This window comes from Mauremys reevesii, linkage group 12 (genome assembly GCF_016161935.1).
Source record: "Mauremys reevesii isolate NIE-2019 linkage group 12, ASM1616193v1, whole genome shotgun sequence".
NCBI lineage: Eukaryota > Metazoa > Chordata > Testudines > Geoemydidae > Mauremys > Mauremys reevesii.
In genome coordinates this window covers 45,468,150-45,592,233 of record NC_052634.1, presented here as the reverse complement: position 1 = coordinate 45,592,233, position 124,084 = coordinate 45,468,150, and the positions used below count along the sequence as shown (strand labels likewise).

The 124,084-nt window shown below is 52.6% G+C and overlaps 29 non-coding genes across 29 annotated transcripts; 17 read left to right on the top strand and 12 right to left on the bottom strand.

Annotated features, from left to right (window-relative positions):
• The first annotated feature begins 3,997 nt into the window (after positions 1-3,997).
• Positions 3,998-4,214, top strand: LOC120376541. Its single transcript, XR_005587399.1, has one exon. It is a non-coding gene; the product is annotated as a small nucleolar RNA U3 (small nucleolar RNA).
• A 4,594-nt stretch (positions 4,215-8,808) lies between these two features.
• On the top strand, positions 8,809-8,881 carry TRNAK-UUU. Its single transcript has one exon. It is a non-coding gene; the product is annotated as a tRNA-Lys (tRNA).
• An 8,609-nt stretch (positions 8,882-17,490) lies between these two features.
• On the bottom strand, positions 17,491-17,562 carry TRNAC-GCA. Its single transcript has one exon. It is a non-coding gene; the product is annotated as a tRNA-Cys (tRNA).
• A 2,791-nt stretch (positions 17,563-20,353) lies between these two features.
• Positions 20,354-20,517, top strand: LOC120376263. Its single transcript, XR_005587164.1, has one exon. It is a non-coding gene; the product is annotated as a U1 spliceosomal RNA (small nuclear RNA).
• Positions 20,518-24,824: 4,307 nt separating this feature from the next.
• Positions 24,825-25,013, bottom strand: LOC120376473. The gene has a single exon (XR_005587347.1). It is a non-coding gene; the product is annotated as a U2 spliceosomal RNA (small nuclear RNA).
• A 5,123-nt stretch (positions 25,014-30,136) lies between these two features.
• On the bottom strand, positions 30,137-30,209 carry TRNAN-AUU. The gene has a single exon. It is a non-coding gene; the product is annotated as a tRNA-Asn (tRNA).
• Positions 30,210-46,302: 16,093 nt separating this feature from the next.
• Positions 46,303-46,466, bottom strand: LOC120376289. The gene has a single exon (XR_005587188.1). It is a non-coding gene; the product is annotated as a U1 spliceosomal RNA (small nuclear RNA).
• Positions 46,467-50,143: 3,677 nt separating this feature from the next.
• LOC120375993 lies at positions 50,144-50,259 on the top strand. The gene has a single exon (XR_005586920.1). It is a non-coding gene; the product is annotated as a U5 spliceosomal RNA (small nuclear RNA).
• Positions 50,260-52,191: 1,932 nt separating this feature from the next.
• On the bottom strand, positions 52,192-52,355 carry LOC120376129. The gene has a single exon (XR_005587038.1). It is a non-coding gene; the product is annotated as a U1 spliceosomal RNA (small nuclear RNA).
• Positions 52,356-56,066: 3,711 nt separating this feature from the next.
• On the top strand, positions 56,067-56,182 carry LOC120375992. Its single transcript, XR_005586919.1, has one exon. It is a non-coding gene; the product is annotated as a U5 spliceosomal RNA (small nuclear RNA).
• A 1,921-nt stretch (positions 56,183-58,103) lies between these two features.
• Positions 58,104-58,263, bottom strand: LOC120376202. The gene has a single exon (XR_005587108.1). It is a non-coding gene; the product is annotated as a U1 spliceosomal RNA (small nuclear RNA).
• Positions 58,264-61,973: 3,710 nt separating this feature from the next.
• Positions 61,974-62,088, top strand: LOC120376061. The gene has a single exon (XR_005586984.1). It is a non-coding gene; the product is annotated as a U5 spliceosomal RNA (small nuclear RNA).
• Positions 62,089-64,013: 1,925 nt separating this feature from the next.
• LOC120376135 lies at positions 64,014-64,177 on the bottom strand. Its single transcript, XR_005587044.1, has one exon. It is a non-coding gene; the product is annotated as a U1 spliceosomal RNA (small nuclear RNA).
• Positions 64,178-67,872: 3,695 nt separating this feature from the next.
• Positions 67,873-67,985, top strand: LOC120376076. Its single transcript, XR_005586998.1, has one exon. It is a non-coding gene; the product is annotated as a U5 spliceosomal RNA (small nuclear RNA).
• A 1,922-nt stretch (positions 67,986-69,907) lies between these two features.
• Positions 69,908-70,069, bottom strand: LOC120376178. The gene has a single exon (XR_005587085.1). It is a non-coding gene; the product is annotated as a U1 spliceosomal RNA (small nuclear RNA).
• A 3,697-nt stretch (positions 70,070-73,766) lies between these two features.
• Positions 73,767-73,878, top strand: LOC120376079. The gene has a single exon (XR_005587001.1). It is a non-coding gene; the product is annotated as a U5 spliceosomal RNA (small nuclear RNA).
• A 1,939-nt stretch (positions 73,879-75,817) lies between these two features.
• On the bottom strand, positions 75,818-75,981 carry LOC120376157. Its single transcript, XR_005587065.1, has one exon. It is a non-coding gene; the product is annotated as a U1 spliceosomal RNA (small nuclear RNA).
• A 3,684-nt stretch (positions 75,982-79,665) lies between these two features.
• Positions 79,666-79,781, top strand: LOC120375998. The gene has a single exon (XR_005586925.1). It is a non-coding gene; the product is annotated as a U5 spliceosomal RNA (small nuclear RNA).
• A 1,928-nt stretch (positions 79,782-81,709) lies between these two features.
• On the bottom strand, positions 81,710-81,873 carry LOC120376224. Its single transcript, XR_005587129.1, has one exon. It is a non-coding gene; the product is annotated as a U1 spliceosomal RNA (small nuclear RNA).
• Positions 81,874-82,636: 763 nt separating this feature from the next.
• LOC120376444 lies at positions 82,637-82,822 on the top strand. Its single transcript, XR_005587321.1, has one exon. It is a non-coding gene; the product is annotated as a U2 spliceosomal RNA (small nuclear RNA).
• A 2,287-nt stretch (positions 82,823-85,109) lies between these two features.
• LOC120376527 lies at positions 85,110-85,302 on the top strand. The gene has a single exon (XR_005587388.1). It is a non-coding gene; the product is annotated as a U2 spliceosomal RNA (small nuclear RNA).
• Positions 85,303-86,771: 1,469 nt separating this feature from the next.
• LOC120376423 lies at positions 86,772-86,957 on the top strand. The gene has a single exon (XR_005587302.1). It is a non-coding gene; the product is annotated as a U2 spliceosomal RNA (small nuclear RNA).
• A 15,084-nt stretch (positions 86,958-102,041) lies between these two features.
• Positions 102,042-102,112, bottom strand: TRNAR-CCU. The gene has a single exon. It is a non-coding gene; the product is annotated as a tRNA-Arg (tRNA).
• Positions 102,113-103,001: 889 nt separating this feature from the next.
• TRNAF-GAA lies at positions 103,002-103,074 on the top strand. The gene has a single exon. It is a non-coding gene; the product is annotated as a tRNA-Phe (tRNA).
• Positions 103,075-105,584: 2,510 nt separating this feature from the next.
• On the top strand, positions 105,585-105,678 carry TRNAI-UAU. Its single transcript has 2 exons — positions 105,585-105,622; positions 105,643-105,678. It is a non-coding gene; the product is annotated as a tRNA-Ile (tRNA).
• Positions 105,679-109,754: 4,076 nt separating this feature from the next.
• Positions 109,755-109,919, top strand: LOC120376285. The gene has a single exon (XR_005587183.1). It is a non-coding gene; the product is annotated as a U1 spliceosomal RNA (small nuclear RNA).
• A 9,274-nt stretch (positions 109,920-119,193) lies between these two features.
• Positions 119,194-119,267, top strand: TRNAN-GUU. Its single transcript has one exon. It is a non-coding gene; the product is annotated as a tRNA-Asn (tRNA).
• Positions 119,268-120,035: 768 nt separating this feature from the next.
• On the bottom strand, positions 120,036-120,107 carry TRNAM-CAU. Its single transcript has one exon. It is a non-coding gene; the product is annotated as a tRNA-Met (tRNA).
• Positions 120,108-121,667: 1,560 nt separating this feature from the next.
• TRNAN-GUU lies at positions 121,668-121,741 on the top strand. Its single transcript has one exon. It is a non-coding gene; the product is annotated as a tRNA-Asn (tRNA).
• Positions 121,742-124,084: the final 2,343 nt, after the last annotated feature.

The window sequence follows — 124,084 nt, the reverse complement described above, 5'->3', positions numbered from 1 at the left end:
AGGGGCGGGGCAGGGCGCTAGTCTCCCCCAGCTGGCGGTTCACGCCCTGCCCATGGTGTTGCAATGACAGAGGCTGCCCAGGCTGCACTTGTAGTGAGGTTCCCCCACTAGGTGGCGGCACAGAGGCTGCAGGAGACAGGCAGGTGACAGCAGGGGAAGTGGCGACCAGGGGCGGCTCTAGTAATCCGGCCGCCCCAAGCAGGGCGGCATGCCGCAGGGGGTGCGCTGCCGGGTGCCGGTCCCGCGGCTCCGGGGGGACGTGCCTGCACAGGGTGCGCTGGTCCCGCGGCTCCAGTGGAGCTTCCACAGGCATGCCTGCCGGAGGTCCGCCGGACCCTCCTGCCACCGTCCTCGGAAAATGCCGCCCCACGCACGCGCTTGGCACGCTGGGGTCTAGAGCCGGCCCTGGTGGCGACACAGGAGCTCTCAGCAGCAGGGTGAAGGACAATGCCGTGGAGCGGCAGCGACGCAGAGTGAACAGGGGAAACCGAGAGCCACTTGAAGGAGTGGCAGCAGCAGAAGCTGAGGTTTTGCTTGATGCCTTCGCCCGCTGCTGTTTTCTGCCGGTCGCTGGGTGACGGTTCCTGCCTGTGGCAGCCGGGGGCTGTGGGGTCCCCTTGCTGCCCGTGGCAGCCGGGAGCCGGGGGGTCCCCTCGGTGCCTGTGGCACCCAGGGTCCATGGGATCCCCTCACTGCCCGTGGCAGCTGGGGGCCATGGGGTCCCCTCACTGCCTGTGGCGGCTGGGAGCCGTGGGGTCCCCTCGCTGCCCGTGGCGGCTGGGAGCCGTGGGGTCCCCTCGCTGCCCATTGCGGCCAGGGGTCGTGGGGTCCCGATGGCAGCTGGAGGCTCTAGCATCCACCTGCAGTGGCTGGGAGCTACGGCGCCACCTGCAATGGCATTTGGCTGCTGCTTCTCCTCACCCCCCATGGTGACTGGGAACGCCAGGCTCTGCCTGCGGTGTCTGAGCGCTGGGGGCTCCCTCTCCTGCCTGTGGCAGCTGGGAGCTCCAGAGTCTTCGGAGCTGCAGGGTCTATTAGCAATGACGTGGGGCTGCAAGTTCCTCACGCCATCAATGCCTGTTGGGAAATCCTGGGTCCATCCGCAGCACCTGGGAGCTCTGGGGTCCACTCGTAGGAGCTGGGAGCTGCAGGGTCCATACGCAGTGGGGTGGGGCTGTGGGGCTCCCCCGCCACCCATGGCTGCTGGCAGGGCCGGCTTTAGGAAGTGCGGGGCCCAATTCAAACATTTTCGGCGGGGCCCCGGCAGGGATGACTTAAAAATAAAAGTAAAAAAAAAGCCTTTCATTTCTTAGCAACCGGTTCCCTATAAAAAGTTCTGATTTAAGGGATGTGCCACAGTATGTATTTTTTGTACCAATAGGGTTACCATACATCCAGATGGCAATTTAAGAACCAAAAAGCCTGACATGTCAGGGAAAATACGGCTGTATGTTAACCCTACCTACAGTTCTTTTTTAAAAAGATGGGCCTGAACTAGAAACGAGCTCCGTTTTACATGTGTGGGTCCCCGCCACTCCCTGGGGGTGTGCTAGAGTGACCAGATGTCCTGATTTTATAGGGACAGTCTCAATGTTTGGGTCTTTTTCTTATATAGGATCCTAATAACCCCCACCCTGTCCCAATTTGTCACACTCACTGTCTGGTCACACTAGGGTGTGCACATGTGTGGGTCACCGCCAATCCCTGGGGGTGTGCACATGTGTGGGTCCCAGCTGCTCCCTGCCCGCCTCATTGAAACAGGTGTGCAGGGTTACTGCCCTGGGAACTGCAGGCACCAGTGGACATGGGGCTGGCTGGAGGCAGGGCAGGGCTGACTGGAGGTAGGGTCTGGCTGCAAGCAGGGCAAGGGGTGCAGGGCTGGCTGGAGACAGGGGTGTGTGGGGTGGGCTGGCTGGCTTCAGGCAGGGTCGCAGGGCGTGCGGCAGGGGTTGGCAGGGCTGGAGACAGAGGAGTGCAGGACTGGCTGGCTTCAGGCAGGGGGGTGCGGCAGGGGCTGGCTGGAGACAGGGTAAGGGGTGCAGGGCTGGTGCGGGCAGGGCAGGGGTGCAGGGCTGCCTGGAGGCAGGGGCTGGTGCGGGCAGGGCAGGGGTGCAGGGCTGGCTGGAGGCAGGGGCTGGTGCGGGCGGGGCCGGGGGTGCGGGGCTGGTGTGGGCAGGGCAGGGGGTGCAGGGCTGGAGGCAGGGCAGGGGGTGCAGGGCTGGCTGGAGACGGGCTGGCTGGAGACAGGGTAGGGGGTGCGGGGCTGGAGGAAGGGCAGGGGGTGCAGGGCTGGTTGGAGACGGGCTGGCTGGAGACAGGGCAGGGGGTGCAGGGCTGGTGCGGGCAGGGCAAGGGGTGCAGGGCTGGCTGGAGACAGGGCAGTGGGTGCGGGGCTGGAGGCAGGGCAAGGGGTGCAGGGCTGGTGCGGGCAGGGCAGGAGGCAGGGCAGGGGGTGCAGGACTGGCTGGAGATGGGCTGGCTGGAGGCGGGACAGGGGGAGCAGGGCTGGTGTGGGCAGGGGGTGTGGGTACAGCCCACCCTGTACAGTGAGTGCCCCCTCTTTCTTCCTCCCCCACCGGGGTAGCAGCATCAGCCCAGGGCTCAGGGGCTATTGACAGGGCCCGGGGCTCCCCTGCGTCCCCTGCCCAGGCTCTGTAAATAGCCGAGGGAGCCCTGGGGAAGTGGTGGGGCTCCGGGAGTTATTTAAAGGGCCGGGGCGGTAGAAGCAATGCAAGCCCTGGACTTTTTAAATAGCCCCCAGAGCCCTGCAGCCCTACCCAGGGCTCCAGCAGTGGGGCTCTGGTAGCAAGTTAAAAGACCTGGGGCTCCAACCCCTTCTGGGAGCCCCAGGCCCTTTAAATTGCCCTTGGAGAAGCCGGGCCACCCAGGGACAGCGCACCAGCTCTTGCCAGTACGCAGTACCAGGGCTTAGGCACGGGGCCCTCTTAGGGGTGGGACCGATTCAGGGGAATTGGTTGAATTGGCCTAAAGCCGGCCCTGCATGCAGGTAGTATATATTGTGTGGATTCTGCTCATATAACAGAGAAAGTTGCCTATGCAGCTCACAATAGTAAATAGGGTCAGAGCAGAAGATCTCTTCTTTCCAAGTGGGAATTGTGCAGGGAGGAACAACAGACCTAGTGCAGCTGTGTTGCCACTGTCTACTAGCACTGAAATGGTTCAGAATGCCTTGGTTCAAGTGGCACCGGTTCTAAAAGCAAGGGTGATTTAGTGCTGTGGTTCTCAAACAGGTGTATCCAATGGTCTTCCAGGGGGTACATCAACTCATCTAAATACTTGCCTAGTTTTACAACAAGCTACATAGAAAGCACTAGCAAATTTGTAACAAATTAAAATTCATACATTGATTTGTTTATACTGTTCTCTATACTATACACTGAAATGTAAGTACAATACTTATATTCAAGGGATTTATTTTTTTATAAATATTGCATCTGATTTTGTAAGCAAGTAGTTTTTATGTGAGGTTAAACTTGGGGGTATGCAAGAGAAATCAGACTCCTGAAAGGGGTACAGGTGTCTCTAAAGGTTGAGAGCCACTGATTTGGTGCAGGTACCACCGGTAACATAGATCCCTGCAAAAACTTCTAGTGCAGATGAATTTGAAAGCAAGCCAGAGAGAAACAGCTGCGGAGCATGCTAGAAAGGGCTGACCTGTCCGCATTGTCTGTGCCTGACAAGCTGTCATGTGGCACAGAGGAGCCTGTGAGAGGTATGGCACAGCAAGAGGGTTTGATTGGTCGGTAGGAGCTCCACATGCTAATCAGGAGGTGTGTGTCTGTAAATAGCGACATAAACATCTTCTAATGGCCAGTGTGCTAAAGCTGCCTCGATTGTGCTTTAATGAAATGGGAACTTGGTTTTAGATTTTTGTTCTTTAATTCGCTGGGGGTGAAACCCGTTGTATGAAAACATTCACCATGGGAATAAAGCTTGCGCACATTAGCCTGGGTGTGTAGCCGAGAACAGCTTTGTTAAGACTATACTTTCAGGGATCATTTCTATAGTTTGTAACTAGAGAAGTGTGGTTGAAAGTGTCTGACCTTGCTAACCACGATGAGGAGTTAAACTGTTCTCTTCTGAGCATGAAGCGAGTGGACAGTGGTGCTTTAATGCATCTGCTGTCTGCTATTGATGAGTGTTCTTGCTTTCCTTTTGGGAAGCTGAGAGGAAGAGAACACAGACTGAGTGGTTAGTTCTTATAAAACAAGTTTAAAAATAAATGTTTTGGTTTTCTTTTCTGTTATCTGAGTTTGTTTAAAGCTTTTGTTCAGTTCTGTAGTCTTAATTTCTTTTGGTAGAATTTGGAAGGAAAGTAAAGGTAGTGTGAAAACTGGTGTTTTAAAGGTTTCTAATTCAGTTCTTACTGAAAGTTTTTTTTAAATTTCTTTATACTGCTCTCTCTCTCTTTTTCTTGTAATCTATTTAAGAATTTAGGTAGGATCCTGTGTCTGCACGTTCTCTTCCTTTTCCACTTGCCTCTCCGCTTCTCTCTTTTTCCCTTCCCATTTTTCAGGAAGCCCCTATTTTTACTTCTCCTGCTCTGGCAGCGGGTACGCAGTTTGCTCTTGGCCCCAAGCCCATCAGACAATCCACACAGGCTCTGAGAGTTGCTGTCTCTTGGCCATATATTGGGTAGAGGGTTCTAAAGCTGTGTCAGGGTATGTCTACACTATGGGTTTATTCCAATTTTGCAGAAACTGGTTTTTGGAAACAGATTATATAAAGTCAAGTGAACGCGGCCACACTAAGCACATTAATTTGGCGGTGTGCATCCATGTACTGAGGCTAGTATCGATTTCTGGAGCATTGCACTGTGGGTAGCTATCCCATAATTCCTGCAGTCTCCCCTGCCCATTGGAATTCTGGGTTGAGATATCAGTGCATGATGGGGCAAAAACAGTGTCGTGGGTGATTCTGGGGAAATGTCGTCACTCACTCCTCCCTCCGTGAAAGCAATGGCAGACAATCATTTCGCGCCCTTTTCCCTGGATTGCCCGGGCAGACGCCATAGCACGGCAATCATGGAGCCCGTTCAGCCTTTTTTCCCCATCACTGTATGTCTACTGGATGGTGCTGACAGACACGGTACTGCAGTGCTACACAACAGCATCCCCTTGTCTTTTGCAAGTTAGTAAAGATAGTTGTTAGCTATACTGTATTACCCAGTCCGCTCATTTATTCATGCCCATGACTATCCTGTTTGTATGAGTGATGTGCTCTCACTGCTTGCTGGCTGTACCTTGAACTCACCCACCGTATACCCCGCTTTGGGGACATGACAGACTGTGTATATGTATATGCAGTCCAATACCAAAACACTAACATCTCCCTACAACCTGTATGTTACCCCCAATGACACAATAACTGATGCTTCAAACACTTTGTATAATCTATTTTCAAATATTCTCTAATAAACTTTAAATCTGCTGCTTTGCAAGGTGATAATGACAGTGACAAGTTATACTGTATTACAACTGTGAGCTCTCTGCAGAGACTGTTTCCAAGCGAATGCCTAATCAGGAAACCACCCAGCCTGCCTTCAGACGGCCCACCCCGAATTGTGGCACTACTGGAGAAAGTGGAAGAAGAAATGCCAGCTGCTGCTTCAACCTGGCAGCAGCTTCAAAGATCCAGAAGCTGTATAAAACAAACCCTCTCAAGGCTGTAAGAAAGGTCCTGTATGGTCCCTCGTCCTACTGCATGATCCCACCCGAGCGTCTCTACCACTACTTCCTCGAAGTATTCAGCGGCAAGCCCAGGAATGGCACGCAGTGCCTGGAGTGCTTCCGCCCACTGCCCTGCATCGCCAATGCAGACGGTCTAGAGGCCGACTTCACACCCAAAGAGGTGATGGCCAGGCTCTCCAGAACCAAAAACACCGCGCCCGGAAAAGATGGCATCCCCTACAGCCTTCTCAAGAAGCGGGAACCCGGCTGCCTCGTCCTCTCCAGCATCTTTAACTTGTGCTGGCGCTTTGGCCGGTCTCCCACCTCCTGGAAGAAGGCCATGACAGTCCTGATCCACAAGAAGGGCAAGCGAGATGACCCCAGCAACTGGAGACCCATCTCTCTGTGTTCTACAATGTACAAGCTGTACGCCAGCTGCCTGGCAGCCAGAATCACGGAGTGGGCAATGACCGGGGGAGCCATCAGCCTGGCCTAGAAGGGCTTCATGCCATTGGAGGGGTGCTACGAGCACAACTTCCTGCTCCAGACTGTCCTCCAGACGACCGCGCCCAACTAAACTGCGTGCCATCCGCCACGGGAACCGAGACAAGCACTGCAGGAAGTGCGGGTACGCCTTGGAGACCCTGCCCCACGTCCTGTGCAGCTGCAAGCCCCACGCCAGAGCCTGGCAGCTGCGCCACAACCAGGGCCAGCTCCAGAGCCCAGCGGGGCAAGCACCCGCCTGGGGAAGCCATTTCCCAGGGGGAGGCAGTCATGCTCTACAAAACGCTCGGCCGGCGGCTCCAGTCTACCTCCCACAGGCGTAACTGCGGACGGTTCGCTGGTCCGGCGGCTCGGCTGGACCTCCCGCAGGCATGACTGCGGCAGCTCAAGCGGAGCTGCCGAACCAGCGAACAGCCCGCAGCTGCGGGAGGTCCAGCCGAGCCGCGCGACCAGCGGACCCTCCACAGTCATGCCCGCGGGAGGTCCGCTGCTCCCGCGGCTCGGGGGCGCCTCCGGGGCATGACTGCTTGGGGCGGCCAAATTTGTAGAGCCACCCCTGGCCACAACGCCGTCCAGGACCGTCTAGTAAAGGCCATCGCTCCGCACCTGGGAGAAATCACCATCAACCGCACCATCCCCGACACCGACAGCCTGCTGCGCCCGGACATCGTCGTCACAGACGAGGATCAGAAAAAGATCATCCTCGTCGACGTGACGATTCCATTTGAAAACAGGACCCTGGCCTTCCACGAGGCCCGAGCCCACAAGCTCGAAAAATACGCCCCCTTGGCGGACACCCTGCGGTCAAACGGCTATGACGTCTGCACCGACGCCCTGATTGTTGGGGCCCTGGGTGCCTGGGACCCTTGCAATGAATGCGTGCTTTGGACCTGTGGGGTGGGTGGTCGCTACGCGCGGCTCATGAGATGCCTAATGGTCCCGGACACTATTCGCTGGTCTAGAGACATCTACACGGAGCACATCACCGGCCACCGCCAATACCAGGAGTGAGCGGGCGTGGCTTTGTGCACCCGCAGGGGTGAGGAGACGTGTAAACCCCCCCTGCTGGACTCTATTCCCTGAGCCCTAAACCCACCGAACCGAACTCCACCATGTGAGGGTCGTCTCATCCCCATTATCTAGCCTGCTTATTCATGCCCATGACTGTCCATGTCATTCCCTTCTTTAAGTTTTGTCTAATGGAGTGTTAGTTCTGTCTAGACTATCAGGCAAGCCTACTAAAGACCCAGAGAGGCAACTGGCAGCTCCTGGTCAGAGCCCCAGACATCCAGCAGAAATGATGAGCTGCATGCCATTCTAGGGGGTGCCCCTGCAACAACCCCACCCATTGCTTCCCTTCTCTCCCAGGCTACTGTTATCCCCCATTTGTGTGATGAAGTAATAAAGAATGCACGAATTTGAAACAACACAGACTTTCTTGCCTCTGCAAGTAGAGGTCAAATGGGGGAAGGGAGGGCAGTCTCCAGCTACTATGATATTCCAAGCAAGACTGAGTCTCCAGGAGACAAAGCTTAAAGAAGAGAATGACCTGGGAGTCATTCCCATTTTTGCCCAGGAGCCCTCGGGCAACCTCACCAAGGCCAACCAGGAGCACTCACGGGATGACAATGACAGATACCAATCCTACTGTACTATCTGCCATCCGGAAGGGAAGGGGATGCTGCTCTGTAGTGCTGCAGCACCACGTCTGCCAGCAGCATCTAGTAGACATACGGTGACATTGAAAAAAGGCGAGAAACAATTTTTTTCCATTTGCTTTCGGGGGAGGGGGACATATACCCTGAACCACCTGCGACGATATTTTTGACCCTTCAGGCTTTGGGAACTCAGCCAAGAATTCAAATGGTTTTCAGAGAGTACGGGAACTGTGGGATAGCTACAGATGTCAGTCACCCCTCCCTCCGTGAGCATCCATTTCATTCTTTGGCTTTCTAGTACGCTTGTCTCAGCTCCTTAAGTTTCAGCACTGTGTTGAGTCCCTGTTGTGGCCTCTTTCTATTATGGCCTTGGAGATTTTTTCAAATGTTTTGGCATTTTGTCTTTTGGAACGGAGTTCTGATAGAACAGATTCATCTCCCCATACAGAGATCAGCTTCAGTATCTCCCGTACGGTCCATGCTGGAGCTCTTTTTTGATTCTGGGACTGCATGGTCACCTGTGCTGATGAGCTCTCCATGCTGGGCAAACAGGAAATGAAATTCAAAAGTTCGTGGGGCTTTTCCTGTCTACCTGGCCAGTGCATCTGAGTTCAGATTGCTGTCCAGAGCGGTCACAATGGTGGATAGCGCCCGGCGGCCAATACCATCAAATTGCAGCCACACTAACCCTAATCCGAAATAGCAATACTGATTTCAGAGCTACTCCCCTCGTCGGGGAGTAGTACAGATACCTGTATTAAGAGCCCTTTATAGCGATATAAAGGGCTTCGTTGTGTGGACGGGTGCAGGGTTAATGCGATTTAACGCTGCTAAATTGGATATAAACTCATAGTGTTGACCAGGCCAGAGAGAGCAGCAAGTTTCCCCTATTGTTTCCCGCTCTTGTTTTCTTGACTAGTTTCTCCTCTGCACCAACTTGCTATTTTGCTTTGTGAGCCTGGCTAGCTCAGTTGGCAGAGCATCAGACTTTTAATCTGAGGGCCCAGGGTTCAAGTCCCTGGTCAGGTGATAAACAACTCACCAAGATCTTCAGCTGTCTTGCTGGAATCCTCTTTGATGTTGTTTTCTCTCTGCAGGATTTTCCCTTTCCTCAGAAGGGCCTTTTTGTGTGTGGGTTTGAAGGGGCAACTTCATGACAGCCCCTCTGTCCTTGCATCCTGGAGGAATAAAGGCCTCTGGGCATAGAGCATGTTCCTTCCCTGCACACACACACACGTACAAACACACAGAATATCCCTAAGGAATTAGAATCACCTGCTGCCTTCCCCTGTCCTGCTGGATCCCCAAATGAAGATGCTCTTCAGCCTAAACCCATGTCCCCTCTTTTCCCAGTGCCCCTCAATCCCAGCCCTCAGTCCCTCCTATGCTCACTGCTCCTCACTCCCAACCAGAGCCTGCTCCTCTTCACCCTTCTCCTCTGTCCCAACCCACAGCCCCCTCCTATTCCCAGTGCCCCTCAATCCCAACCCACAGCCCCCTCCTATTCCCAGTGCCCCTCAATCCCTACCCACAGCCCCCTCCTATTCCCAGTGCCCCTCAATCCCAACCCACAGGCCCCTGCTCCTCACGCTGCTCCTCAATCCCAACCCACAGCTCCCTCCTTCCCTCCAGCAGCAGGTGCTTCACACCCCCTCAGGGAGATTTTCTTGCAAGGTTTCGTGTATGAGTCTGCATGTGGATTTTACAGTATGTTAGAAATAGGTTGGGTTGCTTGCCGAAATGATCACTTGTGGCTGGTGTTGGATTCCCAGTCTCCATGTTATAGGGGCAGGAGAAATAAAGGGTTGTTATCCTTGTGTGAATCGAGGGCAGCACAACTGTGCTTGGCAGACCCCGATTGAGGGACTCACCCTCAATTCAAGAGCACTTGCTAGGCAAGGGACAGGGGTTCCAAAGCCAAGTGGGCCGGGGTCTGGGTCCCAATACTAAAATGTAGGTGTTAGACCAACTTTAGGACAGGGTGGCTGTGGAGGGATGAGTGAGTCCCTAGACAACATAGTGAGTACGGGGCCTTCTTAGTTTCCCCCTTTTCCACCCAGGATGGCAGGTGAACTGTACAGAGGCACCTCTGGGCTTGCTCTGACTAAGGACAACAGCTGTTAGTGGGGTGCAGGGTAGGGGATGGCTCATGTTAAAGGAGGTTTGGTTGCTGGACTTACGAACCGTAGGGAGAAGGACACTGCCCAGCTTATTTGGGGGGTGGGTCTTTCCCTCGTTGTTTATGTTTATGTGTTGGGGCTGCTGACATGACTTCTGCTAACCCTGGGCTTACATTGCAGTGTAGACATACCCTGAGAGGACTGGAGTCCAGTCTGAGCCCCAGGACCCCAAATCAGATCATCCAGGCCAGCCGGGCCACAGGGATTTTGCTCTTTCCTGACTGCTCCCCGGGACCCTTGCCCCCATTCAATCCCCCTGTTCCCTGCCCTCTGACTGCCCTGACCCCTATCCACCCCCCCACAACCCACCCCCTCCCTGCCCCCTTACCACACTGCCTGGGGACCGGGTCCACTCTGCCAGGACCACGACCGGCGCCCCGGGGCCCAACTCCCCGAGCCCGGCCGGACCAGAGCAGGCACCGCTCGGCGGCAGCCGCTCGGCCCGACTCCCCAGGCCGGCACCGGGGCCCAGCCGCCCCCCCCAGGGACCCCTGCCCCATCCACCCCCCTTCCCTGTACCCTGAGTACCCTCCGCCGCCCCATCCAACCCCTCCTCTCATTCCTGATGGACCCCCAGGACCCCTGCCCCATCCAACCACCCCTTCTCTCTGTCCCCTGACTGCCCCTGGAACCCTTGCCCCTGACTGCCTCCCACTGCCCCATCCAACCCCTGATCCTTTCTGACTGCCCCCCCAGGACCCTGGCCCCCGTTCAATCCCCCTGTTCCCTGCCCTCTGACCCCCCCACCCCCAAACTCCCCTACCCTCTCTCCAACACCCCCTCCCTGCCCCCTTACTGCGCTGCCTGGACGTGGCTGGGCCGGGACAGGAGTCACGCGGCCAGAGCCGGAGGATGCGGCGGGAGCCCAGCGGCCGGAGCCAGGCGTCTGGCCGGGTGGAGCCAGGGAGGGCTGCGGCCAGAGCTGGAGCCGGGCAGCCGGGGCCGCCACCACGCCCAGACCCGCGCTGCCGGAGCCCGGCCCCCTGGCAAAACAGCAGGGGCGGCTGGAGCCACGGGGCCAGGCTGGGCTGGAGGTGGGGGGCCGTGTCCAGAGCCGAGCATCCCCGTAGGTGGGGGCATGGCAGGGCCGGGGGGGGTGCGGCCGGAGCCGGGCGGCCGGGGAGGGGTTCGGGCGGGGGGTCGGGGACGCGGGGCCGTGCCGCAGCCGGTGAGGGTCGGGCGGGGACCCGGGATGGAGGGGCAGGGCAGGGTCGCGGCCGGGAGCACAGGGGACGTGGCCAGGAGGGTCGGGCGGGCCGGGTGGCTGGGCAGGGTCGCAGCCGGGAACGCGGGCCGGGCGCGGCCGGGAAGGGTTCGGGGTCGGGGAGTGTCACGTCCGGGGACGGGGGGTGACGCGGGGCCGTGAAGCAGCCGGTGAGGGTCGGCCGGGGACCCGGGGACGGGGGGGGCCGGGCAGGGTCGCGGCCGGGAACGCGGGGCCGGGAACGCTGGGGGGGGGGAACGCGGCCAGGGAAGGTTGGGTGGGGACCCGGGGCCGGAGGGGGCCGGGCAGGGTCGCGGCCGGGGAGGCGGGGACAGGCCGCGGCCAGGGACCGGCCGGGGGACACGCTCCCCCCCCTAGTTTCCTACCTCAGCGTCGTCTTCCTCGGCCGGGGAAGCCTGCTTGCTTCTCAGCCCTCCCAGGCTTCCCGCGCGAACAGCTGATTCGCAGGAAGCCATGGGGGAGGAGAAGCAAGGAGGAGCTTCATGGCAGGAGGTGGAGGCAGAATTCGCAACGGTTCACGCAAACCGTTTGCTAAAATTAGATGCCGGACGGAGAACTTTAGCATCCGGTTCTCTGTCCGGCGTCTAATTTTAGCAAATGGTTCGCGCGAACCGTTGCGAACCGTCTGCAGCTCACCCCTGACCTCGACGAGAGGCCTAGTGCTTTTTGCAGCAAACTTAAAGTGACAAATGTCAGTGTAAATGCTGCTGGTCATTATATCAACATAACTGGCCTCCACCAGTATCCCACCATGCCTGCCGTGAACTCACCTGCCCTGCATTCCTGCTACAGAGGCTGGGCCCCTCCCCTTTCATAGCTCCAGAAAGTTCTGACAGCTGAGCCACTATCTATACCGGGATTAGCTTGATAGAACTCCATTGCCAGCCTAAGTAATGTAATTACACCAACCTAATTTTGTAGTGTAGACATGTCCAAAGAATCACACACACACCTTGGGAGCAAAACTTCATCTGCTCCTCTGCTTTACAGAATCCAAACACGAGCAACACTTGTCAGGGCCCAGTGGGGATTGGCAGAGAGTCAGGTATGGGCAAACACAGCATTTTAAGTCACAGTAGGTATCCTGGGTTAGCTGGTTAAAGCCCCTGTTTTGTAAACAGGAGATCCTGGGTTCAACTCCTTGTAGTCCCTTGAGAATGGCTTTTGGGGCACCTGGTATTGGCTACTGTCAGAAGACAAGATTCAGAGCTAGATGGACCTATGGTTTAAATTACACTCACAGGCACTGATAGTAGAATTACTGAAAGTTTGGGTGTTAAGAGCTGACAGGTCAGTGGTCCACTCCCCTCAATGCGGTTTTACCATTTCCACTTGCTAAACTCCCTCCCAACCTCTATAAAAGTACAGTGCAGACATATGGGCTTGAGCCCAACCTCTGAGGCACGAGAGTTTCTGAACCCAGGCTTCAGCGTGAACACAAATATCTGCACCACAGTTTTTAGCCCCTCAGCTTTACGTCTAGGAGCCCAAGTCAGATGACCCAGGCCAGCCCTGCTGCCATCTTTATCCCAGGAGAAATGGATTCTAAGGGTACGTCTCCATTGCAATGTAAGCCCAGGTGTGGCACGCTGTGCTTAAAGCAGCACCTGGAAGCCCCATATTCACCACTCTCATATAATGATGACATGATTTGTACAAAGTCTGCCTGGTGAGGTGTCATTTCAAAAGTCTTGATCTGTTGAACATTAATATCGTGTTGGATTGTGTGTGCTACCATTGGTTGGGAAGTTATGAAGTTTTGCTCTGAGTGTGTTACTGAAATATGTTATGAGGTTGGGAAATGCCCCCCACCAGCCTTTAAGGTGTGACAGTGGAGGAGCCAGACTCGCTGCTGGCCCATTGAAGGTATCCACACTCCCAAGGACTAGCCCAGGAACCGTGTACAATGCAGACTTCTCAGAGATAGCACGGAGACAATGGACACTGCTTGAGTCACATGGTAACAAAGGAGCTTCCTAGCAAGTTGGAAGAAACTATGAAAGACGGGAAGAGACATCATGACTTGGCCTCTCTCCCCCACAACTCAGCAGCTGGAAACACACCTGGAGGACAAAGACTGAACTGAACTGATTCAGAAATCAGAAGAGAATAATAACAATAATACTTGCAAACCAAAGTCCCCAAACAGACTAATATTGGTTTTTCAGCAGAAAATTTTCAGTTTGGGGAATTTTGTTTTCTCAGTCAGACCTTGCCAAGGGAAGCAGGGAGAAAATGTTTGAGTTGCCTCCTTCAGAGCAGCTTGGCCTAGACACTAGCTCTGGTTCACTGCTCTGGCCTTGCTCGGGTTGAGGGTATTTTAATAATTTGGGCAGGTCCCAGGGTGTTTGGGGGAGATGATGAGGATGTTCCCTTTTGAGATAAAAACTAAGAAATACAGCACTAGAGAATTTCTTTTTTTAAGAAATCTGGGATTTAGACATTTTATTTAAAGCAAGGGAGTTCTGAGTTGCTGAGAAGGTTTTTCTTTGCAAGAAGCAACATTGTTTGATCTGTCATTGTACCAAAGAGGGAGATGGTTGTCTACAAAGGAGGGGTGAAAACTAAACACTTGTGATGAGAATGGGATTTGAACCCATGCATGCAGAGCACAATGGAGTAGCAGTCCATCACCTTAACCACTCAGCCACTTCAGCTGAGCTGTCAAAAAAGTGACAGGAGGTGAAATCTAAGGCCAGAAGAGATAGGGACAATAAGGAGTTTTTAAATACTATGCGGAAGCAGGGGCTGAATGAGCTCCCCCCTCACATCTAGTGAGGAGCTGGGGGAAAGACTTCAGGAACAGACCGTGTTTGCATAGACACCTACTCTGCCTAGGTATGCAGCATGATGGGGCTGCTTTCCCAAAATGACCAGTTTTGGCTGATGGTGGGTTACAAATCACTTTAGGAGTGAATAGAATGAAATGTTATTATCCTTCATCCATGAGTGAAGGGCAGCAGAACATACCTAGACTGTCCTGATGGAGGGGTGGGGGGGTGAGGAATAGCTTTTATTGGACTGCATAGAAGTGATTGAGAACATCACCCTAAACCAGTGGCAGTGACATCAAAAAGGCTTTTGCAGGACCTAAGACTATTGGTCAAAGGTGGTGGGGAGATGGTGACCTCACAGAGAGATGCTGACATCAGCCAGGCAGGACAGGGGCGAGGGGCCAGGGAAACCTCAGAGACCCCTGTGGCTTTGCTTCAGCAAGTCTCCATCTCGAGGTCTCTCTTTGAGGACTGAGAGAGTATTCGGGTTCACAGATGTGAGCACCAGGAGGAACCTCTTTCGAGTTTTCTCCTTCCCTTTTAGTGATTTTACTAGAAAACAGAGGTCCCTGTTTAGAAGGTAAGAGCCTCCTCGAGGTTTGAAACCTGTTCGGTCTGATCCATCAGGTGACAGTTGAATTCTAGGCATGGAAAACACGAGCTTAAGGAGGCAGAATTTTATTTCACACTTGGGATTTTGTCCCATAGAATCAGTGGGGACATTAGGGTTTGTCCTTTTTGTTTCACCTTTTCCTCCATCCATCCCTCCCTCCTTTCATAGAATCATAGAATCATAGAATCTCAGGGTTGGAAGGGACCTCAGGAGGTCATCTAGTCCAACCCCCTGCTCAAAGCCGGACCAAACCCAACTAAATCATCCCAGCCAGGGCTTTGACAAGCCTGACCTTAAAAACCTCTAAGGAAGGAGATTCCACCACCTCCCTAGGTAACCCATTCCAGTTCTTCACCACCCTACTAGTGAAAAAGTTTTTCCTAATGTCCAGGCTAAACCTCCCCCTCTGCAACTTGAGACCATTACTCCTTGTTCTGTCATCTTCTACCACTGAGAACAGTCTAGATCCGTCCTCTTTGGAACCCCCTTTCAGGTAGTTGAAAGCAGCTATCAAATCCCCCCTCATTCTTCTCTTCTGCAGACTAAACAATCCCAGTTCCCTCAGCTTCTCCTCGTAAGTCATGTGCTCCAGCCCCCTAATCATTTTTGTTGCCCTCCGCTGGACTCTCTCCAATTTCTCCACATCCTTCTTGTAGTGTGGGGCCCAAAATTGGACACAGTACTCCAAATGAGGCCTCACCAGTGCTGAGTAGAGGGGAATGATCACATCCCTCGATCCCCTGGCAATGCCCCTACTTATACAACCCAAAATGCCATTAGCCTTCTTGGCAACAAGGGCACACTGTTGACTCATATTCAGCTTTTCGTCCACCGTAACCCCTAGGTCCTTTTCTGCAGAACTGCTGCCCAGCCATTCGGTCCCTTTCTCTTCATCTCTTGCTTCTTTTGTCCTTTCTCCTGTTCCCCTCCCAACACTAGGAGTGGGGTGTGTGTGTGTGTGTGTGTGTTGTGGGGGAGTGCTCTGCAGCTCCCACTCTGGGAGGTCCACCCAAAAATGTGGGGCTGAAATAGTGCTCGGGCAGTGATCCCCACCGATGAACTGGGCCATCCTTTGGGCTCTCTGGTGAGAACCCTCAGCCTCCCGTCCTCAGTCTCTACCCTGATTGGCTGAGCAGGGGGTTATTGACAGGGAGGAGACTCAGGTCCTTGTTGTTCTCTTTTAAGACCAAGGAAATAAGTCATAACCAGTTCTATGTTTGATGAATTTTGCTGCTTCGCTGCATTAATGGTCTCTGAGCAGTTCATGATTCTCTCTAACATTGCAGTTCTCCTCAAACACTTGCTGAATAATTACTGTGCACTGTTTTTGGTGTGGAGCTCATCTGAGAGCACTTTATTCAGGTCATTCAATGTCTGAAATTCAAGATCTGATGGTTAGTTTGAAAATCAGGGCTCTTGTGTCCTACTCCCAACTCTTCCACTGACTGGCTGTGTGACCTAAGACAAGTCAATTCTCCTTTCTCAGCCTTAGCGTCTCCCTATTTCAAGTAGGGATACTAATTGTTGTGTATTTGGTTGTCATGGTTTTTGTTGCTATGGCAACTGAGTTAGATTATTATGGGTTAGCTCAACCAGATTCAACCAGCTGAGTGAGCTCTCTGTATATCTGTAAATAAAATGGAGGTTTTGGTTAGCTGCCTGCTCTCTGGCCTCAAGTGATTGCTTCCTACACCGGCTGCCCCAAGGACTTAACACTAATGATCCGCTCCTACCAGGGCTGGCTCCAGGCCCCAACATGCCAAGAACATGCTTGGGGCGGCATGCCGCAGGGGGCGCTCCACTGGTTGGTGGGAGGGCGGCAGGCGGCTCCAGTGGATCTCCCGCAGGCGTGCCTGCGGATGCTCCACCGGAGCCGCGGGACCAGCGGACCCTCCGCAGGCACGTCTGCAGGAGGTCCACCAGAGCCTTGGGACCGGCGATCGCCAGAGCGCCCCCCGCGGTGTGCTGCCATGCTTGGGGCGGCAAAATTCCTATAGCCACCCCTGGCTCCTACCTACCTCATGGTAGGTGGAGGCAGCGCCGGCTCTAGGTTTTTTGCCTCCCCAAGCAAAAAAAATGTTGTTTGCCTCCCACATCCCCTTGCTGCCTGAGCCCTGGGCTCTCCCCTCCCCACACCTGCACCCCCTGCTTCCCCAGCTCTGGGTCTCCCACCACTCACACCCCCCTGCTGCCCCAGCCCTGGGCTCTACCCCCTGACCCTCACCTCCCTGCCAAGCCAGCCCTGGGCTCTCCCCCCCCCACACCCTGTGCTGCCCCCGCTCTTGACTCTCCCCTTCCCCCCTACCAGTGCTCCCCCACCCACACCCGCCTTGCTGCCCCAGCCCTGGGCTCCTCCCCCCACTTGCACCCTCCTTCCGCCCCAGCCCTGGGTCACTGGTAACTTGCTCCCAGTTTAATAGAATAGAAAAAAGAGAAGATTCAATGTGTAACAGGGAGTTTGGTAAATCTTGGTTATGTTATTTTTGCAACAGGCTCCTGTCCACCTCCAGTAGAGTTTTCAGTCCCAATGGCAACTTACTTATCAAATGTAATACAGACTAGTCCATGCCTCCCAGGTGGATGTGGTTCTTGTTCTTCTGCACATTGTAGCCCATGGAGGCCAAGGACCTGCAAATGTCTCTTCATGGGCCTTTGTTTAATTGATGAAAACATAAACTAGACACTTAGAGGATTGGAACTGATTTCATTGGAGGGACATGTTTGCTAGGTTTTTATGCATTTGCACAGGAAGATGTTGAGTGTTTCCATTCATTTCAGGCATCCCTAGTCAGTGGAGCTCCTGAAAATGGATATGCAGTTATTTTTGTTCAAGAAGCAGGCTTTTAAGGGGGCACTTGGATTTGAACCAAGGACCACTTGATCTGCAGTCAAACACTCTACCACTGAGCTATACCCCCTGACAAGTACATTGCAAGTCAGTGATCTTAAGGATCTTGAAACCTGAGAGTGGTGTTTGTTTCTTCCACACCAGTATTGCTGTCTGTGCATCCCGGAGCTATGGGGTGAGTGGGAAAGGCCCATAACTAGCTTGTCAGTATCAACAAAGGAGCAGCCGACATCAGGACCAACGAGACGTGCTGGTGGCCCATCAGGAAGAATCCACTCTCCCAGAGACTTCTCGGCGAGGGCACGGTACACAATGGGGGCTACCTACCTGCCACGTCCCAGCAAGGGTCTTTCTAGTCCCACTTTAGTGTTACCCAATTTCTAATCAGTCTTTGGCCCAGATTCCCTCCCTGAGCGGCACCAGCACATACCTGGGCCCCCTGCTAGTGTTAAATCTGCATTGAGCTAGGACCCAGCTTGGCAAAGAGCCTGCAGCCCCCTCTGTGCTGGAGGAGTGAGAGCAGCCCTGGCACTGGGCAGGGCAGCCCTGAGGGAATGAACCCTATGTGCCCGTGAGGCCCTGATCCAGAACCTCTGCCAGGCAGCTTGTGCTGCTCGGGCGTCTCTAGTCTCCAGCGAGGATTCAAAGCTTCTCTGCTCCAGGGGAACCCCTGGGGAAGGGAGGCAGGGCTCCTGCAGGATAAATCTTCCTGCCGGCAGAGCTCCGGTCCCCTCCTCATGGGCACAGGGCGTTGCACACGGCACCCACCACATGCACACACCCCTTTGTGAGGAGAATCAGCTCTGGGATATTGGGGTCAAACCCTTCCCACCTCGTCCCTGCAAACCTTCTCCTGGCTTCAGTGAGGGAATGGGGGCGTGAGGGGCTAGTGCGGTAACAGCAGCAGCGTGGCCGTGGGGCTCGGCCGGTGGCTGGGGCCAGTCGCCTGAGCATGAACCCAGCCGACCCCAGGGGATGGGCCCGGGTCACCAGCCCAACCCACCACGCGGCTGCTGCCGCTGCCCCGTTAGTGAGCGAGCTCCCACAGACCACGCCAGGGAGAGCCCCCAGCTGCAGGGGAGATGCCCCTGAGTGCCTGGCAGGGCCCAGCTCCTGGCTCACCTGCACTGCTGGGGGTCAGGGGGCTGGGTGACAGGGGGGCGTTGGCTCTGGGGTGGGACTGTCACTTCCCCCCCTGCCAAGCCAACAGGATCACAGCAAACAAAATCAGCTCGGCCGGCAGGGGAAGAGTTCAGTCCAGGGCCTGGTGCATTCTGGGAGCAGGGGCGGTGCAGAGAAAGGGCAGATATGGGGCAGCTCTGAACACTCCGCGCAGAACTGCCTGTCCTGTCCCGCAGCCCCTGGTACAGGGGGCTTTTAGCCATAGTTTTAATCAGGCCAATAAATTGATGCAAACCCCTGTTAAATCATTGCTCAGCCTGAGTCCTTCACCCACATTCCTTAGGGTATTGGGTGTTTCATTTCCTGCCTCAATTTCCCACAGAGACACAATTTCCTTTGCACAGATCCGTGAACAGCAAAACCTCCCTGTGTCTCTGGTCTGAGCCAGGGCATTCGATTCCAGTGAGCCCTTCTCTCCTGCAATGCGATGGTCAGACAGAGGGGACGTGGCACCTGCATCCCTGCCAGGGAGATATTGGCTCGGCTCTTTCTTTCTGCTGCTGCTCTTAGTCCATGAAACATCAAGGGTGGAATGCAAGACTGAGTTCGTGCACCAGCCCCCTGAAAAAATTTCAGTGCCCCAGAGAAATCCTGCCCCCTGCTATTGGAACGATGTGCTGGAGATTTGAATGGGAAAGTGACTGTCTGAATTGTCAGAGTAGGGAATGAACAACAATCTACAGCAATGTCATTAACACAAACATAGTCTCATCCTGCTCCAGCTGAAAGGGAAATGGGCAGGAATTCTCGCTGTTCAGCCGTGGACACACTTACACTGATGTGTAGTCATGAGTGTGCTGGGGAAGCTGGTCTGGGCAAAGTTTGAAGTGACAATTCAGTGAGAACAGAATCATCATGTAATAATACAGAGGTCCTTCCGCTCCGGGGTGGAAGGACCCCAGCCACCAGCGAAGACCGGGAGCGGAAGAAGCTCCTGCGCCCAGCCCCGCAAGAGTTTTCCAGGCCCCCCAGAGCGAGTGAAGGACCCTGCTCCAAGGGCCCTGAAAAACTCTGGTGGGGGCCCCTATGGGGCTCGGGGCCTGGGGCAAATTGCCCCTCTTGCCCCCCGCTCTGGGCAGCGCTGCCTGCCAGTGCACTCAGCCTCACTTGGCAGGTAACAAAAGGGATCGAGTGGCCGTCCAGTTTCTGGAGAGTGCCTGACAACGCCCGACCTTCTGCCCTGAGGAGAAACTGACGTGAGACAAGGCAGGGGAGGTCATTCTTGTATGGGACCAACTTCCGGTGGGGGGAGAGAGAGGGAAAGAGCGAGAGAGAGAGAAGCGACACGCAAGCTGCGTTCTTTCCCCAGCAGCAGGTGGGCCACGTCGTCTCTCTGATGGCCTGGCTTCCCGGGACGGGACCCGGCTACCACTAGAGGGCAGGCAAGAGCGGCGGCCCGGGCGGGCAGGGGGCGGGGCCCGAGCGGAGGGGCGGAGCCGCATGAGCAGGTATGCAGATCTGTGTGCGAGCAGAGCATTGTGGGAGCGGACGCAGGCTGCCAGGCAGGGCCCGACTTTGGCACCGGGAGCTCGGCGTGGAGAAGGGAGGGGCTCCGGGGGATGCGTCGGGGCGGCTGTCGGCAGTGGGGGCCGGTGTGGGCGAGGCCGGCGGTCGGTCCGCCCCGTGTGTTATAAGTGAGGGGCGAGCGAGGGCGGGCTGCGGCTGGGCGGAAAGAATTCATACTTACTTGGCAGGGGAGATACCATGATCATGAAGGTGGTTTTCCCAGGATGAGGCTCATCTATTGTACTGTGGGTGTGCTGATCCCTGCGATTTCCCCAAATGCGGGAAACTCAACTGCATAATTTGTGGTAGTGGGGGACTGTGTTCATGCTCTCCCCTGGTAATTGGTTGGAACAACAGAAAACCACAAGTGGGCTGCTTAGGCTTAGTGCACTGCAAAGCAGACTCTAAGGAAAACAGGTTTTTCTTCTGTGTTTTTGGGAGTGCTCTTTTCCACAGGCCCTGTGCTTCTGGGCACCTTTGTTGTTCCTCCTTGTAAGCAAAGCTCAGCTCTTAAACTTTACTTGGGTCTCTCTGTGTTCTTGGCTTTCCCTAGTCTTTTGCAGCTGGTCTGCTCTCCAGTCTGCTTTTGGGGGGGCTTGGACCGGTGTCTTCTTTGGCTGCTTGTAGCTTCTTGCCCGGCCCTCCTTCTCAGGCTCTTCCTCCTTTGACGGGAGGACGGCCTGTCCAAAACGTCTGTCCCACCTGGTCCCCTCGTCCAACAGGCAGCCTCGCCCCCTGCCCTGGGGCCGCTTTGGCTTTCGCTGTCTGTTCCTGTCTCTTGGTGGCCACCCTGTCTGTGCTACGGAGACTAGGCTGTCACAACCCCATGCTGGAGGAGGGCTTTCCATTGCTTTAGGCCCACCCACCGCCTTCACGAATGCCCTTAGCTACGCTGGGGGTTAGGGCGGCGTGGCCGCGTCGCCCAGGAGCGGGTTTTCCCTTTTGCACACCTCTGACGGACGGAGCTGTTTTGACTTAACTGTTCAGCACGCACTGACCCTCGGGCCTGGTCTGCACGGGGAACGTAAATCGGCACGGCTACATCAGTCCGCGCTTTGGTCGGAAGAATTCTTCCGTCGACCTAGCTCCCGCCTTTCGGGGAGGTGGATGGCCGGCACCAACGAGGAAAACCCTCTCCAGGACCCTTCTCCGGGAACAGTGCCCTTCCGTTTGGGGAGATTATGCTGCTCTAAAAAAGAGAAATTGTTTAACTGCCTTTCTCTGAGACAAGGTTGACTTTGTATTGCTTCCGTCGTGGCTCCTTGTAGCAGTTGTGTTCTGAAATCTTTAGGGTTTGACTTCATTTATGATGAAATCTTGCTGTAACTTTATTCTAATTTTCAATGAGTAACTAGACCTGAGCTGTTTGGTGTGTTAGTGGAGGATTGTTTAAAAACCTGGGATTCCACTTTCTGCTGCCTTTCCATTACATTTCCTCTGAAAGCCCACCGAAAGCCTCCACTTCCCACATAACTCTCTCAAACCTGCAGTCATCAGGCATACAGAAGATGCTGACAGTTTCACTCCATACGAGTCCAGTTCCTCGCTGTTTCCTGTCTAACCACTGCACACATATGGTATCCCCTCCCTACCCGGAGCTGCTTCCTGGCTTTTGCGCTCAGGACAGGAAAACGAGAATGGAGAGGTAAGCTGTGCAGGGAACTGTTCCTCAGCTCGCACTCCAGCCCCCAAGGGCCTTTCGAGGTCTTCTATGGACTTCAGGTTTCATTTGATTTCCAAGGTTTATGGGCTCATTAATTAGCCATCTCTCCTAATGCAGGGATCCTACGGGTCAGACCAAAGATCGATGGCCCAAAAGAGCTAAGAAACAGAATAAAGGTGAGCGCTAGGCGTTACATTCAGATGAGCATCCAGAATCTGACTGTGCCCTGGCAAGTGCAACGCTGCCGAAAAGAAGGAGCTCGTCAGGTCCCTCTTCTAGCACCCAAATCTGGTGGCTAGTCGGTCTGCTGGGAAATAAGGAAAAGGAAATGAATTAAAGGAGTCAGGCAATAACAAGGAAATGAAGAGGTTTGTCGAACGGGTTCTGTCTGATTTACCAATACCTAGCCCAGTATCCTGTCTGCTGACAGCGGCCAATGCCAGGGAATGAACAGAACAGGGAATCATCAAGTGCTCCATCCCCTGTCGCCCATGCCCCGCTTCTGGCAAACAGGGATACCTAGCTAGGGATACCGCTGGCAAAGCGCCATAGATGGACCTATCCTCCATGAATTTATCTAGTGCTTTTTTGAACCCTGTTATAGTCTTGGCCTTCACGACATCCTCTGGCAAAGAGTTCCACAGGTTGACTGTGTGGTGCGTGAAGAAAGACTTCCTTTTGTTTGTTTTAAAGCTGCTGCCTATTAATTTGATTTGGTGACCCCTAGTTCATGTGTTATGAGAAGGAGTAAATAACTCTTCCTTATTTACTTGCTCCACGCCGGTCATAGTTTTATAGACCTCCCTCGTATCCCCCTTTAGATTCATAAGATTCAAACAAATCTTATGAATCTCTTCTTAGATGGAAGCTGGTCCATATCCCCTCATCATCTTTGTTGTCCGTTTCTGAATCTTTCCCATTCCCATATATCTTTTTTGAGATTGGGGCGACCACATCAGCATGCAGTATTCAAGATGTGGGCGTACCATGGATTGATATTGAGGCGATATGATAGTTTCTGTCTTATTACCTGTCCCTTTCTTAACGATTCCCAATGCTCCGCTGCACATTGAGTGGATGTTTTCAGAGAACTATCTACAATGACTTCCAGATCTCTTTCTCGCGTGGTAACAGCTAATTTAGACCCCATCGTTTTATAGGGATAGTTGGGATTATGTTTGCCAATGTGCATTACTTTGCACTTATGAGCACCGATGTTCATCTGCCATTCGGTTGTCCCGTCACCCAGTTTTGTGAGATCTCTTTGTGGCTCTTGGCAGTCTGCCTGGGACTTAACTCTCTTGAGCAATTTTGTATCATCTGCAAATTTTGCCACCTCACTGTTTAGCCCTTTCCCCAGATCATTTATGAATAAGTTGATCAGTACTGCTCCCAGTACAGACACCTGGGGATAAGAGAGGGAAGATCCTCTTCTGACACTGGCAGACCAGGTGCCAGCTCATGCCAAGGCCCCTAGGCCTTACTGAAAAGTGACAAACGCATGGCTGGAAACTAGTCTTGCTCACCTGTTTGTTAGTGTTGTTAAAACAGGCATTAGCTTTATAAAAACGTGTTTAGAGTTTATGACAAGCTCGTGAGTTGCTGCATGCATTATTCTCACCTATAATAGCCGTAGCCCATGTTGTAAGGTGATATATACGTGTTGGCACTAAAGCTGTAAGCCCCCTTGCCGCCGCCTCGCCACCAGTCAGGAGAGAAGTATTACCAAGTGTGAAATGCTAGTTTACCAGAAGAGGCGTCATCTCCTTTCCAACAAGAGAAGGCCCTGACTGAGACATCAGACAAGCCACTGTGGATCATCCATGGACAAAAGACTTGGTTGATTGCTCCGCCTCACACACCTCCGAAGAGGCAGAGCCCTGCACAAACACTTGCCCCCATCAGCTTGAGCTCTGGGGGAATGGAATAAAAATCCCTGTCAGGAAGAAACTGTTGTTCCTCCCGCCCCGATGCTGCTTGGACTTAAGGGAGACGGCACACCTTCTAAGCATCAGCAAGGGATCCCGGCTGTTTGGCTAGGGTTAGCCCTAAAGGACATACAGAGCTTGCGTGTTACAGCAGCTTCTACTACACCTGGGTGGCAAGATAGAGTCAGGGTGCCCAAGGGGTCTGTCTGTGACTCCATGTTAAGGCTGTTCTAGTGTCTGAGGAGTTCACACTTGATACTTGGTGGGTGAAATCAAAGTGTGGAACACACAACCGTGAGGAGCCCCGCTGCCTGCCAGCCCCAGGCGCCGGGGGCTCCTGTTCTCTGGGGCTCTGGCCATACTAGAAAGGTAAGTTTATAGCTTGCCTGGTTCAGAAAACCAGAAGGGAAAGAAAGAGAACCCACATTACATTTTTTTAAAAAAGAATCCTCCTGATTTGTAAGCCACTGTCGTGATTTTGGGGATTTTCCAATAGTGAGGGTGGCAACAATGAGAAGCTAAGGGTTATTATTGAGCATTTAGATTACAGTAGGCTTGGGGGAAAAAAAATCAGGATTGGGGCCCCTGTGTGCCGGGCGCAGCACAACACCTAGTGCCTTGTCTTGATCTTACGAACCAAGATACATAGAACGTAGGCCAGGTGGGGAGAAGTCTATGTAACTCATGCAGTTGTGGATATACACGTGACCTCAAATATTTCCAACCGCCCCACCCCAAACCACCCCCCAAAAAACAAACAAAAACAAACCAAAAAACCCCATCTCCCCAACAGACCCAGAATCTGGAAAGCATTTGTCCCTCATACTGTTGAAAAGACTCACAGCAGAAAGAAGGAGTCCAGCTTCTTAAATAATTCTCTAGCAAGACAAAGAAGAACCTCTTACATCTATAGTCTCACAAAACACTTCCAAGAAACTGTAAAGAAAGAAAAACACCCAGATTTTTCTGCTACTTCAAAAAAACATCTGCTTTAAAGAAAGTGTCACAGTTCAACTTTTTTTCTTCTTTTCTAACCAGAAGGTTCTCCCCTAAAGGAGATACACCGTTCCTGGAAGCACTGCAATACTAGGTCGATGCATGGGGCAGACAAAGCAAGCTTCTGTTCTAACCCCCCCTGCTTCAAAAATTAAGCTAATATACAGCCCTCACATCAAGGACATAACAGAGATTAAACTGATAAGAACAGATTTAAAGTTTATTAGAGAATATTTGAAAATGTATTAGAGAATATTTAAAAATAAACAATACATAGTGTTTGAAGCATCAGTTATTGTGTCATTGGGGGTAACATACAGGTTGTAGGGGGATATTAGCATTTGGGTATTGGACAGCATATACATATACACAGTCTGTCATGTCCCCAATGCGGGCTATACCATGGATGAGTTCAAGGTACAGGCAGCAAACAGTGAGGGTACATCATTCATACAAACAGCTTATAGGTAATCGTGGGCACGAATAAATGAGCAGACTGGGTAATGGCAATAAAGTGACCCTCCACTACACTTTGATCTGGGAGCCAAGGAGCCAAGAAACAATGCTCACACTCTGCCACGCATGCACACCCCTGCGCCCACCCATTTCGACCTCACCAGGACGAGCTCCCAGACACGCAACAAACACCACAACTCGGGAACTCTACCTGAGAATCACTTCCCCAAAATGACTCCAGTGGAAGACTTCGAAGCAAGAACCCTTAACACACAATTCTGTTCAAAGACAGACAAGTCTTGCAGATGCCTTCCTCTCCCTAGTTTCCCCTCTATACTCCTAATTTCCATAAACCCACCCACTGACCTTGACTACCAATCTCTCACGGTTAACTCTTACAGCAAAACAGGGCAAAGAAAGCCTATGCTGGTGCTATTCCGCAGCCCTGAGGCTCTTTTTTGCTCCTTCCCACAGAACTAGCTCAAACAGACAGTCAATTGCATCAAAGCAATTCCTTGCCATTTGAGGCATTGGTGCCCCTTAGTCCCTCTGAGGTGATCGGCTGGTTCCTTCTGGCCTGAAACGCTAGGAATCTGACTCAAAGGGCCACAACCTTCCTCTTCTTCTGCTCCTATGAACCAGCCCTCATCTGGGCAAAACGTTGACCGTTTCCTAAGTTAAAACACTGGTGTTTTCCCAACAGGAAAGGGATGGACAATTTCTCTTCTGTGGGAAGACGAGGGAAACCATGCAATCACCTTCTGGAAGGTATATTAAGGAGGGCGGCGGAAGAGCCCTCACGGACTAGACTAAGAAAGCAGCTCTTGAACTGACCTTCCAACAATGACAAACTAAAATCTGCTAGAGCAGCCTTTCAACTCAGGGGCCCAATAAGAAGCCGTTACCAATAACTAACCGAAGAGTTACAAATGACTCCAAACCAGACACTCTTAGGACAAACCAAATGTTAACACAAACAACAACACATTTCTTTGCTGGTCTTCCACCATGATACTCTCCTCCACCGTTCCTGCTAAAAACATACAAAACTAAAGAGCCAGCGGAATACATATCACAAAACGGTCCCCTGCTAGCTAAAAAACCATCTCACTAACACAAGAAGCTTAAAGAAAAAAAAACCCCAACAATCATTTTCAGAGCTCTGAGCTTTTTTCATACAACAGAAAAGCTTTAGCCAGTAACACCAGCTCAGGTAGCCCCCTTCTGTTTTTCTCACAGCAGGCAACAGCCTTGCCAAAGGAAAGCCTTAAAAAATTGGGTACAAACTCATAAACATTCCTCTCCACGGAAAAATGCAAAGGGAAATAGGCTGGCCAGGGGCATGAGGACAATGGCCCAGACAAACGGGGAGGGACTTGGTCCAGGGGTGGAGGAAGATGGAAAAAGGGACAGGCATGGGATTGGCTTCCTGTCTTTTTTCCTTTGCTCAGCATTTTACCTGTGACTGTAATGGGGAGACTTGAGAAATACCTGTGATGCTGGCGAGGTAGGTGGCTGCCCTGAGAGCACAGAGCTGAGCATTTTCTACTGGGTTGCTGCCTACACCCCCAGCGCCTGGCCATGATCGTATAGTGGTTAGTACTCTGCGCTCTGGCCACAGCAGCCTCGGTTCGAATCCAGATCACGGCATTGCTTTTCGGTGGGGAGGGGCTATCCTGCAGCACGCCTCGTGGCTCAGTCTGATGGCGTCCGTTTGCAAAGAGAGACATCAGCCGGTCCTTAGTTTCTGCTTGGTAAAGGCAAGTCAGTGGGGTCCATCGGTCAGAAAAAGAGTACCAGGACTTCTTCCTGGGCGCCAGGGTCCAAAAGCAGCGCATTCCCTCCTGGAAAGGGCTGTGTTTCGAATGTCTGTCCAGTGAGCGTTGAAGGGAAGGATCTGCGTGCCTGGGAAGCTGCGTCCCTCCAGAGGCGCTTGAGAAGCCAAAGGGGCCGTGGGTGAGTTTGTGATGAGGTGAGTGTGAAGTGTGGAAGGGGGAGGGTGGCAAGAGGAGGTTTTGAGAGGAAAAAAGGTGCTGCTGAGCTGGTAGGTGAGGGCAAGGTCCCAGGCGGGTGTTGTGTGAGGAGCTGTGTAGGCCCAAAAAGGCGTCCTGCTGGGCAAGGGCAGGTGAGGAGGGCCAGGGCTTTTCCCAGGGCTGTTACTGCAGCCAAAGCCTTTGGGAAGCAGAAGAGGGCCATCTCGCTTTCAACACCTACATCACATCTGGTTTTTAGACACCATCACCCTCATCTAAAGTTTCAGGTTTCCTACAACCCTGTGCCTTCTGAGGTGTTCTAATCTCCCCCCTCACTTATTAGATGGACACTAGGACAGAGGCAGAATAGAGACACTTAGCTTAATGAGAACCTCAAACTCCCGCACGGTGGGCCACAGAGTCAAGCAGCCAGCACTCACAATCGGTACCGGCCTTGTTTGGGTTTTTTCCCAAACTAGCTCAGCACTCAGGGTGTTGAGCCCTTCTGGAAATCTTGCAAAAGAGTTTGGAGCCTGAATGGGTGTTGAGTTCTTAAGAAAACCATGTTTTTGTTTTGTTTCCCCAAGAAAATTGGGGACAAAAGATTAATCTAGGGTGAACCTGGATGTTTATTGCTGTTTTCGTTCAGCTCCACTAGGCTCTTTCGAAAGCTGGTCCGTTCCCCATTACAGAGGGTCCAAGCAGAGAGAGTGAAGGAACCCCTGTGCTCAGCATCACAACCTGAGCCCGAGGAAAAGCACTGAAACACGCTCAAATGTCGCTTTAGGTTCATCCATCAGAATCACAAGAGCAAGACAAAGAGGTGAAAGGCCCATAGCCCATGCTCAGAAGCCTTCAGCAGCTAGATCTTAGGAATGGAAAAGCTTAATGATCTTTCTCCGGGGTGTTACTTCCAAAGACTTGTATATAGCGCTGGGTGAAAGGTTTTTGGATGAATATTATATTTAGTGAAATATTTTGGTGGACTATGGTCTATTTAAGGAATTGGTTTTGAAACAGTTTCAGATTAGGCCCGAAACCTAGAGGGTTAAATTCACAACTCTTTCAACTCCCAGAGCCCTTCTACAGCACAGATGATTTGTATACACCTTCAGCGTGAGCCAAATTGGCAGGTTTCCGGGAGCCCTGTGAGTCCGATGTTGTTTTAGTCTCCCTGCTGATTTATTAGGAGAATAAAAGATGGACACCAGAACTGAGGCAGACTACGGACACCGCATTCTGAGAAAACACTGGTGAACCTCCAACTCCAGCAGTGTGGGCCACATAGACAAGTAACCAGCACCCACAATCTTTACAAGCCTTTTTTCCAAAATAACTCATCTTTTGGAAAAATAGGTTGAGCCTTTTTGACAATCTGGCTAAAGATTTTAGTGCCTAACTGGGAGCCTAGTTCTTCTGCAAATCTGGCCCTAGCGGTGGGTGTGAGACCTTCTGAAAATTCTGGCCAATGTGTCTGGAAGCTCCAAGAAGCATCGCAACTTTGAGCATTTACTAGAACAGGATGAATAAAACCTTCCTTCCTTGACCTACAATCACCTTGATTCCAGGTTGAGGTTTCAAGAGAATTGATTTGATTCTTAGATGCAATGCGAAACAAACACCCTCCTGTAGACATTGGAAGAGGGAGGCTGAAATGGATCTGCCACTAAACCACGTTGCCTTTCATCAGTAGCCACCTGAGCAAGAGGGTAACCACTGGCCTAGAGGTGAAAGGCCCATAGCCCATGCTCAGAAGCCTTCAGCGGCTAGATCTTAGGAATGGAAAAGCTTAATGATCTTTCTCCGGGGTGTTACTTCCAAAGACTTGTATATAGCGCTGGGTGAAAGGTTTTTGGATGAATATTATATTTAGTGAAATATTTTGGTGGACCCAAAATGATTGTTTGGTTTGGTTTGGTTTCACCAAGAAAAATGAAAAGAAAAGAAAAAGATCTTGGGTCAAAGTGCAATGTTGTTCTAATTTAGGTTAGGCTCGGTAAGAAGGAAAAACTAAATTGTTTGCACAAGTAAGTGTATTTGTGTAAAAGGGTGCAGAGGCTGGGCTTTAAGGTGCAGATAGCCATATTGTAGTAGTTGGAAGCTTTGCTTTCCCCATGGCCTCCAAAGAGTTTCCAAGCATTCTGAAGGAGGCCAGGAAGTTGCATTCTTCCGCTTGAACTCCAAGCGAGGAAGGCAAGGTAGACTTTTGTTGAAGAGGGTAACTCCCTGACCGGGAATTGATCCCGGGCCATGAAAGCGCCAAATCCTAACCACTAGACCACCAGGGAGATGACATTTGGGGGGCTGGGCATAACTTTCTAGGCCTACTTTCTGTCCAACTGAGGCCATTCGTTCGTCTTCAAAGGAGGTTAACACAAGCTCTGAGCTCTTCGTTTCCTTACGGTTCCCTTCCTATTTTTAGCACTGATATGAAAAAGAAACAGAAAACATATTAAAACAATTTCCAGTATTGTTATACATTGAGGCCACGTCTTTTTTTAAAAAAAAAAACAGTTTTGTTGCTATCTTGTTTTACTCTCCATGGGCTTACAGAAATGTACGAGGGATGAATAAGATGTGGTGGAATCGTCAGCCTTAAGCAATCTCCATCCCAATGAAGAGGGCTGGTGGAGGATTTGAGAAAGAAGCAGTTATCTCAACTACTGAGCGCTGGCGAAGATATAGAAATAAGTAGAGAAGCTCTAGATGGCTGCTCAGGGGGTGGGGGGCAATCAGCTTCTGAAAGGTTATTTTTTCCCTCTCTTGCCTGGGCTAGAAGAGACTCAACTCTCTTAGGACCATGGAATTGTCAATGTGTCTTGTCTTCATGATGTACTAAAGGTCTGAGACCGCCTCAGCTGGTTGAGAGAACAAAGAGTGGATTCTGTTATGCTCTGAGACTTTAAGGGAGAGAGTGATGTCGAAGAGTGCAAGATCAAACGCCCAATGTGGGGCTCGAACCCATGACCCTGAGAGTAATAGTCTCATGCTCTACCAACTGAGCTAGTCGGGCTAGGCATCAAGGACTCGCAAAGGCACAGACAGTGCAAAAGAAGAGCGAAGGAAGTTTCTTTGCATGCTGAGATTCGTTTCCTGACATTTGCCTTCTTTCCTGGTTCCTTCGCTCTCCAGCTAGCAAACAGGGCCCGTTCCAAGGCTAGTTAGATGCTGGTGTCTAGACCAGAGAAGTGGGGTTCATCTAGCAGCTGCTCAGAGAAACCTGGGTAGGAGGGTGGAATTTAGGATTCTCCCACCAGGAGGAGGTGCTGTTTCTCAGAAAAAGCTTCTCAGCGCCCAAAGAGGGGGCAGAGAAGACAGTTTCCCGCCGGCCACCAGACACATCTTTTCGCAGGGAATCAGAACCCCCTGGGGTAAAACTCCTCCAAGGATGTGCGGCTCCAGGAATGTCAGAGAAGGGAAGGACTGTTTGTTTTAGGAGGTGGGTGCGGGAACCTGCAGGTCCTTAGGTCCCTCCAGCGTCCGATGAAAGCATTTGGGGGGAAGGGGCCGGGATAGACAAAGACAGGAAAGACGGGCTTGCGGCTCCTGTGCAAACACCATGTTGCCAGCGGTCCAAGAGAAGCGGGTGGGGGTTCGAGCATTTTGGCTGCTTCCTGAGGGCACGGAACTCACAACCTGGCAATGCTCAGAGCCCCGTTCCTCGGGAGTTTTCTTTGTGTTGGTCTTGTGATGCTGAGGGAGGAAGCTGAAGCATCATTTGAGTTTGTTTCAATGCCTTCGGTTGGGCTAAGGTTGTGACCCATTCATATATATAGTATGAACTATATACACTAACTATACTACAAACGAATAAAGTTAACTACAACTATATAAATCTGAACTATATATACAAGAATTAATGAGAGAAACTACGAGTAGCTAGGGAAGTGGAGGTCAGCTAAGCCGCGCTCCACTGTTCCAATGACCGACACGGGCAGTAAGAAGGAACTGAGGGGCGGGTGGGTCAGCAGGGGTATATATCTGGCGCTATAGCGGCGCCACTCCAGGGAGCGCCCAGCTGACGCACCGAGTGTTGCTAGGGTAAAAATCTTCCGACGAACGTGCACACAGCGTGCGCACACCTAACTGGAATGCATATGAGCAATCACTCAAAGAAGAACTCCTTCTTTCTTGTATATTGCAAAGAAACCTGGTGTTATTTTTCACCAAGGAAGCTGGGAGATGTTTGAACACAAAGTATTGCAGCTTGGGAACAATCCCCCAGAAATGGCATCTTCCACTCCACAGATCAGTAGCAAACAGTTAATATTAGTGTTTGTCTGAGAATAGAGTGAAGGTGAGTGTTTACTCCGACACCTCAGTGAGTGAAACAGACAGAAAGAGCAAGGTTGTTCTGAAAGACAACGGATCTGTCTGGAGGCAAACAGACCTTGAGAATGAGCAAGAGTGTGAAAAGAGGTTCAAATGTGGGTTAGGTGTTAGTTAGGTTGGTCTGACAAATTTCAAGAAAATACCAATGCTCATAGACTGATGCAGACACGGCCTTACAACTCCCCCACTGCCAGCTCCCGATCGGTGTCAGAAGCTCTCCCTTTCCTGCTCCCCAGCCCTCAGCCCCAGGAACCACTGTCCTCTGCTTCCCCCTCTGGCCCCACCAACTTTTCCTCCCATTTCTGGGTTCCTCGACCCAGGGGCCAGACACGGGGTCCTACTCACCGCAATGCTCTCCACGAGGGCTGCTTTGGAGACCTGGGGCTCCAGAGTGTCCAGCCCCTGCTGCTGTGCCAAGAAGCACAGACGTGGGACAGCATGGAGGAAGCTGAGCTGTTGGGCCCTGTCCTCCACCAACTAGGAGTGGGGGAGAGAGAGAGAGAGAGATGGTTAGGTGAGGACCTCCACATGGGCGCCAACTTATGGGCTCCTGGGGCTTTAGCCCCAGGAATATTCACAGTCAGGGCTCTGCTCCACTAATATTTGGAGCTAGGTTTCTCCTGCTTGGAGCGCCCGCCCCGCATCTCACCACCCCCGCCGCCGCCAGGGCTGCAGCTTCCCTCCACCCCGGAGCTTCCCTGCCTGAACGTAAAGAGTGTGCAGCGCGCGTCTCTCTCCCTTGCTGCTGCTGCTGCCGCCGCCTAAGGGCTACAGCATAAGAGCAGTGCTAGCTGCTGTAGCACCTCAGGAGGGGAGGGGACCCTGCTGTTTTTGGCAGCCCTCCCCTCCCGCTACCTGGAGGAGACACGAAGGGGACTTCCGGCCAGGAGATGGACATCACTCACCTTAGCAGCTGCTGGGGCTTCTGTGAGTGTTTGCCCTGCAGACAGTCTGCTCCGAGGGAGAGGAGGCTCCCCAAAGTCGTGCCTGGCTTGGTGGGGAGCAGTTCCAGAGCAACACCCAGGGACTCCATGACACCCGGTACCCACCACAGGGGAGGCGAGTGGGCTTTCTGGACCTGAGAGAGTCCCTAGGAGCATGTGCAGTGACTGTGGTGCAGAGTGAGTGTGCTGCCGGGGAGCGGGGCGAGGAGGGGTCCCTCCCCTGGAGCTTGTGGCTGCCGGTAATGGGGGCGGGGCGGGAGTCCTCTCTGGCCATAGCCCTGGGGCAGCCTGTCTGCATCCGAAGTTCCTTATCCCCAGCCCTGCCCCACCCCAGTCCCTGCACCCCCAGCACCCCAGCCCTGAGCACCCTCCTGCACTGTGAACCCCTCATCCACAGCCCAACCCCAGAGCCCTCACCTGAGGGGAAAAACGTGCAACTTAAATTTGGTGGTCAGTTTGGAGTATCATTTTGTTTAGCATGATACTTGACTATTTTACACCCCTTTAAAGTATATAACTAGTTGTATACAGGTGTTACAAAGTGGGAATGTTCTTCTCTGAATACTGTGTGGGTGCCTCAGTTTCCCCTGTGCATTTCTCAAGGATCTAGATGGTGGGATAAGGGGGTGTGATTGTTGCAGAGCCCTAGAGGGACAGTGTGAGCTGTCTGCACAGAGAATGGCTGCAACCCTGACTCCTGGTAACTGATGGCCTGGACCACTCTCCTGCAAGGTGCCAACTGAAGGTGTTGGAGAACAAAGAGATCAGGTGGCCTCCTAATGCCTGGAAAAGAGACAAAGGCCAGAGGAGGGAGTGTCAGTGCCTGTGCAGACTTCTGGGAAGTGCACGGTGTGGAAGGGGATGCTGGGATGCTTTGGAACAACTCCATACAAAGCCAGTCAGGACTCTGGGGGAGCCTCCTCTCTCGGAGCAGACTGTCTCCAGGGCAAGAAGCTTACACCTTCCTGGGTCTGACCTCGGAGCATTCAGCATGCCCTTCCACATCATGCACTTTTCACAGCGAGTCTGCCCAGGCAGGTCCTGGGGCAGCCAGAGGTCCCTGCACCCCAACTCTGCAGTCAGATGTGACTCTCAGCCAGATAGTAAAACAGAAGGTTTATTAGATGACGGGAACACAGTTTAAACAGAGCTTGTTGGTACAGAAAACAGAACCCCTCTGTCAGGTCCATCTTGGGGGGTGGGGAGCCCAGATCCAAGTTTTGGGTCTCTCCCCATTTCCCCAGCCAGCTCCAAAATGACACTCCCTCCTCTGGCCTCTGTGTCTCTTCCGGACAAGGAGGCCACCTGATCTCTTTGTCCCCAACACCTTCAGTTGGCATCTTGCAGGGGAAACTGAGGCACCCACACAGTATTCAGAGAAAATATTAAGAACATTCCCACTTCATCACAACAGGTGCAACAAAATATAATACTGTATATTGAAGTAGGCAAGTGCTGCTTCTGACTTTCCACTTTTAATTGACCCTTGTAATCTTGTGGTGCTGACGCGTTGTAGCTTCATTTTATATCAGCTTACAGGGCGGGAGCGGGGGGCACCACCATTTTGGGCCCCACCAAAAATTATACAAACCTGCCGCCTATGGCAGGGATGGTGCCTGTAGCCTCTGTTTGCCAGAAGCTGGGAATGGGCGGCAGGGGATCGATCACTTGATGATTCCCTGTTTTGTTCATTCCCTCTGGGGCACCTGGCACTGGCCGCTGTCAGAAGACAGGAGGATACTGGGCTAGATGGACTTTGCGTCTGAGCCAGTCTGGCCGTTCTTATGTCTCCCTTGGCGCAGCAGTGACACCCAGTGGGCAGTCAGAGTAATGCACAGAAGGTATTTTCCTTGGCGCAGCAGTGACACCCAGTGGCCAATCAGGGTAACACACAGAGCATGTTTCCCTTGGAGCAGCAGTGACACCTCGTGGTCATTCAGGGTAATGCACAGAAGGTGTTTCCCTTGGTACAGCAGTGACACCCAGTGGCCAGGTGGCGTAATGCACAGCGTGTGTCTGCCTTCTAGGAGCAGTGACTCCCAGGGACCAGTCACGGTAAGGCACAGAGTGTGTTTCCCACCAATCTGGGTAATGCAAAGAGCATATTTCCCATGGAGCACCAGTGACACCCGGTGACCACCAGGGGTGGCATCAGACTCTTCTCGTTTGGTGGGGGACTGAGGTGGGCTAGACAAAAAAAATTGGAGGGGCTGTGCCCCCCATCACCTGGCCCCACCCTTCATGGGGGCCATGCCTCCCATGCCTCTGCTCCTTCTCGCTTAAAGGCCAGGCTCATCTCCTCTCCACCCGGCCAGGGGTTAGAGCAATACAACCTTTATTAAAATAAAATAGTAAATAGGGTTTGCTGTCCAAATTTTAGTATTAAATCCAAAGTTCTTAAAGATCCCATCAATAACCAAAGCCAAAATAAAAAATTGAAACCAAAAACAATGTTTAATTTAAAACCCAAACACTAACAAAAACTTTGTTTTTAAAAATAAAAAATAACAAATACCATAAATTAATAATTTCAACATTTTATCAAAAAGGTGTGCTACAGCAGGATGATAAAATAACATAAAATAAATAAGCCTGAGCACTAAAACCTCCTATAAAGGAATCGAATCCTTGAATACTGGCCAAATCTGTATAAAATATGCAGAACAATGTCAAAACTGGTGTTGTAGGTCAGCCATTTGAATCCAGCAAATGTCAATTAAATCTCCATTCCAACTTAAAAAAACAAAACAACCCAATAAACCAAAACAGTCACAGCCTGAAACAAACCTACACAGAAGCAAAATTAAACCTGTGCCAACATTGGAACAAATGATGTAAATTTCGAATTCTAACTTCTTGTTTCTCCCAGGAGGAAAGTGTTTTGCACCGCAGTAACCAGGCTGTCACTGCAGCTTTCCTTTCACTAAATAAGATTTTTAACCAAATATAAATTGCCCTCAGATTTCTCTATGAGAAACTGAAATTGTATCTTTGTACTAATATCCCAAGTGTGCAAGTCCATCCCCTCAGAGCAGCCCCACACCCTGAGCCCAGGGGAGACTCCCAACTGGTTTGTGCATTTGTAACCCTGGGGCCTGAAGCTGATGAAAGAAAGGGAAGTGAGCCATCTTGGAGCTTTCCGAAACCACCTGCTGGGAGCAGAGGGAATTGTCTGAGCGACGTCCTGGCTAATTTTCACCTTGTTCTCTGCCAGCAGGCTCAAGAGTGACTTGACCATGGCAGCACCCTATGTACATTTTGGAGCCATTGGGGTGAAATGTGAGTACTTTTGGGGTTGGGACCCACATGAGAAGGGATGTGGACAAACTGGAGAGAGTCCAGCAGAGGGCAATAAAAATGATTAGGGGGCTGGGGCACATAATTTACGAGGACCTACAGGCCATATCCTGTATGTTAAGCTAAGGCAAAGTGAGCATACCTATATTGTGACCTTTTACTCAGAAAGGAAACTTGACCTTTATCTTGTTACTTAAATAGAGAAGTATCCATGCCTGTCTAAGACCTTTACCTAGACCAATCGACAATGGAGAATGGCATAAGGGGGTTTTCAGTGTTGTACCCACAGAATTAACAGGTACACCACAAGGGAACTTAGGTACATGTCATCAACAGGCACAAACATACTAAACTATGAAGTAAGCGTCCCCTAATGTTTTGTGGGTAAGGAATGAAATTTGGGCATAGGAGGAAGGATTTCTGGCTCTTGTGCCCTATAAAAGAGGTAACCCACCTCGCTAGAGCACGTCGCTCTATCATTCTGACTTACTTCCTCCACTCTCTCTCTATCTACTATCAGTAGGCTGTACTTGTTCTTAAACTTTAAGTTTCACAGTAACTCGGCTAAGCTCGGTTTCCCTACGTTTTAATTCTTTGTTTATTAGGTTTTGATTTTAAGTTTAATTTATTCAAGTAAACCCAAAGTAACATTAACTTTTTCTAAGCACTGCATCTTTCACTCAAGAACTGAGAAACCTGAACTGCAAGGTTGGTCCTGTGTCTCTTACCACCAGGTTATCAAGGAAGGGTGTGAGTATATTAACCAAAACTTTGTTGCATATAATGCCATATGTATCTTTTGAATAGCAGTAATGCAACTGTAACTTTATAACTCAATTAAATTAAATAAAATGTAAGCTAATAAATTAAATTTTCATCATATTTGCCAAATTAATATTATTAGTACACCCTAAATCAGGCTGCATGGGACAGAGAGTTGGAGTGCAGGGGGGTGAGAACACTGGCTAGGGGGTGCAGGCTTTGAGGTGGGGTTGGAATGAGAGGTTCAGGGTGCAGTAGAGGGCTCAACGTTAGGGCAGAGAATTGGGCTGTGAGAGCTCTGGAACAAGGCCAGGAAAAAGAGAATTGAGGCATGCAGGGCCGTCCTTAGGATTTATGGTGCCCTAGTCGAGATTATTAAACTGGTGCCCCGTGCCTGATCTGCTCTTAGCAACACAAATATAAGCATACAGTATTGGAAAACTTAACACATTCACGTTATTAAAACCAGTTTAACTTAATGAAGCAAACTGTAATGCTGATGCACTAGCACTAAAGAAGTAGCACTATAGAAAAAATTCTGATTTGACAGAATGATGCAAATAATATAATGTTTTTAATTTGTCAAAATTTTATTGGAAATTTATATGAAGAGGTATTGAAACAAAGATTTGTTTTTAATTAAAAGCAATCTTTCTGGCTTTTTTGGCTGCAAAATCAGTTTAATAAGCTGGGTTTCCAAACAGTGGGAAAATATAACCCTAGTTTTACTGCTAGGTAAAGCACAAAGTGACCAAAATGAAGTCAGCACAGAATCATCTCATCTAGATTAAGGTAGTACAGAAATGTTACAGAAGTCCTATTGTGCCTTATTTTGTTTGGAAAACATTAGCAATAGCAGCACATTCACATGATAAAATACATGATAAATCACTGCCTCTAAAGTTCCATCAAAAACTGACATTTTCACAGCTCTAGCATGATCTGCTGTACAGATTCTTCACAAGGAAGTGTCCCTGGCCTTTTTAACTCATATTAACTATGAATTTACTTTATGACAGTTCGAGAAAACATTGTGAAAATGTAAAACATTGGCTGCCCAACTTCTGGGCTGGCAAAAGCTATACTGACTCACAGGAAAAAAAAAGCAGGAGAATCTTAGTACAACATATGGTCAGTCTATACCAGGGGTTGGCAACCTTTCAGAAGTGGTGTGCCAAGTTCACTGTAATTTAAGGTTTCTCGTGCCAGTAATACATTTTAACGTTTGTAGAAGGTCTCTCTCTGTCTCTATATTATATAAATAAACTATTGTTATTATCTGAGGTCCTGCTCAGGCCACTGCCAGCTGAGTAAATGAAACCCCAGACCCGCTCAGCCCGCTGCTGGTCTGGGGTTCTGACCACCAACTCCTGCCAGCCAGGATCCCGGCCGCCAACCCCCCTCAGCCCGCTACCAGCCTGGGATTCTGCTCACTCAGGCTGGCAGGAGGCAGAGTGGGGCCGGCGGCTGGGCTCCTGACTGGCAAGGGGCCGGCAGCCGGAACCCAGGAGTAGCAGTAGGCTGAGTGCTGCCGGCACCCCAGACTGGCAGCAGACTGAGCCACTCAACCCCTCACCGGCCCTGCTCAGCCCGCCACCAGCCCACTCAGCCCGCTGCCGGCTGAGTGAATGGAACCCCAGGCTGACAGCAGGTTGAGTGGTTCAGCCGGCCTGCTCAGCCCGCTGCCAGCCTGGGGTTCCCTGGGGGTCCCCAGGCCAGCAGCAGGTGCTGAGTGGGGCCGATGGCCGGTATCCCAGCTGGCAATAGGGCAGCAGCCGGAACCCCAGAGCAGTGATGGGCTGAGCCACTCAGCCTGCCGCTGCGTACCATCAAAAATCAGCTCACCTGCACCTTTGGCACGTGTGCCGTAGGTTGCCGACCCCTGCTTTATACTCTAGTAAGGAGATGAGCATATTACAGCTGCTGGAGGGCTCTTATCAGGAGTAACAGGCTATGGGAAAGTCAGTCGACATTTTTTGTTTCTCTGATGAAAACTGGCCCACTCCCTGCCTCAACCAAACCTGTCACTAATAATTGTCAACAACTTAATTTTCTGTTTTTGGCTAAGATATTGATTTTTTAAAAAAAAATATTGAAATTGGATTCAGGATTGTTAGCAAGAATTTTTGGCAAACTAAGTTGTTAAATGACAATCTAAATGGCAACACAGCACTGCTTTCATGCTTGGCTCACCCCCCAGCCTGCTGGTCCAACAGCTGCAGTAGACCCCAAAATCCACCTCTTGGGGTGCAAAGTGGCAACCAAAGTGGCAGCAGCAAACCCTCAGGTCCAATCACATGCCAATGGGCACCACCACCAGCCTTACGGACCATGGTGAAGTTAGCACAACATCTGATCTCAGGGACAGGTCACCCATGGAGCCACAGCAGCTCATCCTGCCCTGTGCAGCTCCCCCCGGATGAGATGGATCGCTGGCAGCTGCCAGCCCGGGGGAGAGGCGCTCCCCAGCTAGGGTGACCAACTCCAGATGTCCTGATTTTATAGGGCCAGTCCCAATATTTGGGGCTTTGCCTTATATAGGCACCAATTACCCCCACCTAGAGTGACCAGACAGCAAGTGTGAAAAATCAGGACAGGGGGTGGGGGTGGGGGGTAAAAGGAGCCTATATAAGAAAAAGACCCCAAAATTGGGACTGGCCCTATAAAATAGGGATATCTGCTCACCCTACCCCAACCCCCTGTCCTGATTTTTCACACATCTGGCTAACCCCAGCCCAGCCCTGTGTGACATTCCAATCCTGGCGGAGGAAGTGAGTTACTTTCACTTTCATTCCTCAGCAGGTAGCCAGCCTCCCCCCACCTACCCCCCAGCACCTCACCCAACCCAGCCCTGACGGAGGGGAGGGAGGAGAGAGAGAGGGATGCTCCTGGGGATGGAGGGAAAAGGAGGGGGTGCTCCATGGGGCAGGGCGGGAGAAGAATGGATGTTATAGGGGACAAGGATACTGGTTCCAGAGCCGCAGAGCCTGCCTCACCTCACCTCAGCCAGGGGGGAAAGAGTCACACTCACAGGTGAGCTCCTTCCTCAACCCCTCCCCCCCTTCCCTTCCCAGAGACCCCAGCAGCCAATCCCCTCCCTCAGACTGTGCTGCATTCAGCTCTCTCTAGGATCCAGCAGCCTGCTCTTACATGCTCCACTGCTTCCCATCTGTCCAGGCTCCCAGCAGAGCCGTGCCCCCAGACCTAGCGGTGCCCTACATGGCTGCCTATGGCTAAGGACAGCCCGGGAGACGTGAAAGAGAGATCAGGCTAGAGCAGAAAATGGTTGGGGGCGGGGTGAAGGGTTTGAAATGCAAGGAGAAGAAAAATCTTCCTCCTGCTCCCTCTCATCAGAGCATCTAAAAACCAGGTGAGAGATACCTCTCCCCCACTGAAACATCAACTCTGGTGGGCTCGGGCTGAGGAAGGAACTTCTCTCTCCAGCAGCTCCAGCACACCTAGGCTGGGACATGGACACCTCCCCCCAAAGATCTGGTGTGCCTGGCCTGGGACAGGGGAGGGGCTCCTCTCCTCTCCATTGGGGACATGGCGGGATGAGAGATGTGACAGGGCTTTACGGGAAATCATTATTTGCCTGATTCATGTGCCAGTCTTAGTCCTTTCTGACCCAACAGACTGTTTATCCTGCATGCTGATGCCAGTTTGGAGGGTCTGGGAGCAGTCTCCTACCAGGAAGTGGAAGGTAAATGTAAATCTGTAGCCTTTGCCAGCTGAGGACTGCCTGATAGCGAAACTCGCTATCCCATCCACCAGCTGCAGTTCTTGGCCTTGAAATGGTCCATCACTGAGAAATTTCCAGACTACTTGTCCGGTGCTCAGTTTCAGGTATGGACAGAGAACAATCCACTGACTTCTGTGTTAACAAGGGCTAAGCTGGATGCTACAGGGCAGAGATGGGTGGCTACTTTTGCTAGCAATAACATCAGCATTCAATACCAGTGAGCTGGTATAATAGGGAGTGTGATTTATCAGGACCACCAATTCTTGGCTGGGGGGAGGATGTAAGCAGGGTCAGAATGAACTCTACCCTGCCATCTGTTGGTGATGTGTTGTAAAGGCCTTTTGTTGCTGATGTGCATGGTCACACCCACCCCACATTGCATGATGGGGGTGCTTGTCCAAATGGTGATTTTGGCTGCTGTGGGATCCCCAAACTCTTTCTTAATAGGGCAGGAGTAATAAAGTGTAGTAATCCTGGATATATGAATCAAGGACAGTAGAACGGTACTTAGCAGTTCATGATTTTGGGACTCACCCGAACCTAGATAAAAATCGTTAGACAAGGGACATGGGTTCCAAAGAATATTTAAAAGAAATTGAAAATAAATATATGTTTAACATTTTTGAGATTCTTCTGAACTCTCTAAATGCACATTTTATGGTTTTCTTTTCTCTTTAGTTGAAAAATAGAATTAATTATTATCCCATTACAAAGAATGTGTTAAAGCATAAACTTAAAATATTAGACATAAGTAAAAAATTGAGTTATACTGAAGGAGGTGGACTCTGATGCTACTTAAAAGCTTAAATTTGTAGGAATACAGATGGGAATAAGAACCTGGCAGAAAAGTTTTGCAGGAAGAGTTAGCAGAGCGAGATTGTTAGTCACAGGTCAGTGGGTGGGTTTATGCAAATACTGGACTCTTGGACGGGAGTGGGGACAGGGGGGGCGCACACAACTTCTGTGGCACATGCACCATCTCTGCAACTAACGTTTGCTACCTCACTCCCTAACAACACACCTTTTACCTCTCAGGACCAAAATACACCGTGAAAGAGATCTAACGGCATAAGCTTAGGGTGAACAACTGCAGCACTCACAACAATTTGAAGAGATTCAAAACCACCTCTGCCTCTGTCTTTCCACACCAGGGACAGCAGAAAGGACATAAGCAGCACCTGCAAGAGACCAACAAACATCCATTTCTACTTCCCTCCACATGCTGCCGTTAGGAACCCATGCCCCTTAATGGTGAGTACTTTTCAGGCAAGGGTGATGCTCTCAGGCCTCAAATGCTAGGTACAGTTACTCTGTCCTTGATCCAAAATCAACAGGAAAATACACTGGATTACTCCTGCCCCAATAACAAAGAGACTGGGGATCCCGCAGCAGCTGAAATGACCGTTTGGACAAGCACTCCCATCATGCAATCCGGGGTGGGTGTAACCATGCAAATGACATCAGCCCCAAAAGGCCTTGACAACAGATCACCAACAGATGGCAGGGTAGACTTCATACTGACCCTGTTTCAACTAGATTGTGGTAATTAGTGTTTGTCAATAGTACAGACGCCATGGTGGACTCTAGGCTCTGCTTGAGGGATCCTGCCACAGGGGCTGGGGGAAGAAAGGATTGCAGATTCTGACCTGAGCTCTGGAGAGGAGGTAATAATGGAAGGGGGCATTATTGACTCCTTTTCTTCTCAGGGTTCCCTGGGCTGGAGTTCTACATTCCACAGGGCCAAATGAGAGGGTGATGCCATGTTGTTAATGATAACCAGTGCTACAGGTGAGGTTTAAACTCACAATCTCAGCATAGCTCCTTTCAGTACTGCATGATAACCAACTGTGCCACTGTAGCACCTGTCACTCAGTGTTTTCTGAGACCCCCTAGGCTGATAAAGCCAAGGAGTGACCCCAAAACATTCTCAGTGGGGTTGAGAGCAGGTAGCGACAAGTGTTGTACTCGGTGGGGTGGATTCTTCTTAAGGGTTCCAGGCCCCATTTCACCCTTTTGTTCTTCCCTGTGTAATAACAGAGCTGGTTAAGACTCAATGGAGAGTCTTGCTGCAGACCAACAGATCTGAAATCACTGATAACCAGCTCTAAGTACTAGTCCTGCTTTGGGACAGTGTCTCTCATGCAACAAACTGCCCAGTCTGCGCTAGCAGGGAGGCTCCCTCACTAACAGCTGAAATCAGGGAGAGCTGTGTGAAGCGCAGGGACCCAGGGGTGCCTGAACAGGGGGGAACAACACTCCAGGACTTTTAAAAATGGGAGGGCTCTGCCTTACCACTTTGTAATGACAGTAAGGGCTAATGATGGGGGGAGGGGATGGAGACCAGTGAGCTGGAGGAGGGGTCTTGGGGGATGAAGCAGCAAAGGAGTGGGGCCTTGGGGAGAAGGGGTGGGGTAGGATCTTGGATCAAGGACAGAGTAACTGTACCTGGCATTTGAGGCCTGAGAGCGTCATCCTCGTCTGAAAAGTACTCACCAATATGGGGTATGGGTTCCTAACAGCAAAACATGGTGGGTGGTGAAAATAGATTTTTGTTGGCAGCAGTGGTGGCTTTGTATGTGCTGGTCCTGGTGTGGAAAAACAGAGACAGTTTTAAATCTTTTAAAATTGCTGTTAGTGCTGCAGTTCCTCATCATAAGTTTATGCCGTTAGATTTTTTTCACAGTGTATTTTGGTCCTTAGAGGTAAAAAGGTGCTTTGTGTGTGGTGTTACGAAGTGAGATAGAAAAGGTTAGTTACGAAGGTGGTGCATGTCCTGCAAAAGTCATGTGCCCCACCCACCCCAGTTCTGGTCTCAGTCAGGGCCTTCTCTTGTTGGAAAGGAGATGAAACCTTTTCTGGTAAACTGGCATTTCACACTTGGTAATGCTTCTCTCCTGATTGGTGGCGGGGTTTAGTGCCAACGCTTATATACTCGGTTTCTCTTCAGATCGTATAAATCTATCACCTTACAACATGGGCTACGGCTATTATAGGTGAGAATAATGCATGAAGCAACTCACAAGCTTGTCATAAACTCTAAACACGTTTTTTTATAAAGCTAATGCCTGTTTTAACAACACTAACAAACAGGTGAGCAAGACTAGTTTCCAGCCATGCGTTTGTCACTTTTCAGTAAGGCCTAGGGGCCTTGGCATGAGCTGGCACCTGGTCTGCCAGGTTCAGAAGAGGATCTGCCCTCTCTTATCCCCAGGTGTCTGTACTGGGAGCAGTACTGTTCAACTTATTCATAAATGACCTGGGGAAAGGGCTAAACAGTGAGGTGGCAAAATTTGCAGATGATACAAAATTGCTCAAGAGAGTTAAGTCCCAGGCAGACTGCCAAGAGCCACAAAGAGATCTCACAAAACTGGGTGACGGGACAACCGAATGGAAGATGAACATCGGTGCTCATAAGTGCAAAGTAATGCACATTGGCAAACATAATCCCAACTATCCCTATAAAACGATGGGGTCTAAATTAGCTGTTACCACGCGAGAAAGAGATCTGGGAGTCGTGGATAGTTCTCTGAAAAAAATCCACTGAATGTGCAGCGGAGCTTTGGGAATCATTAAGAAAGGGACAGGTAATAAGACAGAAACTATCATATCGCCTCAATATCAATCCATGGTACGCCCACATCTTGAATACTGCGTGCTGATGCGGTCGCCCCAACCTCAAAAAAGATATATGGGAATGGGAAAGAGTCAGAAACAGACAACAAAGATGATGAGGGGATATGGACCAGCTTCCGTCTAAGAAGAGATTCATAATATTCGGACTTTTCATCTTGGAAAAGAGACGACTAAAGGGGGATACGAGGGAGGTCTATAAAACCATGACCGGCGTGGAGCAAGTAAATAAGGAAGAGTTATTTACTCCTTCTCATAACACAAGAACTAGGGGTCACCAAATGAAATTAATAGGCAGCAGCTTTATAACAAACAAAAGGAAGTCTTTCTTCATGCACCACACAGTCAACCTGTGGAACTCTTTGCCAGACGATGTAGCGAAGGCCAAGACTGTAACAGGGTTCAAAAAAGCACTAGATAAATTCATGGAGGATAGGTCCATCTATGGCGCTTCGCCAATGGTATCCCTAGCTAGGTATCCCGGTTTGCCAGGAGCTGGGCATGGGCGATAGGGGATGGAGCACTTGATGATTCCCTGTTCTGTTCATTCCCTCTGGGGCACCAGGCATTGGCCGCTGTCAGCAGACAGGATACTGGGCTAGGTCTTTAACTTTGACGGGTAGCTGGGAAGACGGTCAATCAGACAGAACCCGTTCGACAAACCTTTTCATTTCCTTGTTATTGCCTGACTCCTTTAATTCTTTTCCTTTTCCTTATTTCCCAGCAGACCGACTAGCCACCAGATTTGGGTGCTAGCAGAGGGACCTGACGAGCTCCTTCTTTTGGGCAGCGTTGAACATGCCAGGGCACAGTCAGCTTCTGGATGCTCATCTGAATGTAACGCCTAGCGCTCAGCTTTATTTCTGTTTCTTAGCACTTTTGGGCCATCCATCTTTGGTCTGACCCGTAGGATCCCTGCATTAGGAGAGATGGCTAATTAATGAGCCCATAAAACCTTGGAAATCAAATGAAACCTGAAGTCAGTAGAAGACCTCGAAAGGCCCTTGGGGGGTGGAGTGCGAGCTGAGGAAGCGTTCCCTGCACAGCTTACCTCTCCATTCTCGTTTTCCTGTCCTGAGCGCAAAAGCCAGGAAGCAGCTCCGGGTAGGGAGGGGATACCATATGTGTGCAGTGGTTAGACAGGAAACAGCAAGGAACTGGACTCGTATGGAGTGAAACTGTAAGCATCTTCTGTATGCCTGATGACTGCAGGTTTGAGAGAGTTATGTGGGAAGTGGAGGCTTTCGGTGGGCTTTCAGAGGAAATGTAATGGAAAGGCAGCCGAAAGTGGAATCCCAGGTTTTTAAACAATCCTCCACTAACACACCAAACAGCTCAGGTCTAGTTACTCATTGAAAATTAGAAGAAAGTTACAGCAAGATTTCATCATAAATGAAGTCAAACCCTAAAGATTTCAGAACACAACTGCTATAAGGAGCCACGAGGGAAGCAATACAAAGTCAACCTTGCCTCAGAGAAAGGCAGTTAAACAATTTCTCTTTTTTAAAGCAGCATAATCTCCCCAAACGGAAGGGCACTGTTCCCGGAGAAGGGTCCTGGAGAGGGTTTTCCTCGTTGGTGCCGGCCATCCACCTCCCCGAAAGGCGGGAGCTAGGTCGACGGAAGAATTCTTCCGACCAAGGCGCAGACTGATGTAGCCGCGCCGATTTACGTTCCCCGTGCAGCCCAGGCCCGAGGGTCGCTGCGTGCTGAACAGTTAAGTCAAAACAGCTCCGTCCGTCAGAGGTGTGCAAAAGGGAAAACCCGCTGCTGGGCGACACGGCCACGCCGCCCTAACCCGCAGCGTAGCTAAAGGGCATTCGGGGAGGCGGTGGGTGGGCCTCAAGCGACGGAAAGCCCTCCTCCAGCATGGGGTTGTGACAGCCTAGTCTCCGTAGCACAGACAGGGTGGCCACCAAGAGACAGGAACAGACAGCGAAAGCCAAAGCGGCCCCAGGGCAGAGGGCGAGGCTGCCTGTTGGACGAGGAGACCGGGTGGGACAGGCGTTTTGGACAGGCCGTCCTCCCGTCAAAAGAGGAAGAGCCCGAGAAGAAGGGCCAGGCAAGAAGCTACAAGCAGGGAAAGAAGCAGAGCAGGCAGGCAGCTCCCCTTAGAGCCAAGGAAGGCACCGGTCCAAGCCCCCCAAAAGCAGACTAGAGAGCAGATCAGCTGCAAAAGACTAGGGAAAGCCAAGAACACAGAGAGACCCAAGTAAAGTTTCAGAGCTGAGCTTTGCTTACAAGGAGGAACGTGTAACAAAGATACCTAGAAATACAGGGCCTGTGGAAAAGAGCACTCCCAAAGACCCAGAATAACAGCTGCTTTCCTGAGAATCTGCTTTGCAGTGCACTAAGCCTAAACAGCCCACTATCAGCTGTCTGTTGTTCAAACCAATCACCAGGGAAGAGTGCAAACGCAGTCGCCCACTACCACAAATTATGCAGTTGAGTTTCCCGCATTTGGGGAAATCAGAGTGCTCAGCAAACCCGCAGTGCAATGGATGAGCCTCATCCTGGGAAAACCACCTTCATGATCATGGTATCTCCCCTGCTAGGTAAGTATGAGTTCCTGCTGCCCGGCCGCCGCCCGCCCTCGCTCGCCCCGCACTTATAACACACGGGGCGGACCGCCGCGCCCCCACCGCCGGCCTCGCCCACACCGGCCCCTACTGCCGACAGCTGCCCCGACCTGGCCCCCGGAGACCGTCCCTTCCCCACGCCGAGCTCCCGGTGCCAAAGTCGGGCCCAGCCTGGCAGCCTGCGTCCGCTCCCACGATGCTCTGCTCGCACACAGATCTGCATACCTGCTCACGCGGCTCCGCCCCTCCGCTCGGGCCCCTCCCCCTGCCCGCCCGGGCCGCCGCTCTTGCGTGCTCAGCTCTTTGAGCTCAGATGGGGTGTAGTGCTCAGATCGAGTGCGACAGACCTTACTATGTGAGGGTCATTCTAGCCCCATTACCTGGCTTGCTTATTTATACCTACGACTGTCTTTAACTGTTGTATGCGTGATGTACCCTCACTGCTTGCTGACTGTATCTTGAACTCACCCACAGTATACCCCACATTGGGGACATTGCACACTGTATAAGTTATGTGCTGTTCAATACCAAAGTACTAGCATCCCCCTATATTCTGTATGTCACCCCTGATGACCAGTAACTGATGTTACAAACTCTCTGTATTATCTATTCTTAAACATTTTCTAATAAACATTTAAAACTAAAATTGCCCTATACTCTGTATGTCACCCCCGATAACCAATATCTGACTTTTCAACTCTCTCTATTGTTCATTTTCAAATATTTTCTAATAAACTTTTAAATCTTGGCCTATCCAAGTGCTTGGCCGTGATCAAGTGTCTTGATGTTTTTGGTCTTTTGGCCTCGAGATGAAAACCTTGTCTGTGTCTTGGGAACCTTGAGGTAAAAATTATCTAAGTTGTAGGGTCCCGTCCGGAAGCCAGGCCATCAGAGAGACGACGTGGCCCACCTGCTGCTGGGGAAAGAGTGCAGCTTGCATTTCGCTTCTCTCTCGCTCTCTCCCCACCGGAAGTTGGTCCAATACAAGAATGACCTCCCCTGCCTTGTCTCACGTCAGTTGCTCCTCAGGGCAGAAGGTCGGGTGTTGTCAGCCACTCTCCAGAAACTGGACGGCCACTCGATCCCTTTTGTTACCTGCCAAGTGAGGCTGAGTGCACTGGCAGGCAGCGCCGTTTGAAGAAGTGGAAGATTGGACAAATGACCAGGGAGGAGTATAAAAATATTGCTCAGGCACGCAGGAGTGAAATCAGGAAGGGCAACTCACGCTTGGAGTTGCAGCTAGCAAGAGATGTTAAGAGTAACAACAAGAAGGGTTTCTTCAGGGAGGTTAGCAACAAGAAGAAAGTCAAGGAAAGTGTGGGCCCCTTACAGAATGAGGGAGGCGACCTTGTGACAGAGGATGTGGAAAAAGCTAATGTACTCAATGCTTCCCCACCCTCCCCCTTCGTGATTTTGTCTTCACGAACAAAATCAGCTCCCAGACTGCTGCTCTGGGCAGCACAGCATGGAGAGGAGGTGACCAGCCCTCTGTGGAGAAAGAAGTGCTTCGGGACTATTTAGAAAAGCTGGATGAGCACAAATCCATGGGGCCGGATGCGCTGCATCCGAGGGTGCTAAAGGAGTTGGCGGGTGTGATTGCAGAGCCACTGGTCATTATCTTTGAAAATTCATGGCCATTGGGGGAGGTCCCAAATGACTGGGAAAAGGCTAATGTAGTGCCCATCTTTAAAAGAGGGAAGAAAGAAGGAGGATCCGGGGAACTACAGGCCAGTCAGCCTCACCTCAGTCCCTGGAAAAATCATGGAGCAGGTCCTCAAGGAATCAATTCTGAAGCACTTAGAGGAGAGGCAAGTGATCAGGAGCGGTCAGCATGGATTCAGCAAGGGCAAGTCACGCCTGACTAACCTAATTGCCTTCTGTGAGGAGAGAACTGGGTCTGTGGATGAGGGAAAAGCAATGGATGTGTTCTTCCTTGACTTTAGCAAAGTTTTTGATACGGTCTCCCACAGTATTCTTGTCGGCAAGTTCAAGAAGTTTGGGCTGGATGAATGGACTATAAGGTGGACTATAAGCTGGCTAGGTCCTCGGGCTCAACGGGTAGTGATCAATGGCTCCACGTCTAATTGGCAGCCGGTCTCAAGCGGCGTGCCCCAAGGCTCGGTCCTGGGGCCGGTTGTGTACAATATCTTCGTTAAGGATCTGGAGGATGGCGTGGACTGCACTCTCAGCAAGTTTGCAGATGACGCTAAACTGGGAGGAGCGGTCGATACGCTGGAGGGTACGGATAGGCTACAGAGGGACCTAGACAAATTGGAGGATTGGGCTGAAAGAAACCTGATGAGGTTCAACAAGGACAAGTGCCCGGTCCTGCACTTAGGACGGAAGAATCCCGTGCACTGCTCCAGACTAGGGACCGAATGGCTAGGCAGCAGTTCTGCAGAAAAGGACTTAGGGGTTACAGTGGAAGAGAAGCTGGATATGAGTCGACAGCGTGCCCTTGTTGCCAAGAAGGCTAACGGCATTTTGGACTGTATACGTAGGGGCATTGCCAGCAGATCGAGGGATGTGGTCGTTCCCTTCTCTTCGACGTTGGTGAGGCCTCATCTGGAGTACCGTGTCCGGTTTTGGGCCCCACACTGCAAGAAGGATGTGGAAAAACTGAAAAGAGTCCAGCATAGGGCAACAAAAGTGATTAGGGGGCTGGAAGACATGATTTATGAGGAGAGGCTGAGGGAACTGGGATGGTTTAGTCTGCAGAAGAGAAGAATGAGGGGGGAGTTGATCGCTGCTTTCAACTACCTGAAAGGGGGTTCCAAAGAGGATGGATCTAGACTGTTCTCAGGGGCACCAGATGACAGAACGAGGAGCAATGGTCCCAAGTTGCGGTGGGGAAGGTTTAGGTTGGATCTTAGGAAAACCCTTTTTCACTAGGAGGGTGGTGAAGCACTGGAATGGGTTCCTTAGGGAGGTGGTGGAATCTCCTTCCTGAGAGGTTTTTAAGGTCAGCCTTGACAAAGCCCTGGCTGGGATGATTTAGTTGGGGATTGGGTTGGACTAGATGACCTCCTGAGGTCCCTTCCAACCCTGATAGTCCATGATTTGAAGCTGTTCCCGTGTATCAAGGTGAGCTGCAGCTCAGCGAACCCCAAGGATCTGAGCGAGGCGAGCTACTTTGCAGCAGAGGCAGACCAAGCAGCAGGTACAACGCGGGGTCGCACCCCGGCCGGCAGATAGAATCTCATGTGCGAGATCCCGGCTCCTGTTACTTTGCAAAGTGTGTGCGTTTGCTCCGGGTTTTAGCTGTGGGCCAAGTGCCCTCTGGCTTCTCGTCCGGGCTCCGTCCTCCATGCGCCTGAGCATCAGCGGGACTGTCTCAGGAGAGCAGCTGCCCCATCCCAATCTCCGCCCAGCCGGGGAAGGAGCAGAGGCAGCCCGGAGAAAAGACTCCTTTGAGCGCCGGAGACGGCCGGAGCATCTTATTTGCATAGCCACAGTGCATTGCGTGCAGCGAAGCGAGTCCCTGGTCGAGGGGCTGGTTTTGCTCCCTGTGTCCCCGGTTCCGATGATCCAACTCGGGCTGCCAATCGGTTCAATTCCATTTCCTCTGAAAGCTAGCGGTGTAGCGGGCTGGGAGAGTCGTCACCCTGACTTTTGGGAGCGTAGGCGGTTGCCCCGGCAGCGCCTCTGCCACGAGTTCTACGTACTCTGCTTTCTCTTCAGTTCGTATAAATCTTTCGCCTTTTACTAAAGATTTCCGTGGAGAGGAATGTTGATGAGTTTGTAGCCAATTTTTTAAGGCTTTGCTTTGGCAAGGCTGTTGTCTGCTGTGAGAAAAACAGAAGAGTGCTCCCTGAGCTGGTGTCACTGGCTGAAGCTTTTCTATAGTATGAAAAAGTATAGTAGGGGCACCTGGCATTGGCTGCTGTCAGCAGACAGGATACTGGGCTAGGTCTTTAACTTGGACGGGTAGCTGGGAAGACAGTCAATCAGACAGAACCCGCTCAACAAACCTTTTCATTTCCTTGTTATTGCCTGACTCCTTTAATTCTTTTCCTTTTCCTTATTTCCCAGCAGACCGACTAGCCACCAGATTTGGGTGCTAGCAGAGGGACCTGACGAGCTCCTTCTTTCGGCAGCGTTGAACATGCCAGGGCACAGTCAGATTCTGGATTCTCATCTGAATGTAACGCCTAGCTCTCACCTTTATTTCTGTTTCTTAGCTCTTTTGGGCCATCGATCTTTGGTCTGACCCGTAGGATCCCTGCATTAGGAGAGATGGCTAATTAATGAGCCCATAAACCTTGGAAATCAAATGAAACCTGAAGTCTGAAGAAGACCTCGAAAGGCCCTTGGGGGTGGAGTGCGAGCTGAGGAAGAGTTCCCTGCACAGCTTACCTCCATTCTCGTTTTCCTGTCCTGAGCGGAAAAGCCAGGAAGCAGCTCCGGGTAGGGAGGGGATACCATATGTGTGCAGTGGTTAGACAGGAAACAGCAAGGAACTGGACTCGTATGGAGTGAAACTGTAAGCATCTTCTGTATGCCTGATGACTGCAGGTTTGAGAGAGTTATGTGGGACGTGGAGGCTTTCGGTGGGCTTTCAGAGGAAATGTAATGGAAAGGCAGCCGAAAGTGGAATCCCAGGTTTTTAAACAATCCTCCACTAACACGCCAAACAGCTCAGGTCTAGTTACTCATTGAAAATTAGAATAAAGTTACAGCAAGATTTCATCATAAATGAAGTCAAACCCTAAAGATTTCAGAACACAACTGCTATAAGGAGCCACGAGGAAGCAATACAAAGTCAACCTTGCCTCAGAGAAAGGCAGTTAAACAATTTCTCTTTTTTAAAGCAGCATAATCTCCCCAAACGGAAGGGCACTGTTCCCGGAGAAGGGTCCTGGAGAGGGTTTTCCTCGTTGGTGCCGGCCATCCACCTCCCCGAAAGGCGGGAGCTAGGTGGACGGAAGAATTCTTCCGACCAAGGCGCGGACTGATGTAGCCGCGCCGATTTACGTTCCCCGTGCAGCCCAGGCCCGAGGGTCGGTGCGTGCTGAACAGTTAAGTCAAAACAGCTCCGTCCGTCAGAGGTGTGCAAAAGGGAAAACCCGCTCCTGGGCGACACGGCCACGCCGCCCTAACCCGCAGCGTAGCTAAAGGGCATTCGGGCAGGCGGTGGGTGGGCCTCAAGCGACGGAAAGCCCTCCTCCAGCATGGGGTTGTGACAGCCTAGTCTCCGTAGCACAGACAGGGTGGCCACCAAGAGACAGGAACAGACAGCGAAAGCCAAAGCGGCCCCAGGGCAGGGGGCGAAGCTGCCTGTTGGACGAGGAGACCAGGTGGGACAGGCGTTTTGGACAGGCCGTCCTCCCGTCAAAGGAGGAAGAGCCCGAGAAGAAGGGCCGGGCAAGAAGCTACAAGCAGGGAAAGAAGCAGAGCAGGCAGGCAGGCAGGCAGGTCCCCATAAAGCCAAGGAAGGCACCGGTCCAAGCCCCCCAAAAGCAGACTAGAGAGCAGATCAGCTGCAAAAGACCAGGGAAAACCAAGAACACAGAGAGACCCAAGTAAAGTTTCAGAGCTGAGCTTTGCTTACAAGGAGGAACGTGTGACAAAGATACCTAGAAGTACAGGGCCTGTGGAAAAGAGCACTCCCAAAGGCCCAGAATAACAACTGCTTTCCTAAGAATCTGCTTTGCAGTGTACTAAGCCTAAACAGCCCACTGTCAGTTGTCTGTTGTTCAAACCAATCAGCAGGGGAGAGCGCGAACGCAGTCCCCCACTACCACAAATTATGCAGTCGAGTTTCCCGCATTTGGGGAAATCGCAGGGGTCAGCACACCCGCAGTGCAATGGATGAGCCTCACCCTGGGAAAACCACCTTCGTGATCATGGTATCTCCCCTGCCAGGTAAGTATGAGTTCCTGCTGCCCGGCCGCCGCCCGCCCTCGCTCGCCCCACACTTATAACACACGGGGCGGACCGCCGCGCCCCCCCACCGACGGCCTCGCCCACACCGGCCCCCACTACTGACAGCTGCCCTGACGCGGCCCCCGGAGACCGTCCCTTCCCCACCCCGAGCTCCCGGTGCCAAAGTCGGGCCCTGCCTGGCAGCCTGCGTCCGCTCCCACGATTCTCTGCTCGCACACAGATCTGCATACCTGCTCACGCGGCTCCGCCCCTCCGCTCGGGCCCCTCCCCCTGCCCGCCCAGGCCGCCGCTCTTGCGTGCTCAGCTCTTTGAGCTCAGATGGGGTGTAGTGCTCAGATCGAGTGCGACAGACCTTAACTTTGCCATGTGAGGGTCATTCTATCCCCATTACCTGGCTTGCTTATTTATACCTATGACTGTCTTTAACTGTTGTATGCGTGATGTACCCTCACTGCTTGCTGAAGGTATCTTGAACTCACCCACAGTATACCCCACATTGGGGACATTGCACACTGTATAAAAGTTATGTGCTGTCCAATACCAAAGTACTAGCATCCCCCTATACTCTGTATGTCACCCCTGATGACCAGTAACTGATGTTACAAACTCTCTGTACCCCTTCTGGCTGGGAAAGCATTATCTAAATTGTATCTATTCTTAAACATTTTCTAATAAACATTTCAAACTAAAATTGCCCTATGCTCTGTATGTCACCCCCGATGACCAATAGCTGACGTTTCAACTCTCTGTATCGTTCATTTTCAAATATTTTCTAATAAACTTTTAAATCTTGGCCTATCCAAGGCCGTGATCAAGTGTCTTGATGTTTTTGGTCTTTTGGCCTCGAGATGAAAACCTTGTCTGTGTCTTGGGAACCTTGAGTTAAAAAATTATCTAAGTTGTAGCTTGTCCCATCCCGGGAAGCCAGGCCATCGGAGAGACGACGTGGCCCACCTGCTGCTAGGGAAAGAGTGCAGCTTGCATTTCGCTTCTCTCTCGCTCTCTCCCCACCAGAAGTTGGTCCAATACAAGAATGACCTCCCCTGCCTTGTCTCACGTCAGTTTCTCCTCAGGGCAGAAGGTCGGGTGTTGTCAGCCACTCTCCAGAAACTGGACGGCCACTCGATCCCTTTTGTTACCTGCCAAGTGAGGCTGAGTGCACTGGCAGGCAGCGCCGTTTGAAGAAGTGGAAGATTGGACAAATGACCAGGGAGGAGTATAAAAATATTGCTCAGGCACGCAGGAGTGAAATCAGGAAGGGCAACTCACGCTTGGAGTTGCAGCTAGCAAGAGATGTTAAGAGTAACAACAAGAAGGGTTTCTTCAGGGATGTTAGCAACAAGAAGAAAGTCACGGAAAGTGTGGGCCCCTTACAGAATGAGGAGGCGACCTTGTGACAGAGGATGTGGAAAAAGCTAATGTACTCAATGCTTCCCCACTCCCCTTCGTGATTTTGTCTTCATGAACAAAATCAGCTCCCAGACTGCTGCTCTGGGCAGCACAGCATGGAGAGGAGGTGACCAGCCCTCTGTGGAGAAAGAAGTGCTTCGGGACTATTTAGAAAAGCTGGATGAGCACAAATCCATGGGGCCGGATGCGCTGCATCCGAGGGTGCTAAAGGAGGTGGCGGGTGTGATTGCAGAGCCACTGGTCATTATCTTTGAAAATTCATGGCCATTGGGAGGTCCCAAATGACTGGGAAAAGGCTAATGTAGTGCCCATCTTTAAAAGAGGGAAGAAAGAAGGAGGATCCGGGAACTACAGGCCAGTCAGCCTCACCTCAGTCCCTGGAAAATCATGGAGCAGGTCCTCAAGGAATCAATTCTGAAGCACTTAGAGGAGAGGCAAGTGATCAGGAGCGGTCAGCATGGATTCAGCAAGGGCAAGTCACGCCTGACTAACCTAATTGCCTTCTGTGAGGAGAGAACTGGGTCTGTGGATGAGGGAAAAGCAATGGATGTGTTCTTCCTTGACTTTAGCAAAGTTTTTGATACGGTCTCCCACAGTATTCTTGTCGGCAAGTTCAAGAAGTTTGGGCTGGATGAATGGACTATAAGGTGGACTATAAGCTGGCTAGGTCCTCGGGCTCAACGGGTAGTGATCAATGGCTCCACGTCTAATTGGCAGCCGGTCTCAAGCGGCGTGCCCCAAGGCTCGGTCCTGGGGCCGGTTGTGTACAATATCTTCGTTAAGGATCTGGAGGATGGTGTGGACTGCACTCTCAGCAAGTTTGCAGATGACGCTAAACTGGGAGGAGCGGTCGATACGCTGGAGGGCAATACGGATAGGCTACAGAGGACCTAGACAAATTGGAGGATTGGGCTGAAAGAAACCTGATGAGGTTCAACAAGGACAAGTGCCCGGTCCTGCACTTAGGACGGAAGAATCCCGTGCACTGCTCCAGACTAGGGACCGAATGGCTAGGCAGCAGTTCTGCAGAAAAGGACCTAGGGGTTACAGTGGACGAGAAGCTGGATATGAGTCGACAGCGTGCCCTTGTTGCCAAGAAGGCTAACGGCATTTTGGACTGTATACGTAGGGGCATTGCCAGCAGATCGAGGGATGTGGTCGTTCCTTCTCTTCGACGTTGGTGAGGCCTCATCTGGAGTACCGTGTCCGGTTTTGGGCCCCACACTGCAAGAAGGATGTGGAAAAACTGAAAAGAGTCCAGCATAGGGCAACAAAAGTGATTAGGGGGCTGGAAGACATGATTTATGAGGAGAGGCTGAGGGAACTGGGATGGTTTAGTCTGCAGAAGAGAAGAATGAGGGGGGAGTTGATCGCTGCTTTCAACTACCTGAAAGGGGGTTCCAAAGAGGATGGATCTAGACTGTTCTCAGGGGCACCAGATGACAGAACGAGGAGCAATGGTCCCAAGTTGCGGTGGGGAAGGTTTAGGTTGGATCTTAGGAAAACCCTTGTTCACTAGGAGGGTGGTGACGCACTGGAATGGGTTCCTTAGGGAGGTGGTGGAATCTCCTTCCTGAGAGGTTTTTAAGGTCAGCCTTGACAAAGCCCTGGCTGGGATGATTTAGTTGGGGATTGGGTTGGACTAGATGACCTCCTGAGGTCCCTTCCAACCCTGATAGTCCATGATTTGAAGCTGTTCCCGTGTATCAAGGTGAGCTGCAGCTCAGCGAACCCCAAGGATCTGAGCGAGGCGAGCTACTTTGCAGCAGAGGCAGACCAAGCAGCAGGTACAACGCGGGGTCGCACCCCGGCCGGCAGATAGAATCTCATGTGCGAGATCCCGGCTCCTGTTACTTTGCAAAGTGTGTGCGTTTGCTCCGGGTTTTAGCTGTGGGCCAAGTGCCCTCTGGCTTCTCGTCCGGGCTCCGTCCTCCATGCGCCTGGGCATCAGCGGGACTGTCTCAGGAGAGCAGCTGCCCCATCCCAATCTCCGCCCAGCCGGGGAAGGAGCAGAGGCAGCCCGGAGAAAAGACTCCTTTGAGCGCCGGAGACGGCCGGAGCATCTTATTTGCATAGCCACAGTGCATTGCGTGCAGCGAAGCGAGTCCCTGGTCGAGGGGCTGGTTTTGCTCCCTGTGTCCCCGGTTCCGATGATCCAACTCGGGCTGCCAATCGGTTCAATTCCATTTCCTCTGAAAGCTCGCGGTGTAGCAGGCTGGGAGAGTCGTCACCCTGACTTTTGGGAGCGTAGGCGGTTGCCCCGGCAGCGCCTCTGCCACGAGTTCTACGTACTCTGCTTTCTCTTCAGTTCGTATAAATCTTTCGCCTTTTACTAAAGATTTCCGTGGAGAGGAATGTTGATGAGTTTGTAGCCAATTTTTTAAGGCTTTGCTTTGGCAAGGCTGTTGTCTGCTGTGAGAAAAACAGAAGAGTGCTCCCTGAGCTGGTGTCACTGGCTGAAGCTTTTCTATAGTATGAAAAAAGTATAGTAGGGGGCACCTGGCATTGGCTGCTGTCAGCAGACAGGATACTGGGCTAGGTCTTTAACTTGGACGGGTAGCTGGGAAGACAGTCAATCAGACAGAACCCGTTCAACAAACCTTTTCATTTCCTTGTTATTGCCTGACTCCTTTAATTCTTTTCCTTTTCCTTATTTCCCAGCAGACCGACTAGCCACCAGATTTGGGTGCTAGCAGAGGGACCTGACGAGCTCCTTCTTTTCGGCAGCGTTGAACATGCCAGGGCACAGTCAGATTCTGGATTCTCATCTGAATGTAACGCCTAGCTCTCACCTTTATTTCTGTTTCTTAGCTCTTTTGGGCCATCGATCTTTGGTCTGACCCGTAGGATCCCTGCATTAGGAGAGATGGCTAATTAATGAGCCCATAAACCTTGGAAATCAAATGAAACCTGAAGTCTGAAGAAGACCTCGAAAGGCCCTTGGGGTGGAGTGTGAGCTGAGGAAGAGTTCCCTGCACAGCTTACCTCTCCATTCTCGTTTTCCTGTCCTGAGCGGAAAAGCCAGGAAGCAGCTCCGGGTAGGGAGGGGATACCATATGTGTGCAGTGGTTAGACAGGAAACAGCAAGGAACTGGACTCGTATGGAGTGAAACTGTAAGCATCTTCTGTATGCCTGATGACTGCAGGTTTGAGAGAGTTATGTGGGACGTGGAGGCTTTCAGAGGAAATGTAATGGAAAGGCAGCCGAAAGTGGAATCCCAGGTTTTAAACAATCCTCCACTAACACGCCAAACAGCTCCGGTCTAGTTACTCATTGAAAATTAGAATAAAGTTACAGCAAGATTTCATCATAAATGAAGTCAAACCCTAAAGATTTCAGAACACAACTGCTATAAGGAGCCACGAGGAAGCAATACAAAGTCAACCTTGCCTCAGAGAAAGGCAGTTAAACAATTTCTCTTTTTAAAGCAGCATAATCTCCCCAAACGGAAGGGCACTGTTCCCGGAGAAGGGTCCTGGAGAGGGTTTTCTCGTTGGTGCCGGCCATCCACCTCCCCGAAAGGCGGGAGCTAGGTGGACGGAAGAATTCTTCCGACCAAGGCGCGGACTGATGTAGCCGCGCCGATTTACGTTCCCCGTGCAGCCCAGGCCCGAGGGTCGGTGCGTGCTGAACAGTTAAGTCAAAACAGCTCCGTCCGTCAGAGGTGTGCAAAAGGGAAAACCCGCTCCTGGGCGACGCGGCCACGCCGCCTAACCCGCAGCGTAGCTAAAGGGCATTCGGGCAGGCGGTGGGTGGGCCTCAAGCGACGGAAAGCCCTCCTCCAGCATGGGGTTGTGACAGCCTAGTCTCCGTAGCACAGACAGGGTGGCCACCAAGAGACAGGAACAGACAGCGAAAGCCAAAGCGGCCCCAGGGCAGGGGGCGAAGCTGCCTGTTGGACGAGGAGACCAGGTGGGACAGGCGTTTTGGACAGGCCGTCCTCCCGTCAAAGGAGGAAGAGCCCGAGAAGAAGGGCCGGGCAAGAAGCTACAAGCAGGGAAAGAAGCAGAGCAGGCAGGCAGGCAGGCAGGTCCCCATAAAGCCAAGGAAGGCACCGGTCCAAGCCCCCCAAAAGCAGACTAGAGAGCAGATCAGCTGCAAAAGACCAGGGAAAACCAAGAACACAGAGAGACCCAAGTAAAGTTTCAGAGCTGAGCTTTGCTTACAAGGAGGAACGTGTGACAAAGATACCTAGAAGTACAGGGCCTGTGGAAAAGAGCACTCCCAAAGGCCCAGAATAACAACTGCTTTCCTAAGAATCTGCTTTGCAGTGTACTAAGCCTAAACAGCCCACTGTCAGTTGTCTGTTGTTCAAACCAATCAGCAGGGGAGAGCGAACGCAGTCCCCCACTACCACAAATTATGCAGTCGAGTTTCCGCATTTGGGAAATCGCAGGGGTCAGCACACCCGCAGTGCAATGGATGAGCCTCACCCTGGGAAAACCACCTTCGTGATCATGGTATCTCCCCTGCCAGGTAAGTATGAGTTCCTGCTGCCCGGCCGCCGCCCGCCCTCGCTCGCCCCACACTTATAACACACGGGGCGGACCGCCGCGCCCCCCCACCGACGGCCTCGCCCACACCGGCCCCCACTACTGACAGCTGCCCTGACGCGGCCCCCGGAGACCGTCCCTTCCCCACCCCGAGCTCCCGGTGCCAAAGTCGGGCCCTGCCTGGCAGCCTGCGTCCGCTCCCACGATTCTCTGCTCGCACACAGATCTGCATACCTGCTCACGCGGCTCCGCCCCTCCGCTCGGGCCCCTCCCCCTGCCCGCCCAGGCCGCCGCTCTTGCGTGCTCAGCTCTTTGAGCTCAGATGGGGTGTAGTGCTCAGATCGAGTGCGACAGACCTTAACTTTGCCATGTGAGGTCATTCTATACACATTACATGGCTTGCTTATTTATACCTATGACTGTCTTTAACTGTTGTATGCGTGATGTACCCTCACTGCTTGCTGAAGGTATCTTGAACTCACCCACAGTATACCCCACATTGGGGACATTGCACACTGTATAAAAGTTATGTGCTGTCCAATACCAAAGTACTAGCATCCCCCTATACTCTGTATGTCACCCCTGATGACCAGTAACTGATGTTACAAACTCTCTGTACCCCTTCTGGCTGGGAAAGCATTATCTAAATTGTATCTATTCTTAAACATTTTCTAATAAACATTTCAAACTAAAATTGCCCTATGCTCTGTATGTCACCCCCGATGACCAATAGCTGACGTTTCAACTCTCTGTATCGTTCATTTTCAAATATTTTCTAATAAACTTTTAAATCTTGGCCTATCCAAGGCCGTGATCAAGTGTCTTGATGTTTTTGGTCTTTTGGCCTCGAGATGAAAACCTTGTCTGTGTCTTGGGAACCTTGAGTTAAAAAATTATCTAAGTTGTAGCTTGTCCCATCCCGGGAAGCCAGGCCATCGGAGAGACGACGTGGCCCACCTGCTGCTAGGGAAAGAGTGCAGCTTGCATTTCGCTTCTCTCTCGCTCTCTCCCCACCAGAAGTTGGTCCAATACAAGAATGACCTCCCCTGCCTTGTCTCACGTCAGTTTCTCCTCAGGGCAGAAGGTCGGGTGTTGTCAGCCACTCTCCAGAAACTGGACGGCCACTGATCCCTTTGTTACCTGCCAAGTGAGGCTGAGTGCACTGGCAGGCAGCGCCGTTTGAAGAAGTGGAAGATTGGACAAATGACCAGGGAGGAGTATAAAAATATTGCTCAGGCACGCAGGAGTGAAATCAGGAAGGGCAACTCACGCTTGGAGTTGCAGCTAGCAAGAGATGTTAAGAGTAACAACAAGAAGGGTTTCTTCAGGGATGTTAGCAACAAGAAGAAAGTCACGGAAAGTGTGGGCCCCTTACAGAATGAGGGAGGCGACCTTGTGACAGAGGATGTGGAAAAAGCTAATGTACTCAATGCTTCCCCACCCTCCCCCTTCGTGATTTTGTCTTCATGAACAAAATCAGCTCCCAGACTGCTGCTCTGGGCAGCACAGCATGGAGAGGAGGTGACCAGCCCTCTGTGGAGAAAGAAGTGCTTCGGGACTATTTAGAAAAGCTGGATGAGCACAAATCCATGGGGCCGGATGCGCTGCATCCGAGGGTGCTAAAGGAGTTGGCGGGTGTGATTGCAGAGCCACTGGTCATTATCTTTGAAAATTCATGGCCATTGGGGGAGGTCCCAAATGACTGGGAAAAGGCTAATGTAGTGCCCATCTTTAAAAGAGGGAAGAAAGAAGGAGGATCCGGGGAACTACAGGCCAGTCAGCCTCACCTCAGTCCCTGGAAAAATCATGGAGCAGGTCCTCAAGGAATCAATTCTGAAGCACTTAGAGGAGAGGCAAGTGATCAGGAGCGGTCAGCATGGATTCAGCAAGGGCAAGTCACGCCTGACTAACCTAATTGCCTTCTGTGAGGAGAGAACTGGGTCTGTGGATGAGGGAAAAGCAATGGATGTGTTCTTCCTTGACTTTAGCAAAGTTTTTGATACGGTCTCCCACAGTATTCTTGTCGGCAAGTTCAAGAAGTTTGGGCTGGATGAATGGACTATAAGGTGGACTATAAGCTGGCTAGGTCCTCGGGCTCAACGGGTAGTGATCAATGGCTCCACGTCTAATTGGCAGCCGGTCTCAAGCGGCGTGCCCCAAGGCTCAGTCCTGGGGCCGGTTGTGTACAATATCTTCGTTAAGGATCTGGAGGATGGTGTGGACTGCACTCTCAGCAAGTTTGCAGATGACGCTAAACTGGGAGGAGCGGTCGATACGCTGGAGGGTACGGATAGGCTACAGAGGGACCTAGACAAATTGGAGGATTGGGCTGAAAGAAACCTGATGAGGTTCAACAAGGACAAGTGCCCGGTCCTGCACTTAGGACGGAAGAATCCCGTGCACTGCTCCAGACTAGGGACCGAATGGCTAGGCAGCAGTTCTGCAGAAAAGGACCTAGGGGTTACAGTGGACGAGAAGCTGGATATGAGTCGACAGCGTGCCCTTGTTGCCAAGAAGGCTAACGGCATTTTGGACTGTATACGTAGGGGCATTGCCAGCAGATCGAGGGATGTGGTCGTTCCCTTCTCTTCGACGTTGGTGAGGCCTCATCTGGAGTACCGTGTCCGGTTTTGGGCCCCACACTGCAAGAAGGATGTGGAAAAACTGAAAAGAGTCCAGCATAGGGCAACAAAAGTGATTAGGGGGCTGGAAGACATGATTTATGAGGAGAGGCTGAGGGAACTGGGATGGTTTAGTCTGCAGAAGAGAAGAATGAGGGGGGAGTTGATCGCTGCTTTCAACTACCTGAAAGGGGGTTCCAAAGAGGATGGATCTAGACTGTTCTCAGGGGCACCAGATGACAGAACGAGGAGCAATGGTCCCAAGTTGCGGTGGGGAAGGTTTAGGTTGGATCTTAGGAAAACCCTTTTTCACTAGGAGGGTGGTGAAGCACTGGAATGGGTTCCTTAGGGAGGTGGTGGAATCTCCTTCCTGAGAGGTTTTTAAGGTCAGCCTTGACAAAGCCCTGGCTGGGATGATTTAGTTGGGGATTGGGTTGGACTAGATGACCTCCTGAGGTCCCTTCCAACCCTGATAGTCCATGATTTGAAGCTGTTCCCGTGTATCAAGGTGAGCTGCAGCTCAGCGAACCCCAAGGATCTGAGCGAGGCGAGCTACTTTGCAGCAGAGGCAGACCAAGCAGCAGGTACAACGCGGGTCGCACCCGGCCGGCAGATAGAATCTCATGTGCGAGATCCCGGCTCCTGTTACTTTGCAAAGTGTGTGCGTTTGCTCCGGGTTTTAGCTGTGGGCCAAGTGCCCTCTGGCTTCTCGTCCGGCTCCGTCCTCCATGCGCCTGGGCATCAGCGGGACTGTCTCAGGAGAGCAGCTGCCCCATCCCAATCTCCGCCCAGCCGGGGAAGGAGCAGAGGCAGCCCGGAGAAAAGACTCCTTTGAGCGCCGGAGACGGCCGGAGCATCTTATTTGCATAGCCACAGTGCATTGCGTGCAGCGAAGCGAGTCCCTGGTCGAGGGGCTGGTTTTGCTCCCTGTGTCCCCGGTTCCGATGATCCAACTCGGGCTGCCAATCGGTTCAATTCCATTTCCTCTGAAAGCTGCGGTGTAGCAGGCTGGGAGAGTCGTCACCCTGACTTTTGGGAGCGTAGGCGGTTGCCCGGCAGCGCCTCTGCCACGAGTTCTACGTACTCTGCTTTCTCTTCAGTTCGTAGAAATCTTTCGCCTTTTACTAAAGATTTCCGTGGAGAGGAATGTTGATGAGTTTGTAGCCAATTTTTAAGGCTTTGCTTTGACAAGGCTGTTGCCTGCTGTGAGAAAAACAGAAGAGTGCTCCTGAGCTGGTGTCACTGGCTGAAGCTTTTCTATAGTATGAAAAAGTATAGTAGGGGGCACCTGGCATTGGCTGCTGTCAGCAGACAGGATACTGGGCTAGGTCTTTAACTTGGACGGGTAGCTGGGAAGACAGTCAATCAGACAGAACCCGCTCAACAAACCTTTTCATTTCCTTGTTATTGCCTGACTCCTTTAATTCTTTTCCTTTTCCTTATTTCCCAGCAGACCGACTAGCCACCAGATTTGGGTGCTAGCAGAGGGACCTGACGAGCTCCTTCTTTTCGGCAGCGTTGAACATGCCAGGGCACAGTCAGATTCTGGATTCTCATCTGAATGTAACGCCTAGCTCTCACCTTTATTTCTGTTTCTTAGCTCTTTTGGGCCATCGATCTTTGGTCTGACCCGTAGGATCCCTGCATTAGGAGAGATGGCTAATTAATGAGCCCATAAACCTTGGAAATCAAATGAAACCTGAAGTCTGAAGAAGACCTCGAAAGGCCCTTGGGGGTGGAGTGCGAGCTGAGGAAGAGTTCCCTGCACAGCTTACCTCTCCATTCTCGTTTTCCTGTCCTGAGCGGAAAAGCCAGGAAGCAGCTCCGGGTAGGGAGGGGATACCATATGTGTGCAGTGGTTAGACAGGAAACAGCAAGGAACTGGACTCGTATGGAGTGAAACTGTAAGCATCTTCTGTATGCCTGATGACTGCAGGTTTGAGAGAGTTATGTGGACGTGGAGGCTTTCGGTGGGCTTTCAGAGGAAATGTAATGGAAAGGCAGCCGAAAGTGGAATCCCAGGTTTTAAACAATCCTCCACTAACACGCCAAACAGCTCAGGTCTAGTTACTCATTGAAAATTAGAATAAAGTTACAGCAAGATTTCATCATAAATGAAGTCAAACCCTAAAGATTTCAGAACACAACTGCTATAAGGAGCCACGAGGGAAGCAATACAAAGTCAACCTTGCCTCAGAGAAAGGCAGTTAAACAATTTCTCTTTTTAAAGCAGCATAATCTCCCAAACGGAAGGGCACTGTTCCCGGAGAAGGGTCCTGGAGAGGGTTTTCTCGTTGGTGCCGCCATCCACCTCCCGAAAGGCGGAGCTAGGTGGACGGAAGAATTCTTCCGACCAAGGCGCGGACTGATGTAGCCGCGCCGACGACGTTCCCCGTGCAGCCCAGGCCCGAGGGTCGGTGCGTGCTGAACAGTTAAGTCAAAACAGCTCCGTCCGTCAGAGGTGTGCAAAGGGAAAACCCGCTCCTGGGCGACACGGCCACGCCGCCTAACCCGCAGCGTAGCTAAAGGGCATTCGGGCAGGCGGTGGGTGGGCCTCAAGCGACGGAAAGCCCTCCTCCAGCATGGGGTTGTGACAGCCTAGTCTCCGTAGCACAGACAGGGTGGCCACCAAGAGACAGGAACAGACAGCGAAAGCCAAAGCGGCCCCAGGGCAGGGGGCGAAGCTGCCTGTTGGACGAGGAGACCACGTGGGACAGGCGTTTTGGACAGGCCGTCCTCCCGTCAAAGGAGGAAGAGCCCGAGAAGAAGGGCCGGGCAAGAAGCTACAAGCAGGGAAAGAAGCAGAGCAGGCAGGCAGGCAGGCAGGTCCCCATAGAGCCAAGGAAGGCACCGGTCCAAGCCCCCCAAAAGCAGACTAGAGAGCAGATCAGCTGCAAAAGACCAGGGAAAACCAAGAACACAGAGAGACCCAAGTAAAGTTTCAGAGCTGAGCTTTGCTTACAAGGAGGAACGTGTGACAAAGATACCTAGAAGTACAGGGCCTGTGGAAAAGAGCACTCCCAAAGGCCCAGAATAACAACTGCTTTCCTAAGAATCTGCTTTGCAGTGTACTAAGCCTAAACAGCCCACTGTCAGTTGTCTGTTGTTCAAACCAATCAGCAGGGGAGAGCGCGAACGCAGTCCCCCACTACCACAAATTATGCAGTCGAGTTTCCCGCATTTGGGGAAATCGCAGGGGTCAGCACACCCGCAGTGCAATGGATGAGCCTCACCCTAGGAAAACCACCTTCGTGATCATGGTATCTCCCCTGCCAGGTAAGTATGAGTTCCTGCTGCCCGGCCGCCGCCCGCCCTCGCTCGCCCCACACTTATAACACACGGGGCGGACCGCCGCGCCCCCCCACCGACGGCCTCGCCCACACCGGCCCCCACTACTGACAGCTGCCCTGACGCGGCCCCCGGAGACCGTCCCTTCCCCACCCCGAGCTCCCGGTGCCAAAGTCGGGCCCTGCCTGGCAGCCTGCGTCCGCTCCCACGATTCTCTGCTCGCACACAGATCTGCATACCTGCTCACGCGGCTCCGCCCCTCCGCTCGGGCCCCTCCCCCTGCCCGCCCAGGCCGCCGCTCTTGCGTGCTCAGCTCTTTGAGCTCAGATGGGGTGTAGTGCTCAGATCGAGTGCGACAGACCTTAACTTTGCCATGTGAGGGTCATTCTATCCCCATTACCTGGCTTGCTTATTTATACCTATGACTGTCTTTAACTGTTGTATGCGTGATGTACCCTCACTGCTTGCTGAAGGTATCTTGAACTCACCCACAGTATACCCCACATTGGGGACATTGCACACTGTATAAAAGTTATGTGCTGTCCAATACCAAAGTACTAGCATCCCCTATACTCTGTATGTCACCCTGATGACCAGTAACTGATGTTACAAACTCTCTGTACCCCTTCTGGCTGGGAAAGCATTATCTAAATTGTATCTATTCTTAAACATTTTCTAATAAACATTTCAAACTAAAATTGCCCTATGCTCTGTATGTCACCCCCGATGACCAATAGCTGACGTTTCAACTCTCTGTATCGTTCATTTTCAAATATTTTCTAATAAACTTTTAAATCTTGGCCTATCCAAGGCGGTGATCAAGTGTCTTGATGTTTTTGGTCTTTGGCCTCGAGATGAAAACCTTGTCTGTGTCTTGGGAACCTTGAGGTAAAAATTATCTAAGTTGTAGCGGTCCCGTCCCGGGAAGCCAGGCCATCGGAGAGACGACGTGGCCCACCTGCTGCTAGGGAAAGAGTGCAGCTTGCATTTCGCTTCTCTCTCGCCTCTCCCCACCGGAAGTTGGTCCAATACAAGAATGACCTCCCTGCCTTGTCTCACGTCAGTTTCTCCTCAGGGCAGAAGGTCGGGTGTTGTCAGCCACTCTCCAGAAACTGGACGGCCACTCGATCCCTTTGTTACCTGCCAAGTGAGGCTGAGTGCACTGGCAGGCAGCGCCGTTTGAAGAAGTGGAAGATTGGACAAATGACCAGGAGGAGTATAAAAATATTGCTCAGGCACGCAGGAGTGAAATCAGGAAGGGCAACTCACGCTTGGAGTTGCAGCTAGCAAGAGATGTTAAGAGTAACAACAAGAAGGGTTTCTTCAGGGATGTTAGCAACAAGAAGAAAGTCAAGGAAAGTGTGGGCCCCTTACAGAATGAGGGAGGCGACCTTGTGACAGAGGATGTGGAAAAAGCTAATGTACTCAATGCTTCCCACCCTCCCTTCGTGATTTTGTCTTCACGAACAAAATCAGCTCCCAGACTGCTGCTCTGGGCAGCACAGCATGGAGAGGAGGTGACCAGCCCTCTGTGGAGAAAGAAGTGCTTCGGGACTATTTAGAAAAGCTGGATGAGCACAAATCCATGGGGCCGGATGCGCTGCATCCGAGGGTGCTAAAGGAGTTGGCGGGTGTGATTGCAGAGCCACTGGTCATTATCTTTGAAAATTCATGGCCATTGGGGGAGGTCCCAAATGACTGGGAAAAGGCTAATGTAGTGCCCATCTTTAAAAGAGGGAAGAAAGAAGGAGGATCCGGGAACTACAGGCCAGTCAGCCTCACCTCAGTCCCTGGAAAAATCATGGAGCAGGTCCTCAAGGAATCAATTCTGAAGCACTTAGAGGAGAGGCAAGTGATCAGGAGCGGTCAGCATGGATTCAGCAAGGGCAAGTCACGCCTGACTAACCTAATTGCCTTCTGTGAGGAGAGAACTGGGTCTGTGGATGAGGGAAAAGCAATGGATGTGTTCTTCCTTGACTTTAGCAAAGTTTTTGATACGGTCTCCCACAGTATTCTTGTCGGCAAGTTCAAGAAGTTTGGGCTGGATGAATGGACTATAAGGTGGACTATAAGCTGGCTAGGTCCTCGGGCTCAACGGGTAGTGATCAATGGCTCCACGTCTAATTGGCAGCCGGTCTCAAGCGGCGTGCCCCAAGGCTCGGTCCTGGGGCCGGTTGTGTACAATATCTTCGTTAAGGATCTGGAGGATGGTGTGGACTGCACTCTCAGCAAGTTTGCAGATGACGCTAAACTGGGAGGAGCGGTCGATACGCTGGAGGGTACGGATAGGCTACAGAGGACCTAGACAAATTGGAGGATTGGGCTGAAAGAAACCTGATGAGGTTCAACAAGGACAAGTGCCCGGTCCTGCACTTAGGACGGAAGAATCCCGTGCACTGCTCCAGACTAGGGACCGAATGGCTAGGCAGCAGTTCTGCAGAAAAGGACCTAGGGGTTACAGTGGACGAGAAGCTGGATATGAGTCGACAGCGTGCCCTTGTTGCCAAGAAGGCTAACGGCATTTTGGACTGTATACGTAGGGGCATTGCCAGCAGATCGAGGGATGTGGTCGTTCCCTCTCTTCGACGTTGGTGAGGCCTCATCTGGAGTACCGTGTCCGGTTTTGGGCCCCACACTGCAAGAAGGATGTGGAAAAACTGAAAAGAGTCCAGCATAGGGCAACAAAAGTGATTAGGGGGCTGGAAGACATGATTTATGAGGAGAGGCTGAGGGAACTGGGATGGTTTAGTCTGCAGAAGAGAAGAATGAGGGGAGTTGATCGCTGCTTTCAACGCCCTGACCGGGGGGTCCAAAGAGGAGGGATCTAGACTGTTCTCAGGGGCACCATATGACAGACCGAGGAGGTATGGTCCCAAGTTGCGGTGGGGAAGGTTTATGTTGGATCTTAGGAAATCCCTTTTCACTAGGAGGGTGGTGAAGCACTGGAATGGGTTCCTTAGGAGGTGGTGGAATCTCCTTCCTGAGAGGTTTTTAAGGTCAGCCTTGACAAAGCCCTGGCTGGGATGATTTAGTTGGGGATTGGGTTGGACTAGATGACCTCCTGAGGTCCCTTCCAACCCTGATAGTCCATGATTTGAAGCTGTTCCCGTGTATCAAGGTGAGCTGCAGCTCAGCGAACCCCAAGGATCTGAGCGAGGCGAGCTACTTTGCAGCAGAGGCAGACCAAGCAGCAGGTACAACGCGGGTCGCACTCGCCGGCAGATAGAATCTCATGTGCGAGATCCCGGCTCCTGTTACTTTGCAAAGTGTGTGCGTTTGCTCGGGTTTTAGCTGTGGGCCAAGTGCCCTCTGGCTTCTCGTCCGGGCTCCGTCCTCCATGCGCCTGGGCATCAGCGGGACTGTCTCAGGAGAGCAGCTGCCCCATCCCAATCTCCGCCCAGCCGGGGAAGGAGCAGAGGCAGCCCGGAGAAAAGACTCCTTTGAGCGCCGGAGACGGCCGGAGCATCTTATTTGCATAGCCACAGTGCATTGCGTGCAGCGAAGCGAGTCCCTGGTCGAGGGGCTGGTTTTGCTCCCTGTGTCCCCGGTTCCGATGATCCAACTCGGGCTGCCAATCGGTTCAATTCCATTTCCTCTGAAAGCTAGCGGTGTAGCGGGCTGGGAGAGTCGTCACCCTGACTTTTGGGAGCGTAGGCGGTTGCCCCGGCAGCGCCTCTGCCACGAGTTCTACGTACTCTGCTTTCTCTTCAGTTCGTATAAATCTTTCGCTTTTACTAAAGATTTCCGTGGAGAGGAATGTTGATGAGTTTGTAGCCAATTTTTAAGGCTTTGCTTTGGCAAGGCTGTTGTCTGCTGTGAGAAAACAGAAGAGTGCTCCTGAGCTGGTGTCACTGGCTGAAGCTTTTCTATAGTATGAAAAAGTATAGTAGGGGCACCTGGCATTGGCTGCTGTCAGCAGACAGGATACTGGGCTAGGTCTTTAACTTGGACGGGTAGCTGGGAAGACAGTCAATCAGACAGAACCCGCTCAACAAACCTTTTCATTTCCTTGTTATTGCCTGACTCCTTTAATTCTTTTCCTTTTCCTTATTTCCCAGCAGACCGACTAGCCACCAGATTTGGGTGCTAGCAGAGGACCTGACGAGCTCCTTCTTTCGGCAGCGTTGAACATGCCAGGGCACAGTCAGATTCTGGATTCTCATCTGAATGTAACGCCTAGCTCTCACCTTTATTTCTGTTTCTTAGCTCTTTTGGGCCATCGATCTTTGGTCTGACCCGTAGGATCCCTGCATTAGGAGAGATGGCTAATTAATGAGCCCATAAACCTTGGAAATCAAATGAAACCTGAAGTCCGAAGAAGACCTCGAAAGGCCCTTGGGGGTGGAGTGCGAGCTGAGGAAGAGTTCCCTGCACAGCTTACCTCTCCATTCTCGTTTTCCTGTCCTGAGCGGAAAAGCCAGGAAGCAGCTCCGGGTAGGGAGGGGATACCATATGTGTGCAGTGGTTAGACAGGAAACAGCAAGGAACTGGACTCGTATGGAGTGAAACTGTAAGCATCTTCTGTATGCCTGATGACTGCAGGTTTGAGAGAGTTATGTGGGACGTGGAGGCTTTGTGGGCTTTCAGAGGAAATGTAATGGAAAGGCAGCCAAAGTGGAATCCCAGGTTTTTAAACAATCCTCCACTAACACGCCAAACAGCTCAGGTCTAGTTACTCATTGAAAATTAGAATAAAGTTACAGCAAGATTTCATCATAAATGAAGTCAAACCCTAAAGATTTCAGAACACAACTGCTATAAGGAGCCACGAGGAAGCAATACAAAGTCAACCTTGCCTCAGAGAAAGGCAGTTAAACAATTTCTCTTTTAAAGCAGCATAATCTCCCAAACGGAAGGGCACTGTTCCCGGAGAAGGGTCCTGGAGAGGGTTTTCCTCGTTGGTGCCGGCCATCCACCTCCCGAAAGGCGGGAGCTAGGTGGACGGAAGAATTCTTCCGACCAAGGCGCGGACTGATGTAGCCGCGCCGATTTACGTTCCCCGTGCAGCCCAGGCCCGAGGGTCGGTGCGTGCTGAACAGTTAAGTCAAAACAGCTCCGTCCGTCAGAGGTGTGCAAAGGGAAAACCCGCTCCTGGCGACACGGCCACGCCGCCCTAACCCGCAGCGTAGCTAAAGGGCATTCGGGCAGGCGGTGGGTGGGCCTCAAGCGACGGAAAGCCCTCCTCCAGCATGGGGTTGTGACAGCCTAGTCTCCGTAGCACAGACAGGGTGGCCACCAAGAGACAGGAACAGACAGCGAAAGCCAAAGCGGCCCCAGGGCAGGGGGCGAAGCTGCCTGTTGGACGAGGAGACCACGTGGGACAGGCGTTTTGGACAGGCCGTCCTCCCACAAAGGAGGAAGAGCCCGAGAAGAAGGGCCGGGCAAGAAGCTACAAGCAGGGAAAGAAGCAGAGCAGGCAGGCAGGCAGGCAGGTCCCCATAGAGCCAAGGAAGGCACCGGTCCAAGCCCCCCAAAAGCAGACTAGAGAGCAGATCAGCTGCAAAAGACCAGGGAAAACCAAGAACACAGAGAGACCCAAGTAAAGTTTCAGAGCTGAGCTTTGCTTACAAGGAGGAACGTGTGACAAAGATACCTAGAAGTACAGGGCCTGTGGAAAAGAGCACTCCCAAAGGCCCAGAATAACAACTGCTTTCCTAAGAATCTGCTTTGCAGTGTACTAAGCCTAAACAGCCCACTGTCAGTTGTCTGTTGTTCAAACCAATCAGCAGGGGAGAGCGAACGCAGTCCCCCACTACCACAAATTATGCAGTCGAGTTTCCCGCATTTGGGGAAATCGCAGGGGTCAGCACACCCGCAGTGCAATGGATGAGCCTCACCCTGGGAAAACCACCTTCGTGATCATGGTATCTCCCCTGCCAGGTAAGTATGAGTTCCTGCTGCCCGGCCGCCGCCCGCCCTCGCTCGCCCCACACTTATAACACACGGGCGGACCGCCGCGCCCCCCCACCGACGGCCTCGCCCACACCGGCCCCCACTACTGACAGCTGCCCTGACGCGGCCCCCGGAGCCCGTCCCTTCCCCACCCCGAGCTCCCGGTGCCAAAGTCGGGCCCTGCCTGGCAGCCTGCGTCCGCTCCACGATTCTCTGCTCGCACACAGATCTGCATACCTGCTCACGCGGCTCCGCCCCTCCGCTCGGGCCCCTCCCCCTGCCCGCCCAGGCCGCCGCTCTTGCGTGCTCAGCTCTTTGAGCTCAGATGGGGTGTAGTGCTCAGATCGAGTGCGACAGACCTTAACTTTGCCATGTGAGGGTCATTCTATCCCCATTACCTGGCTTGCTTATTTATACCTATGACTGTCTTTAACTGTTGTATGCGTGATGTACCCTCACTGCTTGCTGAAGGTATCTTGAACTCACCCACAGTATACCCCACATTGGGGACATTGCACACTGTATAAAAGTTATGTGCTGTCCAATACCAAAGTACTAGCATCCCCCTATACTCTGTATGTCACCCCTGATGACCAGTAACTGATGTTACAAACTCTCTGTACCCCTTCTGGCTGGGAAAGCATTATCTAAATTGTATCTATTCTTAAACATTTTCTAATAAACATTTCAAACTAAAATTGCCCTATGCTCTGTATGTCACCCCCGATGACCAATAGCTGACGTTTCAACTCTCTGTATCGTTCATTTTCAAATATTTTCTAATAAACTTTTAAATCTTGGCCTATCCAAGGCGGTGATCAAGTGTCTTGATGTTTTTGGTCTTTTGGCCTCGAGATGAAAACCTTGTCTGTGTCTTGGGAACCTTGAGGTAAAAAATTATCTAAGTTGTAGCGGTCCCGTCCCGGGAAGCCAGGCCATCGGAGAGACGACGTGGCCCACCTGCTGCTAGGGAAAGAGTGCAGCTTGCATTTCGCTTCTCTCGCTCTCTCCCCACCGGAAGTTGGTCCAATACAAGAATGACCTCCCTGCCTTGTCTCACGTCAGTTTCTCCTCAGGGCAGAAGGTCGGGTGTTGTCAGCCACTCTCCAGAAACTGGACGGCCACTCGATCCCTTTTGTTACCTGCCAAGTGAGGCTGAGTGCACTGGCAGGCAGCGCCGTTTGAAGAAGTGGAAGATTGGACAAATGACCAGGGAGGAGTATAAAAATATTGCTCAGGCACGCAGGAGTGAAATCAGGAAGGGCAACTCACGCTTGGAGTTGCAGCTAGCAAGAGATGTTAAGAGTAACAACAAGAAGGGTTTCTTCAGGGATGTTAGCAACAAGAAGAAAGTCAAGGAAAGTGTGGGCCCCTTACAGAATGAGGGAGGCGACCTTGTGACAGAGGATGTGGAAAAAGCTAATGTACTCAATGCTTCCCCACCCTCCCCCTTCGTGATTTTGTCTTCACGAACAAAATCAGCTCCCAGACTGCTGCTCTGGGCAGCACAGCATGGAGAGGAGGTGACCAGCCCTCTGTGGAGAAAGAAGTGCTTCGGGACTATTTAGAAAAGCTGGATGAGCACAAATCCATGGGGCCGGATGCGCTGCATCCGAGGGTGCTAAAGGAGTTGGCGGGTGTGATTGCAGAGCCACTGGTCATTATCTTTGAAAATTCATGGCCATTGGGGGAGGTCCCAAATGACTGGGAAAAGGCTAATGTAGTGCCCATCTTTAAAAGAGGGAAGAAAGAAGGAGGATCCGGGGAACTACAGGCCAGTCAGCCTCACCTCAGTCCCTGGAAAAATCATGGAGCAGGTCCTCAAGGAATCAATTCTGAAGCACTTAGAGGAGAGGCAAGTGATCAGGAGCGGTCAGCATGGATTCAGCAAGGGCAAGTCACGCCTGACTAACCTAATTGCCTTCTGTGAGGAGAGAACTGGGTCTGTGGATGAGGGAAAAGCAATGGATGTGTTCTTCCTTGACTTTAGCAAAGTTTTTGATACGGTCTCCCACAGTATTCTTGTCGGCAAGTTCAAGAAGTTTGGGCTGGATGAATGGACTATAAGGTGGACTATAAGCTGGCTAGGTCCTCGGCTCAACGGGTAGTGATCAATGGCTCCACGTCTAATTGGCAGCCGGTCTCAAGCGGCGTGCCCCAAGGCTCGGTCCTGGGGCCGGTTGTGTACAATATCTTCGTTAAGGATCTGGAGGATGGTGTGGACTGCACTCTCAGCAAGTTTGCAGATGACGCTAAACTGGGAGGAGCGGTCGATACGCTGGAGGGTACGGATAGGCTACAGAGGGACCTAGACAAATTGGAGGATTGGGCTGAAAGAAACCTGATGAGGTTCAACAAGGACAAGTGCCCGGTCCTGCACTTAGGACGGAAGAATCGTGCACTGCTCCAGACTAGGGACCGAATGGCTAGGCAGCAGTTCTGCAGAAAAGGACCTAGGGGTTACAGTGGACGAGAAGCTGGATATGAGTCGACAGCGTGCCCTTGTTGCCAAGAAGGCTAACGGCATTTTGGACTGTATACGTAGGGGCATTGCCAGCAGATCGAGGATGTGGTCGTTCCTCTCTTCGACGTTGGTGAGGCCTCATCTGGAGTACCGTGTCCGGTTTTGGGCCCCACACTGCAAGAAGGATGTGGAAAACTGAAAAGAGTCCAGCATAGGGCAACACAAGTGATTAGGGGGCTGGAAGACATGATTTATGAGGAGAGGCTGAGGGAACTGGGATGGTTTAGTCTGCAGAAGAGAAGAATGAGGGGGGAGTTGATCGCTGCTTTCAACTACCTGAAAGGGGGTTCCAAAGAGGATGGATCTAGACTGTTCTCAGGGGCACCAGATGACAGAACGAGGAGCAATGGTCCCAAGTTGCGGTGGGGAAGGTTTAGGTTGGATCTTAGGAAAACCCTTTTCACTAGGAGGGTGGTGAAGCACTGGAATGGGTTCCTTAGGGAGGTGGTGGAATCTCCTTCCTGAGAGGTTTTTAAGGTCAGCCTTGACAAAGCCCTGGCTGGGATGATTTAGTTGGGGATTGGGTTGGACTAGATGACCTCCTGAGGTCCCTTCCAACCCTGATAGTCCATGATTTGAAGCTGTTCCCGTGTATCAAGGTGAGCTGCAGCTCAGCGAACCCCAAGGATCTGAGCGAGGCGAGCTACTTTGCAGCAGAGGCAGACCAAGCAGCAGGTACAACGCGGGTCGCACTCGGCCGGCAGATAGAATCTCATGTGCGAGATCCCGGCTCCTGTTACTTTGCAAAGTGTGTGCGCTTGCTCCGGGTTTTAGCTGTGGGCCAAGTGCCCTCTGGCTTCTCGTCCGGCTCCGTCCTCCATGCGCCTGGGCATCAGCGGGACTGTCTCAGGAGAGCAGCTGCCCCATCCCAATCTCCGCCCAGCCGGGAAGGAGCAGAGGCAGCCCGGAGAAAAGACTCCTTTGAGCGCCGGAGACGGCCGGAGCATCTTATTTGCATAGCCACAGTGCATTGCGTGCAGCGAAGCGAGTCCCTGGTCGAGGGGCTGGTTTTGCTCCCTGTGTCCCCGGTTCCGATGATCCAACTCGGACTGCCAATCGGTTCAATTCCATTTCCTCTGAAAGCTCGCGTGTAGCGGGCTGGGAGAGTCGTCACCCTGACTTTTGGGAGCGTAGGCGGTTGCCCGCAGCGCCTCTGCCACGAGTTCTACGTACTCTGCTTTCTCTTCAGTTCGTATAAATCTTTCGCTTTACTAAAGATTTCCGTGGAGAGGAATGTTGATGAGTTTGTAGCCAATTTTTAAGGCTTTGCTTTGGCAAGGCTGTTGTCTGCTGTGAGAAAAACAGAAGAGTGCTCCCTGAGCTGGTGTCACTGGCTGAAGCTTTTCTATAGTATGAAAAAAGTATAGTAGGGGGCACCTGGCATTAGCTGCTGTCAGCAGACAGGATACTGGGCTAGGTCTTTAACTTGGACGGGTAGCTGGGAAGACAGTCAATCAGACAGAACCCGCTCAACAAACCTTTTCATTTCCTTGTTATTGCCTGACTCCTTTAATTCTTTTCCTTTTCCTTATTTCCCAGCAGACCGACTAGCCACCAGATTTGGGTGCTAGCAGAGGGACCTGACGAGCTCCTTCTTTCGGCAGCGTTGAACATGCCAGGGCACAGTCAGATTCTGGATTCTCATCTGAATGTAACGCCTAGCTCTCACCTTTATTTCTGTTTCTTAGCTCTTTTGGGCCATCGATCTTTGGTCTGACCCGTAGGATCCCTGCATTAGGAGAGATGGCTAATTAATGAGCCCATAAACCTTGGAAATCAAATGAAACCTGAAGTCTGAAGAAGACCTCGAAAGGCCCTTGGGGGTGGAGTGCGAGCTGAGGAAGAGTTCCCTGCACAGCTTACCTCTCCATTCTCGTTTTCCTGTCCTGAGCGGAAAAGCCAGGAAGCAGCTCCGGGTAGGGAGGGGATACCATATGTGTGCAGTGGTTAGACAGGAAACAGCAAGGAACTGGACTCGTATGGAGTGAAACTGTAAGCATCTTCTGTATGCCTGATGACTGCAGGTTTGAGAGAGTTATGTGGGACGTGGAGGCTTTCGGTGGGCTTTCAGAGGAAATGTAATGGAAAGGCAGCCGAAAGTGGAATCCCAGGTTTTTAAACAATCCTCCACTAACACGCCAAACAGCTCAGGTCTAGTTACTCATTGAAAATTAGAATAAAGTTACAGCAAGATTTCATCATAAATGAAGTCAAACCCTAAAGATTTCAGAACACAACTGCTATAAGGAGCCACGAGGGAAGCAATACAAAGTCAACCTTGCCTCAGAGAAAGGCAGTTAAACAATTTCTCTTTTTTAAAGCAGCATAATCTCCCCAAACGGAAGGGCACTGTTCCCGGAGAAGGGTCCTGGAGAGGGTTTTCCTCGTTGGTGCCGGCCATCCACCTCCCCGAAAGGCGGGAGCTAGGTGGACGGAAGAATTCTTCCGACCAAGGCGCGGACTGATGTAGCCGCGCCGATTTACGTTCCCCGTGCAGCCCAGGCCCGAGGGTCGGTGCGTGCTGAACAGTTAAGTCAAAACAGCTCCGTCCGTCAGAGGTGTGCAAAAGGGAAAACCCGCTCCTGGGCGACACGGCCACGCCGCCCTAACCCGCAGCGTAGCTAAAGGGCATTCGGGCAGGCGGTGGGTGGGCCTCAAGCGACGGAAAGCCCTCCTCCAGCATGGGGTTGTGACAGCCTAGTCTCCGTAGCACAGACAGGGTGGCCACCAAGAGACAGGAACAGACAGCGAAAGCCAAAGCGGCCCCAGGGCAGGGGGCGAAGCTGCCTGTTGGACGAGGAGACCAGGTTGGGACAGGCGTTTTGGACAGGCCGTCCTCCCGTCAAAGGAGGAAGAGCCCGAGAAGAAGGGCCGAGCAAGAAGCTACAAGCAGGGAAAGAAGCAGAGCAGGCAGGCAGGCAGGCAGGTCCCCATAGAGCCAAGGAAGGCACCGGTCCAAGCCCCCCAAAAGCAGACTAGAGAGCAGATCAGCTGCAAAAGACCAGGGAAAGCCAAGAACACAGAGAGACCCAAGTAAAGTTTCAGAGCTGAGCTTTGCTTACAAGGAGGAACGTGTGACAAAGATACCTAGAAGTACAGGGCCTGTGGAAAAGAGCACTCCCAAAGGCCCAGAATAACAACTGCTTTCCTAAGAATCTGCTTTGCAGTGCACTAAGCCTAAACAGCCCACTGTCAGTTGTCTGTTGTTCAAACCAATCAGCAGGGGAGAGCGCAAACGCAGTCCCCCACTACCACAAATTATGCAGTCAAGTTTCCCGCATTTGGGGAAATCGCAGGGGTCAGCACACCCGCAGTGCAATGGATGAGCCTCTCCCTGGGAAAACCACCTTCGTGATCATGGTATCTCCCCTGCCAGGTAAGTATGAGTTCCTGCTGCCCGGCCGCCGCCCGCCCTCGCTCGCCCCACACTTATAACACACGGGGCGGACCGCCGCGCCCCCACCGACGGCCTCGCCCACACCGGCCCCCACTGCTGACAGCTGCCCTGACGCGGCCCCCGGAGACCGTCCCTTCCCCACGCCGAGCTCCCGGTGCCAAAGTCGGGCCCTGCCTGGCAGCCTGCGTCCGCTCCCACGATTCTCTGCTCGCACACAGATCTGCAGACCTGCTCACGCGGCTCCGCCTCCGCTCGGGCCCTCCCCTGCCCGCCCAGGCCGCCGCTCTTGCGTGCTCAGCTCTTTGAGCTCAGATGGGGTGTAGTGCTCAGATCGAGTGCGACAGACCTTAACTTTGCCATGTGAGGGTCATTCTATCCCCATTACCTGGCTTGCTTATTTATACCTATGACTGTCTTTAACTGTTGTATGCGTGATGTACCCTCACTGCTTGCTGAAGGTATCTTGAACTCACCCACAGTATACCCCACATTGGGGACATTGCACACTGTATAAAAGTTATGTGCTGTCCAATACCAAAGTACTAGCATCCCCCTATACTCTGTATGTCACCCTGATGACCAGTAACTGATGTTACAAACTCTCTGTACCCCTTCTGGCTGGGAAAGCATTATCTAAATTGTATCTATTCTTAAACATTTTCTAATAAACATTTCAAACTAAAATTGCCCTATGCTCTGTATGTCACCCCCGATGACCAATAGCTGACGTTTCAACTCTCTGTATCGTTCATTTTCAAATATTTTCTAATAAACTTTTAAATCTTGGCCTATCCAAGGCGGTGATCAAGTGTCTTGATGTTTTGGTCTTTTGGCCTCGAGATGAAAACCTTGTCTGTGTCTTGGGAACCTTGAGGTAAAAATTATCTAAGTTGTAGCGGTCCCGTCCCGGGAAGCCAGGCCATCGGAGAGACGACGTGGCCCACCTGCTGCTAGGGAAAGAGTGCAGCTTGCATTTCGCTTCTCTCTCGCTCTCCCCACCGGAAGTTGGTCCAATACAAGAATGACCTCCCTGCCTTGTCTCACGTCAGTTTCTCCTCAGGGCAGAAGGTCGGGTGTTGTCAGCCACTCTCCAGAAACTGGACGGCCACTCGATCCCTTTTGTTACCTGCCAAGTGAGGCTGAGTGCACTGGCAGGCAGCGCCGTTTGAAGAAGTGGAAGATTGACAAATGACCAGGAGGAGTATAAAAATATTGCTCAGGCACGCAGGAGTGAAATCAGGAAGGGCAACTCACGCTTGGAGTTGCAGCTAGCAAGAGATGTTAAGAGTAACAACAAGAAGGGTTTCTTCAGGGATGTTAGCAACAAGAAGAAAGTCAAGGAAAGTGTGGGCCCTTACAGAATGAGGGAGGCGACCTTGTGACAGAGGATGTGGAAAAGGCTAATGTACTCAATGCTTCCCCACCCTCCCCCTTCGTGATTTTGTCTTCACGAACAAAATCAGCTCCCAGACTGCTGCTCTGGGCAGCACAGCATGGAGAGGAGGTGACCAGCCCTCTGTGGAGAAAGAAGTGCTTCGGGACTATTTAGAAAAGCTGGATGAGCACAAATCCATGGGGCCGGATGCGCTGCATCCGAGGGTGCTAAAGGAGTTGGCGGGTGTGATTGCAGAGCCACTGGTCATTATCTTTGAAAATTCATGGCCATTGGGGGAGGTCCCAAATGACTGGGAAAAGGCTAATGTAGTGCCCATCTTTAAAAGAGGGAAGAAAGAAGGAGGATCCGGGGAACTACAGGCCAGTCAGCCTCACCTCAGTCCCTGGCACAATCATGGAGCAGGTCCTCAAGGAATCAATTCTGAAGCACTTAGAGGAGAGGCAAGTGATCAGGAGCGGTCAGCATGGATTCAGCAAGGGCAAGTCACGCCTGACTAACCTAATTGCCTTCTGTGAGGAGAGAACTGGGTCTGTGGATGAGGGAAAAGCAATGGATGTGTTCTTCCTTGACTTTAGCAAAGTTTTTGATACGGTCTCCCACAGTATTCTTGTCGGCAAGTTCAAGAAGTTTGGGCTGGATGAATGGACTATAAGGTGGACTATAAGCTGGCTAGGTCCTCGGGCTCAACGGGTAGTGATCAATGGCTCCACGTCTAATTGGCAGCCGGTCTCAAGCGGCGTGCCCCAAGGCTCGGTCCTGGGGCCGGTTGTGTACAATATCTTCGTTAAGGATCTGAGGATGGTGTGGACTGCACTCTCAGCAAGTTTGCAGATGACGCTAAACTGGGAGGAGCGGTCGATACGCTGGAGGGTACGGATAGGCTACAGAGGGACCTAGACAAATTGGAGGATTGGGCTGAAAGAAACCTGATGAGGTTCAACAAGGACAAGTGCCCGGTCCTGCACTTAGGACGGAAGAATCCCGTGCACTGCTCCAGACTAGGGACCGAATGGCTAGGCAGCAGTTCTGCAGAAAAGGACCTAGGGGTTACAGTGGACGAGAAGCTGGATATGAGTCGACAGCGTGCCCTTGTTGCCAAGAAGGCTAACGGCATTTTGGACTGTATACGTAGGGGCATTGCCAGCAGATCGAGGGATGTGGTCGTTCCTCTCTTCGACGTTGGTGAGGCCTCATCTGGAGTACCGTGTCCGGTTTTGGGCCCCACACTGCAAGAAGGATGTGGAAAACTGAAAAGAGTCCAGCATAGGGCAACAAAAGTGATTAGGGGCTGGAAGACATGATTTATGAGGAGAGGCTGAGGGAACTGGGATGGTTTAGTCTGCAGAAGAGAAGAATGAGGGGAGTTGATCGCTGCTTTCAACTACCTGAAAGGGGGTTCCAAAGAGGATGGATCTAGACTGTTCTCAGGGGCACCAGATGACAGAACGAGGAGCAATGGTCCCAAGTTGCGGTGGGGAAGGTTTAGGTTGGATCTTAGGAAAACCCTTTTCACTAGGAGGGTGGTGAAGCACTGGAATGGGTTCCTTAGGGAGGTGGTGGAATCTCCTTCCTGAGAGGTTTTTAAGGTCAGCCTTGACAAAGCCCTGGCTGGGATGATTTAGTTGGGGATTGGGTTGACTAGATGACCTCCTGAGGTCCCTTCCAACCCTGATAGTCCATGATTTGAAGCTGTTCCCGTGTATCAAGGTGAGCTGCAGCTCAGCGAACCCCAAGGATCTGAGCGAGGCGAGCTACTTTGCAGCAGAGGCAGACCAAGCAGCAGGTACAACGCGGGTCGCACTCGCCGGCAGATAGAATCTCATGTGCGAGATCCCGGCCCTGTTACTTTGCAAAGTGTGTGCGCTTGTTCGGTTTTAGCTGTGGGCCAAGTGCCCTCTGGCTTCTCGTCCGGGCTCCGTCCTCCGTGCGCCTGGGCATCAGCTGGACTGTCTCAGGAGAGCAGCTGCCCCATCCCAATCTCCGCCCAGCCGGGGAAGGAGCAGAGGCAGCCCGGAGAAAAGACTCCTTTGAGCGCCGGAGACGGCCGGAGCATCTTATTTGCATAGCCACAGTGCATTGCGTGCAGCGGCGAGTCCCTGGTCGAGGGGCTGGTTTTGCTCCTGTGTCCCCGGTTCCGATGATCCAACTCGGGCTGCCAATCGGTTCAATTCCATTTCCTCTGAAAGCTAGCGGTGTAGCGGGCTGGGAGAGTCGTCACCCTGACTTTTGGGAGCGTAGGCGGTTGCCCCGGCAGCGCCTCTGCCACGAGTTCTACGTACTCTGCTTTCTCTTCAGTTCGTATAAATCTTTTGCCTTTTACTAAAGATTTCCGTGGAGAGGAATGTTGATGAGTTTGTAGCCAATTTTTTAAGGCTTTGCTTTGGCAAGGCTGTTGTCTGCTGTGAGAAAAACAGAAGAGTGCTCCCTGAGCTGGTGTCACTGGCTGAAGCTTTTCTATAGTATGAAAAAAGTATAGTAGGGGGCACCTGGCATTGGCTGCTGTCAGCAGACAGGATACTGGGCTAGGTCTTTAACTTGGAAGGGTAGCTGGGAAGACAGTCAATCAGACAGAACCTGTTCAACAAACCTTTTCATTTCCTTGTTATTGCCTGACTCCTTTAATTCTTTTCCTTTTCCTTATTTCCCAGCAGACCGACTAGCCACCAGATTTGGGTGCTAGCAGAGGGACCTGACGAGCTCCTTCTTTTCGGCAGCGTTGAACATGCCAGGGCACAGTCAGATTCTGGATTCTCATCTGAATGTAACGCCTAGCTCTCACCTTTATTTCTGTTTCTTAGCTCTTTTGGGCCATCGATCTTTGGTCTGACCCGTAGGATCCCTGCATTAGGAGAGATGGCTAATTAATGAGCCCATAAACCTTGGAAATCAAATGAAACCTGAAGTCCGAAGAAGACCTCGAAAGGCCCTTGGGGGTGGAGTGCGAGCTGAGGAAGAGTTCCCTGCACAGCTTACCTCTCCATTCTCGTTTTCCTGTCCTGAGCGGAAAAGCCAGGAAGCAGCTCCGGGTAGGGAGGGGATACCATATGTGTGCAGTGGTTAGACAGGAAACAGCGAGGAACTGGACTCGTATGGAGTGAAACTGTAAGCATCTTCTGTATGCCTGATGACTGCAGGTTTGAGAGAGTTATGTGGGACGTGGAGGCTTTCGTGGGCTTTCAGAGGAAATGTAATGGAAAGGCAGCCGAAAGTGGAATCCCAGGTTTTTAAACAGTCCTCCACTAACACGCCAAACAGCTCAGGTCTAGTTACTCATTGAAAATTAGAATAAAGTTACAGCAAGATTTCATCATAAATGAAGTCAAACCCTAAAGATTTCAGAACACAACTGCTATAAGGAGCCACGAGGGAAGCAATACAAAGTCAACCTTGCCTCAGAGAAAGGCAGTTAAACAATTTCTCTTTTTAAAGCAGCATAATCTCCCAAACGGAAGGGCACTGTTCCCGGAGAAGGGTCCTGGAGAGGTTTTCCTCGTTGGTGCCGGCCATCCACCTCCCGAAAGGCGGGAGCTAGGTGGACGGAAGAATTCTTCCGACCAAGGCGCGGACTGATGTAGCCGCGCCGATTTCGTTCCCGTGCAGCCCAGGCCCGAGGGTCGGTGCGTGCTGAACAGTTAAGTCAAACAGCTCCGTCCGTCAGAGGTGTGCAAAGGAAAACCCGCTCCTGGGCGACACGGCCACGCCGCCCTAACCCGCAGCGTAGCTAAAGGGCATTCGGGAAGGCGGTGGGTGGGCCTCAAGCGACGGAAAGCCCTCCTCCAGCATGGGGTTGTGACAGCCTAGTCTCCGTAGCACAGACAGGGTGGCCACCAAGAGACAGGAACAGACAGCGAAAGCCAAAGCGGCCCCAGGGCAGGGGGCGAGGCTGCCTGTTGGACGAGGAGACCGGGTGGGACAGGCGTTTTGGACAGGCCGTCCTCCCGTCAAAAGAGGAAGAGCCCGAGAAGAAGGGCCAGGCAAGAAGCTACAAGCAGGGAAAGAAGCAGAGCAGGCAGGCAGGCAGGCAGCTCCCCTTAGAGCCAAGGAAGGCACCGGTCCAAGCCCCCCAAAAGCAGACTAGAGAGCAGATCAGCTGCAAAAGACTAGGGAAAGCCAAGAACACAGAGAGACCCAAGTAAAGTTTCAGAGCTGAGCTTTGCTTACAAGGAGGAACATGTGACAAAGATACCTAGGAGTACAGGGCCTGTGGAAAAGAGCACTCCCAAAAGCCCAGAATAACAGCTGTTTTCCTGAAAATCTGCTTTGCAGTGCACTAAGCCTAAACAGCCCACTATTGGTTGTCTGTTGTTCAAACCAATCACCAGAGGAGAGCGCGAACGCAGTCCCCCACTACCATAAATTATGCAGTTGAGTTTTTCGCATTTGGGGAAATCGCAGGGGTCAGCACACCCACAGTGCAATGGATGAGCCTCACCCTGGGAAAACCACTTTCGTGATCATGGTATCTCCTCTGCCAGGTAAGTATGAGCTCCTGCTGCCCGGCCGCCGCCCGCCCTCGCTCGCCCTGCACTTATAACACACGGGGCGGACCGCCGCGCCCCCCACCGCCGGCCTCGCCCACACCGGCCCCCACTGCCGACAGCTGCCCCGACGTGGCCCCCGGAGACCGTCCCTTCCCCACGCCGAGCTCCCGGTGCCAAAGTCGGGCCCTGCCTGGCAGCCTGCGTCCGCTCCCACGATGCTCTGCTCGCACACAGATCTGCATACCTGCTCACGCGGCTCCGCCCCTCTGCTCGGGCCCCTCCCCCTGCCCCTGCCCGCCCGGGCCGCCGCTCTTGCGTGCTCAGCTCTTTGAGCTCAGATGGGGTGTAGTGCTCAGATCGAGTGCGACAGACCTTAACTTTGCCATGTGAGGGTCATTCTAGCCCCATTACCTGGCTTGCTTATTTATACCTGTGACTGTCTTTAACTGTTGTATGCATGATGTACCCTCACTGCTTGCTGACTGTATCTTGAACTCGCCCACAGTATACCCCACATTGGGGACATTGCACACTGTATAAGTTATGTGCTGTCCAATACCAAAGTACTAGCATCCCCCTATACTCTGTATGTCACCCCTGATGACCAGTAACTGATGTTACAAACTCTCTGTATTATCTATTCTTAAACATTTTCTAATAAACATTTAAATCTATGCTGTCCAATACCAAAATGCTAATATCCCCCTACAACCTGTATGTTACCACCAATGACACGATAACTGACGCTTCAAACACTTTGTATCGTTCATTTTCAAATATTCTCTAATAAACTTTAAATCTGTTCTTATCAGTTGAATATCTGATATGTCCTTTATTTGAGGACTGTATATTAAACTGATTTTTGAAACAGGGGGCTGGAATAGGAGCTTGCTCTGTCCACCCCATGCATTGACCTGGTATTGCAGTGCCTCCAGGACCGGTGGTGCCTCTCCTTCTGGGGAGAATCTTCTGGTTAGAAAAGCAGAAAGAATTTTACTGTAATGATTCCCCTTTAGAGCAGATTTGTTCGAGTTGTTGAAAACAGATTGGAAACCCTTGTCTTCTTTACAATAAAACATTGTTATGTTTTCTTTGGGGTCTAATGTTTTCTGAGGCTTTCGATAGATATGTGAGGTTCTTTGTCTTGCTAGAGGATTGTTTAAGGAGCTGGGATCCTTTTTTTCTGCGGCGAGTCTTTTCAACCGTTAGTATGAGGGATGAAGGCTTTCCGGGCTGTTGGGGAGATGGTTGGTTGGTTGGTTGTTTTGTTTGCACGCACAGGCAGAGACGGCGCTGTTTAAAGCTGCTCCCGTGCATCAGGTCAGGTTAGCTACAGCTCACCGAACCCCGAGGATCTCAGGTAAGCTACTTTGTAGCAGAGGCAGACCAAGCAGCAGGTACAATGCCGGGGTCGCACCCCGGCTGGCAGATACAATCTCAATGACCGAGAGACATTTTCCGTTGGACCGTATGAACTCGAACCGTAAACTCACTGAACGTTAAATCTCACCAAATGAGGGTCAACCCAGCCCCATCATCGTATCCACTCGTTATACTCCACACCTGAACATAGCCGTCATATGAACAACCTACCCTCCTATCTCAGTGTCTGTACGTTGACCCGTTAACCTTTACTCCCAATCGGGCTATGGCAGATGATGTATTCCTTACGCCACCTGATCTTAAACTGAATTTTGCACCCCCTCGACAATCTGTAGGTTATTCCCTGACCACCAGAAACTTCTACGCCTAAACTCGGTGGCCTACACTTTTAAAAACAAACAAACAAACAAATGAAAAAAAAAACCCATCATCTTAGTAAAATCAGAGGCTGCCAGGAGGTTCAACCCGCTGCTCACTGCAGGACCGATCCCCCACTAAAGGGCCCCCCTCCGGGGCTGAGCTTGCAAGCCAGGGTTTAGCAGGCTAATGCTCAAGCCCCCGAGCTACCCCTCCCCCCTACGTTGACACTTGCTCGCGATCCCGGCTCCTGCCCCTTTGCAAGGTGTGCGTCTGCTCCTGGGTTTTAAGCCTGCTAACCCAGCGGGGGCCCGATTGCCCTCTGGCTTCCCGCCCGGCTCCTCCGCCATGCGCCTGGGCGTCAGCGGGACTGTCTCAGGAGAGCAGCTTCTCCCCGCATCCCAATCTCCGCCCAGCTGGGGAACGCAGCCCTGAGAAAAGACTCCTTTGAGCGCTGGAGGCCGGCGGGGAACTCTCATTTCCATACCCACGATACCCACGGTGCATTGCGTGCAGCGAAGCGAGTCGCTGCTCAAGGGGCTGGTTTTGCTCCCAATGTCCCCGGTTCCCATGAGCCAATTTGGCATTTAAATCGGTTCAATTAAATTTCTAAAAGGAGAGGTTTAGTGGGGCTGTCGGTGTAGTTACTCCGAGTTGAGCGGAAGGCGCCTTTCCTGGCAGTGCCTCTGCAGGTTGCTCTGGTTTCTCTTCAGATGGTATAAATCTTTGTCTCCTCTGCTTCCCTGTTCCTGAAAAGCAAAAGCACAGCTTTTCCTAGAGAGTAACCATTATGCTCGCCCCAGTTTTGTGAGATTGTTATCTCATGTCGGGAAGAAAGCAGAATGGGGTCGGACTTTTGCGCCTTGAACAGAGCGGTGGTGTGTGTTTCCTTGGCTAGCTGCTGCCTGTTTGTGGCTGGGAGGCAACCTCACCGATGATGGCAGGGGACAGCTCTCTTGTGTTCTGCAGTGATGCTGCAATTTTTTGTTGTGCCCTCCCTGCTGCAAACCAGGCAGGCAGGCTTGGTGGCTGCGGAGGTGGGTCGAGCCCAGGTTTCCTTTGGCAGACGCCTGGTTGAGAACCGGTGCTGTATCTTATAGGGATCTTAGTCATCTCTTGTCTAAGCTGACAAGCCCTAATGTCTGTAGTCTCGTCTCATACTTTGGAAGCCTGCTATTTACCCCCTTTCAGTTGTAAAAACTGACTCTTGATTCCTACCCTTTCTTTCCTATCTGCTAACCAGTTACTGATCCATGAGAGGGAGGGGCTTGAGCCGTCTGGAGTAGCTCGTGACTGTGAGTGGCAACCTCAGGGCAGACTGTTGAGAAGCAGGGCACAACCCCCAAAATGGTTGTACGTTCTAGACTTAGATTTCACCAAGTGTCAGATACTGGATGATGTGCCTTTTATGACTTTTTAAACCCAAACTTGCGATTTGGGGATAATTTAAGCGTTCTGTGCAGAGGACTAGAAATACTTTTATTAACCTGTAGTTTAGATCATTTTAACATTCGCTGGAATCACAGTTTTAAATCTGTTCTTATCACTTTAATAACTGATACTTCCTCTATCTCAGGACTAGCTATTACACTGATTTTTTGGAATAGGGAGACGGAATAGCAGCTTCCTCCATCCACTGCACACAGCGCCCCGTTATTGTGCACTGAACCTCCAGGAACGGTGGGCCTCCCTATGGGGAGAATATCGTGGTTGAAGAGCAGCGAAGAAAAGTCGTGTTGTCTGTGTTACCATTTGGTTTGTACTAAGAGTATGGTTTCGAGTCATCTGTGACTCTTTCATCAGTTATTAGTTACATCTTATGATTAAGCCTCTGAGTTGAAAGGCTGCTCTTGCAGATTTTACTTTGTCGTTGTTTGTAGGTCAGTTAAACAGCTGCTTTCTTAGTCTATTCTGTGTAGGTTCTTAAACTGCTCTCTTTAGTATACCTTCCAGAATTAATGGCATGGTTTGGCCTGTTCTTTCCTCGTCTCCCCACAGAAGAGAAAATTTCCATCCCTTTTCCCATTGGGAAAATGCCACCCTCTTAACCTAGGAAACAGTCTCTGTAAATGTTTTGCCCAGACGAGGGCTAGTTCATAGGAGCAGAAGAGGAGGAAGGTTGTGATCCTTTGAGTCACATTCCTAGCGTGACTCAAGGAAAATAATTAAAGAAAAAAAAAAGTGTGTGGGGGGGTGCGCGAGCGGCTCGGGGGCAGCAGGTCAGTGGGTGGGTTTTTGTGGAAAGGAGGAGCGTACAGGGAACTGTCTCTTTTTTTCTTTCTTTCTTTTTTTTTAACAGACTTGTGTGTCAAGGGTTCTTGCTTTGAATTCTTCCACTGGAGTCATTTTAGGAAGTGAGCTCACTTAGAGTTACCTCGCTACGGTGTTCGTTGCGTGGCTGAGTGCTCGCCCCGGCGAGGTAGAAAGCGGTGGGGGCAGGGGGTGTGCGCGTGCCGCAAAGCCCGAGCATCGCTTCTCAGCTCTTTGAGCTAAGATCAATGGTAGCGATCCCGTTGGAGAATAGGATCACGGCCTTCCGCCAAGCCTGAGCCCGCAAACTCGAAAAGTACGCTCCCCTGGCTGACACCCTGCGAGCAAAGAGCTACGAGGTCTACACCGACGCTCTGATCGTTGGGGCCTTGGGCGCCTGGGACCTCCTTAATGAGCGCGTGCTGCGGACCTGTGGGGTGGGCCGTTGCCACGCCGCTCATGAGATGCCTAATGGTCTCGGACGCTATTCGGTGGTCCAGAGACATTTACACAGAGCACGTCACCGGCCACCGTCAATACCAAGAGTGAGCCGGCGTGACTCCACGCACCCGCAAGGGGGAAGAGACCTAGAAACTTCCCCTGTTGGACTTTATCCCCTGAGCCCTGAACCAACCAAACTGAACTCTGCCCTGTGAGGGTCATCCTATCACCATTACCCAGTCCGCTCATTTACTCACGCCCATGACTATCCATAACCTGTTTGTATGAATGATGTGCCCTCACTGCTTGCTGGCTGTACCTTGAACTCTCCCACCGTATACCCCGCATTGGGGACATGACAGACTGTGTATATGTATATGCCGTCCAATACCAAAATGCTAACATCCCCCCACAACCTGTATGTTACCCCCAATGACACAATAACTGACGCTTCAAACACTTTGTATCGTTTATTTTAAATATTCTCTAATAAAATTTAAATCTGTTCTTATCAGTTTAATATCTGATAGGTCCTTTATTTGAGGACTGTATGTTATTTTTGATTTTTGAAACAAGGGGTTGGAATAGGAGCTTGCTCTGTCCACCCCATGCATTGACCTGGTATTGCAGTGTCTCCAGGACCAGTGCTTCTCCTTCTGGGGAGAATTGTCTGGTTAGAAAAGCAGAAAAAGTTTCACTCTAAAGATGCTGATTTGAGAAGATTTTTTTTAAAGTAGTTGAAAATCAGGTATCTTTAGCACTTTCTTCAGAACAACATATTGTTAAAATTTCTTGGGAGTGTTTTCTGAGTCTACAGCTGTGAGTTTCTTTGTCTTGCTAGAGGATTGTTTTAAAAACTGAAATTCTTCTATTTGCTGTGAGTCTTTTCAACAACACGAGAGATGAATGTTTTCCGACTGAGGGTCTGTTTGGGAGATGGTTGGTTGGGGTTGTGTGTGTGTGGGGACACACCGATTGGTAATATTCGAGGTCACATGTATATCAATAACTGGATGAGTTACACAGACTTCTCTCCACCCAGCCTACGTTCCATGTATCTTGACTGAGCCTGCCACCCACCATCCCAGAGCAGAAGCCTGAAGCCTGAGCCCCACCGCACGCAGGAAGGTGGGGAACTCCCACTGGTTGCCTGCTCCTGCAGTGTTTATGACTCCGGAAGGGGGTAGGGACCAGCCCCTGCAGGCAGCCCGGGGGAAGAGCCGCTGCTTTGCTGCCCCCGACTCTCCCTCAATTACAGCCCAGGATGCTGTGGCCACAATTAAAGCCCCTGGTGGCCACATTTGAGAAATGCTGGAGCCTCACAGTAAACAAATCCCAGCAGGTTTGTCACACCCTGTCCCTCACCCTGGGGATTTCTTGCCCTCTCCCACCCAGACCAACCTTCCTGGAAGTTCCCACCCTCTATGTATTTACGGCCCTTTCTCCCCGCCAAGGGAACCCGCCAGCAACTCCCTGATAATCCCTCCCTCAACTGGCTCCACTGCAGCCATTTCCCTTCCCCTGACCCTGGGAGGACCAAATGAGCTGGAGCAAAACATGGATGTTGCGCTGCAGCCTGTTAGGGCAAAAAGGGCAACTGGGGACATGTCAGAACAGGAAATAATTTCAGCACAATTCCCAGGCTCTTTCCCTGCACACGGATATTCCAGCCTGTCCTGCATGGGACAGAAACATTCAAATCTAGGGCTGTCAATTAATCGCAGTTAACTTACACAATTAACTTTAAAAAATCATGATTAATCTGTTTTAATCGCACCGTTAAACAATAGAATACTAATTTAATTTTTTTTGTTTTTCTACATTTTCAAATATATTGATTTCAATTACAACACAGAATATGAAGTGTACAGTGCTCACTATATATAGTTTTATTACAAATATTTACACTGTAAAATATAAAGTACTGCAGTGCAATCTCTTTATCATTAAAGTACAACTTGCATATGTAGATTTTCGTTGTTGTTGCATAAGTGCACTCAAAAAGAAAACAATGTAAAACTTTAGAGTCCAGTTAGTCCTACTTCTTGTTCAGCTAATTGCTAAGACAAACAAGTTTGTTTACATTTACTGAGATAATGCTGCCCGTGTCACATATACGTCACCTAAAAGTGAGAACAGGCTCTCTCATGGCACTTTTGCAGCCAGCATTGCAAGGTATTAATGTGCCAGATATGCTAACATCCATATGCCTTCATACTTCAACCACCATTCCAGAGGACATGCTTCCATGCTGAAAACGCTCGTTAAAAATGCATTAATTTGTGACTGAAGACCTTGATGAAGAACTGTATGTCTCCTGCTCCATGGTTCTATCCTCATTCTACCATATATTTCGTTTTATGGCAGTCTTGGGTGATGACCCAGCACATGTTCACTTTAAGAACACTTTCACTGCAAATTTAACAAAAACACAAAGAAGGTATAACGGAGATTTCTAGAGATAGCTACAGCGCTGAGCCAAGGTTTAAGAATCTGAAGAGCCTTCCAAAATCCAATAGGACGAGGTGTGAAACATGTTGTCAGAAGTCCTCAAAGAGCAACACGCTGATGCAGACACTACAGAACCTGAACCACTAGACAGGAAAATCAATCTTCGGTTGGTGGCTGACTCAGATGAGGAATATGAATGTACTTTGATCGTTATTGAGCAGTACCTGTCATCAGCATGGAAGCATGTCCCTGGCCTCTGATTGCTAGAAGCTGGGAGGGGAGAACAGGGCTGAGCTCTCCATGGTCGCCCGGTCTGGTCACTCCTCCGAAGCCCATAGCCAGGCAAGCCTTAGGGTGGGTGACACCAGGAATTGCTGTGAGAGGGGAGCAAGGAGGGACATCAGGCTCCTGCATCCAGGTCACCTTCCCACCTGGGCTGCATAAGGGGAGGACAGAGAGCAGCAGCCCAGAGGGAGAAGGTGACCTGGATGCAGGGAGCCCCGATGGTGCTCCATGCTCCAACTCTCACAGTCCCCTAACAAGGTGTGGAGGAGCAGGGTTCAGGGGCGGCGGGGGGAGCGAGCAGCAATGCCAGCTACTCTGTGCATCCTGGTCCGTTTCCCAAGTGGGCACAGGAGGGTGCAGGGGTTAGGGGAAAGGGGGCCAGTGCAGGGATTGCGGGTGCGGGAGGAGGCCGGGGTTAGGGGGGGAGGGGTGAGGGGAACTGGAGGGGGCACAGGGTTAGGGGTGCAGAGCCTGGGGGCACCAGAGGAGGTTCAGGGTTGGGTGCCAGAGGGGGGGAGCAGGGATTAGGGGGACAGTAGCACAGACCACACCTACTCCTCCTGCTTTCTCCTGACACCAGCATCACCCTTCCCAGCATCGCCTCATGGCAGCATCTGCTTCCGGACTCGCACCAGAAATGGGAAGTCTGGGCCGGGCCTGGCAGCGGCTGTCAGGAAATGGAAGCAGGAGACACTACCACTCCCATGGTGCTGTGGGGCCCGTCCTGGCTGGTGGGAGATGGAGGCAGTGGACACTACCACTCCCATGGTGCCATAGGGGTTTCAGGTGGGGTGCCCCCGCCAGGGTTGGGCTCCAGGGGAGGTTTGGCAGCTTAAGGGACTGGGGGCGGGGTTGCTTGGAGGAGGTTTGAGGACCAACGGCGAAGGGGAAGTTGGACACTGGCCAGAATACCAGGGAGACAAGGCAGGTGAGGTGATACCTGTTACTGGACCAGCTTTGGAGCCACACAGGGTCTTCTTCATGCAGGGGAAAGGTGCTCAGAGCATCACAGTTCAATAGAAGGTGGAACGCTCTGCCCTGAACACCAGACAGTCCCCTACTTCCTGGAACGGGGGGGGGCCTGTCTCCATTGTCCTGTAAACAGCCCCACCATGTAACCCAGAGGTGGCTCCATTTTAGCACCAAGACACCAGTGGTCACTGCTCCAGAGGAGATGGTACATACAGGCCACTGCCCTACGTGGCCCCCAGACGTCACAGACTGTGCACTGTCTTAGCTGGTCCCACAAGTTACTGCCCCAAGAGGTGAGGTACACACAGGCTACTACTCAAACTGGGCACCTGGGGTCACTGCAGCAATGGTTGGGGGTGATACATGCAGGGCACTGCTGCACATGGCCACCAGGGGGCACTGCTGCAATGGTGGGGGTGGAGGTGGTGGGGGGCGATGATAAACAGGCCACTGCCTGAATTGGCCACTACCACAATGGTGTGAGAGAGGGGAGGAAATACCAATAGGGCACTGCCACACCAGGGCACCACAGGGAGGTCACTGCTCCAATTAGTAGAGATACACATTGGGTAGTGCCCCAACTGGGTGCCCTACCCCAGAGAGAGAGGGGGCTGGGGAGAAAAGAGGAAATCAAAGGCCACTGCCTCACTTAGCCATCAGGGTCACTACCTAAATAGGGGGGGACAAACACACAGGGCACTGCCCCACCTGACCAGCAGGGGTCACTGCCCCAATAGGGGGATATACAGAGGGTATTGCCCCACGGGGATGCCAGGGATCAGTGCCTGCCATGCCTGGCACAGGGGTAGAAGGGAAAGGGTGACCAGATGTCCCGATTTTATAGGGACAGTCCCGATATTCGGGGCTTTTTCTTATGTAGGTGCCTATTACCCTCCACCCCGTCCCGATTCTTCACACTTTCTATCTGGTCACCCTGGGGTGGGGGGGAGGGAGGGGGCTAAACACAGGGCACTGCCATACTTGACCACCAGTGCACATCCATAGTGGGGGAGTGACACACACCAGGAGCAGGGCTCACTGCCACAAAGGGGTTGGAAGACACCCAGGGCACTGCCTGACACGGCCACCCAGGCACCCTGCCACCTTGGGGGAGGTGAAGAACCCACCTCAGGCACGGACCCCTCTGGCTACCAGTGCTCCCTGGCCCAATGCAGGGGTTGGGGGGGGAGTAAAGACACACAGGGGGCTGCCCCACCTGGGCAACACGAGTCACCGCGATGAGAGAGGGATACGCAGAGGGCACTGCCCCAATGGCTGATATACATACAGGGCCCTGCCTCACCTACCCACCAGCGCTCACAGGCACAATGGCAGTGGTGGGGTCACACAGGCAACTGCCCTCAGTGGCCACCAGGGGTCGCTGCAGCAATGCTAGGGGGGATACATGCCAGGCATTGCTGCCCTCGCCACCAGGAGTCACTGCTCCTACAAGAAGGCACCTACAGGACACTCCCATGCCTGGCCAGCAGGGGTCACTATCAGTGGGGAGGGGCTATGGGGAAGCAGAGAAAGAGCAACAAACTGCAGTGGGGAAAATCGTCATCTACAGGGGAGAAAGAATGGACTCCGCTAGGACATCGCACCAGCTCCGGCCAGGCTGGATACCAGCACCGGGCTGGAGCAGCTCCAGCTAGAGGCTGGGTGGAGGCAGGTGACCTCGGTCTCTGTGCTGAGCAGGCAGCGAGGAGGGACAGGGAACCCCCCGGCCAGGGTCTTGCTGCCCAAGGAGGGGGAGATCTGTGGCAGTTTTGGAGTAGCTGGTTCAGCAGCCGTGAGCCGCATGCTTGTCCCTGCCTGAGCTCTCCAGGAGCACATAACACACAGGTGTGCGCTGGATGTAGGCACCAGTGTAACGACAGGGCCAGACTCTGCTGAGTGCTGCCTGCAAGAGACAGGGGCAGAGTCAGACGGGCAGATGGGGGCAGGAGATGACAGGGCCAGTGGCCATGAGCTGAACCCATCACAAGTCCAGCCTGTGATGTCACCATCCGTCCCTGCAGCTCTCCATCTGTCCCGCTGTCCGTCCAACCCTCAACCTCCCATCCATCCCCCATGTATGCCACACACCCCCCTTCACCCATCTGCCTCACACACTCATCTATTTCCTCATGCATCCTGCTGTCCCTCTGATTGTCCCTGCAGTGCCCAGCACAAGGAGGCATAGTGGACCCTGAGCGAGGCTTTTGGGTGATGCAGTAATGGAGCTAGCGGGTGATAAGGGGGGTTCTGGGCATCTCTAATCCTGTGCCCAAAGCCATGACTGCGAGCCCACCCCTCTCAGTCTCAGACCCCACAGCCCCAAAGACATGACTGGCCACTCACGCTGTGACCCAGTTACAGCAATGAGGTCTCCCCGAAGATACGGGGTGGGAGGAGCAACCCCCTTATCCTGGCAGGCAGGACACATCCTTCCCAGTACAGCAGAGACCTTGCCCGTGGGCAGATAGACCCAGCTGAGCCCATAGGAGACTGGGGGAGGAGGAGCAGAGGAAGAGGATGCAGGCAACTGAACATGACAGGTGTCCATGAAAGGAGAGAGAGAGTTTGAGTGTGAGTTGGCCAACACAGAGAGAGAAACCTTGGAGAAAGAAAGAAACTCAGAACAGGGAGTCACCCTCATGGATCCAACTTTCTGCTAGGGAGCACACACCACTCCTGGCCAGAGAGATGATCAGCCCCCACAAATGGCAACATCATCTCCCTTGAAGCCACAGCTAGTCCAGAAACCCACACCCAGGTAACGGGACATCCCTGCCTGGAACCAGGGGGGCTGTGACCAGAGCCCTCCCCAAACCAGATACTTCTCTCACCGACAGAGACAGCTACTCTCATCCCAGCTGGGCAGGTCTTGCCTGGCATCAACAGGATTCACCCTGTCACTGCTCTTGCTCACTTTCCATCTCACCTCAGAGCTGGACTCCGTCCCCGCGACTTCTTTTCCCTTGGTATGAAACACAACACAAATGAAAAAGCAATGGTGGCGAGGCTCCTCTTCTCGCTACTCCCGCACCCCAGGGCTCCGGCTTCAACCCTCCTCCCAGTCTGCCATCACAGCTACAATCAGAAATCTGAGCCCGGGCTCACACCTGGTTGTCTCCCCAATCCTTGGCGCTGTCCAGCATGTCTCCCTCCACAGAAGTCACCTGGCCTCGTCTTAGACTCCATCTTCATATTGCTCTTCTCCTTCCCAGAGCTCCTGCTCTGCTCCTCAGGCCTGTCTGTGCTCAGCTCTGCAGGCAGAGGAAGGGGCATGATGGGAACACACGCCCCATTCCAGACACCACACAGCATCCACAGGGCTACCAAACCACGTCACCTTCGGCCAAAACCACCCCCCACCCCGAGGGAGCAAAAGGCCTTTGTGAGCTCAGCACACACAAGCCAGGAAAAGATTAACACCCCCACCCAGCCCAGCCAAAGTGGGAGCTTCCCCCACTTCCCGGCCACAGGCCCACGGGGCTCATGGATGGAGGAGTTTGGGGGGCTGTGGGGGCCCCTGAAGGACTAGCTCAGCGTGTGACGAGTGACTGGGGTGTATGTGGGGGCCGGACTGTGGGTTGGGGTGTCCAGGGGACCCCCGGTAAGGGACTAGGGGGATTAGGGACAGAGGAGGGTGGGGTTACCAAGGTGCATTGTGGGAATGTGGGATTTAGAGCCCAGAGTGGATGGGTGGGGGCGGGCTGGAGGACCCCACAGTGGCTGAAAAGGGGAACCCGGCAGGTTGGGGGGTAGCAGCGATTGGCGAGGAGGACCCTCACACCGTGGGGAGGGACTGGGGCAGTGGGGGGATGGGGAAGTGGGGCCCAGCAATGGAGACATGGGCTGGAGGCAGTTAGGGGCTGGGGGAGGAGGGGGGCAAAGGGAAAGGCCGGGCAGAGCGGACAGGATGGGGGATGGGACGCCGGGGGCTGAGGGATCCCCACAGATGGGGGAGGGGCTGGCGAGAGGGTCACAACAGACGGGGAGAGACTGGGGGGCCTGCAGGGGCGCTACAGAGGGAGAGGCGGGGGGGGGGCTGATGGCGCCTGGAACTGGGGGTCTGAGCCCTGCCCCCGCGCGGAGCCGCCACTCGCCGCCCGCCCCAGCGCCCTGCCCCGCCGGCTGCCCCCGAGCCGCGTCCCCATCCCCGCCCGGGACCCCAGCAGCGCCCGGCGGGTCCCACTGTCTCTGTCCCGCGCCTCCGCCAATCAGGAGCGGGAGGGGCGCGCGAAGTGATGAGCTACAGCCCTCCTCCAATAGAGGCCGCGTGAGAGAGAGAGAACTACGCTTCCCAGAGTGCACCGGGAGGGGCGTTGTCTGAGCAACCAGCGCGTCACTTCCGCCTGAGACGAGCCAGGAACTACAACTCCCAGCCTGCCCCTGGGCACCTCCGTCCTCCAGCCCAGGTGAGGGCGGATCCCTGGGTCAACCTGACACCTCCCCCCCCAGCGCAACTCCTCATCCCCACCCCGCCCCCAGAGAGCCCCGGCCCCGCCCCCCTCCCGGTCCTGACGCGAACACGCGTGTCCGGGGGTCTCGCCTGGCAGCGCCCACCCCGCCTGCTTCCCTTGGCCTCGCCCTCCCCACTGGGGCGGTTGGTTGGAACCATATGGAAATATGGGGGAGGGGCAGGGCTGGGAGCCAGGACTCCTGGGTTCTCCCCCAGCTCTGGGAGGGGAGTGGGACTAGGGGGGTAGAGTGGGGGAGGGGTTGAGTTGCCTGCTGCCCTCATTGCAACCAGCAGAGCCCCCTGCAGTTTGTCACCCCAACGCAGCCGCGCCTGGTTCCCTCTGCCCAGGCAGCTCCCCCAGCCTGACACACACACACAGCCCCTGCACCCGCCCCACCCCAGGGCTCCTCAGCCCAGAGGGGAGCCCCCCGGCTGAGTGGGGCATCAGAACCCCCCGAAATTACCCTGCGACCAGCATGATCTGCCTCCGCCCTGCCCTGCTCTGCTCCGGCTGTAGTCGGAGTGAGTCCGTTTCCTGTCCCAAGGTGTGTCCTGCCCTGTGTCTCTTCTCCTCCCCAGTTCCTCCAAACCAGCCCATTTCCTGCTCCCCGGGCTGGGTCTCTGCCAACCCCCTTCTCCTCCTGCCCCAATATCTCCTGGTTCCTACAGGTCTATAGGGCTGGATCCTCCCTCCCTTCTCCCTCATTTCCTGCCTCTGGGGTCTATGGAGATGGGTGTCTCTCTGCCATCCCCTCTGCTACCCCCATATCCTGCTGCCTCTAGGGGTGTATGAGGCTGGGTCTCTCCTCCTCCATCCCTCCCTGCCCCCAATATCCCTCTGGGGCTCTGTGGGGCTGGGGCTTTCTCCTGCCCCTGTGCTCCCTGCACAGCATGTCCTGGGAGTGACTCAGTTTCCTGACCAACATTTCACACCCCTGACATGTCTCCCTCCACCCCAGGCTGGGTCTCTGCCAATCTCCCTTCTCCTCCTGACTCCAAGATCCTCTGCCCCTACAGGTCTATGGGGGTGGGTCTCTCCCTTTGCCGCCCCCATCCCCTCATCCTCCCCCAATATCTCCCTGCCCCAGTCTGTCTATGGGGCTGGGTCTCTCCTGAAGCCCGCCCCAGCGCGGGGCTCACAGACAATCCGCCCGGCGGCTGTGACGTGCTGGGGCTGTGACGTGAAGTGACGTGCCCACTCCCCGCAGGCAACTCATCCACTGGAGACCAAAACGACAGAAGGGGTCACGTGTGCATGGGCGGGGCTATGCAGATGAGCAGTGTCTGGCGGCAGGACGGAGAGCAGCGAGAGGAACCGAAGGAGCCCGGCGGAGAGAATTCTCTGCGTGTGGACAGAATCCGGTGTGGGAGTTCGTGCTGTGGGTGCCTGCACCGGAGTCACTGGGCAGTGATTGCTACTGAGCTACATAGTGACCAAAGGCGTGTGACTGGGGTGGGGTGCGGGGTGGGGAGCAACTCCTGGTGATAAGGAAAGCAGTGGGAGCAGCAGATCCGGTCCTAGCAGGGGGCAGGGTGGCTGTGAGGTTTCTTTGCAACCATGAGTGGGTGTGATGTGGGTGTGATTAGGCCCCCCTTTCTGGGGCGGGGCTTCTACTTTCTGGTGGGGGAGGAAGGTTCCATGATGTCACAGCCAATGGGGCGGGGGTTGAATCATGTTTCTGAAGTGGGAGAGCAACTTCCCCACTCCCACACACTCCACTACGGGCTGGGCTGGGATCTCTAGGGAGGAAGGCCAGGAAAAGTCTCCTATGGAACCCAGGAGTCCTGGCTCCCACTCCCCCTGCTCTAGACCCCCTCCACTCCCAGAGCCAGGGATAGAACCCAGGGGTCCGGGTGCCCAACCCCATCCCTGCTCTGACCACTCGACCCCACTCCCCTCCCAGGGTGGTGCAGGGGTCACTGGGTCAGTGTCCCAGCTCCGCTAAGGGCCTTGACTGATTTTCCCAAAGTGCTTCCTTCTGAATCCAGCACATCAGCCCCCTGCCCGCCCGGTCACTGCCCACCCCCGTGTGGGGGCACCAGCACTGTGCCGGGTCGTGATGGGAAATTGTCCAAGCTGGCCCAGGAGAGACGTGTGTGTCCCTGCTGCCCCTGCTGGTGGGCTGAGCCCTGCTCTGTGGAGTGTGTGTGTGCTGGCTTTGCAGGCTTTTGTATCCTGCAACAAGTGACACACACACACACACATTGATGCACAAAGGGACTCACACAATCCCAAGAACACTCACACACAACACACCCAGAGGGGCATGCTATCCCAACCCCCAAAGAGAGAAACAATCACACCCCCAGCCACACTCACAATCACACACACCCCAGAATATTCACAATTGTGCTCAGAGACACAAATGCACACAGTTCACTCCCAATGCTCCCAACACAAGGACCTCCTGCCCCACACAGCCTGTGCCGAGGCCTGTGGAACTCACTGCCACTGGACAGCTACCCATGAGAATGGACCTTTCCAGGAGACCAATTGACATGGCCGTGGTGACAGAGGGGCTGGGCTTCCAGGGTCTGACCCTGGCTGAGACTGGTTCTGACCCAGAGGGGTCTATCCAGCAGGGGCAGTGTGACCACACACAAAACCACCGAAGCGCCTTTCTTAGCGGGCTCCCAGGCCATCCCCACCCTGCCCTGGGTCGGGTAACAAAGGGGCAGCACGGACTCCGGCCGTGTCACAACCTGGCCCCAGCCCCTCGCTCCCACACGCTGGCGAGTTGGGTAACTGCCGAGGATTGCACAAGAGAGCGCCAGAACCAGGTAGAGAACCCAGGAATCCTGTCTCCCCCCGCGACTCACACTCTGACCACTGGCTCCCAGGGCTGGAGATAGAACCCAGGAATTCTGACCACCAACCCCCCGCCCCGCTCTGACCACTAGACCCCACACTCCCCTTTTAGATTTTAGGCTCGCAGCCTCTTCTATCCAACCACCCCACCTGTCCCTCCCGTTGCGGCCGGTTTTTGGGGTGGACCCTGCTGTGCACTCCCAGTGCAGCCCAAGGCTTTTCCTCCCCACCCACATGCCCTCTCCCCTCGTGCTGGATCGTCTGGCACAGGCTCCGACAAGGGTTTGCATTTCTTGGTAGTTTTCACCCCATCACTGCTTCCTGCCCAGCCCCCTCCTGCTGTGCAAGATGGTTTGGGGGGGATGGGAAGAACCCAGGAGTCCTGGCTCCCAGCCCCACCTGTGGTAACATATGAGACTCCACTCTAACCCCAGCGCTGGGACTGGAACCCAGGAGTCCTGACATCTATCATCTTTTCCTCTAACCACTAGACCCCACTCCTGCCCTTTGGGAGCCAGGGCTCCTGGGTTCTGTCCCCAACTCTGGGAGCAGTGTGGGGTCTAGTGGTTAGAGCAGGAGGAGCCAGGAGTCCTGGGTTTTATTCTCAGTGCTGCTGTGTGACACTGGGCCTCTGTTTTTCCTCCCACTCTTTGGCTATGGAGCCTGTAAACTCTCTGGTGCATGGCCTGTCTCTTGCTGTATCTGGCAGCGCCTGCCCAACGGGGGCCTTGATTCTGCGCTGGTCTCTGTAGGTGCTGCTGTTGTACAGATAAACAGTCATGATACTAAAAGGTGTGGCAGTGCGTGAGTGCACCACCATTGCCGTGCAAGGGCTAAATGTGATTCTTATCCCTGTGACCTCCCGTGCGCCTCCCCACCGATTCTCCACCCTGAGACCCTTGTGCCGCTGCTCGACAACGGCAGCGCAGGAAGCCACCCAGCCCTAGCCCTAAACAAGAAGATGAGAGGAAAAAGAAAAAGCTCACACCAACAGGAAACCAGCCCCAGCAGTTTGTGACTTCACTTCCTAAAATTATACACACACACACACACACACACACACACAGAGCCCCGCTCAAACAGCCCCCTTTGCCACTGCACCACCTCATCTCGTCCAGGGAGGTCTAGGCGGGGAGCTCCGTGTGGGAGCGGCGATGGACGGCACCATCAAGGTAGGTTCTGGAGATGGCCTCCAGGTGTGGGTGTCTCGGCCCAACTGGCACTGGGCCCACGCTGGGCTGTGTTCAGTTCCTCTCTCTGGTGTGCGCCTGCTCCACAAATGCCCCCGCCCCTGCTCTGTCCTTCTGGTACCACCAATATCCTCTTCCTGCGCCCCAGAGAGAGACACCCACGGGGCTGCGCCGCACACGCCTTCCCCACCTTCCCATTCCCAGGAGCGTGGAAGGGGGTCAGGATTGGGGAGAGCCCGTGTCCCAAGTGGAGGGTATGAGGGGCTTGCCCCTGCTCAGAGCATGGAGGTGCCAATAGGCACCCATGGATGGTCCCAAGCAGGCCAGGATGGAAATGGGGGCCTGTTCCCAACATGGAGAATCTGGGGTGCAACCTTACTTAACGGGTCAGTCTGTCCTTTCTCTGACTGTCCCATTCCAGCTTCAACTAGCGCCAGGTTCATCTGTTCTTTTCATTCCTTTCCTTCTCTAGCTTGTATGTTCTTGCTTTCTTTTTCCTCTGCCTTCACGCTCTTCCTTTCTTTCCTTCTTTTCTAATATTTTTCTCTCCCTTTATTTCTTTCTCTGCCTTCATGTTCTTTTGCCTCTCTCTCACAAGTTATTTTGTTCACTTGCTCTTTTTCCTCACTCCCTTCCGAGCCAAGTGAGTTCTCCTCACACACAGATTTTGACAGGTTTTCCTCCTGATCAGCAAGTGGATTAAGCACGTCTTCAGTGGGGGTTTGGCATAGCAGGGCACAGGCTGGCCGGGTGTCTTTGTGGCCGTCTGCTGGCCACGCATAGGCATGGTTCTCCCCTCCTCTTGCCCTGCCCTCGGTTGCTCTGTGGCTTTAAGCCTTCCCTTGGAGCTGTCAGCACCAGCCGCCTCTGCTCTCGGTGCCCAGAGGAGGAGAGGTGCTGGGCTCCAGCCTCCCTCCTGCCTAGCCCTGACTATGAAGTCTGGCCCTGGCCCTCCTTCCTTCAAGTGCCAGGTGGACAAGAGGTAACGTGGCTGCATGTGAGGCAGCAAGAATCCCAACCACCTGGTCAAACCACAGGCATCGGGAACCAGGGTAACAAGTTCTAGAGTCCCAACCAATTTTGGCCATTCACAACCCAAGACCTGGCTCCTGTGGGCAAGTCACCCAGCAGGAGGAGAAAGATTGGCTCTTGCACAGCTGGAGACAGGGAAGTTGAGCACTGTGAGCTCCAGGGCTTTACCACAAGCCAACACAAGGTCCCACTGAGATTTGAACTCAGATTGCAGGAGTCAGAGTCCTGAGTGCTGCCTGTTACACCATGGGACCAGCTTGGGCTGCTTTCTGCACAGTGGTGACCCTCACAGGGCTGGCTCATGTAAGGGACTGTTGGCCCCTTACTAAAACTTAGTGGGGGGTTTGGTTGGCTAGTTCCCAGCACCAATAGAAGGGGGAAGGGCCAATGGGAAATCAGGACCCTGAGACTGACAGTCCCCAGGGGCAATGGGGAGAGGCCAAAGCTCCAAGTTAGCCGCACTGACAGGCCAGGCAGTGTAATGAGGGAGTCACCAGGCCAGGGGGTCCCATCCTCCGTGGGAGCTGGAACTGCCTGGGCCAGAGTGGGGCGGAGCTAAGGAGAGAGCAGGAGCCCGAGAAGAGCCGGGGAGCAGAGCTGCACAGGTGTAGTGCCAGAAACTGCTCCCTGTAGGACTTTGCTACCTGCAGCAGTTACTCAGACCTGAGGTTGTTCTTATTTGCTGACTTGTCCTAATTGGCTAAAACTTGACAGTGGTGGGGGATAGAAGCATAAAGGCTTCATCCTCCAAACAACCGTGCCTGGTGTCCATCTGTATCTATTACCTCTTAACACAGGATTGTAAAAAATAGAGTGAGGTCATTTAAACATCATTTATTTTGCAGTTTCATTTACTGTGCTAACAATGTAGCATCCTGACACCGATACTTCTGCCCACGTGACCTGTGGGTTGGATTCATTTTAGTGGGACACGGGACATGTGGAGGATAATTTAAACTCTTAATTTCCTTAGGTTTCTTTAATATACTTCTCTGCTGCTGCAATTTCTGACCATTGCACGTCTATTGTATTTATTACAATAGCACAAGTAAGTCACACAAGTGACATAGTCTAAGGGCTTGGCTACACTTGCAAGTTAGAGCCCATTAAAGCAGCCCCGGGTGCCCTAACTCCTGAGGTGTCCACACTCGCAAGGCACATGGAGCACCTGGGCTCTGTAGGTGGAGCGCTCCTGGTAATCCACCTCCATGAGAAACATAAAGCTTGCTGAGCCCTGCTGAAATACCCGGGCATCAGTGTGGATGACGTGTTGCATCACTGCACTGTGTTTGGCCTCAGGAAATGTCCCATAATCCCCTGAAGTCAAGTGCCCACTCTGGTCACTGTTTTGAAATCGGCTGCAGGCATGCGGATATCCCCTTTCAAAGCTCCGTTTCTGACAGCCGGCTGCTTATCTGGTCTGGGACAAAGCAACCATTAGTGTGGAATGCTGCTGCTGTTGTGAGTGTGTATGAGGGGAGGTGGGGGTCTGCTGCTGTCCGAACACACAAAACAGCATGCGGACACACTCTCAGCCCCCCAAAAACACTGTCACTCCCCCCACGTACACACAACAAACTCCCTGTCACATCCCCGTCCCCCATGTGAAAAGCACGGTGCAGCCAGTTGCTCACTGGGATAGCTAACACACTGCACTGCTCTCTGTGGCATTGCCAGAGCTGCTAATGTGGCTACCCAGTGCGCTTGCAGCTGTCAGTGTGAACACACGGCAGCGGTTTCTGCTGTGGTTTAACTCCCAGCGCCTACCTCTGCAAGTGTAGCCAAGCCCCAAATTTCCCAAACCGACCGAACTCAGTAACTGCCCTCCACCACCACATGCAGGGTAGGGGCACTGTGGAGCACACGCCGCACTTACTGGCTCAGCCTTGTGCATGCTGGGGTGGCCACCTCCCATTGATGAGACCTGGTCCCACCATCTCCGGAGCTCCAGTCTGCCCTGCTGCCATCCCTGTCTGTGTTGTCTTCTAGCAGTTGACTGGAAGGTGAGCACTGGCCGCATGCCATGTAGCCGTGTTGTCTCGAAGGGCGAAAGCAGGAGGAATGGTGCCTTCATAGACCACCTAATATTCCATAACAAAGTTAAGGAAAATATTTCAATGAATTCTCAGTGAAAGATCAGAAGCAGCCAGTGTCCGCATCAGTCTACGAGCATTGGTATTTTCTTGAAATTTGTCAGACCAACCTATCTAACACCTAACACACATTTGAAGTTCTTCTTTCACACTGTTGCTCATTCTCAGGTTCTGCTTTGTCTCCAGACAGATCCATTCTCTTCAGGACAGCCTTGCTCTTTCTGTCTGTTTCACTCACTGAGGTGTCGGAGTAAACACTCCCTTCCTTCTATTCTCAGACAAACACTAGTATTAAGTGTTTGCTACTGATGGGTCTAGAAAGCATTTGTCAAGTGGAAGATGCTGTTTCTGGGGATTGCTCCAAAGTTCCAGTACTTTGGGTTCAAACGTCTCCCAGCTTCCTTGGGAAAATAACACCAAGGCTTTGTTGCAATATACAAGAAGGAAGGAGTTTTTCCACCCCAGATGGGACTTGAACCCACAATCTCTGGCTTAGGAAGCCAATGCCTTCCATTAGGCCACTGGGGCCCTCCTCCTTCAGCACTGCCATGGCTGTGGCTCTGAGTGCCTTTAGGATGATTAGGGGGCGACTCCGGGGCTGGAAGGGGGATAAGGTCGGCCTGTAAGGAGTAACCAGGTGGGACAGACCCAGGGGGAGGCTGTGGGCTGCTGGTCGGTTGTTGGGATCAGAGCCTCTAGACCAAAGCTGCACAGTGACCTGACACCCAGGGTTATAGGCCCGACATAGTGACCCGTTACTGGCCTCGTGAACCCCAAACCCTTGTTACTAAGGGCATTGAGGAGTCTCTGTCCCTTAATAACTTCTGGGAGCTCCCAGGAGGCTGTGGGCGCCAGCCGCCCTGCCTCACAGGTTAGACTCTTGGTGCTGTGCCAGCCACACCTCGCCAGGCCCAGTGTAAGAAGCAGGAGGCCCGGTGCTGGCAGAAGAGGGCTTTGATTAATCGAGGTCTGTGTGGGGGGCACAGGACACTTCCACTCAGTAGCATAGCTGGGGAGCAGGGGAAGCAGCTAAGGGCGCGGGTTCTCCGTGGGGGTGTGGAGCAGCCGTCGCTTTCCTGTTCGCACTCCTCTGCAGTGTGAAAATCGGGGAGGGGAGGCAGAAGCCCCACTTCCCTCCCGAAATGACGCCCAGTGGGGGAAGCCAGGACAACGGGGGGGGGGGTGGCAAGTGGTGGCCAGACTCTCCCCGCGCCACTGGCCCCCAGTCCCCTTCCACCACCAGGTCAACCCGGGCACTAAGGCAGGAACAGGGTGAGGCAGGAATTCAAGCTGAGCAAGGCAGGCAAAAGCCAGTCTTGTCTTCATGGGTCGCTCACAATGACGTCCTTTTTGTGTGCAACTGCTGCAAAAATATCCCAGGCAGAGAAGCAACAGGCCAAAATGTTAATATGCAGCTGCCAAAGTAGCTCAGTTGGGAGAGCGTTAGACTGAAGTTCTAAAGGTCCCTGGTTCAATCCCAGGCTTTGGCAGCCCCTTTCATCCCTCTTTGCACAGTGGTGGCTTGTTTTCTCGGAGCACAGTGGTCCCTGCGCCCAAGGTGAGTCCCTGAGCTTGGGCTCTGCAGTAGGAAAAGATACTGTGGGTTTCTGCCCCTAATTGGCTGGCCTGACCTTTAACAATCAGGGACAGGAGCTGTCTCTCCTAAGTGAGTTATTGGTGGACCCAATATGGCAGGAAGAGAGTGCTAGAGGGGGTGCTGGGCAGTGACAGGCAGGTATAGAGGATGAAAACTCTTCTGTGCAGCTGAGGGAGGGCAGTACCAGGGAAGGGGCATGTGTGAAAGTGGCCATGTGGAAGGGAGTTGGGGGCCCAGGAGGAGGCACTTGATGTTCAGTGTCTTGGAGCAGCTGGGCTTGGACATGGTGGGTGTTCAGGAAATGCACATTAACAACTCTAGGGTAGCTTGATGGGCAGAGGGTGATTGGAGGAAGGGCCCATCTCTCTGGTCCTCCAGGCCAGGGAAGAATGATGGGGTTGGAGTCTTGTTCTTCACATTCATGGTGTGAGTACAGAAGGGCCTGGAGCTCCGACCAGGGAGGGCATTACTGGTGGCTTTGTGCCCCATGGCACTGGTTATGGCTATATTAGTGTGTATGGTCCCCAATTAAGGCATGAAAGGAAAGTTCTATGAAGGAACTGGCTCCCTTCTTCTAGACCGCACGGTGTTTGGTGTCGGGGGGGATTTCAATTGTTGCACCAGCCTGAGGTCTGCTGGTCCTGTTTTCCCAACCGTCAGAGGAAACTCTTCTTTGATGAGCACTACCTGGTGCAGGTCTGTAGTGAGGTTGGCTTAGAGGACGTGTTTCTGCACAGTGGAACCAGTGGAGGGTGGGTGGTAGCCTCCTATTCCTCTGACCCGAGCTCACACCAGCCGCAGAGGGGATACACCTTTCTGCGGGGACAGGCCAGGAGTCGCATTGACCGTATTTACGTGAAGGAGAGCACGTCGACAGCCCAGTGCAGGGTGGTGCCTATGGACAGTTTGGATCACGCAGCTCTCACCGTGTGCTCAATGTGGGCAATTCCCTGACCCAGGGCAGAGGATATTGGAAGCTGAACATCCAGAGCTTGCAAGATAAAGGAGCAGGGGGGCGAGGCCTGGCGGTGTTGGCAGAACGGGAAAGCATCAGAGGGTTCTGTGGCAACCAGGGGGATTGATGCGAGTCGGTGAGGGAGGAGTTGGCGGCTTTGTTCCGGCGGCTGGGGAAACACCACAACATTAAAGAAACCAACAGTGTAAAGTCCTGCAGTGTCACCTGTGGGATTTCCACAAGAGCATCCAGGCAGGGAGCCAGTCAGTGTGTGACTGTATGATCGATCAAGCGCCAGCTGCCTGAGTTCCAGGAGATGAGGCTGCAGTTGGCTGATATGAGCGGAGCACCAAGGAAGGGAGGGGCGGCCTCCCTGACATTTTGCAGCCTGCATGGAACGGAGACAAAGCAGGGGATGCAGGGACTCAGGGCAGGACCCACGGATCCGGTAGTGCAGGCCCACAGTCACTGGAGGAGGAGAGAGAGTCCCGCGAGAGGAAGCTGATGGTGGGAAGCAATAAGTGCAGAGTGCAAACCAGCCAAGAGTCACAGGGGTCTAGAAAATGAAACAGCAGCAGGTCCCATGGTGTAATGGGCAGCACTCAGGCCTCTGAATCCTGGAATCTGAGTTCAAATCTCAGTGGGACCTTCTGGAGATACATTGCTTTGCTACAAAGCACTGGAGCTCAATTTGTTTGGCTACCTTCTGTCAAGGTCAACTAGAGTGAGGTTTTTCTCTTCTGCTGGGTGACTGATGCCCACTGGAGATAGGTCTCTGGTCTGGCTGGTTCAATGGGCTGGCGGCTATCGGTTGGGGTCCTAGAACTTAACAGTCTGGCTAGAGAGTCCTGCGGGTTGACAGGATGGTTGTTTCTTGCTGCTTCACCTGATGCCCACAACTTTGGTCCCTGCAGCTGCCACACTCTTCCTCTTGCCCATATGGCATTTAGAGGAAGGAGGACCAGGGCCAGGCTTCACAGTCAGGGAAAGGCAGGAGGGAGGCAGAGTCCCAGGCGGGAGCCCAACACACCTCTCCTCCTCTGGGCACCTGGGGTGTTGTTCCCCCCTGTTCAGGCCCCCCTTGGGGCCCTGCACTTCACACAGCTCTCCCTGATTTCAGCTGTTAGTGAGGGAGCCTCACTGCTAGCGCAGACTGGGCAGTTTCTTGCATGAGAGACACTGTCCCAAAGCAGGACTAATGCTTAGAACTGGTTATCAGTGATTTCAGACCTGTTGGTCTTCAGCAAGGCTCTCCATTGAGTCTTAACCAGCTCTGTTATTACACAGGGAAGAACAAAAGGGTCAAATGGTGCCTGGAACCCTTAAGAAGAATCCACCCCACCGAGTACAACACTTGTTGCTACCTGCTCTCAGCCCCACTGAGAATGTTTTGGGGTCACCCTCGCCTGTATCAACCTAGGAGTCTCAGAGAATCATAATTAACAGGTGCTCCAGTGGCGCAATTGGTTAGCGCACAGTACTTATAGGGCAGTGCTGAGAGGAGCTATGCTGAGGTTGTGAGTTCAAACCTGACCTGGAGCACTGGTTTTCATTAACCAAGTGGCTTCACCCTCATTTGGCCTGTGGAATGTAAAATTCAAGCCCTGGGGACCCTCAGGAGGGGCTAATAAAATGCCCTTCACTTATTACCTCCTCTCCAGGTCAGAATCTACCATCCTTTCTCCCCCAGCCCCTGTGCCAGGATCCCTCAAGCAGAGCCTGAGTCCTGCCCCTGGCGTCTGTACTATTGATAAAGACTAAGTGACAGGGACAAAACACTCAAATCCCGCCTGGTGCGGGGAGCCAGGTTTGCTCTTCAAATTCTGTCCTTGGTACATTCCCAGACCTGGAAATGTCCCACAACAGCATTTAATGGGAAGCTGCCTGCAGAACAGTGACACTGCACAGAGCTCCTGTGGAGGAGGGGTGGGAATTAGTAACATTTTGAGGATTGTTTGGAAAATGAGCCTTTGCTGACAAGGTTTGTCTCTGTTCATATTTCACCTTCAGGTGTTATGTTGAGGGATCTTTAGTATATTTTTGGGAGGTTAATAACTATCTCCTCAACTTTATTTACTCAACTTAAAAATTGGTCACTTGATTTTTGCATCTCCCTGTGAAAATACAATTGACACGTGTGGCTTTGTACAGGGGTCATGATGTTATAGTTAAGGAATTCAGTCTCTGTACTTCTGGCGGGGGGTTGCTTTTCTACAGCTGCCTCAGGGCCAGGCACACTGGGCTGTTAACTGCACCCACTGTCCTTGCCAGGGGCCCCTGCTGAACCCTGGGGGCTGCACTGCAGTGCTGGGGTGACTCTGCAGGGGGAGAAGCTGCTGTGGAGCAATGTAGAGCAGGTGCAGGAAGGAGACTGGGTCACTATTCACATTCTGAACTGCACAGTTTTCCAAATTTGGGACTAGATTCAGATTCATAGACTTAAGGTCAGACGGGACCATTCTGATCATCTAGTCTGACCTCCTGCACAATACAGGCCACAGAATCTCACTCACCCACTCCTGTAACAAACCCCTAACCTATGTCTGAGTTATTGAAGTCCTCAAATTGTGGCTTAAAGACCTCAAGGTGCAGGGAATCCTCCAGCAAGTGACCCGAGCCCCATGCCGCAGAGGAAGTCGAATGTCCGAGAACAATTCTAGGGGAAGGTGAACGCAGAGCAATGACACTGGAGATGCACAGACCTCCAATAGGGGCAATGTGGAAATTAATAATGGGAAGATCATTTGTGAAATTAGTCGTCACTGACAAGATTTGTCTCTGTTCCTATTTAACGCTATGGTGTTAGTTAGAGGAATCAGTACAGATTTTTACTATATTAATTAAACACTTAATTTTATTTAATCAAGCCAAAAACTTAGTATCACTTATTTTTTCTCTGTCCTAGCAAGAATGAATTGAATTTTGTGACTTTCTGGAAAGTGCAGCGAGATTAAATGTGGGAAATTCAGTCTCTGTGTTTGTGAGCTGATGTTTTCCTCTCACAGGTCAGTGCCTGCATTGAAATACCCAGAGGGATCTAAGGGCTGGTGTACGTTGGGCACTGAACTGGCAAAGCGATGTCTCCCAGGGTGTGACTCCTCCCACAAACCCATATAGTTAAGGTGACCTAAGCCCGGGTTAGATAGTGCTAAAAAAAAGGAAGAATTGTTCTGTCCATGCAGCTATTACAGGGATGGGAGAATCCCTCCAGTCACTGTCTACTCCAAAGTGCTATAGCAGTGCCACAGCCGCGTTTTAAGTGTAGACAGAGTGAAACTAGATTTATCTCCAGTTTGCACTATGGATGCTCAGGCACTAAGACTACAATAACAACAACAACAACAACTCAGCACTTGCGCAGCTGGCAGGATTTGAACCTGCGCAGGGAGACCCCAATGGATTTCTAGTTCATCACCTTAACCACTCGGCCACAACTACTTGACATGTGTCCATTTCACTGCATGATGATTTTGTTCTCACTGAATTGTCACTTCAAATTGTTTGCTCAGACCAGCTTCCCCAGCACACTCACGGCTGCGCATCAGTGTAAGTGTGTCCTTGGGTGAACAGCGAGAATTCCTGCCCATTTCCTTTCCGGCTGGAGCAGCATGAGAGTGTGTTTGTGTGAACGACATTGCTGTAGATTGTTGTTCATTCCCCACTCTGACAATTCAGACAGTCCCTTTCCTAGTCAAATCTCCAGCACATCGTTCCAATAGCAGGGGGCAGGATTTCTCTGGGGCACTGAAAATTTAGAGGGCTGGCGTGAATTCAGTCTTGCATTCTATCCTGATGTTTCATGGACTAACAACAGCAGCAGAAAGAAAGAGCGGAGCCAATATCTCCCTGACAGGGATGCAGGTGCCATGACCCCTCTGTCTGACCGTCGCCATTGCAGGAGAAAAAGGTTCATTGGCATCGAATGCCCTGTCTTAGACCAGAGACACAGGGAGGTTTTGCTGTTCATGGATCTGTGCAAAGGAAATTTTGTCTCTGTGTGAAACTGAGGTCAGAAATGAAACGTCCACATGGTGGCCCAATGCTCTAGGGAATGTGGGTGAAGGACTTGGGCTGAGAAATGATTTAACAGGGGTTTGTTTCAATTTATTGCCCTGATTAAAATCTATGGCTAAAAGGAAGCCACTGTTGTTAGTACTTGTACCTGTGTAGGGACACCCCAGTGGGTGTCAAGACCATTGTCTTCACCAGGGGCAGTCGATTATTTTAGCAAAGTACAAATTTCTTGGTCAAGGCCTAGGCTCCAGAGAAAACAATACACTGCTGATAAGAAGAAGTACGTCAAAAGATTTTGCAGCCACCATGGGCATAACTATGATGTGTCGTGTTTCACTCTTTATACCTGGCGCCACCTTCTTTCCCTTTAGCCTTGTAGTTGACCAAAGCTGAACATCTCCTCAGATACCAGGGAGTGTTTATGTCCATTCCTGCGAGCTACACAGGGGTTTGATGTTGCTGCTTTCAGTCCTCTGGCTCTGCCGGGATAAGGAACAATTCAGGCTGTCACTGCCCTTCCCCCAACACGGTTGCATGGGAACTGACCAAAGGAGCCTGCAGCACTGCCAACTCCTTTAGCACCCTCGGATGCAGCACATCCGGCCCCATGGATTTGTGCTCATCCAGCTTTCTAAATAGTCCCGAAGCACTTCTTTCTCCACAGAGGGCTGGTCACCTCCTCCCCATGCTGTGCTGCCCAGTGCAGCAGTCTGGGAGCTGATTTTGTTCATGAAGACGGGGAAGGGGGAGGGGGGGAAGCATTGAGTACATTAGCTTTTTCCACATCCTCTGTCACTAGGTCGCCTCCCTCATTCAGCAAGGGGCCCACACTTTCCTTGACTTTCTTCTTGTTGCTAACATCCCTGAAGAAACCCTTCTTGTTGTTACTCTTCACATCTCTTGCTAGCTGCAACTCCAAGCATGAGTTGCCCTTCCTGATTTCACTCCTGCGTGCCTGAGCAATATTTTTATACTCCTCCCCGGTCATTTGTCCAATCTTCCACCTCTTCAAACGGCGCTGCCTGCCAGTGCACTCAGCCTCACTTGGCAGGTAACAAAAGGGATCGAGTGGCCGTCCAGTTTCTGGAGAGTGGCTGACAACGCCCAACCTTCTGCCCTGAGGAGAAACTGACATGAGACAAGGCAGGGGAGGTCATTCTTGTATTGGACCAACTTCCGGTGGGGAGAGAGCGAGAGAGAGAGAAGCAAAATGCAAGCTGCGCTCTTTCCCCAGCAGCAGGTGGGCCACGTCGTCTCTCTGATGGCCTGGCTTCCTGGGACGGGACCCGGCTACCACTACAGGGCAGGCAAGAGCGGCGGCCCGGGCGGGCAGCGGGAGGGGCCCGAGCGGAGGGGTGGAGCCGTGGGAGCGGGTATGCAGGTCTGTGTGCGAGCAGAGCATTGTGGGAGCGGACGCAGGCTGCCAGGCAGGGCCCGACTTTGGCACCAGGAGCTCAGCGTGGGGAAGGGAGGGGCTCCGGGGGACGCGTCGGGGCAGCTGTCGGCAGTGGGGGCCGGTGTGGGCGAGGCCGGCGGTCGGTCCGCCCCGTGTGTTATAAGTGCGGGGCGAGTGAGGGCGGGCAGCGGCCAGGCAGGAGGAACTCATACTTACCTAGGAGGGGAGATACCATGATCACAAAGGTGGTTTTCCCAGGATGAGGCTTATCCATTGCACTATGGGTGTACTGATCCCCTGTGATTTCCCCAAATGTGGGGAACTTAATTGCATAATTTGTGGTAGTGGGGGACTGCGTTCATGCTTTCCCCTAGTAATTGGTTAGAACAATAGAAAACCAAAAATGGGCTGCTTAGGCAAATCAGACTCTAACAAAAGCAGGGTTTTTTTCTGTACCTTTGGGAATGCTCTTTTCCACAGGCCCTGTATTTTGGGGCACCTTTGTCATTCCTCCTTGTAAGCAAAGCTCAGCTCTGAATCTTTACTCAGGCCTTATAAGGTTCTCTGTGTTCTTGGTTTTCCCTGGTCTTTTGCAGCTGGTCTACTTTCTAGTCTGTTTTTGGGGGGGCTTGGACTGGTGCCTTCTTTGGCTCTAAGGGGAGCTGCCTGCCTGCCTGCTCTGCTTCTTTGCCTGCTTGTAGTTTCTTGCCCGGCCCTCTTTCTCAGGCTCTTCAGCCTTTGACGGGAGGACGGCCTGTCCAAAATGCCTGTCCCACCTGGTCCCCTAAGCCAACAGGCAGCCTCGCCCCCTGCCCTGGGGCCGCTTTGGCTTTCGCTGTCTGTTCCTGTCTCTTGGTAACTACCCTGTCTGTGCTACGGAGACTAGGTTGTCACAACCCCGTGCTGGAGGAGGGCTTTCCGTCACTTTAGGCCCACCCACCGCCTCCCCGAATGCCCTTAGCTACGCTGGGGGTTAGGGCGGCGTGGCCGTGTCGCCCAGGAGCGGGTTTTCCCCTTTGCACACCTCTGACGGACGGAGCTGTTTTGACTTAACTGTTCAGCACGCACCGACCCGCGCCATAGATGGACCTATCCTCCATGAATTTATCTAGTGCTTTTTTGATCCCTGTTACAGTCTTGGCCTTCGCGACATCCTCTGGCAAAGAGTTCCACAGGTTGACTGTGTGGTGCGTGAAGAAAGACTTCCTTTTGTTTGTTATAAGGCTGCTGCCTATTAATTTCATTTGGTGACCCCTAGTTCGTGTGTTATGAGCAGGAGTAAATAACTCTTCCTTATTTACTTGCTCCACGCCAGTCATGGTTTTATAGACCTCCCTCGTATCCCCCTTTAGTCGTCTCTTTTCCAAGATGAAAAGTCCCAATCTTATGAATCTCTTCTTAGACGGAAGCTGGTCCATATCCCCTCATCATCTTTGTTTTCCGTTTCTGACTCTTTCCCATTCCCATATATCTTTTTTGAGGTTGGGGCGACCGCATCAGCACGCAGTATTCAAGATGTGGGCGTACCATGGACTGATATTGAGGCGATATGATAGTTTCTGTCTTATTACCTGTTCCTTTCTTAATGATTCCCAACGCTCCGCTGCACATTGAGTGGATTTTTTTCAGAGAACTATCCAGAATGACTCCCAGATCTCTTTCTCAGTGGTAACAGCTAATTTAGACCCCATCATTTTATAGGGATAGTTGGGATTATGTTTGCCAATGTGCATTACTTTGCACTTATGAGCACCGATGTTCATCTGCCATTCGGTTGTCCCGTCACCCAGTTTTGTGAGATCTCTTTGTGGCTCTTGGCAGTCTGCCTGGGACTTAACTCTCTTGAGCAATTTTGTATCATCTGCAAATTTTGCCACCTCACTGTTTAGCCCTTTCCCCAGATCATTTATGAATAAGTTGAACAGTACTGCTCCCAGTACAGACACCTGGGGATAAGAGAGGGCAGATCCTCTTCTGACACTGGCAGACCAGGTGCCAGCTCATGCCAAGGCCCCTAGGCCTTACTGAAAAGTGACAAACGCATGGCTGGAAACTAGTCTTGCTCACCTGTTTGTTAGTGTTGTTAAAACAGGCATTAGCTTTATAAAAACATGTTTAGAGTTTGACAAGCTCGTGAGTTGCTGCATGCATTATTCTCACCTATAATAGCCGTAGCCCATGTTGTAAGGTGATATATAAGCATTGGCACTAAACCCCGCCACCAGTCAGGAGAGAAGCATTACCAAGTGTGAAATGCTAGTTTACCAGAAGAGGCTTCATCTCCTTTCTAACAAGAGAAGACCCTGACTGCAACCAGAACCACGGTGGTGGGGGCACATGACTTTTGCAGGACATGCACCAACTTTGTAACTAACATTTGCTATTTCACTCTGTAACACCACACACAGAGCAACCTTTTACCTCTAAGGACCAAAATACACTGTGAAAAAAAATCTAATGGCATAAGCTTATGATGAGGAACTGCAACACCAACAACAATTTTAAGAGATTCAAAACTGTCTGTCTTTTTACACCAGAAAGGACATCAACCAAACTATGACTGACTCTGACTCTGACTCTGACTCTGACTCTGACACACCCACACCCACACCCACACCCACACCCACACCCACACCCACACCCACACCCACAATCCATTTCTACCCACCATGTTTTGCCATTAGGAACCCATACCCCTTATCGGTGAGTACTTTTGAGGCGAGGGTGACACTCCCAGGCCTCAAATGCCAGGTACAGTTACTCTGTCCTTGATCCAAAATCAACAGGAAAATACACTGGATTACTCCTGCTGCAATAAGAAAGAGACTGGGGATGCCGCAGCAACTGAAATGGCCATTTGGACAAGCAATCCCATCATGCAATCCGGGGTGGGTGTAACCATGCAAATGACATCAGCCCCAAAAGGCCTTGACAACAGATGGCAGGGTAGACTTCATACTGACCCTGTTTCAACTAGATTGTGGTAATTAGTGTTTCTCAATAGCACAGATGCCATGGTGGACTCTAGGCTCTGCTTGAGGGATCCTGGCACAGGGGCTGGGGGAAGAAAGGATTGTAGATTCTGACCTGAGCTCTGGAGAGGAGGTAATAATGGAAGGGGGCATTATTGACTCCTTTCCTTCTCAGGGTTCCCTGGGTTGGAGTTCTACATTCCACAGGGCCAAATGAGAGGGTGATGCCATGTTGTTAATGAAAACCAGTGCTATAGGTGAGGTCTGAACTCACAATCTCAGCATAGCTCCTCTCAGTATTGCATGCTAACCAAGTGTGCCACTGTAGCACCTGTCAATCAGTGTTTTCTGAGACCCCCTAGGCTGATAAAGCCAAGGAGTGACCCCAAAACATTCTCAGTGGAGCTGAGAGCAGGTAGCGACAAGTGTTGGTACTTGGTGGGGTGGATTCTTCTAAAGGGTTCCAGGCCCCATTTGACCCTTTTGTTCTTCCCTGTGTAATAACAGAGCTGGTTAAGACTCAATGGAGAGTCTTGCTGCAGACCAACAGATCTGAAATCACTGATGACCAGCTCTAAGTATTAGTCCTGCTTTGGGACAGTGTCTCTCATGCAACAAACTGCCCAGTCTGCGCTAGCAGGGAGGCTCCCTCACTAACAGCTGAAATCAGGGAGAGCTGTGTGAAGTGCAGGGCCCCAGGGGTGCTTGAACAGGGGGGAACAACACTCCAGGACTTTTAAAAATGGGAGGGCTCTGCCTTACCACTTTGTAATGACAGTAAGGGCTAATGATGGGGGGAGGGGACGGAGACCAGTGAGCTGGAGGAGGGGCTGAGGCAGCGCAGGAGTGGGGCCTCGGGGAGAAGGGGTGGGGTAAGGGCGTGGCCTCGAGTGGAAGGGGTGGGGCTACTGTTTGGGCTCTGGTGGCCGCTACTTTTAGGCAGGGCCTTCCTGGGGGGGCAAGTGGGGCAATTTGCCCAAGGCCCTGGGCCCCGCAGGGGCCCCACAAACCCTGGCCAAGAATCCTTTCCCTGGCAGCACTCCGGGTCTTCGGATGCACTTCTGTGGTGGGTCCTTCAGTGCTGCCGAAGACGCAGAGCGAGTGAAGGACCCGCTGCTACTGATGACTTGGACGCCGCCCAGTGAGTACAAGAGTCGCAGCAGGTGGCGCCTTTTTTTTATGTCCGCTCCCCCGCTTTGCCCCAGACCCCTGAATCCTCTGGGCGGCCCTGCTTTTAGGGAGCCTGTTCCGCTCCTGGTGGGACCACAAGACATCCCAGAGCAGAGAGGGTGGCCAGCAGAGCAGTGACAGGGGGGAACGGCAAGTGACCGGCAATGTGGCCAGACAGCGGAGGGAGAAAGGGGCTTTCCCCCCAGGAGGTGAGAGGTGAACTCTGGGTTTTCATTGACCCAGGACAGCAGCTGTCGGTGAGGTGCAGTGAAGGGAGGGGCACATCCACAGAGCTTCTGGGGTCTTGATTTAAGAGCCCGAGGCCAAAGGCCACTGCCCAGTGCACTGTGGGTGGGTGTTTTGCTCATAGTGTTGTGTTATGAATCCTGATTGTGGTGTTTTCCCAAGTTAATACAAGGTGATTTTCCTCCTTTTGTTAAAGTTTCTTTTCTGCACTCAGTGGTTGTGAGTGGGGAAAGTATCATCTCTTAGAGGCATCCAGTGGCCAGGGTTAGTTTCCCCAGGTTACTGGGTGGGGGCTTAGGCACATTGTGTGTTGTATTGTTGAAGAGGAGCCCCAAGCACCCAAACAGGGAATTGTAACTTCAACCTTCAGAGTAAGAGCCAGAGGTGCTGCCAGCTGAGCTAGCCAGGCCGCCTAAACGTATTAACCCCTTTCACCGCAAGAGCAAACACACCGGGTACTTCTGTGCTTCTCAGCAGCTGGGAAAGAGCCTCTTGGGGGAAATATCTCCTGCCCCACCGCCAAAAGGAGCCCCTTGAGTGGGAACGGTCAGAGGCCCCACTCGGGGGCTGGCCCTGCTTTCCAACCACCTTGTGATGCTGGCCGCAGACCGAATGCTGGTCTGTGAGTGGCCTTCAGTGGGGGGTTGGCATGGCAGGGAGCAGGTTGGCCGGGTGTCTTTGTGGCTGTCTGCTGGCCGCGCATAGGCATGCTCCTGCCTTCCTCTTGCCCTGCCCTTGGTTGCTCTGTGGCTTTTAAGCCTTCCCTTGGAGCTGTCAGCACCAGCTGCCTCTGCTGCAGGTGCCCAGAGGAGGAGAGGTGTGCTGGGCTCCAGCGTGGGACTCTTCCTCCCTCCTGCCTAGACCTGACTATGAAGCCTGGCCCTGGAACTCCTTCCTTTAAATGCCATGTGGGCAAGAGGAAAAGTGTGGCAGCTGCAGGGACCAAAGTTGAGGACTTCAGGTGAAGCAGTGAGAAACAACCATATGGTCAAACCACAGGACTCTCTAGCCAGACTGTTAAGTTCTAGGACCCCAACCTATAGCCGCCAGCCCATTGAACCAGCCAGACCAAATACCTATCTCCAGTGGCCATCAGTCACCCAGCAGGAGGGAAAAAATTCACTCTAGTTCACCCTGAGAGAGGGTAGCCAAGCACATTGAGCTCCAGGGCTTTGCAGCAAGCTAACATATCTCCAGCAGGTCCTACTGAGATTTGAACTCAGATTCCAGGATTCAGAGCTCTGAGTGCTGCCCATTACACCATGGGACCAGCTGCTGTTTCATTTTCTAGACCCCTGTGACTCTCAGCTGGCTGGTTTGCACTCTGCACTTATTGCTTCCCACCAGCGGCTTCCTCTCGCAGGACTCTCTCTCCTCCTCCAGCGACTGTAGTCCTGCTCTACCAGATCTCTGGGTCCTGCCCTGAGTCCCTGCATCCCCCTGCTTTGTCTCCATTCCCTGCAGGCCACAAAATGTCAGGAGGCCACCCTCCCTTCACTCAGTGCTCCCGCTCATATCAGCCAGCTGCAGCCTAATCTCCTGGAACTCGGGCAACTGTCACTTGATCCGGTCGTACAGTCACACGCTGACTGGCTCCCCTGCCTGGATGCTCTTGTGGAAATCCCACAGGCGACGCTGCAGGACTTGGCACCATTGGTTTCTTAAATGTTGTGGTGTTTGCCCGACTGCCACAACAAAGCCGCCAACTCCTCCCTCACCGACTCCCACCAATCCCCCTCTGATGCTTTTCCGTTCTGCCAACACCACCAGGCCTCCCCCTCTGCTCCTTTATCTTGCAAGCTCTGGATGTTCAGCTTCCAATATCCTCTGCCCTGGGTCAGGGAATTGAAATCCTGCTCAACACCAAACAGTCTAGAGGAAGGGAGCCAGTTCCTTCATAGAACTTTCCTTTCACGCCTTAACTGGGGACCATACACACTAATATAGCCATAACCAGTGCTACAGAGCACAAAGCCAACCAGTAATGCCCTCCCTGGTTGGAGCTCCAGCACCTTCTGTACTCGCACCATGAATGTGAAGAACAAGACTCCAACCCCATCATTCTTCACTGGCCTGGAGGACCAGAGAGATGGGCCCTTCCACCAATCACCCTCTGCCCATCAAGCTACCCTAGACTTGTTAATGTGCATTTCCTGAACACCCACCATGTCCAAGCCCAGCTGCTCCAAGGCAATGAACATCAAGTGCCTCCTCCTGGGCCCCCAAATCCCTTCCACCTTCCAAATGGCCATTTTCACAGATGCCCCTTCCAGGGCACTGCCCTTGCTCAGCTGCACAGAGGACTTTTCATCCCCAATCCCTGCCCAGCACCATCTCTGGCACCATTCCTGAGGGCCACCCTGCCTCACTCTCTTCCTGCCATATTGGGTCCACCAATACCTCATGTAGGAGAGACAGCTCCCATCCCTCATTGGAAAAGGTGAGGCCAGCAGCACACAGTTTTTTTTTTTCCTATTGCAGAGCCCAAGCTCAGAGACTCACCTTGGAGTGCAGGCACCCCTGTGCTCCCAGAAGACAAACCACCATTGTACAAAAAGGGATGAAAGGACCTGCTGAAGTCTGGGATTGAACAAACAGCCTTTAGATCTTCAGCCCAATACGCTCCCAACTGAGCTACTTTGGCAGCTATGTAGGAGCATTTTGGCCTGTTGCTTCTCTTTCCGGGAGGTTTTTGCAGCCGTTGCACACAAAAAGGACGTCATTGTGAGTGGCCCATGAAGACAAGACTCGCTTTTGCCTGCCTTGCTCAGCTTGACTTGACTTGCTGCCTCACCCTGTTCCTGCCCTAGTGCCCGGGTTGACCTGGTGGTGGAAGGGGACTGGGGGCCAGTGGCACAGGCAGGAAGTTGAGCTGGACCCAGAGCTAGACTAGACCCTGGCAGCAAGAGTCTGGCCACCACTTGCCGCCCCAGCCTATTGTCCTGGCTTCCCCCACTGGGCGTCATTTCGGGAGGGAAGTGGAGCTTCTGCCTCCCTTCCCCAATTTTCACACCGCAGAGGAGTGCGAACAGGAAAACGAACGGCTGCTCCACACCCCCACCGGAGGAACCCGACGCCCTTAGCTGTGGGGAGTAAGAAGTGGCTGTTGGCTGACAGGGCCTGTCCCCGAGGAGCTGGAACAGCAGCTGCCGCCTCCCCTCGGCTCCAGGCTGTGAGAAATGCTCATTGCCTGGCTGCATGGGCGGATGCTGCCCGTGCTCTGGAGAGCATCTGTATTGCTCTGTCAAGCCCCGTCTTCACTGAGCCAGTCTGGTAAGGTCCCCAGTGCCCCCTCCGGCCTGGCAGCTGAGAGTCTGTGCAGACATCAGCCCCCCTGCCAGCCCCACAGGCAGCAGCAGCACCAGCCCCCCAGCACCACAGGGGCACTCAATGCACTTCCTGTGGGAAATGGCTCCCATGGAGTCGCTGACTTGGCTCCTTTTGCACTCTAGAGAGAGGAGCAGAACCAGGGCTATGGCTGATCTATAGGTCACCAGGTGAGTAGCAGATGGTTCAGGTGCTGAGAGTTTGCCTGACCCCTCAGGGACACCGTGTGAGGTGGTGTCCCAGGGATCTCTATGAAAGGAGCAGAACAGGATTTACTTGGGGTGGGGAGAGAATTGAGAGTGTCTCAGGGGGTTGTACAGAGGTATTGTCCCGGTGAGAGACTGGCTAAAACACAGGCCTCGTTGTGAGCAAGATTCCAACCTGCGCAGGGGAACCCTATTGGATTTTGACTCAACGCCTTAATCACTCAGCCATCAGCACAGTAATGCCCTAATGCCAGAGAATCACAATGCCCAGGTGTGAAGTCATCTGAACTACAGAATTCCCACAGCAAACCTGGCTCCCAAAGCACAGGGGGGATTTGGGGTTTATTCTCTTTGCTTAGCCATGTGCAGTCGCACAGCAGGATGCGGCTGGTGAGACAGGGATACTGAATGCTCAAGGGTCAGACCTAGGAAGGTTGAAGCTTCATAAGCTTCTTGCCCTGCAGACAGCCTGCTCAGAGAAAGGAAACTCCGCAGAATCCGGACTGGCTGTGTATAGCGCACTTCCACCGCATTGCCCAGTGCCCCAGCGACAAGCCAGAGCTGTGGTCTGGGAGTGAGAGGCACAGGCAGAGCGCTGACTGGTAGCTCAGCGCTGGGATAGCAGGGGCTGCGGGCAGGGAGTCAGGGGCACCGGCAGAGCATTTAATTGAACTGATTTAAATCTCAGGTTTGATCATTCCTGGGACTGGACCTGGCTAGGACTCTCGGGCATCACTGAAGTGTTCTTGAAATCAGGTTCCAGCTTTGTCCGGCCCCCTCCTTTCTGAGCTGGGCTGCAGCCCCTGATGCAGCCGCCCGCCCGCCTGCCGCGGACAGCGGGCCCAGCAGAGGCCCCAGCAGGGACCAGGCGGCACTTCGGCAAGGGCCCCTGGTGGGGCTGGCAGCCGGGCTCTCAGCGCCGAAGAGCCCGGGCTGGCCAGGGGAGTGCACCGGGCCAGGCAGGCAGGCAGCGGGAGGGACCTGACTGGAGGGCCAGAGGCACGTGAGCATGTGTGCGAGCAGAGCATTGTGGGAGAGGAAGCAGGGGTAATCAAGTGTATTTTCCTGTTTAGTTTGCATCAACGACAGAGTAACTGTACCTGGCATTTGAGGCCTGAGAGCTTAACCCTCGCCTGAAAAGTACTCACCATTAAGGGGTCTGGGTTCCAAATGGCAAAAAGTTGTGGGAGATAGAAATGGATGTATGTTTTGTTCTTACATTTGCTATTCCAGGTGTGGAACGACAGAGGCAATTTTAAATTTTTTAGAATTGTTGTTAGTGCTGCAGTGTTAAAATCACTTGCCCTAAGCTTATGCCATGTGATCTCTTTCATGGTATATTTTGGCCCTGAGAGGCAAAAAGGCTGCTCTGGGGGTAGTGTTATGGAGTGAGGTAGCAAATGTTGGTTGCAGAGATGGTGCGTGTGCCACAGAAGTTGTTCCCCCCCCTGCCCCCGTCCAAGAGTCCAGGATTTGCATGAACCCACCCACTGACCTGTGACTAACAATCTCGCTCTGCTAACTTTTCCAGCAAAACAGGCCAAAGAAAGTGTATGCGAGCGCTGTACCACAGCCCCGGTGCTCTTTTCGGTTCCTTCCCACAGAACTTTCCTTCCATAGCAGTCCAGTTCCTTGCTGTTGCTTGGCTAACCACTGCATGCATGTGCTATACCGTACCCTGAGCTGATTCCGGGCTTTTGTGCTCAATACAGCCTTGCCCCTCCATGTCTCTGTGGCGCAATGGGTCAGCGCGTTCGGCTGTTAACCGAAAGGGTGGTGGTTCAAGCCCACCCAGGGACGACGCTAAGCCTGTGCTACTTCCTTGCTTCCCTGAGGCCTGTGGGGGGAGCCTCAAAGGTCCCATTTTGCTGCCTCTTGGCCTCAGTGCTTTCAGCTGGTGGTCCAAAGAGCAGGCTGGATGCCATTCAGAAACCCATCTGGCAGCAGCCGTGCGGAGGCTCAGGCTTAATCCTCAAAGCCGAGCACAAAAACTTTCAGCCGGGAACATTTCGCCCCTTCCCGCCTCCGCCCAAGCGGCAAGGGAGAAGCGGAGGAGACAGGCCGGCTCAAAGACACCTCCTCCCACTTCCCTGTACGCTGTGCAAAGCTCTTGGCCTGCCTCATGCCTCATCAGGAAAGCACGGCCATACGGCCCAAGCCTGAGTCACGTCCGCGGCCTGGCCCGCCCCGCCCCGGCTGACGGCGCGCAGAGCCACGCGAGTCAATGGCAGGTCGAGTCGGGAGCCTCGGCTCTTTCCCCTGACAGCCACACACACAGCGCTGCCTAGCGCCCCCAGAGCCTCCCTCGTGTTCTCCCGCAGCAGCCGCCTGCCGGTGTGGGTGGGAAAAGGGGACCAGGAAGCACTGCAGCCTCATTCCGGGACAGGAGGCCCTGGCCACGCCCAGGCCTGCCTCTTGCCTTCAGCCCTGGCAGCCAGAGATGCCTGGGAGCTCCCTGGCAGGCCGCCACTTTGCCTCAGCCACCTCTTGCCTCATGGCCTAGGCTCTGGGGCTCTGCTAGTCACCCGCTCGTTTGAAGGCCCAGAGGAAAAGAAACAAGCGCACACGTAGCAGAGGATGGTTTCGATCCATCGACCTCTGGGTTATGGGCCCAGCACGCTCCCGCTGCGCCACTCTGCTGCTTCTGCACACTCTCCCCCTGCCACCTAGCTGCCACTATCCGGATTAGTGCCTTACACGCCCTCGCTCTGGCAGGCAGATGCGCAGGCTGCCAGGCAGCTGCCCTGGTCTCAGGATTTTACAGCTTCTACAGGGTAAAAGGATCTATTTGGGGTTTGGACCCCATTGGGAGCTGGGTAGCTGAGTGCCAGAGACGGGAGCACTTCTTAAACTGTTTTCAGTTACGCTTGTGGGGGACGAGGTTCAGCCTTGGATCCATGTCTGCAGCAGGCAAGCACCTCTGGCTCAATCGCCCGTATTAGCAGAGTAAAACGCGGAGCGAACGCACACGCCTTGCAAAGGAAGAGGAGCCGATCTTGAACAAAAGTCAGCATTTTATTAAGATGAAGTTCAAAGAAAAAAAGTGTACGGGACAGAGTTTCGCATAGAAGTTTCTGGTGCTCAGGGAACAACGTACAGCTTACCCAAGGTGCAAAGTTCGGTTTAAAATGGGTTGGCGTAAGGAATACATAATCTACAGTAGCCCTGACTGGGGGTAAAAGGTTAACGTACAGCCACTGAGTTAGGAGGGTATGTTGTCCATATGAGGGCTACGTTCGGGTGTGGAGTATAACGAGCGTTACGACGATGAGGATGGATTGACCCGCGTTAGGTGAGTTTTAACGTTCGTGTTTGGGAATCTTTGCCACAATCTAGTTGAAGCAGGGTCAGTATGAAGTCAACCCTGCCATCTGTTGGTGATCTGTCGTCAAGGCCTTTGGGGCTGATGTCATTTGCATGGTAACACCCACCCCGGATTGCATGATGGGAGTGCTTGTCCAAACGGTCATTTCAGCTGCTGCGGGATCCCCAGTCTCTTTGTTATTGGGGCAGGAGTAATCCAGTGTATTTTCCTGTTGATTTTGGATCAAGGACAGAGTAACTGTACCTGGCATTTGAGGCCTGAGAGCGTCACCCTCGCCTGAAAAGTACTCACCATTAAGGGGTAGGGGTTCCTAACGGCAGCGCGTGGAGGGAGGTAGAAATGGATGTTTGTTGGTCTCTTGCAGGTGCTGCTGATGTCCTTTCTGCTGTCCCTGGTGTGGAAAGACAGAGGCAGAGGCGGTTTTGAATCTCTTCAAATTGTTGTTAGTGCTGCAGTTGCTCACCCTAAGCTTATGCCGTTAGATTTCTTTCAGGGTGTATTTTGGCCCTGAGAGGTAAAAGGTGTGTTGTTAGGGAGTGAGGTAGCAAACGTTAGTTGCAGAGGTGGTGCATGTGCCACAGAAGTCATGTGCCCCCCCTGCCCCCGTCCAAGAGTCCAGGATTTGCATAAACACACCCACTGACCTGTGACTAACAATCTCGCTCTGCTAACTTTTCCAGCAAAACAGGCCAAAGAAAGTGTATGCGAGCGCTGTACCACAGCCCCGGTGCTCTTTTCGGTTCCTTCCCACAGAACTTTCCTTCCATAGCAGTCCAGTTCCTTGCTGTTGCTTGGCTAACCACTGCATGCATGTGCTATACCGTACCCTGAGCTGATTCCGGGCTTTTGTGCTCAATACAGCCTTGCCCCTTCATGTCTCTGTGGCGCAATGGGTCAGCGCGTTCGGCTGTTAACCGAAAGGATGGTGGTTCAAGCCCACCCAGGGACGACGCTAAGCCTGTGCTACTTCCTTGCTTCCCTGAGGCCTGTGGGGGGAGCCTCAAAGGTCCCATTTTGCTGCCTCTTGGCCTCAGTGCTTTCAGCTGGTGGTCCAAAGAGCAGGCTGGATGCCATTCAGAAACCCATCTGGCAGCAGCCGTGCCGGAGGCTCAGGCTTAATCCTCAAAGCCGAGCACAAAAACTTTCAGCCGGGAACATTTCGCTCCCTTCCCGCCTCCGCCCAAGCGGCAAGGGAGAAGCGGAGGAGACAGGCCGGCTCAAAGACACCTCCCTCCCACTTCCCTGTACGCTGTGCAAAGCTCTTGGCCTGCCTCATGCCTCATCAGGAAAGCACGGCTATACGGCCCAAGCCTGAGTCACGTCCGCGGCCTGGCCCGCCCCGCCCCGGCTGACGGCGCGCAGAGCCACGCGAGTCAATGGCAGGTCGAGTCGGGAACCTCAGCTCTTTCCCCTGACAGCCACACACACAGCGCTGCCTAGCGCCCCCAGAGCCTACCTCGTGTTCTCCCGCAGCAGCCGCCTGCCGGTGTGGGTGGGAAAAGGGGACCAGGAAGCACTGCAGCCTCATTCCGGGACAAGAGGCCCTGGCCACGCCCAGGCCTGCCTCTTGCCTTCAGCCCAGGCAGCCAGAGGTGCCAGGGAGCTCCCTGGCAGGCCGCCACTTTGCCTCAGCCACCTCTTGCCTCATGGCCTAGGCTCTTGGGGCTCTGCTAGTCACCCGCTCGCTTGAAGGCCCAGAGGGAAAAGAAACAAGCGCACATGTAGCAGAGGATGGTTTCGATCCATCGACTTCTGGGTTATGGGCCCAGCACGCTCCCGCTGCGCCACTCTGCTGCTTCTGCACACTCTCCCCCTGCCACCTAGCTGCCACTATCCGGATTAGTGCCTTACACGCCCTCGCTCTGGCAGGCAGATGCGCAGGCTGCTAGGCAGCTGCCCTGGTCACAGGATTTTACAGCTTCTACAGGCTAAAAAGGATCTATTTGGGGTTTGGACCCCATTGGGAGCTGGGTAGCTGAGTGCCAGAGACGGGAGCACTTCTTAAACTGTTTTCAGTTACGCTTGTGGGGGACGAGGTTCAGCCTTGGATCCATGTCTGCAGCAGGCAATCACCTCTGGCTCAATCGCCCCCCGCCGTATTAGCAGAGTAAAACGCGGAGCGAACGCACACGCCTTGCAAAGGAAGAGGAGCCGGGATCTCGAACAAAAGTCAGCATTTTATTAAGATGAAGTTCAAAGAAAAAAAAGTGTACGGGACAGAGTTTCGGCATAGAAGTTTCTGGTGCTCAGGGAACAACGTACAGCTTACCCAAGGTGCAAAGTTCGGTTTAAAATGGGTTGGCGTAAGGAATACATAATCTGCAATAGCCCTGACTGGGGGTAAAAGGTTAACGTACAGCCACTGAGTTAGGAGGGTATGTTGTCCATATGAGGGCTACGTTCGGGTGTGGAGTATAACGAGCGGTTACGACGATGAGGATGGATTGACCCGCGTTAGGTGAGTTTTAACGTTCGGTGTTTGGGAATCTTTGCCACAATCTAGTTGAAGCAGGGTCAGTATGAAGTCAACCCTGCCATCTGTTGGTGATCTGTCGTCAAGGCCTTTTGGGGCTGATGTCATTTGCATGGTAACACCCACCCCGGATTGCATGATGGGAGTGCTTGTCCAAACGGTCATTTCAGCTGCTGCGGGATCCCCAGTCTCTTTGTTATTGGGGCAGGAGTAATCCAGTGTATTTTCCTGTTGATTTTGGATCAAGGACAGAGTAACTGTACCTGGCATTTGAGGCCTGAGAGCGTCACCCTCGCCTGAAAAGTACTCACCATTAAGGGGTAGGGGTTCCTAACGGCAGCGTGTGGAGGGAGGTAGAAATGGATGTTTGTTGGTCTCTTGCAGGTGCTGCTGATGTCCTTTCTGCTGTCCCTGGTGTGGAAGGGCAGAGGCAGAGGCGGTTTTGAATCTCTTCAAATTGTTGTTAGTGCTGCAGTTGCTCACCCTAAGCTTATGCCGTTAGATCTCTTTCAGGGTGTATTTTGGCCCTGAGAGGTAAAAGGTGTGTTGTTAGGGAGTGAGGTAGCAAACGTTAGTTGCAGAGGTGGTGCATGTGCCACAGAAGTCATGTGCCCCCGCCCCTGTCCAAGAGTCCAGGATTTGCATAAACACACCCACTGACCTGTGACTAACAATCTCGCTCTGCTAACTCTTCCTGCAAAACTTTTCTGCCAGGTTCTCATTCCGAACTGTATTCCTATGACCTTAAGCTTTTAAATAGCATCACAATCCACTTTCTTCAGTATATCTCAATTTTTCACTGAGCTGTCTAAGATTTTT